The 126,337-nt window shown below is 32.6% G+C and overlaps 3 protein-coding genes across 3 annotated transcripts; all 3 read right to left on the reverse strand.

Annotated features, from left to right (window-relative positions):
* Positions 1-5,339: 5,339 nt before the first annotated feature.
* LOC111621064 lies at positions 5,340-6,506 on the reverse strand. The gene has a single exon (XM_023363116.1). The coding sequence runs from the start codon at positions 6,504-6,506 to the stop codon at positions 5,340-5,342; it is 1,167 nt and encodes a 388-aa protein (XP_023218884.1).
* Positions 6,507-18,532: 12,026 nt separating this feature from the next.
* On the reverse strand, positions 18,533-111,471 carry LOC111621071 (copine-3-like). Its single transcript, XM_023363130.1, has 15 exons — positions 111,205-111,471; positions 106,519-106,683; positions 106,266-106,445; positions 98,843-98,914; positions 89,272-89,349; positions 89,078-89,161; positions 85,271-85,360; positions 84,248-84,343; positions 84,067-84,156; positions 79,910-79,969; positions 73,937-74,067; positions 55,902-56,008; positions 55,707-55,834; positions 21,960-22,196; positions 18,533-19,745 (listed from the first exon to the last, which is right to left on the reverse strand). Exons 1-15 carry the CDS (start codon positions 111,409-111,411, stop codon positions 19,623-19,625), a joined length of 1,848 nt encoding a protein of 615 aa, XP_023218898.1. The 5' UTR covers positions 111,412-111,471; the 3' UTR covers positions 18,533-19,622.
* A 9,716-nt stretch (positions 111,472-121,187) lies between these two features.
* On the reverse strand, positions 121,188-122,765 carry LOC111621073 (SCAN domain-containing protein 3-like). The gene has a single exon (XM_023363131.1). The coding sequence runs from the start codon at positions 122,457-122,459 to the stop codon at positions 121,329-121,331; it is 1,131 nt and encodes a 376-aa protein (XP_023218899.1). The 5' UTR covers positions 122,460-122,765; the 3' UTR covers positions 121,188-121,328.
* Positions 122,766-126,337: the final 3,572 nt, after the last annotated feature.

Raw genomic sequence — 126,337 nt, forward strand, 5'->3', positions numbered from 1 at the left:
TAGTAGAACCTGACAAGAAAGTATAATTTATTCACCAATCAATTAATAGTTATTTTATACATTTCTCTTTTAAAAACAAATTCAGATGTAGAACACCTTCAATCTTTAAAAAAAGTCATCGATCAGTAAAGAAGGAAATACCCTTGGAATATTTTAGATTGCGAGTTTCGAAAAGCATTGCATTTTATTTTCAAATAAGAAGGTACTTGAAAATTAAGTAAAATTGATGATATTTTTTTCTAATATCTGTAGAAACTTATCAAGTTAAGAAATATTTTCCCATTCCCTCAAGCGAAATTAGATATTTTTACATTAACGAAAAAGAATAATAAGTTCAAATTTTATTGGAATCGCTTGAGGAACCAGTTTATATTTAAGCGAATATCCCGTTTGTTGCGGTATAACTATATACGATTAATTAAAATTGTAAATTAATATTTTTACAAAACTTCACAGAAATATTTATACGAATTTAACGAATTTAGTTGAAGACGTCGAGATGTTTGAAGCTACAATATCCCAAGAACGGTTATTATGACGTGTCTTGTCACTATAGTAAATTAATACTTTCTCATTATATATAAACTTTAATTAATAAAATAAAATATTATATTAACTTAATTTAACGTGAATTTTCGTTTATTGCAGTTAACTTTATTTAATTCTAAATACACGGAAAAGGTTTTCTGTTATAAATCGATATATTCAAAAATATATCACAGCGAAAAGTAACATTATCATTTATGGCATTATCGGTAATTGCATAATTACTAAAAATAGGTGTAGTGTCATAATAAAGTGCAATCGAGATCCGGTAAATAAGTAAAGTATTTATTTAAATATATTTATCTAAACTCTATATTGTACTAAGTCGATAATATCCAACTTTGTTTGAAATTAAAATTATCATTTCTATTAAATTAAAATTAAGCATTATCATTAATGATTTAAAAATCAAATACTATAAAATATACAAAGGTAAGAAAATACTACATTATAAGTATTTGTAAACTGAAACTGGTTTTCTAATTTCCAAGAAACATGTCAAACAAGTTAAAAGTCATTAATTAAAAGATACTAATATTTATGTAATTTAAATACACTCAATATTTTAAAATCAAATTTAAATAATGAGGAAGTATGAAAAATAAAAACGTAAAAAAAGAAAATTCCAGGAAAACTTCGATTGTAAACCAAAACTGGTTTTCTGGTTTCCAACGACATTGCTAAACAAGTTAAAAGTCATTAATTAAAAGAAACTAATATTTATGTAATTTAAATACACTCAATATTTTAAAATCAAATTTAAATGAAAACTTCTAAAATAATCAACTACAAAATACAATTATATTTATTTTACTAATAATCCAAGTAATATACGTAAGTTTGTTATTACGTTATATTACAATAAACTTAAGTTAGAAAAAATATTCATAAACTTATATTTATATAAAAATAGAAAAAAGCACAGGACGTGTTCTTTCTATTTGTGCTCATTACTTTTATGTTTATTTCTATCCATAGAAAAAAAAATATAATATTTTAAAATATTAATAAGAAATTTAGTAATTTTTTACTGTGTTCAACAATATTATGAAATACGGTAAAGAAAAAGTTAATTTTCGAACGATCGAAAATTAATTAACGTAACTAAAACTGAACCGTAGCATTATCTCTTTATTAATACAATCATAAAAACACTAGCGAATAAGTAATTCCTAAATTTACTATTAAATATAAATATTCATTTTTAACATTTGAAAATTATTGAGAATAAAAGTTATGGTTTATATGCATTTTGGAACTTATCACTTGATTTCTGGAATTAGTTAATTTACGATAACTAAAATATTTTATTAATTTTAGTATTCATTACATGCAGAGTTAAAATACATTAATAAAGGGTAGGAAAATTAGCTGACAAGTGGTAAGACAATGGATTTGATTCTATTCAAAAATTTCTCCAGTAAAAATTAAACAAGAAGCAATTATTTTCGTCCGTTTGTTGCTTATATATTTTTCTAAAATAGTCGGAATAAGAGTTTTAAAATCTTTATATTGAGGAATTAATAATGAGTTTAATTAATTTACTTTATTTATATTATTTTTAATAATAAACATATTAGGTTAATTAGAAATTTCGAAATTTAAACAAGTCTTACTATAAAAAAACTGTTGGCACCAATCCCATTTTACATCCACTCGATATAGATGTTAATAAAAGACAAATGAATAAATATCGAATATTACACTCAGTTCTGGGCATTTTAATTTCATCTTGGTTTGGTAATTGTCGTTTTTTTTTTTTTTTTTTTTTTTTTACTTAAGCTAAGTGAATAAAGTTAGCCCATCGAGTGTTATTTCCTAATAGTGGACTCGAAGTATTTTTTGTTTAAAATATAGTTTATACAATTATTACATTGTCTGAAACTTATGTATATTAATTTTCATTTGAGCTACGAGCACTTTAATATTTTAGAGATGTGAGCGTGTAACAAGTGAAAATTGTAATTTAACAAAATTCATTAGAATAAATATCGGATATCAACATTTGTTAACGATTTGCCTTTGTAGTTTTTTCTGATACTTAGTTTTTTCGTTTAGTCCGAAATCCTTCAAATGCCGAGTGAATAATTACTAGGAAGAAAGAAAGGCGGAAATTTTAGTGCGAGATAAAACGATGCAAAGTACAAAACGGATATAGGATTAAGAAGTAATAACAGTGTGTTATATCGTCACCATACTTTTTTTTAAATTGCCTGTATTTAGAAAAAGTATCGAACTATTTTTTGTGCGACTGAGAAAATATAATAAAATAAAATTAAGTTCTAGTCTAAATTCGTTTTATTCGCTTTGCTTCGCTCACTTTTTTCCTGTATAGACTATTTACAACGAGAATTTCGTGATTATCGTAACGAGGGACTTTGTGATCACATGTCGAGGCGATAGTAACTTTATTATCACTGCTCTGCTAAATTGCCTGCAATACACAAATCGCAGTTTCGTTCCTATGCATATTTTGAGTCACAGATTATCATTTTAGGTCTAAATGAATACGTGCAAATTTAAAAGAAATAGGACCATGTAATCATGATTATAGTTAAGAAAAACTGTTCGTAATAAAAATTGTAATTATTTAATTCGTTACATAAAGGAAATTCGATTATTCCTTCGGTTATTCCTTCGGTTATTCCTGTACACATTTTGCTTCTTATTTCGCTCATCTCGCACGAGGATTCCAATTGTTCCTTTTAAAGGATATCACGCTGAATGAAGAAAGTAATTATGAAAAAAACTACAAAGAGGAATCGTTAACAAATAAAACAAAACAAACTAGAAACAAATCGTTAACAGGAATCTGTATTATCAATACGTATACTGAAAAATTATGTTAAGTCGCATTGTCCGCTTGTTTCATGCTCACATTGCTTAAACAACCGTATTAATGTATTCAGAATTTTTATAAAAATCAATGTGAATAAATTTCAACGTAAAACTTATATATATTATATTATATACAGAAAATAATTCGATTTCGGTATCACGAAATCGAATTAACCAAAAGGCGTTCTCGATTTAAAAGCTCAAAGTATTAAATCGGGTGATACCAAACCAAGGTAATACTAAAATGCGTAGAATTGCGTTTAATATACGATATTTATGCATTTGTTATTTAACAAGATCCTTAATAAGTATATGTAAAATGGGATGAGTGCCAATGGTATTTTTTCACAATACTATCTGTTTAAATTTCAGAAATTAAAATTGGAATAAATTACTTAATTTCTCATTAGAGAAAGAAGGAAATAAATTCCAGCTTCCTCTAATAATAAAGTTAATTAATTACTTTTATTATAAAATACGCATCGATAGTGATATAAACTCTCATTCTTAATATTCTAGAAAAATACACAAGCAGCAAATGTATGACAAAATATTTTTAATATAACAAAATTAGAATTTTGTGTAATATGTATTATTGATATAATACATTTATCTATTTACTGTAAAATGTTACTTTAAAAGTTTACATTTAAATTTCCTGAAAAACATTGAGTTTCAATTAATTAATATTTATAAATGTTCGATTTGTTTAATTAATTACTTTTAACTCGTTTTGCATTTTCCTTGTAAAATAGAAAATTAGTTTGCGTTTACAATTAATTTTTAATTTAGTATTTTCTTTATCTTTCTCTTATACAGTTTAAATTTTGAATCATTAATTATTATGACGTTTAATTCTAAATTCAATCAGGATGACAATTTTCATTTGTAACAACGTTATACAGTAAAACCTGTTATTGGCAACTATCCACGGTTTCTTCAAAAAGTGGTCTTTTAGACAGGTGGTCGTCCAACACAGGTAATTCAGTAATACTGTATTTCCGTACGTATTTTACAATAGAGATATATTAGTACAGTATTGTATTTTATTCTTATCAGATAACTAGATTTACAGGAATCGTCATGATTTTTTAAGAGATTTAATTAATAATTAATGCCAATATTTTAAAGATTAACACAATAGTCGCATTTTTTCGATTAAAATGCACACTTTTTTTCCCCGACTTAATTAATTCAACTCGGTTGTTTTCGTTCGCTCCTCATTTACGTGTATTACGTCATCGATATACATATCTCTACATCACTTTTGTTTCGGTATTCGTTATTTTAATCTTATTTTAACTTTAAAAACACTGCATTTTTTAATATTTTCTTAAGTACATTCATTCATTCATTCATTATTTATTGTACATATAAATAAATATATATACAGGCCGGCCCCGCAGAAAGCATTACCAACTAAACTCAATACAATAGCAATGCTCAGAAGTACATGTTATACACAATAGACTAATGATGAAGAAATAAAATAAATTAAAATATATACTATATACAACTATATACATACAATAAAATACTAAACTTTAACTATAAATACATATTATATATAACTGTTAACATAACATAACAAGAAATAAATACATAGGATATATCAATATCATAAATGTAAAAAGCAATATGTAAGAAAACAAAGTTGGCTTAACTATTAATAACTATATACTACTATACACCTACATACATACTCGGTGAGTTGCTATTATTAGAGAAGAGTAAACAAATTTTATCATAGTCATGAAACACGTGTCCACAAATCACAATAAAAATACACAGAAATCAGCAACTCTCCAAAGTTGAGGCCAACACTAACGTTGAGTAATGTGTCCTTTGATTTTTAGAAAAAAAACAGACGATTATAAATAAATCAAAGTATGCAGAATACAACAGTAAACTTGACGATGTACTGTATAAAGACGTGAAGTAGTCTATGCAAATATCTATATATGATAATTAATCCTTTGTTGGAATTTGGTTTTTTCCTTAAGATATACTGGACAAGTTTTATCCATTGTATTATGACAGTTATGTGCTCTGTTTTCTCGTAAACAATTGGCACACTTTGGTGAATTATGTTTGTTCTGGCAGTTTTTATATAGATGATTCTCATTACAATGACTACACACATTGTCTGTTGAGGTACAATTTTTTGCTATGTGACCAAAAGATAAGCAACGATAACATTGAGTAATAGGAAAAAAGTCAAAAACTTGACACGTCGACCAAAGAAGATGAATTTTCCCTGCCTTTACTAATTTCTCCCTAACCTGTGGAGATACCTCTAGAATCCATGAAAGATAATTTTCATTCTTTTCTTTAAGCGGAAATCTAATAGTAGCATGTTCAGCAAAAGTGCGATCAGTAAAAGTTTCTAGAAGGTACACGTTTTGCTCAAAGATATCTAATATGAGATCGTCTTTATTGATACCTTTAGGAACGGAAGCAATTTTGATTAGTGGAAGTCGCTTTTTCGGCAGTCTGGAAACCAAGCCAGGAACTTGTTCAACATTCTCTTTAAAATAGCCTACCTCATTCTTATGGCTTAAATCAATTGCAAGTCCTCCATTCCTAATCTTCCTTATTCTACGTATCCCTATGCCAAGTTTATCAGGTTGCACGTTATTAGTTAGATTACGTTTAGTTTCATCACAAGTGGCACCGACTTTATCACTATATACCAAAACTGTGTATTCTGGTGGAGGTGGTTCATTTGCAGGTAAGGTTGGTTTTATTCCTTTTAGTAGGGTATCTCTATAACTAAGGGTGCTAGGAACTTTTTCGCCAGCAACACTGTCAGAAGTAGTTTTCCTTTGGTTATGTACTGCGGATTGAATATCTATTAGAATTTCTTTAGATTCATCAAATTGAGCATCTTTAAAGTCTTGCAAATCCTCTTTAGTAACTAACTTTGAAAGTGTTCGTTCAACTAAATTATTATTCTTAAGAGTAGATTCTGCTAATTCTATAATTCTGGTGAATTGTGTCAATATATATGTTAAATGACACTCTACCCCAAATTTAGCATTTCGATTTTGCAGGGAATATCTCTTAATCTCGTCATAAATACCATAAGCAGTATCATGGAATATTTGTATTTCAGATTCCATACTGAAGAAAATAATAAATTTTATCTTAAAATATTAATATCGTCTAATATATTAATTTTGTTAGCTTATAATTATGTGCAACGTCTTCCTCTACTCCAGACGAATCTAGAAATAAATGATATGTCTAGGAAATTATTAATAGAAACAGAGAAAATACAACTTCCGTGAAATGTTCTAGAAAATTCTAGTATTAATAGTGAAGGTCAATGTTGAAAATTAAAGATTTAATAGAACATCAACAATTTAAAAACTATTAAAGCTATACTTGTGAAATTTTGGGATAAATTCGCGTTTGATGTCTTCTAAGAAGTGACCGGAAATTATTCGGATATACCCCACCGGAAACGACTTACGGCTTGCCGAAAAATAACAGGAAGTAGTTAATAACTCCTTAAATACCGGGCCTGGAACCCCAAAATTTGACACATGTACTCACTTAAGTAGTTCGAGTAAGCCACTAAATCAGGTTCCGGTTGAACGGTTGAGATAGTTTGAAAAATCAAGCCCGAATAACCGGAAGTTTCAAAAACGTGTAATTTCAGAGAGGAGTATCCAAATTGTACAAACTTAACATATTCTTGTTCGTTATAAATAACGCTTTCAAAAAATGTAAAACACTTATAACAAATAATAAGAATTATAGGAAAAAACTTTAAAAATGCGGAAGCAGAAAAATTCCATTTCTTATCTCTTTAGAACAGCTCAGCAGTCTGCGGCCGCGATTTCTGATGTTATTTTTCTGCGAAAACTTCGCTGAACTTTGGAGACATCATTAATATAAATAATTTTTATCGCCGTTGAATAAGAAATGTTTCTTTCACAAGAGATGTATAACATTACAGTGCTGTATTAAACTTACGGTACCTAATTTACATACTGTACAGGCGATAGTTCGCCTAAACTCTCTGAGGCGTGGCGCTAGACNCTGAATATTCTGTATCCTAGAAACAAAAATTTCTTCTATTCTTTCCCATATTCTCAATTCTGTCTTTAACTGTATTGCAGCTAGTGAACACTTCCTTTTTCTATAAAATCAAGATATTACAATGTTCATTGTATAGCATATTTTTAATATGAAAATAGGTGACACATTTAAAATTTCTTGATATCTAAATGTCATAAAATTTGCACAGATCTAAGAAAATATGAAATTTATGATTACAGAAAGTATTAATTATATAAAATCAATGATGACATTAAACATGATAACTGTATGAAAAATATTTAAAAATTCGTTAATTTTTTTGCACATGAATAACAATACCAGTACTACAAAATATTTCTTTATAAGTTTGAATATCTAAGGCAGAAGTGTATGACATACAACAGTTGAAAAAGTAATGTATTAGATAAGGATGCACCGATAAGCAAAATGGCTGATTACCGATAATAATTTATTGCATTAATAGTGTGAGATCCTGGAGTTAATTATACAGTCAATTATAATGTGGAAAAAACCCATTTTTCTCCACCTGGTATTTCCATCTCCCTCGGGTCAGGTAAACAAGAGACGATCGAATATCCTCGCAAAATCAACAATCTCTTCCTTTGTTTCTAAAATAAATCTCAACATTGTTTAAAAAGCTGAAGTGTTTCTGTGTTTAACAGAAACAACATATATTTCTTTAACCGCTGATATTTGGACAGCAACTACAAACAATTCTCCTTTTTTAAGTGTAACAGCTCACTGGTTGCAGGATGATTTTCAGCAGGAAAGAGCTGTTTTGCAAATTGTTTCCTATGAAGGTTCTCACACAGCTACACGAATCAGTGAACAGTTAAAAATTGTTCTTGAATAGTATAAGTTGACGAGTCATAAGATATTCTTAGTACTAAGAGATTCTGCAGCAAATCTGGTAGCTGGAATTAGGAATTGCAACTTAGAAGCATTATCATGCTTTATACATACGCTGCAGCTGACACTAAACGAATGCATATTTTCTGAACAAGATGTAAAAACTATAATCACAGTTAATAGAAATATTGTCATACATTTTAATCATTCTGCTGTAGCTGTAATCAAATTGGAAGATTTACAAGAAAAGTTAGGTTTGCAGAAACACAAATTAAGGCAAAAGGCCCTTGTCAGATATGCTATAGATAATAAAATTCCTACGTTGAGCCCATATCAGTGGTCTCTCGTTGAAAAAATTGTTCTGCTTGTAAAACAATTCAAAGAAATTACTGTGGAAAGCCAGCAAACGGGAAGCCACTTCATCTTCAATAATTCCCACAATAGAGACTCTGAAATTATTCTTATCAAAAGCAAAGATCAGTAGTTCCTTTAGTGGCATTAATACCACAACAGAAGAACTANGAATTAGGAATTGCAACTTAGAAGCATTATCATGCTTTATATATACGCTGCAGCTGACACTAAACGAATGCATATTTTCTGAACAAGATGTGAAAACTATAATCACAATTGATAGAAATATTGTCACACATGTTAATCATTCTGCTGTAGCTGTAATCAAATTGGAAGATTTGCAAGAAAAGTTAGGTTTGCAGAAACACAAACTAATTCAAGATGTCCCTACTTGCTGGAATTCTACAGACTACATGTTGGAACAGCAAAAGGCCCTTGTCACATATAGATAATAAAATTCCTACGTTGAGCCCATATTAGTAGTCTCTCGTTGAAAAAATTGTTCTACTTGTAAAACAATTCAAAGAAATTACTGTGGAAAGCCAGCAAACGAGAAGCCACTTCATCTTCAATAGAGAATGAAATTATTCCTATCAAAAGCAAAGATCAGTAGTTCCTTTAGTGGCATTAATACCACAACAGAAGAACTAGAAAATTCAAAAAAAAAAAAAAGTTTTACAGCATATATAGAAAACAAGTCTTTATGCTTGTCATTTTTATTAGATTCAAAATGAAATTTCAAAAAGAAAATATGGTAGAGGAAATCTCAATAAGAATTAAATTCTGAAGCTTCTACTTCTGGAGGTGATCAAGATGGAGGTGAATTTCTAAGTTTTTCTGATTTATTTGATGAATTAGCTTCTGGTAAACGAAAGAATGAAGAATAGCATGTTTTTAAAAAAAAAAAAAAAAAACGAAAGAGACGAACAAACGTTTCGATCAAGAATTAGAAACATATTTACATTTATCCCTAATTTGAGCAAAATAGCTATGAAATATTTAAGTGCCTCAGCATCTTCCATTGAAAGTGAAAAAATTTTCAGCACTGGAGGTAACATTTATGAGCCGGCAAAAAATAGGTTATGCCCTGAAAATGATGAAATTCTCATGTTTTTGCATTACAATTTAAGGGTTTTACAGTTTAAATATTAAATTTTTATTTGTTTTATATGTTTAAACTTTAAACTTATGAAACAAATAAAAATTTAATTTTTCTTCTTAACCTATTCAATACTTTTTCTTATGTAAAGTTTAAACTTTATATTATACGTTATGTTATACTTATAATATGTATTGATGAAAGGAATAATTTGATTAGTAAAATTTTTTTAATATTCAGATTGTCATGTAATAAATAATAAATATATAACAGAAATTTATTAGTTTTTATTACTAGCATTGTATGTAACATTCTAACAAAAATACCAAAATGTGAAATTGGCCGATTATCGATACCGATTAATCGGCTAAGTGGCCGATACGGCCGATTACTTACCGATTAATCGGTGCACCCTTAGTATTAGACACCCTTGTGTGTAGGCTAAATGCAATAAGTTTTACAAATATATCATCATTTACGCCATGGAATATTTATGATTATAATTGCATAGATAAAATAGTGATTCCTTTATTTAAATGTTGTAATAATGAAAATATTATGGATTCAATTAATTTTTCATCATTAAGCACAAAATGTAAGAAACAGAATAATTAAAATTTTTAAAAATTTCCTCAAACATACAATTTTATGAAAACTTCAGTTAATAAAATTTTGATTTATTAGGATTAAGAGATTTCAGCTTATATATACACACAATGAATATATTTATGAACATAATTATAAACTCTCATAGATTTAATAAAAACAGTACTTAACAATTTATTATTTGAAATGTACAGTACATTCATATAAAATATATATGCAATAACATGTGCTTGTTGAACACTTATTTTAGTATAAAAAATTATATGTGGTCTTAATCTAAAGTTTCCTTCAATGAACTCCATTTAATTTCCATTAATATATGATACATAGGTACACTTCAATATGCAAAAGCAGATATGTTTAGTAAGTTTCGGATTAAAAAAATCATTTAGAGTACCATTGTTGCATATAGAAAAGATTTTATATACAGTGTTTTCCGAAATGAATGCTACCATTTTAAATTACTATAATCATATTAATTATTACTTGAAAAATATGCAGCATACACCAATTTACAGAGTAACTATCCCAGTTTCATCTCCCAGCTGCATTCAAACACTTTTTCTCTGCTACCACTAGGAAGTGCCATAATAAAAATGGCAACTCTGCAACAGAGAAGAAATTTTGTGTTCTGCAGTTCACAGGGTGTTAGAATTACTCATCATTGTGCCCGCTGTAGGAGGAGTGACAATGGATATGTCATAGCAAGCTTAAGAAGAATTTGAGTATCAGTTGGATGTGCACCACATGACAGGAGATGTACACATTGAGAAATTTTAATGGGAAAATGTGAGACTTGAACAATTTTTCCAGTGATTTAATGTACATTACAGCATTCTTGGATAAAAATTAACATAATTACAATAATTTAAAATGGTATCATTCTTTTTGGATATATATGGCCGACGGTCACACACAACTCGTCAGTCGTTTTTCACCTGGTCACCCTACCTCCTATTGTTCTCCTCCTGTTTGTGGAATGACTAATCCTACCCAAAGGCAATAACAGTCGTCCCAGAAACGGATAGAAGAAAGAAATAGAGGAAATCATCAAAATAGAATAGAATTGACTATATAAAGATATATATATATATATATATATATATATTTGTATATGTATATTTATATAGTCATAATTCTATTCTATTTTGATGATTTCCTCTATTTCTTTCTTCTATCGGTTTCTGGGACGACTGTTATTGCCTTTGGGTAGGATTAGCCATTCCACAAACAGGAGGTAAAATGACTGGGTGAAAAATGACTGACGAGTTGGTCAGTTTTGGACTGGAGACCAAAGGGGTTGGTTAGACACGTCATTAAGAAGGTCGAAGGGAGATCTAGACGAGAGGATCGTGAGGACAAAGACTGTTAAGAAAAGAGATCTGTACTAGCGGAAAGCTTCAAAACGTTTTTGAACTTCAGAGAGGATTGCATAGTTTGGTACAGGAAGAAGGATCGTACTTAGGCATTGAACTGAGAAGAGAATTCGAAAATCGAGAACCCTGCTGTCAGCAAAGGAATTGATGAGATGGCAAGTACAATAATCTGCAAAAGAACTACCCAAAGAGCATACCGGCGCAGACAAAAGAACAAATCCTGGGTGACTGTAGACTTCCATATCCCTATTTCTCTCTTTAGGTTAAGTTGTTATATAATTTTAAGGTAGTTTAAGATTTACGTATGTGGTTAGGCTAAGAAAATTGATACGCAACTATTCTGCAGGAAAGTTATATTCCCGAATTGTAAGAAAACTCAACAAAGAAAAAAATCCCGATGTGACACACCGTGAATTTTGTAAATTTTTACAAGACCAGTTGGAATTCTTTAGAACCTAATACAATTCTTTCTTTATTCACTACGAACAGGTAACGTAAGAAGTTGTCGTGTGCCTTTTCTTTTGTTTGTATTTCCTTTGTGGGCAATATTATATCATGTAACGAACTACCACAATTGGTGTCTGCAACAGGATTCCAACTGAAAGAGGTGTAGGGTTTTCCTTTTTTTTTTTTGTTTGATCCTGTTTTATTGGGTGTTTCGTGTGCATTATTTGTGAAATTAGAAGTACTATATTGTTATACTGTGTAATAATGAACAACCAGGTCGGAGGTTTGGTGACTGGTGAGGGAGTAAATCCAAGCCAGCCTTTAGTTGTAACGGGGTTTCTTGGCATGGTCCTCATGTTTTCAGGGCGACATGGTTAATATCAATCAATTCTTTCAGACAATAGAGAATACAGCTAAATTAGCCAGGTGGAATAGTGAAGTCAAGGTTGCGGTACTGCAGGAAAGTTGCCAGAGGCTCTCCCTTATGTTTAGTAGAACAATACCCTGGAAGGTATGAAGAAACAAAGTGTGACCCAATAAAGTGCTTTGGAAAAAGGGGGCACCGATAAAGAAATTTTAGATCAGTTGTTGAGCTTAATGCAAGGGCAAGGTGAGTTGGTAATGGACTCTGCAATCTGGACTAAGACGTTACTGGCGAGAGCCACAAAAGAGAATGACAAGCTAGGCTCCCTATGTGACGACATAATTCTGGAGTGCTTTATATTTCCCTTTAGCCCCTTTATAAAGGCCAGCATACTAAGGAGAACCCCCAAAACACTAGAAGAAGCTTTTGATATAGCTGAGGCAGAGGAGGAGATCGAGATAGAGTGTAGCAGTAAGTTTGAAAGAAGAGGGGTGAACACGAACACAGGAGAAATCTGACATGGGCCCAAGGTTCCATAAAGATGATGATAATGATGAAAAGATTAAGGGATTGGAAAGAAGAATAGAATTGTTAACAGAAGCTGTGAGTAAGTTGTTAACTAAAGAGGGCCAGGAGCAAAGATTGAGGGATAAAAGATGCTACATATGCAATGAAGTGGGTCATTTTGCCCATAGTTGTCTGAGACATAGTGAGAAACGTTTAAACATCTAAGGAAGTGTTACAATGGCCGACACAGTGCTTCTTCGTTAACCATTAGTCTGGCTGACCAAGTGTTCAGATCATCAATGGGACAATTGAGGGGACCAAAGTCTGCTTTCTCATCGATACGGGGGCTGAAAAGTCACACTCTAGTATTGTGGAACTCAAGATTATGCCAAGACAAGGCATAGCTAGGGCAACCATAAAGGATGAGATTTTGGGAATAAGAGGTATTAGTGATGAAGTGACTGAGTGTGACAAGGTTCTATATGTTGAGGTGAGATATAAAAATCAGTCATCTAGGTCCTCTGTAGCAGATATGAAGCTCCCAGAACATGTTGACTATGTCAGTATTCTGGGGATGGATATACTTGGGGGAATATGTGAGGTCATCGGTAATATAAGGGTGGCTATCCAAAAGAGCACAAGAAACTATGATGGGGACAGAGATATATATGAGGATTACCTTAACATTACCCAGATGAATATTAGAGATCTAGAAGGGTTAAGAGATAGCGAAAAGGAGCGGTTATCTCAAATATTCAGAAAACACCCTGGCTGCTTCGAAGAATCAGTCGAGGGATTGACTGGTATGATAGGTGAAGCCAGTAAATATACGGCAATACCGTATCCCTAAATGTCATCTGCCAGGGCTGAAGGCATTAACTAATGCATACTTAATGGCCGGGATAATAGAAGAGAGTGAGTCAGCTTGGAATTTGCTGATCCACATACTGGAGAAAGAAAATGGCAAAATAGGTCATTGACCCATCTAAGGTCAAGTGTCATCCTTAACTGCCACTCAGGAGTTCCTAATAGCTCGTGTTGATGAGATTCTCAGTAAATTTCATGGAAGTTCATTTTTTCTGTGCTTGTTCTAAAATCTGGATACTTCCAGATAAATCTAGACAGCTCTATTAGGCATGTATATGCATTTTCCACCCCATGGGGAAAATACCAGAAGGTTCTTCCAAGCAACGATGTCAAGGGTACTAGCTCACTTTCTCAGGATCAATTGTTACATCTTTCAAGATGATTTCAAGCGATTTGGAAAACAACACTAAGACCATATTGTGTTATTAGATGAACTTATAGGAGCCCTGAATAAAGTTAATTTGAAACTGTACCCCAAGAAGAGCTCCGTCCTCATCACAGAAGTTAGATATTTAGGCCATGTGATAAGCCAAAGCAGTATTCGTCCAGACATATCCAATGTGTGCACCATTCTCGATATGAGGCCACCCAAAAATGTGAAGGGGGTAAGAAGCTTTCTAGAAATAGGTATAAAACTCCTAAACAAGTTCTCTACATTCCTTAAGGGATGCAAAGTGTGCCAGCAACATAATTTGCACAGGGGTCAAGCCCCAATCCAGGAAATGTAAGTTGCTGAGTTCTCACTCCAAAAGGTGGCAGTTGATATAATCAGCCCATTGCAAACAACCCAAAATGGTAATTAATATATTCTCACTATAGTAGACATATATACTAGATATGCAGAAGCTGTTCCAGTCCCGAACCAATCCTTGTGGCAGATCACGGATAGTTTCTTTTGTAATATAATATGTAGATATGGTTGCCCAGAGGTGGTAATGTTGGATAGAGGGTCCAACTTCACTTCGAGCATTTTCCAGGAGATGTGTACCAAATTGTCCATTAAACGTAACGTCACAACTGCATACCATGTGTGAATGGTTAAATAAAACTATCTGTAAAATCATTGTGAAGACATCAGGAGAGATGGACAATTCTACCCATACTGCTACCAATAAATCCCCTGCATTCCTGTTACATGGATTTGAACCCCAATTTCCAAATGCTTTTCCAGAGGATAGTGTTGAAGGAATGGATGCCCAACTCGATGGTCTGAGTTCTTCACAAAATTAAATATTAGGAAAGTTGCATACGAGTTGGGGAGGCAACAGAATTGTAAAAATAGGAGCAAGAAAGGACGAGTATGGGAGAGAGGGCAACATGTCTGGTTGCTTCAGAAAGGAAGAAGTAAAGGTACTGGGAAGTTTTCTACTAAGTACTTACTCAGGGCCTTATAGGATCACACACATCTTGGGCCCAGTGACTGTAGAACTTGGCACTAATTGCCAAGATGAAAGGTTAGTGGTGCACACTGACCGAATCAAAGAATGCTATGCCCCTATATATGAAGAGAGTAGAAGGGAGAAGAGATGCAAGCTGAAAGGAGGAAGATCCCAGTACTTATGTGAGGACTTGGTTACCGTTACCAAACAAAAGGCCTGCTCCAAACATCACGATGCAAGAAGCAGAAGGAACCAAATGTGAGGAGACCAGAAGACAAGACAATGGTAATGAGGAGAAAAAACAGCACCCTTATAATACAAGGGGGATGTAAGGTCGACTACCGCAGATTGCACTGTGGAGTTGACTTTTAGGGGGCATATCAAAACTTGTATATTTATATAATTTATATAGTCATAATTCTATTCTATTTTGATGGTTTCCTCTATTTCTGGGACGACTGTTATTGCCTTTGAGTAGGATTGGCCATTCCACAAACAGGAGGAGAACAATAAGAGGTAAGGTGACCGGGTGAAAAATGACTGATGAGTTGGTCAGTTTTGGACTGGAAACCAAATGGGTTAGACACGTCATTAAGAAGGTCGAAGGGAGATCTAGACTAGAGGATCGTGAGGACAAAGACCGTTAAGAAAGGCGATCCATACTAGCGGAAGGCTCGAAAACGTTTCTGAACTTCAGAGAGGATTGCATAGTTTGGTGAGGAAAGAAGGATCATACTTAGGCATTGAATTGGGAAGAGAATTCAAAAATCAAGAACCCTGCGGTCAGCAAAGGAATCGACGAGATGGCAAGTACAATAACCTCCAAAAGAATTACCCAAGATCATACCGGCACAGACAAAAGAACAAATCCCGGGTGACTGTAGACTTCCATATCCCTATTTCTCTCTTTAGGTTAAGTTAATTTTAAGATAGTTTAAGAGTTAGTTAAGTAAGATTTATGTATGTGGTTAGGCTAAGAAAATTGTTATGCGACTATTCTGCGGAAAGTTATATTCCCGAATTGTAAGGTGACACAGTTCTTTAGAACCTAACCTGTTTGTCGTGAACAAAGACAGAATTGTGTGCCTTTTCTTTTGTTTGTATGTTTCCTTCGCAGGCAACATCACATCACATAACAAACTATCACATGTGTATGTATCATGTACATACAACTCCTAGACAAAAAATTAGAATATTCACCTAACTGAAAGTTTAGTGTACATTTTCTCATGAACTACACAGAGTACGAAACTTTTTTTCGACCCTACATAAACAATGTCTACATATATTTATTATACCCATTAACCAGATAAATTAACTCAAACGATTTTTTTGTTACAAATGGAAATGAAATGACAAAAAATTAGAATATTAGCGAAATATGGGTTAAATATAGGAAATACAACAAAATAAACTTATTTTGTGGTATTGCCATTTGCCATAATTAGTGCTCAAAATCTGTCAGGCATGGTGCAGATTAATGTTTTGCATTCGTTTCAAATGTGTTGAATGCATGTCACTAATTCCTCTTTAGAAGTTGATCACCATTCATTAAGTCATTGTTTCATGACTCCCCACAAAATTTGAATAGGTTTAAGTCTGGAGAATTACTTGGCCAAGGCAGGATTGCAATCTGTCATTCTTGTAACCAACTTATCGTTGACTTCATGGCATTACAGGATGCTCCGTCTTGTTGGAATAGAAATTTTTCTCAATTAAATCTTCTGCCGATGGTATAATAAATGTCTAAGATGTCTTGACATGTCTGTGCATTGACACATTCCCAAAGAATGTACAATTATCCTATGCCATTAGCACTCATGCATCCCCAGATCATGACAGATGATGCAAACTTCATGAATCTCTTCATACAGTCTTTTTTGGTTGTTCTCCATACATGTGGGCCTTGGTGGAGAGACAAAACAGGGATTCGTCACTGAAGAAAACATTATTCCAGTTGTCTTGTTCCACATGAGACTCTCTGCACCATCTGACACTTGCTTGGTGTTGCTTTTTCATTAGAGATGGCTTCATCTTGTGAACACAGCAATTGAAGTGCAAGTTGTGCAACCTTCAGCATATGGTTCGTTTACTAACGTTCACTCCAGTTGCTCTCCATTGTGCATGCAAGTGTTTAACATTCTTAAAGCAGTTTCGCATGACAATCTTTCTCCAGTTTTTTCATCCCTCACAGTTGTTGCTCGTTTACGTCCAAATTTCTGGCATTTATTAGTTAAAACTTGAACATGGTTTTGTTGTTTAGTACTCTAGAGGCTGTTGGCTGCAAGCATTTTACGTAATTCACAATTTCTTTTTGTGTTCTTTCTTCTTTGTACAAGGCTATGATGATATCTTTAGTTTTGTCACTGATGTCGCACTTATGTCCCATGTTGAACTGTTATATTGCTCTGCCTAGCAATATGGAAATTTGCATTACAATTTAGTTTTTTTTATGGCTGTTTGGTTGTTTTTGCTAATATTCTAATCTTTTTTGTCATTTCATTTCCATTTGTAACAAAAAAGTTTGAGTTAATTTGTCTGATTAATGGGTATAATAAATATACATAGAGTACAAAACTTTTTTCTACCCTACATAAACAATGTCTGTGTTGTTCATGAGAAAATGTACACTAAACTTTCAGTTACGTGAATATTCTAATTTTTTGTCTAGGAGTTGTATATTAAATTTGAATTTTGAAATATTTATATAATATGATATTTTACATAATGTAAAACTAATCAAATTTTATTACCTGAAAGTATTCTTGACCAATCTAAAATGAAAAATTCATTATGAAATATAGAAAATTAATTAGATTTTTAAAAATTGCATTTTTCTATTAAACAGAGTAGAAGATAAACTTGAGGAAATTCTGACAATATTATACCTAATGATAAATTTGTTTTTTTATAGTCTTTCTACTGCCAATATCTAGAAATGACAATCCTATATGCTCAGATTTATATATAAAACTTTAAAAAAATTCACAGACAAAGAAATGAAACAAGCAACATAACAAATGAAATTCATTGGAGGAAACAACTTCTAGAAAAATATATACATAAAAATACTGTTTATGTTCCCTATTATTTGTAGGGAATGAATATTTAACCTTTCAACAGTGGGATAGTCAGGTATGGTGCTACCCCAAAGTAGTGGAGAATAAACATGGGAAATTTTTAATACTTTTCCATGCGCTTTTTTCTCATTACCATTTTGTAAACAGTTATGTCTAGTAAAGAAATCTTTTTTTATTGTTACATAAAAAATGAATTATGTGAATTATTTTTTGTGGTAGTTTTTGGTGATACCCCCAAAAGAATTTAATGGATATATCCATCCCTCACCACTGCCACACGATTGCCCTGAATGAATATATCTGTCTCTCACTGTTGAGTGGTTAACTATTCTTTTATTAACCTATAACTAATCATACATGACATCAATACATGTTCTCTCAAGAAATATTGATAAAAATTAAAACAAATGCCTTACTAAACTCCAGCAATTATTTAATGAAAACAAAAATGTTTTGATCCAAACCTTTTGTTCTGCATCAGTTGCTTTAAAAGAAGAAAAAGAACAATTTCTTTTTCATTAACTGCAAGAATAAAATATCATCACATTAAAATACTGCTGGAGTTTAGCAATGTATTTGTTTTATTTGTTATTTTATATTGATTAAAGATAACTGGCCTTTGTTATACTGTAAAACAATATTCATTGGGATAAAATAATTCAATAGAATAGAACCAAAGATAGAAATGTTAGTTTTTATCTTATTAATGCATTAGACTATTTAATCATAGTTGGGTGTATTAATAATAGCTATTCATTACACTTATGAACATGTCTTTTAATGCATGAAAAATAATCTTGAATTTTAATTACATAAAAATTTATTTTTTAAATTATAGAAATTTATAACGTTTATCTCAATATAAGGAATTGATAAAAACAAATTAGAGTCTAGTTATGAATCTAAGTCTACAAAAAATATAAATTTAATTTGAATTATATACATATAATTTAATATAAAATATAAAACTGTAGTGACATGTATTGATATCATTTAAATTACACATTGAAAGTAATAATTCACCATCAATGAGATAGAAAAGAACAGTAGAATAACTTATAATAAACTTAAAATAAAATGGAATTTTCAGTTGTAGCATTATATTTAAAATACTAATTTATGCAATATACTCTGTATATTAACTATCATAAAACATTTGACTTTACAATATACATATTTTTACACACATTTAATATACTGTATATACTTTATAGTAACATAAAAGAATTATACAGTATACATTTAAAGAGTTGGTGGTGCTGTCTGTTGTTTAGGTGGATTTGGTACAATATTCCTAGATATAAAATATTGTACAGCCTGTTGTGGTAGTTCAGCTAAAACTTCTTTTGCTAACAATGCAGGAGACTAGAAGAAAAATAAAGTATGCATTAAATAAATCAACATGGTACAATATTGAATAATATAATTAAAATTATTCAATTTTTCATGTTTTATAATTAAGAAATTATTAAGTCTCTTTTTTCATAACAACAATAAATACATGCATAATTAACATAGTGTATATCTAGTTAAGATAAAGAATAGACTAATAATTAAACTTTAACATTGAATAATATATTAAGAACAAAAAAGCTGGCAAAGGCTCTTGCACAACTTATCCATCACTTGAAGAGGTTGTTGTGACTATGCACAATAACACAGAAAGGGTTGAGACTAAGAACAATACACTTTATTGTTCGTTCGGAAACAGATACACAGTTCCAAAAATGGCGGGACAATGGTCCAATAACTCTCCAGTCACGCGACTCCACTAATTTTCCTTTTTTGCTGTTGAGGGGTACCCTTGTTGTCACATCCCTCACACCAGTTAAGGCTGGGTATGCATGAGCATATAAAGTATGTCTATTATGACAGATGTACATACTTTTGTACAAGTGTTATCTAGACAACACAAGCAAATAATGTACATCCATATGATGGGCATATTGTAGAAAAGTACCTTTACTGACATTGCTTAGACATCATATAATTAGACAGTGTTTGAAAGAAAATGGCAGATGGGATGGACACTAGTGAAACTCTAGTATTTTCTTATTTAGTAAAACAAAATATTTAAAAACTAAACACAAAGAAAATGGTGGGTTTATCCCATAAACAGTGAACATCACCTGTGTGGCAATTTTTGTACTTTGTGTGTCTTAGATAAGACACTGAATTTTTTCACTATTTCAGAATGTCTAAAAATATATCAATCTAGGCTGAAGTTTTTTCTTTTGCTCTTGTAATCTTTGCACGCAGTATCCCACAATAATTATCTTTTCTTGATTGACATTTCATACATAACTAGCTGTTACCCGTGACTTCGCCCGTGGAGGATTTGCAAGCAAAACCCCATTTATATTCAGTATTTCAACAACCATAGTAATTGTTATATAACACCTACCGCTGAGAATAATGATAATTGCCAAGAATCAAACTGTTTTCAATTTGATCAATTTTCTGGAACGCTTACAATTGTTCTATAATCAAACCAATATGCAATAACAAATTCAAATTGGTTCGAACATTTGGTTAAAAAATCGAAATATATGAAAATATTTATAACAATGTCTGAAATGTTATCAATTTATGGGAAAGTATGGAATCAATTTCAAAAGTCATTCTTCAGGTTAAGCCTTAATCCTTTCTCTCTTCCCCCGCTTGGGAATTTTGAAAAATCCCTTCTTAGTGTGCGTTTCCATGAAGTACCCTAACTGTCTACCAAATTTCACCTCTTTGCTCTGGGCGATGATGAATCAGTGACTAAGTCAGATTGAACATATTATCATCACATCAATTTGACAAGCTTTTGTTTGAACATTCATGCTGTCAAATGTGGTGATCAATGGGAGTTTGTCCAGATAAAAGCTCTTTCATAATGTCAAGCCAAGATGAGTTACATGTGAAGATTATAAAAAGGTTGGGTAGATCATAATTCTTTACACACATCATTGTATTGTGAATGTAAAGTGTTACACTGTAAAAATTATATAAGTATTTGGTTTTCCACATCTAACAACTCTTGTATTTTCATTTCTGAATAGTACTTTCTTAATTCTAATAGAGTTCCAGGATATATCATTGTCACAGTAATTAATTAAGTGAATATAATTTTAAAAAATAAATATTGATGATATATTATTCTTTTAGAAAAAGTTATTGACTTAGATAGTTTCTAAGAAAAAAACATTCCATTTTTTATTTAAAAAACACCATGTAATTTTATGTTATGCCTCTTATAACCATTTTTTACTAACGACCAAGACTATAAAATCAACTTTTTTATAAGCCTTTAATGTTATGCATTTCAGATACTTCACATCCCTCTTCAGGCTAAAAAATGTATATTCTTTTTTGTATGAATTTAATTATTTTTGCCAACAGATGACTACCCTATAATATTTATTTTGTGGTAGTATATAGCTTAGTATCAATTCTAGGGTCAAAGTAATACTCATACAAACTTTGGTCCAGAATGATTTAAGAATAAAAATTTGTATAACAGACAAACCAACAAGAATTCATTTGAAAATTTGATTAATTATGAATAAAATTTTATATGTAATAAATCAAAATTACCATTTCATACTTATGAAAAGGTACAAACTGTACAATATCTCTTTCGGCATAACTACCATCAGAAGCATAAAGTCGGCCATTGTCTCCATCTAAGAAATCCATAGCACTGAAATCAGCATGTCCCACTCCAATTATTATGATGGACATTGGAAGTCTGGAAGCTTGTACTATGGCTCTTCTGGTATCATTTATATCTGATACTACACCATCCGTTAAAATCAACAGAACAAAATAATGCTGAAAAATCAAAAATATAAATTTAACAAATAATTACATTGCATTTAGAGCTTAATAATTCAAAAATGTATTTTTTCATTTTTATGGATCTATATTTTATTTCAACCGGTTGCTCAAAAAAATAACAAAATACAGAACTAAGTTTAAAAAGAATAATTACATACAGTGGTACCTCAGGTTACGAACGCCCCAGCATACGAAATTTTCAGGATACGACATGAAATTCGAACATATTTTTGCTCCACGATACGAACAAAAACTCACCATACGACGTTACATTAGTTCGCATTTTTCATTTGTTTTTCTTACTACAGTTATTTTTTTTAATGTATTACTTGGCTTTAATTTGAGTATGTTTTTCGCGTTGGAACGAATTATTTGGTTTTACATGTAATCGTATGGGAAAAGATGATCCACCTTACGACATTTTCATGATACGATCTCGGTTTCGGAACGGATTAATTTCGTATCCTGAGGTACCACTGTATGATGATAATAAATAGCACTATCTAAATTCTTTATCAGCTGTTTCTTAAAATTAAAGTTTAAAGTGTCTTTAAAGTTTTAAACTTCTAGATTGGGGGTGCTCTGATCGTCAAAGCTGTTGGCGTGAATTTTTCTCCACGTCCATACTTTGTCTGATTTTTCAAGAAATGAAAAATTTCGAATTATTTTCAACTAAAAGGAATAATATTAATCTTCTTATTTTATTGTTATTGATTGCTGGAATAGAACCAAATCCCGGTCCCTTGCAGAAAACTCCAACAAAGAGAGGAAGACCACCTACTCGTCAGAAATTGCTTACTAATAGTATGAAACCATTGGAAGCAGATTCAAACCTTATCACTGAATATACTGAACCTAGAAGAGCTGAATCATCATATCAAACAGGTGAGCTAATTAATTTAACTTCCTCACAAGAACAATTAGCTGTGGAACAAATAGACATTTCAACAGCAGAATTATGGAATAAGATAGTCGAACTGATAACTAATAGTAATGATAAGTTGGTGAGTCAATTTTCACTTTTAAGACAAGAAATTAAAGAATTTAAAGATCAAATTCAGCAAATAAAAATAAGAAATGAATTTACTAAACTAAGACTAGAAAATGAATTAACTCAATATAAACTGGATACTATGAGTAACACTATAAATAATAATAAAATTATAATTTATAATTATACAAATCAGCTTAAAAATATTACTAAAAATGAATTAGCAACATTTTTTTCTAATACTTTAAAAACAGTTTGCAGTGAATCAGAGGATATAGTAAATATATATTCAATACCTAATTCAAGTATTCAAATTAAGTGCATAGTATTAAAATCAAACCAATTAAGAAATAGAAACCTTGCAGCCTTTAATAAACTGAAATATAACAAGACACTGGGAAATTGGCAAGAAATTAATATGTCAGCTGATTTAAATAAAGATTCTCGTAAAAGACAGAAAAAACTTTTACAATATTATACAGATTTTAAGAAACAAGGATTACAACTAAAACTACGTGATGACTATCTGTTAATTAATCGTCAAAAAATTACATATAGTTATATTCAGAATCAATTGGTATATGCTGATGATTTTTTGTTGTATTCTCTACAGAAAAACCCAATAACGTAATTAATTCAGAATTAAATGTGAAAATGATCAAGATACTAAAATTTCAAATAATCTTAACTTAAATATCATGAACTGAAACTGCCAAGGCTTAATCTCAATTACTATATAACACTGATATCTTAGGTATAACTGAAACCTGGCTAGTCACACCAGTTAATGAAATTATAAAAAATAGAATGGAATATACAATTATATCTTCTGACGCACAGAAACCAATAGGACCTGGGAGACCGCATGGAGGACTTTGTCTAATTTTAAGAAAAAAAACATTGGTTCTGTAAAATTTTTACAAAAAGCAACTAATTATATTCTAATCTCATTACAAATTGATAATACTGATATAAAACATTTATACAAAAAGTTAATTATTATAATGTTAGTTTACGTTCCGCCTGACCAGATATAGACTTACTAAAAAAATCTCGAAAAATAGAAAAATATCTCTCTTTATGTATTGTTGTTTGGTGATTTTAATTCCAGAATTGCACAGATAATAGATTCAGATTATAAAGGATCAAATAATCTAATCCACTTTAACCGGAAATCAAAAGATAATAAACATAACTATCCATCTGAATTTACTTATGTTGCTAATATTGGAAGTTCAATAATAGACCTTACAATATGTTCTGAATTGCTGCCTGACTTATGTGTAAAAATTCAAGTTTTAAATTGCGACCTATCTGATCATTTTCCAGTCACGACTATCTTTGAAATGGCAAATATCCAACTAAACAATAAAATATGATTATCTGAATTTTCAATTGCAAATTAGTGAAAAAATCAAAAATTTACCTAAATTTTTACCAAGAAATGGAATAGAAATATATCATCAATTGGAAAATCTAATAAAAAAAATTCATCAATATAAAAACCAATAAGTTTAAGAAGCCTTGGTATGACTTTTCTTTATTTTAGAGATATAACAGGTAAAATAAAGCCTTAAAGCAGTTTAGGAATATGTCAAATGAAACTAAGAAACTTAAGACAATACGAGGGCTGTTCAAAAAGTATCGGACCTTTGGTTGGCAAAAATACATTTATTGATTTTGAGGTACAAAACCCTAATCCCCTTCAAAGTAGTCTCCTTGGTAGTGTATACACTTCTCCCAGCCTTCCTGCCATTGCTGGAAACACTGCTGAAACGCATCTGTTGGAATGGCCATCAGCCGGTCCGTCGCATTCCGCACGATGTCTTCTCTCGACTAAAATTGGGTTCCTTTTAGCGGCATTTTCAGCTTGGGAAATAGCCAAAAGTCACACGGAGCCATGTAGGGAGAGTACGGAGCGTGACGAACCACAGGAGTGTTGTGTTTGGCGACGAAAGCCCGAATCAGATGCACAGAATGGGCGGATGCGTTATCACGATGGAGCTGCCAAGTTTTGATCGACCACAGATCCGGTCGTTTGCATTGCACAGCTTCGGAAAGATGGCGAAGGACCTCCTGGTAGTACTCCTTTGTGATGGTTTGGCCTCACGATATACCACCCCACGAGAGTCGAAAAAACTGTCAACATGACCTTGATATTGCTGCGGACCTGCCACGCTTTTTTTGGCCTCGAGGATTGTCCCCGAAAGTCTGCTGAATCTTGCAAATGGTTTACACTTGGGTATCACCAAGGTTTTTGGTAAAATTTGATGTAATATCGCTGCTCACGTTGTTCAATCATTTTCCAACTTAGTGGAATCCGACAAGAGCTCACTACATGTCCTCACTCATAGGCCGACTGCCAACGACTAACGCTTCCTGCAGGCGGGAAAAAATTCAGGACTGTGCATGACTGTCCCCTCCACCAAAAGAGGCCTCCCGCGCATCATTGGTATACACAGAAAAAATAAAAGTCCGATACTTTTTGAACAGACCTCGTATATCATAACTTGTTAAAATCTAAGAAAAAAAAATATTTTAAAAATCTTGAACATCAACTAATATTAAATAAAGATAATACTCTGTTTTGGTCAACAGTATGTAAACTGCATAAACAGGATACTGAAAATCAATCACAAATTGCCTCTTTAACCTGGTCACTTTATTATAAAAGGATAACTGCTATAACTAATATAACCATTATAGAGACGCTGAATCTGGGAAATGAAATTTTAGATCTGATAATTACCTATGACGAATTAGAAAACAAAATCTGCACCAGTTATGGATCTAATTACAGTTAAATTCTTAAAATTATTATCACCATCAGGAAAACAAGCATTGCTTGAATTATTCAATTCATTCTACAATTCAGCAAACTTTCCGGAAAATTGGAATACAGTAAAACTGATAATGATTTATAAAAAAGGAGACAGAAAAGATCCAGGAAATTACAGACCAATCGCATTACTACCAACATTAACGAAAATGCTTTACTTCTATACTGGCACTATGATTCCAACGATGGACTGAAGAATTTAACTTAAACTCAAAATTTCAATTCGCATTTATAAAATCAAAAGGAACAGAAATGGCATTATTCTTCTTATCATCAATAATACAAATTTATTTACTAAAAAAACACAGGAAAATATATTCAGCTTTCATCGATATATCAAAAGCCTTTGATTCAGTTCATGTCCCAACTTTGATAAATTAAAAATATGTGGCTCAGGAAAAAATTCTCAGATTCAATTGCGAAATTATTTTCAATCTACAGAATCAACATTAGTCACGGTAACCAGATATTCCCAGAATTAAACATAAACCGAGGATTACTACAAGAAGAACCACTATCGCCATATTTGTTTAATTTTTATTTAAATGATATCGATAAATTATTTCTACTCTACACTGAAGGTGTTCAAATTTCTGGAAGAATTTGCCATTATATATTATATGCAGATGATCTTGTATTACTTGCAGCACAAACTAAATATAATAAACAACTATCTGAATTCCCTGTTTTTAACAATCAATATCTCAAAAACCAAAATAATTATATTTAGAAATAATGTTAAACTCCCAAAACAAGAAAAATCATACTATTTAAATAATCAATCTCTCACCTTGGTAAATGAAATAAAATATTTAGGAGTATCATTCAATTGGAATTGTAATTTTCAACCACACCTGAAAAATCTAACTACAAAAATAAATACTTTAATAGACACTATTATTTATTTATGTGCAACTTTAAAAATGACAAATATAAAACTACAGATGAAATTATTTAACCTTTTGATTATCCCTTCAATATATTATGCAAGCCCTATTTGGGCAATAGACTTATTATATGATTTAGAAAAATTCCATGTTATTTACTTACGAAAATTATATAAAATAGAAAGAACAGTTCCTGGTTATGCAATTTGTGCCAAAACTAACAGATTCCAATTATTTCCATTTTATTTAAAGAGAGTGATAAGAGAGGCTCCAAGGGGGTGTGAAGCGCAATATAAGGCCACAACAAGATTGGCCTCTTAGCCTATCCATCTCAACCCTTCGCTCACTTTCACATAGTGGAGCCTGTTAAGTCGAGCATCGACGAACAAACGAGCGTAAAGGGGGCCCTGCAAGGGTAATACTCCGGTGCCACACTGGAGGAGGGCCTTCCAGGGCTGGGTGCTGCTGCAGGCGGGGCGGTATCTATAGCGACGACCATCTGCTGCTTAAGGTCTGTTTTGAGCCTGTTGGAGTTCAGGCCACTGCCAAATCCCTGCTAAGCCTGGTTCCTCAGCCCAGGTTAGAAAAATGGGAAGGTTGGTGTCTGGTTGGCGGCCGACTGTAAAAACCCCAGCCAAGTCCTTTTTTTATGGAATGTCAAATGCCACTTTGGAATGTGATAATACTAGGGCATACCCCATAGGCGACGTGCAGCCGCAGCACCCGGCGGCTGTGGGAAATGGACGAGGGTTGTTGTCTCACATGGGACGGGGACAACGTAAGAAGCGAGTCCCATTAAGAGTGGGAAGTTGGAATATAGGGACTATGACAGAGAGAGGAACTGAACTTGCAGATACCCTGAGAAGAAGAGAGAACATAGTGTGCTTGCAGGAGACAAAGTGGAAAGGGGCCAAAGCTAAAGAGATAGGCGAAAGGTATAAACTTTTCTACTGTGGTAAAGATGGAAAGAGAAATGGAGTGGGGATAGTCATAGACAACCACTTAAAGAAGAATGTAGTCATAGTCAATAGAGTAAATGATAGATTAATATTGGTGAAATTGAGTATTGGAGAACTGATAAATAATGTTATTAGTGCATATGCACCGCAAGTGGGTGTAGATGATGAAGTAAAAGAGCATTTTTGGGAAGATTTGGCTAGGATAATGACGGAGGTAACGACACATGAGGAGATATTTATTGGAGCGGACTTTAACGGGCATGTGGGAAAAAAATAATGCTGGTTATGAGAGGGTACATGGAGGCAAAGGATTTGGTGGTAGAAATTTCGAAGGAGAATGTGTCTTGCAAATGGCCACCGCCTATGAGTTAGTTGTGGTCAACACTTATTTTGATAAATGTGAAGAACATTTAATAACTTACAAGAGCGGGGATCATAAATCACAAATAGACTACCTATTAACAAGATGGACTACTCTAAAAGGGATTAAGGACTGTAAAGTGATACCAGGAGAAGACTTGACTAGTCAGCATAGATTTTTAGTAATGGAATTAAAGATTGATCTTAATAGGATTAAGTATAAAGATAAACTGATACCTAAAATTAAATGGTGGTCGTTAAAAGGGGAAAGAGCAATAGAGTTTAAAGAAAGAGTAATAAGTGTTATTAATCGGAACACGAAGTGCAATGACTCGGTAGATGAATGGTGGACACAGGTGGCCAGGGAAATACAAAGGATTGCAAAGGAACTTCTGGGAGAAACTAAGCCAGTTAGGAAAATAGAGAAGGAGGTATGGTGGTGGAATGAAGAAGTTAAGAAAGTTATAACAGAGAAAAAAGATGCTTTTAAAAGTTGGCAGAATGAGAAAGGAGATAATAAGGTAAGGGAAGAGAAAAGAGTGGTCTATGTGCAGATGAAAAAGAAGGCGAAGACAGTGGTTGCCATAGCTAAGGCGCAAGCCCAGGATGAAATGTATAGATCACTCACGGGAAAAGAGGGTAGAAAAGCCATATATAGACTTGCGAAAATGAGAGGCAGAGGGAGTAAAGATATGTCCTATATCAAGTGTATAAAGGACACAAATGGCAAAGTGTTAACTAAAAATGAAGAAATTAAGGCCCGGTGGAAAACATACTTTAAAGACCTTATGAACGTGGAGAATGACAGACAAACTAACACTGAAAATGTAGAGCCAAATATTGGCCTAGTAGGCATGGTAGAGAAAGGGGAGGTAAAGCTGGCATTGAATAAAATGAAAAATGGGAAATCAGTGGGCCCGGATCAGATACCAATTGAGGTATGGAAAGTCCTAGGAGAGGAGGGAACAGACTGGTTAACAGAGCTGTTTAATAAAATACTGTTAGAGGGAACTATACCCAATGAATGGAGAAAAAGCTATTTAGTACCCATCTTTAAAGAAAAAGGGGATGTGCAGGAATGTAATAATTATAGGGGGATAAAACTATTGGCTCACACAATGAAACTTTTTGAAAGGGTAATTGAACGAAGGATTAGAGAGGAAACTAGTGTCACTGAAGGCCAGTTTGGATTTATGCCTAGGAGGAGTACTACAGACGCCATATTCGTGGTGAGACAGGTGATGGAAAAGTACCAATCTGTGAGGAAAAATCTGCATATGGTGTTCATAGACTTGGAAAAAGCATATGACAGAGTCCCGAGAGAAGTCCTTTGGTGGTCCCTTAGGAAGAAAGGTGTGCCGCTTCAATACATTGCAACAATTGAAGATATGTACTATAGGGCCAGCACGCAGGTTAGAACTGCAGCCGGATTGACGGACATGTTTGAAGTAAGAGTGGGATTACATCAGGGGTCAGCACTCAGCCCATACCTCTTCCTTTTAGTTATGGAGGCAATAACATCTGCTGTACAAGAGGATGTACCCTGGTGTGTGCTGTTTGCAGATGACATAGTCCTCATTGATGAGGACAGGGAAGAACTACAGAGACGGCTAAACAAATGGCAACACGTGCTGGAAAATGAGGGACTAAAAATCAGCCAAATCAAGACGGAGTATATGTTCTGTAATTTTGACGGTCTCCCTGGTACTGGTTCATTAAGGCTAAATGGAATACCATTGCCAGAGAGTACTGAATTCCGCTATCTAGGATCTCTGTTGCAGAAAGATGGCAACATTGATAGGGAGATTACTAGAAGGATCAATGCAGGGTGGTTAAAGTGGAAACAGATGACAGGAATAACTTGTGACAAACGCATGCCACTTAAAGTAAGAGGGCTAATATATAAAACTGTCATCAGACCCGTGCTTATGTATGGGTGCGAGTGCTGGCCAACGACAGCCACCGAAGAGAAGCGATTCCATGTGGCAGAGATGCGTATGCTGAGGTGGATGTGTGGGGTCACAAGGATGGATAGGATTAGAAATGACTACATTAGAGGAAGTCTAAAGGTAGCATCTATCTCAGAAAAAATAAAAAGCCATAGACTGACATGGTTTGGACATGTGGTGAGAAGGAATGAGGAACATGTAACAAAAAAGGCACTAAATATAAAAGTACAGGGAGATAGAGGTAGAGGAAGACCTAAGAAGAGGTGGATTGAGTGTGTAAAAACGGATATGCTGAACTGGGGAGTGGATGAAGAAACAGTTAGAGATAGACCAACGTGGCGCAAATTGACATTCCGGACTGACCCCAAATAATCTGGGATATAGGCCAGGACAAAGAAGAAGAAGATTTAAAGAGAGTGATTAAATTCTATTATAGATTAAAACAGTCTAATGAAGATAATATAAGATTCTTACATCAAATAATGCTAAATCAAAATTTTAACTCAGATAACAATAATCTATGGCAATATAAATTCAATAAATTATTACAATCTTTTGGTGTATCAAACAGATTATTTGATAGTTCAGAAACGAATTGGCAATATGGATACTCTCTAATGATCGAATCAGCATTTTCTCAATCAATAATAATGGATCAAAACTTATTATAGCAGTCTGTATACCATCTATTTTACATCAACATTTTAAACATCCCATCTACTTCGAACATCATAACAACTAATATCAATATGAATATAAAAATATTGTTAATTCAATTAAGACTTAATAGATATTCATTGTTTATCAATAATACTTATTTTGACTTTACTAAGGAGAGATGTCATTGGTGTAAATCAAGTGACTATTCTCTGAACCATATATTAAGGGACTGCAAAGAACTAAAGAAATATCATCAGAAATATGAAATTATAGAAGTAATATGTACAAAGCAAAATCAAGACTTTAGAACTAAATTAAACAATCTTACGTTAAATCAAATGTATAATCAAATCACCAAAGAACTAAAAAATATGTAATAAATTAGTAAAAACAATTTTTTTTAATTTTATTAATTTTGTTACTTAAAGTAAAATATTTAAAAAGGAAAATAATGATAAAATTTAATACTAAACAATTACTGTAATGTTATTAATGATTTTGAATATGACATATATCAAATGATGGAAAATTAACAAATGTATAATAGTATATCATTGAAAAATACCCCCTGTAACAAGGCTTAGCCTTAAGCAAATAAAAATTTGAATGAAAAAAAAATAAAGTTTTAAACTTTTACATAATAGCAAACAATTAAAACTTTTAAACCTGGTCTGTTTCAAATTTATATAAACTGCAGAACTAGAATTAGAGTTCATACAATTGAAAAAAAAGTTCTATTATGATGAAGTAGCTCTTGTTCTAATAGATCTTTCTTTGTAAGCTACCATAGAATTATGGAGACTTCAATCCTTTCTGTTGCTACACTTCTGCCATAAATCACAAATCACATAATAGCTACTTTGTCATTTTAGAACTTTCTTGTCAATGTGTAAACTTTAACTTTACTTCTAGAATTAATTATACAACTTTTATATGACTATAAATATACATCTGTAAATGAAGCAAAATTTATCTACTATATTCATAATTCATCAAATATAGAAGATAAATGTCGAGAAATAAAAATACAAAATACAAACAAAAAAATAATAAAATAATTTTAGCAGAAGTTAAATTAACATACAATTAAAAACAATCACAAATATTTTATCTTTGGTAATATAAAAATAATTAAATTACAGTAAAGATATTTGAATGAAAAAGTATTTCAGCATATAATTAGCAAAAAAGCAGTAATATTGATTATCTGATGTAAATGGATATAACTGAAAATGCTAAATACAGGTTGAGGCAGAATAATGGAAACAAAAATTGCATGATATAGAAGTATAAAATACAGAATTAAGATAATGTCTGATTATGTTTTGTTATGCAGCAACTTTGTACTATATTATCAGCTAATAAAGCACAGTCTGTATCTGCATGTATCGTTAACAGAAATGGAAAACTACCATGTGCAATCACCACCTTGTACAAGATTGGCAGATATATCAATGTGAAATTGGTTTGGAATTTCAAGGTTACAAACAGACTATTTTATATAAAGGCAATCAAGAGTTTTAAGTAACTCAGTCACTTAAGATCTCCTGGAAGAGGCAGAAAATATGGTAAAAACTGACAGAATCTTCAAGATTGTTTGGAATTGAATAAACAGAAATGCAAGAATATCTTTACAAAAATGGCTTGTGACATCTGTATCAACAACAAATTGTCAAAGAGGATCTTCAGTTGAAGGCATATAAGTGCTAAAAGGCTCATCTCACAGAGGAAGACAAAAAGTAAAGGCTTCAGAGAAAACATAGCTTTGTGTTTGGGAGAAAGTATCCTTTTTTCAGATGAGATAATTCTCAAACAAAATAGTGCAAATTTACTTAAATGACAGAATTTGGAATGTCAATCATCAAAACCTGAATTCAGTAATGTGGTGGCACATTTCAGCTACTCAGTAATGTGCTATAAAACAACTCTAGTGTTTGTGGTGTCAAAATAAATGTTAATCATCAGAACATTTTGAACAGCGTACTATTTCCCTGGTCTCAAGAGCTCTTTGACAACAGAGATTGACCATTCCATTTTACATTTACCAAAGGATTAGAAGGCCTCACCAATAGGTATAGCCTTGGAAAAGGAAATATGAAGGGTTATAGCAGAAGTAAGAAGAATAAAGAAAAAAGAATGACAGGAAAGTGTGAAACATGAGACTTCAGAGTGCCACCAAGTGCCAATTGTATAACACCAATGAAAACAGAATAACTGCCTCTGAAACTTGAGGCAATAGGAGCTCCATAACGGCTAACTTGTTTTGGAACACAAAACGCCTATGAATAACCCACTTGGAGGAAAAAACAGACAAAGCCTTCTATGGCTTAGGAGGTAACATAAGAAAACTTTCACGTTTGTACAAATGACAAGGCCTCCATGGCATTGGCAGTAACAGTATAAAATAAAACAAAAACAAATTATAACAATTGTGTGTATACAAAAATACAATGCCTCCATGGCTTTGGAGGTAACAAAAGAAAAAACTATTGCATATGTACAATATAGCCATTACATGAGAAGAAGGCCCCAACAGCTGTCTTGCCATGGGGCCAAAGCAAAATGTGTATGTACAACTCTCTCTAATGAGAGGGGAACCGCTGAATAGTTTGCCTAGCTGTTATACTTTAGAATGTCTGTAGCTCTGATGAAAGTTTCAAGAGCCTGTAGGGTCTTTTGATTCATGAAAAAGGCTTTCAACTGGCATGGTCAGTAAAAAACCATGGTCATACAGAGTGCTCACTAAAATTTATCTTTCATTTTTGTATTTAGTGCACAAAAAGATGATATGCTGCACATCTTGAACCTCAGCTAGGGCACAAGGGCATTTCCCATTCCCTTCGTTCAGGAAACGGTTCAGGTGTGTCCTGAAGTTCATGCCCTGTAATGATTTGGGTGGTAATGAAGTTTGGATGGTAAAAAACATGTGCCTCCTGTCTGTTTTATATGGTTTTCTTTGTGTTTACACGCCGTTCGTGATGCACTTAAGACCCCCTGTAAGACAGGAATACAAACACTTACTCTGAATACTTTATTCAGGGTTATACTTGGACCGGACAATCTCCAGTCGCATACATTAATCAGGGCAGTCTGTCTTGCACGTGCCGCTCTCTCTCTGGTGTTGCCAGATCTTTCCGTAACATGTCCTTTTTTATTTATTTATTTATTTATTTATTTTTTGACAAATGAAATGACTAAACACACAAAACTTAAATACATACATATTTACAAATTGAGTCGAACAGGAGCTTTAATGATTCTTCCTGATCTAGTTTTTCGTGTCGGAGTTTGAAAGTCCTTTTCTTTGGAGATTACTCTTTCTTCCTTTTCCTCAGTTTGTTCTTTTCCATTTTCTTGTTTCTCTTCACCTTTCTCTTGAGGTGCTTTTCTGGGGCTGTGATTCGGTTTCAGATGCACTCTGTTTCTTCAGTACTGTTGACTGTGTGAATCTTCTATTAAGTATGATCTGGGTTCATTTAGAGGTTTTACAACAGTTGCCGGAGACCTTTCTTTTCCTGTATGCACTAAAACTTGTGTTGACGGTCTCAATAGATTGAGGGAAACATTACCTCTGTCATAATGCATTGACATCTTGTTCTGGTTCTGCTCCAGTTGTTGTTGGATATCCTCTCTACGAAATTGGCATTGGTGATAATAGGATGATTTGCACGGAAGTGTTGACCTTATGTTCCTGGCCATGCACAGCTAAGCTGGTGATGGTAATGAGTTCCTAGGAGTGTTTCTCCAGTTTTGCAAAGCCAAATACTGATCTTGACCTGCTTCTGTTGTCTTTTTAAGTATGTTTTTTATTGTTTGCACATGTCGTTCTATGTGGCCATTGCTCTGGGGATATCGAGGACTAGATGTACTATGCTTGATACTCCATTTGTCACAGAAGTGATTAAAAGCTACTGACGAGAATGGGGGACCATTATCAGTCATTAATATTTCTGGACTTCCAAATCGCGAAAAAGTTTCTTTGAACTTGGGAATAACTTTGGAAGCATCAGTCGATGGCATTTTATAAATTTCTGAATAGGCACTGTATCTATCCACAATTAGCAAATATGGACTGCTGGCCAAATAGAAAATATCCGCTGTTGCTTCTTGCCATGGATATGTAGGAATTCTGTGGGGTATCAGAGGTTCTTTTGTCTGAGCTGGTCGAAACCTTTGACATTGTCTACAAGATTTTACTGCTTCTTCTATGTCACGATTCATTCCTGGCCAGTATACCTTATTCCTCGCTCTGCTGAGTGAAGCGTTGATTCCTAGATGTGCAGCATGAATTTGCTGTAGAACTCTGGTTCTTTGTTTCTCTGGAATTATTATGGCAGGTCCTTTACATATAATATCCTTCCATAGGTATAGGTCTTCTTTAAAATCGTAGTAGGGTTTGATGTTTGATGGGATAGACTTTTTATGTACCGGCCATCCTTCTGATATGTATTTCTTTACAGTCTGCAGACTTTGATCTTGTCTTGTGTTTTCAGCTAATTCTATGAGTTTGGTGTCTGTGATTTTCATACCAACTGTTCTTATTAATACTTGTTCATCTAGGTCTGGTGTTGAGAAATTGGGTGTAGGATGCCTTATGTCCCTTGAAAGAATATCTGCAATGAGATTATCTCTTCCCGGCTTGTAGTATAACTTGAAGTCGTAAGCCAATAACTTTAGCATTAATCTCTGCAGTCTAGGAGACAATGTACTTAATGGTTTTTTAATTAGTGTGATTAAAGGTTGGTGATCGGTATATGCTACAAATGATCTTCCAAGTAGCAGATGATCAAATTTTTTACATCCATAATATAAGGCGAGTAGTTCCTTTTCGATTTGGGAATAGTTTTGTTGTGTATCATTCAAAGATGATGATGAAAAAGCTAAGGGTTTTCCTTCCTGTGTAATTACTGCTCCTAGAGCATGTTGACTGGCATCTGTATGTAGGGTTATAATTTTGTTTGTATCAAATTGTGCTAACGTTTGAGGCTGCATTAGAATTTTCTTTATATAATTAAAATCCCTTCTTGCCTCTTCTGTCCATGTCCATTCAATATTTTTCTGAGCAGCTGCCTAAGATTGTGTGTGAGATTTGATAAATTAGGTATAAATTTGCCTAAATAGTTCACTAATCCCAAGAATCTTTGTAGTGCTTTTTGGTTTTCTGGTTCTTTTAACTGTTGAATGGCAATAAGTTTTGATTCTTCTGGTTTTATACCGTCTGGTCCTATTATGTGCCCTACAAAGGTGACTTGCCTTTGTGCCAGTTGGATCTTGCTTTTTTCAAATTTAAGACCATGAGTTTCTGCTCTTTTTAAGACTTTTATCAGTTTTTGATTATGCTCTCTTAATGTGTCCCATAGATTAGAACATCATCCATATATGTGTAAATGTCTTCAATATCTGAAAGTATTGTGTCGATGGCTCTTTGAAAATGCTCTGATGCTGTTGTGATTCCAAACGGCAATCTTGTAAATTTATATTTTCCGAAAGGTGTATTCATTATCAACAGTTTTTGTGATTGTTCTTCTACCGGTAGCTGAAAGAAGGCTGATTTAGCATCCATAACTGTATAATATCTAGCTTTTGGAATGCTTGATAACAGTTCTGTTGGCGATGGTATCTGATAATTATCTCTAATAATGTATTTATTTAATTCACGTGGATCCATACACAGGCGTAATTTTCCTTGTTTCTTTTTAACAATAACCATTGGGTGGAGCCAACTAGAAGTTTCTTCTGTCTTTTTTAAGATTCCTTTTCTAACCAGATCCTCTAATTCTTGTTTAACTTCTGTTTTTAAAGCTTCTGGGATCCTTCTAGGAGGGACAAGTTTTGGAATTGCATTTTGATTTAATTTGATTATAACCTCATGTTTAAGTTTGCCACTTCCCTCAAACACACTGGAATAGGATTCCAAAATATTTTCTGGGTTAAGTTCCGGTGTAATAGAATTTATCCTTTTAATTAGGTTTAGCTTTTTGCATGCATCTCCGCTCAATAGAGGTAACCCACGTGTCCTGACGACAAGGAATTTGCTCGTGGTTTCATGGCTTCCAGACTTGAGTTGGAGGTGACATTCACCAACGATAGGTATTCTCTCTCGTGTGAAGGTATAGGCTTTGACCTTAGTCTGTTTTATCTTTGGAGAATTGGTCCACTGCTTCAAATACGTCCAAGAAATAACATTAGTGTCCGCTCCAGTATCTAATTTTATTTTAGTAGGATTCCCATTTATTTCAATTACTTCTTCCCAGTGTTCATGTGTGACTTCATTCAGCACAACGATTCTATCCAATAGATAATCTTGCTCATCTGAGATGATGGTGTAATAAGTATTATCAATTTCATTTATTTTCTTTGCCTTACATGCTGAAGAAAAATGGTTTTTCTTTTTGCATTTACTGTATAACAAAATTTGCCAAAAGCTGTACTCGTGTATAGTTAGGCATTTGTGACATTTTTTATTCTTGACGCTATTTTTATTCATCATACACGTATTCGATTTTTTCGGTTTATCTTTTTGTCTTGGAAACTGACTTTTCACTTTGTTCACTGTTATTTCTGTTGCCCTGATTTTAGATAATTGGTGCTTAGATAGTTTGGATGCTCTTGCCATGTCTATTGCCTTGACCAATGTTAATGTCGGATCTTGCAGCATTTTTTGTCTGATACTATCATCTTGTGTGCCTAAGACAATTCTATCTCATATAAGAGATTCGGTTACTGTGCCAAAATCACATCCTTGAGCTTTTGTACGTAGCTCTGTTACAAATTCGTCTACAGTTTGTCCTGGTTTCTGTACAAGCGAGAGAAATATGTATCTACTATAGATAGTGTTCTTATACGGCTGGAAATGGTCCGTAAATTTAGCTAAGATTTCATCTACTGTCGGATTTGTGGCATTTTGGTCTAAATGGAAATTATTGTATATTTCTAAGCCTTTCTCTCCGATAATATGGAGCAGGATGGCTCTCTGCTGTGGAATACTTTTTGCAGGTAAATCTATAGCCGTTGCATAAATATCAAATCGTTGCTTCCATAAACTCCAATTTTCTGGATTCAATGTGTCCATGGAAAATGGTTCCGGAGGAGTTAAACTATTCATCTATATTTTTTTCTGTTACTTTAAAGTAATCATTATATTGATATACAAAGGAGATCGTCTGTCTGCCGTAGCATCAACCTTTGAACGCAGTTTCTAATTACTTGTTAAGCTGGCGCGTGTTCATTAAGCCTCGTTTCCTTTACTGGCTTAATTATCCGCTGCCATCATGTTTTATATGGTTTTCTTTGTGTTTACACGCTGTTCATGACGCACTTAAGACCCCCCGTAAGACAGGAATATAAACACTTACTCTGAATACTTTATTCAGGGTTATACTTGGACCGGACGATCTCCAGTCGCATACATTAATCAGGGCTGTCTGTGTTGCACGTGCCGCTCTCTCTCTGATGTTGCCAGATCTTTCCGTAACACTGTCCTGAATGCTTGGAAAAAATTGGAAGGCAAGTCTGCCTGTTTTTTCTGCTTCCCACCTCTGTTGCCAGATTTGGGTCATGATGTAAAGTACTATATTATTTTTCCGACTTTCCAACGATTATCGACACTACTGTGTGCCGGAAATAGCCGTTCCCTAACGGGTACTTTACGCGGATTCGCGTTAGTGTGCCAGGCCTGGACTTTAAGCGTGCACCGAATTAAATAATGACAAAGTTTGTCAATAACAAAATCAAATATTTAATTAAACTTCTATTAATAAACTCTATACAGTATTTAGTAAAAATCAAACAATAATTTATTCAATGAAACTCAACAAGAATCAATCCGACAAACTCAAATCAATCTATTTCTAACTTAATTCTATTCCCCTTTGGAATTCGACAAAATCAAAGAATTAACTTATAAACAATAATTCTTATAAATTAAAGATCCTAATCGTCACCTCAATATACTAGGAACCTATTTCCTCAAACTCTCAAGACTTTCTATAATCGTCGATCCACAAATCGAATAACTTCAAAATCCTATCGGACACCTCTCTCGTTCACTGCTACGAAGCTCACCAAAGCTCGTTGCTATCAGGAATTCACCTCGTTCGTTTTCACTTGAGTTAGAGGCTTTATAGTGTGAGGTGACGTCACAATTCTGAATGAGCTCACTCTCCTCATTTACATACTTATCTGTAACATTAAATTTTTCTTGTTTATCTGGCAGATTATTTTCCGACAATACTTCGCTAACCTTTTACATTATTCTTTTTAACAATTATCGGGATGCTTTATTATTTTAAGGTTTAGCGATTCCTAACTGGGTTGTGGGGTCTTCCCCCCCCTTTTTCTCGGTGCGGACTTACTTTTTCCGCTTGGGAAGCGCAAGTGTGCGCGAGTTTTTCTACGGCGCTTTTCTTTCGTCGGTGAGTTGGTTTTTCTTCTATTTTTAAGTTACTAAGGTGAATGGTGAGGAAACCTTCGTCTTAACTAAACATAAGCCCCAAACAAAATATAATGAAAGCAAAATAAAAGTAAAATAAAAATAAAGCTCAGACTTGGTTCCTTACACCCCTTCCCCTTTAGATTAAAGAGAAATTTATTTCTCTTTTCATTTAAAGCCAAAAATCCTCCAACTCTTATCTCTTCTAAAGGAGTGCGCCTTAAATACAATTGCTGCCAGGTTTACAATTAAATACATCCCTTACAGTGATTTGACATAAGCGAGAGTGACTCGTTGCTTAATAAATTTATTTTAACTTAGTTATACAATTGGGGAAAATGTTGACATAGAATCACATACGAGTTCCAAGGCTTGTTGCCATTTTCACGCTCTTGTTTGGCGTGAACTGGGGTGAAGCGTTAACCCCAAAATTTTTCCTAACGATTTATTATCTTTCTTCACGCTACGGACTGATTGTCGGTTATAGTTTAGCATTGTTAATTGTTTTAGTGAATGGTTACCCCAGTCCGTTATCGTGAGAAAAATTTTTTTTTTTTTTTTAACTCCCCCCCGTTTAACCAAAATCCTTTCCCCTCTAGGGATCCTTGGATTACAATTAGTTTGGTCAAGGACCATCTGTAAAGAAAACTATATTCACCTATGGTTTCCTTCTCTATCTTTGAGCTCTCGGCTTCCTTGTGAGACCGGCGAGTTGTCTGTAATCCACTCGTTGTGTCGGTCGTAATCGTCGCTGGATGACTCCAGACGGTCTTGCTCCGGCGATGGACGGCGAGAATGTTCCGTGATCCATCGACGATCCCGTAACGGAGCGTGATCCTCTATCGTTGCCCCTATCGGTTTCGGGTAGGGGTGTAGTAGTTTTCCTCTTCGGAAAAAGTGTGTATCGCTTCAGATTAGCGATATGTTGACTTCCGTGGCTGGCCCCAGTGTGGGGATCTTTTATCTCGTAGACTACTGGCGAGATAATCTTAGCGATCTCGTAAGGTCCTGACCACTTAGGTGCCAATTTAGCGCTGAAGCGTCTTCTAGAAGAAGAAATAGGGTGAGCTTTTAAGACAACTAATGAACCCACCTTGAATGTATCTGGCCGCCTTCTTAAATTGTAAGCCCTTCTCTGTTTTTGTTGCGCAGTTCGCACGTTGTCTCGGGCTTGTTTTCTTATCTGCTGCAATTCTGCCCATTTTTCTCTAATAGTCGTAGGGCGACTTGGATAAGACGTCAGGCGGTCCCACGGGAGTGCAATCTCTCTCCCGAGATGTAGTTTAGCTGGCGTATACTTTGTCGAATCCTGTTCTGAAGTTCGTAATGCCAGCGCTAATTCTGATATATGGGTGTCCCATTCTTTATGGTTCCTTTCGATGTATGCCGCAATCATCCTACCCAAGGTGCGGTTCACTCTTTCCGTAAAATTCGACTGAGGATGATATGGCGTCGTCAGAATATGCTTAATTCCGGTGCGGTCACAAACTTCCGCTAGGAGGTGAGAAATGAATTGTGGCCCATTATCGGATATTAACGTTTTAGGCATGCCATACCTGCAAAAGTATTCTTTATACATACAATTTACAACATTTTCTGCGGTAATCTTCCGCAGGGGAAAAATTTCTACCCATTTACTGAAGTAATCAACCATAACAAGAAGATACTGATTACCTTTGTTGGACCTAGGATAGGGTCCCATAATATCTACGCCTACCTTTTCCCCTGGTTCCGTTACCTCGGGGACTTGCATTAGTCCGGCCGTTTTCTTCTGGTCGAACTTCGTTATCTGGCATGTATGGCATCCTAGTACATATTCTTTTATGTCCTTTCTCATTCCGGGCCAATAGCAACGTTGTTGTATTTTTTTCGTAGTCTTTCGTACACCTAAGTGGCCAGCAGTTGGATGATCGTGTAGTTCTTGTAATATATCCTTCCTTAAGTTGTAAGGAATCACTGGTCTGTAACCTCCAGTGTCGTCTGTTTTCCGGCTATAATACAAAACATCATTTACTAGCCGGTAATGGGATGACTTACCTACTAGTTCTGCCGACATGGCTGGGTCATTTGGTAAGTTCCCAGTCGCTAAGTAATCGTATAGTCCGCTCCACTCTGAATCAGTTCGTTGAGCGTCTATAAGGTCTTTCTCTCGTTCAAAGGTCGTTACCGCTAACAGTTTTGCGGCTATGTCCGATTCTTCACTTGGTTGTGGATCTTCCAATGGACGTCTAGATAAAGCGTCTGGCAATTGATTGTCCTTTCCACTTCTATGTTGAATTTGGAAACTAAATTCCTGTAATCTCAAAGCCCATCTCATTAACCTACCTGAGAGGGATGTAGAACTATTAAGCCATCGTAATGCAGAATGGTCCGTTACTACGGTGAATTCTGTTCCGTCTAGGTAAACTTTGAACTTTTCTATAGCCCATACAACGGCTAGACATTCAAGCTCCGTGGCCGTATAGTTTCTTTCGGCTGCGTTTAACGTACGGCTAGCGTATGCAATGACTTTTTCCTGGCACAGCACTGCTCCCAGTCCGACAGTGCTAGCGTCTGTGTATAACGTATAAGGCACACCTGGCCTAGGAAGCTGCAAAATAGGTGCAGTTATTAACTTACTTTTTAGCTTTTCAAAAGCTTGACGGCATTCTTCCGTCCACTCCCATCGCTTCCGTTTCCGCCGTAATTGATACAATGGTTCGGCGATAGTTGCGTAGTTAGGTATGAATCTACAGTACCAGCTGCACATTCCCAAAAAGGTGCTAAGATCCTTCGTATTTCTGGGCTTCGGAAACTCTCGAACTGCCCTTACTTTTTCGTCTTCCGTCGCAATGCCTTTATTGCTGACTTTAAATCCTAGGTAATGAACGTCTGGGCGACAAAAATGACTCTTAGCCAATTTAATGGTTAATCCTGCAGCTGCCAATCTTTCGAACACATTGGTCAAATGTTCGATGTGTTCTGTAAAATTAGAAGAATATATAATAATATCGTCTAAATAAACTTGACAATACTTTCCTTTTTCTTCCTTTAGGACTTTGTCCATTAGCCTTTGGAATGTTGCTGGGGCATTTCTGAGACCGAAAGGCATGACTAGGAATTCATACAATCCACTATTTGTAATAAAACTAGTCTTCGGCCTGTCTTGTTCCTTTAACGGCACTTGCCAGTAACCAGACGATAAGTCCAACGTAGTTATAAAGTTCGCTTCCTTAAGTGAAGTCAGTAATTCTGAAATAATCGGTAAAGGATATTTATCAGTCACTGTTACCTGATTTAGCTTTCTATAGTCGATACACAATCTCCAATCGCCCGTTTTTTTCTTAACCATGACGACTGGTGAGGCCCACGGAGAATTTGATGGTTGGATGATACCATCTTTTAACATTTCCGCTATCTGGCGGTTCATTTCCTTTAACTTGACGTCAGAGTATTTATAAGGACGTCCACATACTGGTGTCGCCTTGTCGGTGACGATTTCGTGTTCTATCATATTGGTTAGTCCCGGCTTATCTGTAAATAGTTGCGGGTATTGCAATAATACGTTTTTCAAAGTTACTAACCTTTCACCACTCAAAGTGGTTTGGAGTTCGTCCCACTTAGGTGAAATTCTCTCTTTTGGTTGACTTACGTCCAAAGAAACTGTCGAATTTTTAAAATCCATTGTTATTCCATGATTCTTGGCGAAATCACGCCCTAGTAAGCATGGCATTATAAGTCCTTTTACTACAACGCACTCTTGGCGAAGGGTAACACTTCCAATCTGGATCTTTGCCAGAAATTTTCCAATAGAGGTTCCTTTTCCTCCTTCAATGGCTAACTTAAAATTCGGCCCAGCTTGTAACCGAATATTTCGATTCTGAAAAGAAATTTTCCTCCACACGGAATCATTTATTAAAGTAAAGTCAGAACCCGTATCAATTCGGGCTGAGGTTAGTACTCCATTAATAAAAACGTTTACCTCAGGCAACTTGGAGGCTTCACTAACGATTAGTCCTACGGTGGAGGCATTTGGATCCATATTGGAGACAGGATCCTCCTCTCGCTGTCTCCCGTCTAGTTTAAAGGTTTTCTTTTTCCATTACCCTTCCTTTGCCATGTTACTTTTCGTTCGGGACTATTGGGAGTCTTGACATTCGTTTGATCAGTTTGTCTTTTCCCCTTGGGACAATTCCTCGAAAAATGTCCCACCTCACCACATGAATAACAGGTCATGGGTGACTTTGCCGGTGCAAAATTTTTCGGCTCTATCTGCTTACTTACTTTTCGACAGTCCTTAATCTGCTTTGCACTGTCAGAAGAACCTTGGTCATTTCTTCTGAATTCGTACTCTTTTGCAGTGCGTACTAGCTCGTTTAACGAATAAGAACGGCGATTCTCCAGATACTCACGTAACGGAAGAGGCATCTGGGCAACTACACATTGTATAATTTCCTCGTCACGAGCTAAAGGTCTCCACGTACGGTATAGCTGTACCGTGGTCCATATAAACTGCTCGACACCATTGGTTCCTGTATATTGTCGACTAAATAGTTCTTTAGCGACAGCTACTTCGTCAGCTAAAGGAGCATAAAGGTCCAGAAAACATCGTTTAAATAACGGCCAACTGTTGCCGATTCGGTGGCGTCCTTCATTCTTCCACCACATTGCTGGGCTACCGCGAAGACAACTAGCGGCAGTATCTACCCATCTAGTGTTCGGTATTTGGTTCACCAGGAAATGCTGTTCGAGGTCCTGCAAAAAATCGTTAGCAGTTAATGCTGACCTACCGTTAAATTGGATGGCTGGCGGCGGCGGTGCAGTCTGAAGCCAGACCATCGATGCATTAGATGTAGGCACTTCCTGTCTCGGAGTAGAAGTTTCGGGCCGTACAGCACTTGTAACGTTCGGTGTTGTAGGCTCTACAGTTCCAGACGTGACACATGAAGTCAGATGAGTCACGGCATTCGTCAAACTGGACACTTGTTGCAACAGCACTGACAACTGCTGTTGTAACTGGTTATATTCGGCTCGGGTTACTGGTGCACTATCATCCATTTTTTTTTTTACTTACGAGGTGTTATTCCTCTAAAGCTAAATTCAAAGTCAATGAAAGAAAGCAATAAAGTCTAATATTAGCCTTAGAGTCCCTGTTCGGGCGCCAGTTGTAAAGTACTATATTATTTTTCCGACTTTCCAACGATTATCGACACTACTGTGTGCCGGAAATAGCCGTTCCCTAACGGGTACTTTACGCGGATTCGCGTTAGTGTGCCAGGCCTGGACTTTAAGCGTGCACCGAATTAAATAATGACAAAGTTTGTCAATAACAAAATCAAATATTTAATTAAACTTCTATTAATAAACTCTATACAGTATTTAGTAAAAATCAAACAATAATTTATTCAATGAAACTCAACAAGAATCAATCCGACAAACTCAAATCAATCTATTTCTAACTTAATTCTATTCCCCTTTGGAATTCGACAAAATCAAAGAATTAACTTATAAACAATAATTCTTATAAATTAAAGATCCTAATCGTCACCTCAATATACTAGGAACCTATTTCCTCAAACTCTCAAGACTTTCTATAACCGTCGATCCACAAATCGAATAACTTCAAAATCCTATCGGACACCTCTCTCTCGTTCACTGCTATAAGCTCGTTGCTATCAGGAATTCACCTCGTTCGTTTTCACTTGAGTTAGAGGCTTTATAGTGTGAGGTGACGTCACAATTCTGAATGAGCTCACTCTCCTCATTTACATAATTATCTGTAACATTAAATTTTTCTCGTTTATCTGGCAGATTATTTTCCGACAATACTTCGCTAACCTTTTACATTATTCTTTTTAACAATTATCGGGATGCTTTATTATTTTAAGGTTTAGCGATTCCTAACTGGGTTGTGGGGTCTCCCCCCCCTTTTTCTCGGTGCGGACTTACTTTTTTCCGCTTGGGAAGCGCAAGTGTGCGCGAGTTTTTCTACGGCGCTTTTCTTTCGTCGGTGAGTTGGTTTTTCTTCTATTTTTAAGTTACTAAGGTGAATGGTGAGGAAACCTTCGTCTTAAATAAACATAAGCCCCAAACAAAATATAATGAAAGCAAAATAAAAGTAAAATAAAAATAAAGCTCAGACTTGGTTCCTTACAATGATGTTGTCTAGTTGGGACTTGACCAGACTCGATGGAAGGGTGTTGAAAGAGATGGGCATGTCAGTCTTAGCCACCTTTTTTGCGAGTAGGTTGGCTCATTTGTTTCCAGTTATCCCAGCATGTCCTTTGATTCAGTTTAAGAGGATTTTTATCCCTTTTCCTCTAAGTAGCATCAGAAGGTTGATAGTTTCTTGAACAATAGTTAATTTGTGTGTAGATTCCTGGTTTGGGCTAGGGCCGTTTTGCTATCACTGTTGATGTGTATTGTCTTGTTTCTGAACATTGGCTTGTCTCTGATAGATTTCAACGCCCTCAAAATAACCAAACTAGGGCTCGGTTGTTTGAGCATTGCATTCCTAGCTTGAAGCAGGCCTGGTAAATTGACCTTTCAGAGGTGTTATTAACAACTAATGCACACCCAACGCCCTTGGCAGATTTCAACCATCAGTAAACACATTGTACTGTCCTCTTAGAACCTATAACCAGTGTGAAATAAAAAAACAAAAGATAAAGTTCACCACAAACGTTTTTGAACTGCTGTGAGTTCTTCTTCAGGTGTAAAACATATTTCTGATGGATTAGAGCGAACGGTTAAGGAATTTCGAGAAACATTGTACATTTTGTCCTTTACTGTTGGTGCCTCAGTAATTTCCGGGTTTGGTTCAGCAGGGTGAACTATGTTAGTCTTTTGCTGCAAGTCCAGGCCGTAGTTCTGGATGTCTTTTATAAGTTCCTCCATGGAAGCATTAACAATGTGAGTTTGAATGCTCTTTGCCCTTTGACCTAAAAGTTGGTATTTCAATATATTTTTAAAACTTTTAGGTCCAGTGGTAGAATGATTGAAATTACTTGTAATGTGTTTGTCAGGTTTGATCTGTATGCTTTAGCTATCAATATTAAACTCATTCGTTGGATAGAGTTAAGGTGTTTCTTAATGTTTTGCTTGTTGGCGGCTTCTACCCAGATCTCTGCCCCATAAGTAATGACTGGTCTATTGCACATTTATAGATTGTCTGGCTGGTCTTGGAATTTGTTCCCCACGTGTTCAGGAAGATGCAGCATAGGGAATGGGCCATTGTAACTGCCTTGTTGTGGATATAGCTGACGTGTGATTTCCATGTTAAAGTCTCATCAATCTTCAGTCCTAACTATTGGATGTCAGAGTTATGTTTGATCCTATGTCCAGGCAGTTCAATTGCTGGTTTATTATTAAGTGGGTGATGTCATGGGAAAAGCATACTTGTACATTTAGCTGGGTTGATTATCAGTTTTTTCTTTTCTGTCCAGAGGTTTACATTTTTTAGAAGTTTGTTCATCTGAATCTGTAAGACTTCTTGGTTTTTGTGTGTCATCAGAATCATTGTATTGTCAGCAAATCCTAATATATCGAGAGTGGTGTCTGCTAAGGAGGTTTCTTGAAGTTTGAAAATATCATTATATTGTGCAAGTCACAGAATTGGTCCAGACCTAGAGCCCTGAGGCAACCTCTGTCTATATCTCTCATGATAACATTGGAGCCAAGTATTATGCTTGCCTTTCTTTTCATAAGAAAACTCTTATAGAGCCCATAAAGTTTTTAGGGCAATTTACTTCTTTTAGTGCCAAGAGGATAGCCGGCCACCACACATGGTCGAATGCCCCTTGAAAAACAATCGATACTGCCAATGTATGTCTGTTGTTTTATTTTGCGCTCCTTATCACCTCGATCATCTGGTGTAGTGCCGTAATTGTACTCTTGTCTTTATGGAATCCATGCTGGTTGGTGTGGAGAAAATTTGTCTTTTCCATTTTAAATTCCAGTCTTTTACATATTAAGGCACTGAGATTTTTCCAAAGATTGATAGTAGGGATATAGGGTGAAAGTCTTTCACTGTTAAACTAGTTCTTGTTTGGGCTTTAGGTATAACCTTGATTTCAGCCCATTTCCAGGCTTTGGGAAAATACTGGAGTTAAAGGCATTTGTTGTAAATTATTAACATGGTAGTTGGAATTGCATTGAAAGTATGCTTGGCCATGTTCCCCAGGCCTGGAGCTTTCCTCCAGTTTATTTCCTGAAATAATTTGGCAATTTCACTGGGACTAAAGTCTGTGTTAGTGTTCAAGGTGGAAAGGCAATCCTTCCTAATCTTCGCATGACAGCGGCTGTCAATGTCCTCGTGGTCCTGTGGAAAGAGTTCTGAGAGAAGGTATTCGTAAGTCTCTGCTATAGTTTCTATGAAGTTACCATCAGCCTTTTTCATAGAGCATGGTATGTGCATATGCTTGTATTTATTGTATACTACTATGAAAGGTTTTCCCCATGGGTCTCTGTTGCATGCATTGGCACAGTACTCCTTCCACGAGGCAGACTTGGTGTCATTGATGAGCCTTTTGTACCCCATTTGTGCATTGGCATACTCCTGATGAAGGGCCTCTCTATGAGCGAGATCTATCATTTTGCAGAAATCCCTTTTCATTTTTCTGACTTTTCTTCGCATACGTGGAGATCCAGGATCCACCATGGGACTTTGTTGATTTGGTCTTATGTGATGGTTGCCCTGTTGTATGCTTGGTGTACTATCATCGAAAGTTCCTCTATTATAGAGTTTAGCTCTTCCTTTGCTTGTAGGTTGATAAAAGAGGCAGGCTTCCATAATTCCTGGACTAGTAACTCAAAAAGATCTCAGTTTGTGCATTGTTTTCTAATGACATTGCATGGCAGAAGGGTGTGTGATATTATGGTCCTTATATAGTGATGGTCACTACCCATAATCTTGTCCTCAGTAAAGCAAGAGTTTCTGTCACCAAGGAGAGAGCTGTCGGCCAGACAGATATCAATCCAGCTCTCTCCTGTAGGAGTGAAGAATGTGGGTAGTCTACTTGTGTTAAGAGAATATAGCTGTAACTCCTCCATAAAGTCCCTGACAACCCATCTCCTGGGGTCTTCATTTGGAGTGAACGAAATTGGGGATTTTGCATTAAAATCCCCTGCTATGAAAATATTGCCATGTGATATTTGCCTGATGCTTTCCATTATATATTCCAAAGGATGCTCTATAGACATCACATAACAGTAGAAGTCCCTGGTCTGGATTTGGATGGTGCAATGGTATTTAGTCCTGCCTAACTACAGCAGTCAATACCGACTGCTGTAGTTAGGCAGGTACTGGACATCAATGTTTTTATTGGCAACTACTATAGCTGTCAGTTGTTCCTTGATGGTAGTAAATGTTGTGCTTGCCCATTAAAGCTAGTTTGTTGCCAATTGTGGCAACAAACTCTTGGATTGGCTCTTGAATTGTAATAACATCTATTGGCTTTTCCTGGATTTCACTGACTAGTTGAGTGGTGGCTGCCTTACACTTCTGCAGATTTACTTGGAGGAAGCTAAGTTTGTGGTCTGAAGCTGTGTTGGTTCTGCTGTTGTTGGCTGCCTAAGAGACAAGTAGTTGTGACAGTATTATGAGCACTGATATGCCTAGTCTCCATAGTTGGTCTGTAAGATGATTGCTGTTTTAATTTTTTGCAGGAATGGGCACCTCGAGATTGACCATTCCAGCAGAACTCTGCACAGGCACATAGGTAACTGCAACACAGGACTGTGCAAGGACAATTGTCCAGCTTTTATAAGTGCCAAGGAATGGTCCCCCACATTTTCCCTGACCTCAATCTGATGGATTATAATGTTTTATCCATTCTGGAGGCAAGGACCTGTGCTACCTCTCATAATAGTTTGGAGTCCCTGAAAAAGAAACTTGAAAGAATAGGAGAAAATATCAGTAGAATAACTGCATAACACACAAATTTTTTTTTTTTTTGTGGCGTAATAAACACTAGTATTGTGTTTTATTCTAAAGACACATGGCAAATTTTCCATCAAATTCCTTTATTAGTTGATACGGTACATTGTTTTTTACTCGTTTCGGGCTTTGCCCCTCTTCAGTCAACTAAAATACAATATATATATTTAACTTATAACAGTAGAGAGTTTACATAAAATAATGAGTACATAAATGATATATAGACGTACCTTTTGGTTACACTTTGTATAATTTAAAAACGTAAAATCTGCTTTAATCTTTGTATAACTAGTATATATTATAAATAAATTAAAAGGTTAAAAGTTCTAAAATCTTCTCTTATAAGCATATTTCGATACTACAAACTGTAAAAAATTTTTAACTGTTTCCTCCCCCTCTTTACCTTCCACCCCCTTTTTTATTTTTTCTTATGCGCTGGTGTCTTAAGTGTTGCCATGTATGACGTTCGATAGAAAAAAAGGAAAAAAATATTATTATAAAAATATTATTTATAATATATTAATCCAGTTTTCGTTTATTTTAAGACTTAAGTTTTTATTTATACTGTCTTTACTTTTCATGATTTCTATGGTTTCTTTAAACTTTCTGTTGTACGTTAATTTTTCTTTATGCAGTATTTCTACGTTATCTTTATCTATATTACAGTTGTTTATAGTACAATGTTCGTAAAATGCAGAATTTATTCTATTGTATTTAAGATCTGCTATGTGTTCTTTCAGTCTAGTTTTTACTTTTCTTTTTGTTTCTCCTATGTAATGTTTTTTGTTTGCGCAGGTACACGGAATTTTGTATACTACACCTTGGTTTTCGATCGGTATTTGCTGGTTTTTCTTCTGGTTCGTGGTTAACAGTCTGCTTTCCATTTTTTGATATGATGGTGCTAATTTGTAGTTTATTTTTTCTATTTCTGCGCTGATTTGTTCATATAAACCTCTAATATATGGAAAGTTAATATATTTTGTTTTAGTTACTTGTTTATCTTTATTTTTACATAGGTTTCTGGGGTCTTTAATTCTGGTTTCCCATTGTTTTAGTAATCTTTGCGGAAATCCTGCTAAAAGAAACTTCTTCCTTAATTCCATTAGATCTTCGTTTATATGTGCTTCTTGGCTTGTCCGGTTTATGATTTTGTCGTATTCCATTTTATATATATTATATTTAATGTATGACGGAATTTTTGATTGATATCTTGTTGTTACTTGGTTAGAGCTCGGTTTCTTGAATGTTCTATATTCCAGATGATGTTTTAATCTTGTTATTGTAATATCTAGGTAGTTAATGCTTTGTCTTGTTATATCTTCGGTCTCTATTTTAAATTTTATTGCTTTATGTATACTATTTGTCTGCTTGTGAATATCTTCTATTTTAATTTCTGTTTCGTCATATATTATTAAAATGTCGTCAACGTATCTTTTGTAGAATTTTATTCCTGGTATGTTACATATTATATTATCGATGTCTATCATAATTAATTCAGCAAGTTTTGGGCCGATTACGGATCCCATACTTATCCCATCTGTCTGAGTATAGTATTCTTCGTTGATTTCGAAGTAGTTACTTCTATACGTAAATTCTATTAATTCTATTATTTCTTTGTTGACGTCTAGGTTATTAAGCTTTTCTTCTATTAGATCCCAAGTTATTGATTGGTACATATCAACTATGTCGAGGCTTGCTATTCTATACTTTTCTTCTATATTAATTCTGTTTAGTTCTTTTATGAGTTCGTCTGCGTGGAAAACACAAATTTTTGTCAAACATTAGGGCCTCTATATTAAAGCCAAAGGAAGCCTCATTGGAGACTATTGACTATGTTCATTTTAAGACACAGTATTGTCATATTTTGTTGTTACAAATTCATTGTTGTAATTAATAAAGTCATGGTATAACAAATGGACAAGAAACCAACTTTTCTACACCCTGTACAAAAATTGCATAAAATATAGTAATTTTTTGCTTACAATGTAGATTTATTTGAATAAAAAGTATAATTAATCATCATCATGATTGAAAAATACTGTATTTTATAAACTATTGACACAACAAATCAATCATCTATTGTTTTTTAAAAGAAATTAATTAAATGTTTACTTTTTAATTTTTTCTGAAGATATTGCTGGAATGAAACATCCCAGTAAGAATGAAATATTTTATAAGCATGTTCCTCATTACATAAAAAAAAAGACATACACAAGTCCATCATACTGACTGGGTGAGATCAAAGCTGTAAGATAACTAGTTACTCTCAAATATTTCATAATAAAGAAACTTAACAATTTGTATCATTTGGCTTAGTTTAATTAGGCTTATATTAATTATTTTATCAACTGCTATTGATTTTTAATATATAAATAATTATATTACTTTAGAATTTCTGTAGAATAACATTACAAAATAGTCATTACACTGAGTATTTAAAAACAAAAAATTAATTAATTTTCCAAATTTGTTTAATCTAGAACACAAGATGAGAATTTTATGTTTTAATTTCAAATAATTTAAAAATTATTAGTTATAATGCTTTATGGTTTAAATAAAGTTAGAAATTTATAATTTATTAAAAAATTTCCAATTTTAATCTTTTTAACAAATTTTTATACAAAAGGAAAAAAAAATGTTATTGAACTTGCAGAACTAGTTTTAAGCAAAATAAAACAGAATGAATTTCTGAGGCTAAATTAAACATAGTTCAAAATTGCAGATTCTGTGTAATAATTTTTTCTATCATTTTATAAGCCAACAAGTTGAAAAAGAAGCATATTAATGGAGCCTAAAAATTAACAATCATTATGCAAGAATACAGAAAATTATTAGAAAAAAGGCTACATTCATGAACCAAAACAAGTTTTTATTCCTGAATTTAGCATTTTTTCCTAATAATTTTGATTATGGTAACACATACAAAAGTAAGAACTCTATATGGAGAAACTGAATGCTTTAAAATTGAGAAAGGGGTGCGACAAGGCTGCATTTTGTCTCCATATCTGTTTAACTTATATACTGAATATATCATGAGAATGGTTACTACAAATGAAGAATCCATTGGTATCAAGATTGGAGGNTCTCCTATGTAATGTTTTTTGTTTGCGCAGGTACACGGAATTTTGTATACTACACCTTGGTTTTCGATCGGTATTTGCTGGTTTTTCTTCTGGTTTGTGGTTAACAGTCTGCTTTCCATTTTTTGATATGATGGTGCTAATTTGTAGTTTATTTTTTCTATTTCTGCGCTGATGTGTTCATATAAACCTCTAATATATGGAAAGTTAATATATTTTGTTTTAGTTACTTGTTTATCTTTATTTTTACATAGGTTTCTGGGGTCTTTAATTCTGGTTTCCCATTGTTTTAGTAATCTTTGCGGAAATCCTGCTAAAAGAAACTTCTTCCTTAATTCCATTAATCTTCGTTTATATGTGCTTCTTGGCTTGTCCGGTTTATGATTTTGTCGTATTCCATTTTATATATATTATATTTAATGTATGACGGAATTTTTGATTGATATCTTGTTGTTACTTGGTTAGAGCTCGGTTTCTTGAATGTTCTATATTCCAGATGATGTTTTAATCTTGTTATTGTAATATCTAGGTAGTTAATGCTGTGTCTTGTTATATCTTCGGTCTCTATTTTAAATTTTATTGCTTTATGTATACTATTTGTCTGCTTGTGAATATCTTCTATTTTAATTTCTGTTTCGTCATATATTATTAAAATGTCGTCAACGTATCTTTTGTAGAATTTTATTCCTGGTATGTTACATATTATATTATCGATGTCTATCATAATTAATTCAGCAAGTTTTGGGCCGATTACGGATCCCATACTTATCCCATCTGTCTGAGTATAGTATTCTTCGTTGATTTCGAAGTAGTTACTTCTATACGTAAATTCTATTAATTCTATTATTTCTTTGTTGACGTCTAGGTTATTAAGCTTTTCTTCTATTAGATCCCAAGTTATTGATTGGTACATATCAACTATGTCGAGGCTTGCTATTCTATACTTTTCTTCTATATTAATTCTGTTTAGTTCTTTTATGAGTTCGTCTGCGTGGAAAACACAAATTTTTGTCAAACATTAGGGCCTCTATATTAAAGCCAAAGGAAGCCTCATTGGAGACTATTGACTATGTTCATTTTAAGACACAGTATTGTCATATTTTGTTGTTACAAATTCATTGTTGTAATTAATAAAGTCATGGTATAACAAATGGACAAGAAACCAACTTTTCTACACCCTGTACAAAAATTGCATAAAATATAGTAATTTTTTGCTTACAATGTAGATTTATTTGAATAAAAAGTATAATTAATCATCATCATGATTGAAAAATACTGTATTTTATAAACTATTGACACAACAAATCAATCATCTATTGTTTTTTAAAAGAAATTAATTAAATGTTTACTTTTTAATTTTTTCTGAAGATATTGCTGGAATGAAACATCCCAGTAAGAATGAAATATTTTATAAGCATGTTCCTCATTACATAAAAAAAAAGACATACACAAGTCCATCATACTGACTGGGTGAGATCAAAGCTGTAAGATAACTAGTTACTCTCAAATATTTCATAATAAAGAAACTTAACAATTTGTATCATTTGGCTTAGTTTAATTAGGCTTATATTAATTATTTTATCAACTGCTATTGATTTTTAATATATAAATAATTATATTACTTTAGAATTTCTGTAGAATAACATTACAAAATAGTCATTACACTGAGTATTTAAAAACAAAAAATTAATTAATTTTCCAAATTTGTTTAATCTAGAACACAAGATGAGAATTTTATGTTTTAATTTCAAATAATTTAAAAATTATTAGTTATAATGCTTTATGGTTTAAATAAAGTTAGAAATTTATAATTTATTAAAAAATTTCCAATTTTAATCTTTTTAACAAATTTTTATACAAAAGGAAAAAAAAATGTTATTGAACTTGCAGAACTAGTTTTAAGCAAAATAAAACAGAATGAATTTCTGAGGCTAAATTAAACATAGTTCAAAATTGCAGATTCTGTGTAATAATTTTTTCTATCATTTTATAAGCCAACAAGTTGAAAAAGAAGCATATTAATGGAGCCTAAAAATTAACAATCATTATGCAAGAATACAGAAAATTATTAGAAAAAAGGCTACATTCATGAACCAAAACAAGTTTTTATTCCTGAATTTAGCATTTTTTCCTAATAATTTTGATTATGGTAACACATACAAAAGTAAGAACTCTATATGGAGAAACTGAATGCTTTAAAATTGAGAAAGGGGTGCGACAAGGCTGCATTTTGTCTCCATATCTGTTTAACTTATATACTGAATATATCATGAGAATGGTTACTACAAATGAAGAATCCATTGGTATCAAGATTGGAGGCGAAACTATTAATAATATAAGATATGCAGATGATACCACCCTTTTGACAGAAAGCAAAGCAGATTTAGAAAAACTTATCATAAGGGTAAAAGAAGAAAGTGCTAAATTTGGTTTGAAGCTAAATGTAAAGAAAACTAAAGTAATGTCAACTAAAGAGTTAAAAGATTTCATTGTGGATGGTGAAAGAATTGAAGTGGTAGAAAGTTACATACTTTTGGGCTCAAAGATAGAAAGGAATGGAAGTTGTGAAGGAGAAATCAGGAGGAGAATTAATCTTGGCAGAACAGCCATGGCAAATCTCACCAAGATAATGAAAGATAAAGACATTTCCATTCATACTAAGAAAAGAATTGTAGAAGCAATGGTTTTCCCTGTAACATTATATGGCTGTGAAAGCTGGACTCTAAGGAAAAAGGAAAGAAAAATGATAGATGCATTCGAATTATGGGTATGGAGAAGATTACTTAGAGTTCCATGGACAGAAAAGAAAACAAATATCTCGATTTTAGAAAAAATTAAGCCAAGCTTCTCCTTAGAGTCAAGAATCTTAAAACAAAAATTGACCTACTTTGGACATGTGATGCGTAAAGAAGTTTCCCTAGAGAAGTCTATTATGCTGGGAAAAGTGGAAGGTAGGAGGAAGAGGGGAAGACAACGGATAAGATGGATGGAAGAAATCGAGAAAGTCACAGAAATGAAGCTGGAGGAACTACGAGAGACAACAAGGGACAAATCAAGATGGAGAAGACTTGTCCATGAAGTCACCAGGAGTCGAAGACGACTCGATGGAACTTAACAACAACAACACATACAAATGTTTTCTCTTTGAATACAGAGAATATATATTGAAGAATTAAAAAAAAGGAGTAAAAATTTAAAATATAATTCATATATTAAACTTTATATTATATAAATTAAATAAAAAGTATGGAGATAAAATATACAAAAAATTATAAACTATTTCAATGTAAATGAGATCAATTTTTATTTATTGAAATGAATTTATTTTGGATTTGTTACAATAATCTTCATAATATTTTGATATTTATTATTTATGAATAATGACAAAATTTTATTTTACTTTAAAATAGTATAAATAAAATCATAACTTACATCACATGTAGCCATGCTACTCTCAGCAAATCTTGCCACATGATTAATAACTGGTGTAAAATTGGTTGGTCCATATAACTGAACTTGATAAATGCAATTACGATAGGCATCAATTATTCCCTGAATACCTGATAATATCAATAAAATGTCAAATTCCATTCTTTGACAATAGAAAAAAATCATTTTTAAACTAACCTGCACAAAATGGATTACTATTATTGAAGTTAACAGCAAACTCGTGGGAAACTTGCCACGACGGTGGTATTTTTGCACCAAATCCCAAAGCAGGAAACATTTTATCGCTAAATATATTTTAAAACAAAGTGATAAAGTAATGTTTAATCAAGTTTAAATAATTGTGAAAATTTAAATTTAAATGTTATTAGCATTTCAATTTTGAATAAGAGAATGAAATAATGCATTTTATTTCTTGCTAAAAATATTTCATTTTACAACATTATTAATTATGAAAAAATATTTTAAAATCTTCATTTTTCAATATTGCACATTTGACAATTTCTTATAAATTTTTATTGTATATAAAAATTGCAAGATTTTAATTTTTAAAATTTCTATGAAATTCATGAAATTTTCATAAAACTTCACTGTCCTAATTATTGACTATTATTGATAATGTAAGTACTAAGTACTAACAAAATTTCTTATTTATCATTATTAAATTAATATATTTTATCAATTTAGTTATCAGAAAGTACATTTTCAATGTGAATAAATGGCTGTAAAAAGAAATAATTACAATTCAACTAATGTTCAACCCATTAAGAGCAAAGATATTTTAAAAAATTCAGCAATGACTTCTATATCTTTCCTGACTGCTTTGATCCAACATGAACAATGTCTTCCACTTCTGTTGATAACTCCACTAATTAAACATAACCCAAAAAATTTAAATTTCAACGAAAAGTAAGACCATAAAAAAAATGTTATCAGCCAAATAGTACTTTTATTATAACATCTAAAATGAAAATTTTTATTAAATGTATTTTTTGTTAATGTTTTGCTGTGTTTCTTATAAATAAAGACACTTTCAGTTTCAATCAAACAACATTTACTTGTAATTTATTAAAACAAAAGAATACACAGAGACTTGGCTCTGATTAACGTACACCTCTAGTCTCTTAACTCCGGTGCCAACTGACCACAGCGCTACGTCACATTTTCTCTGGTTTTTACTTACTAAATTAAATACTCCCAACACTCTCCCTTAAGCTAAAAACCAAAGAGAATGCAAATCTCTGAGCAACTATCCTTTCTAACCCACTCCGAACCTGCTTTTGATCTGCTCAAAGCTTTCTCTAGGCAGAGCTTTGGTTAGGATGTCTGCCAGTTGAATATTGCTTTGACAATATCTGATCTCAAATTCTCCTTCATGGAATTTTTCCCGAACAAAAGTAGTATCTAGTGTCCAAATGCTTTGTCCTCCTTGAGAATTCTGGATTTTTAGCTAGGCATATGACACTTTGGTTATCCACATGTAATATAGGTTTTATTGTGTGAAGCTTCGGAAGTGGGCCTAGAATTTGTGCAAAAAAGAAAAATTTTTTCTAATTTTTGTATAGAAGGAAATAATAATAATAATTATTATAATGTTGTAAAAAGAAACCACCAAACAAAAAAATGAATATTTTATGTCCATATAAGGACATACGGTATCTGTAGAAATTTCTAAGAAAAATTGAACTTCTCAGAATGAAACAATAGATGAATTTGAGTGCTTAGATCGAATATCTTCGATAGGAATCGAACTGTCAGTCGGTGTTGACTCACCCTGCAATCTGGGCTTCGATCTCATTACAATTCGTAACGAGGAGGGTACCAATTAGAGAGCGGTGGCAAATCAGCATCAACCTATCAGAATGTTTGATCTGGGACCGAGAGAAAACTTATAAAAACTGCGCGAAAAAAGCATGTGACGTTCTTGGTCCTTGGTGCTTGGATGTCTAGTTAGTGACTCCCCCACTTTGGTCATGTGTGTGCAGCATTAGGAAGTTAAGAAGGGATTCTACGTACCTCGGATAGCAAACAACATATGAAGGCGATGGCCAGCGAAGGAAATCCAGTATCAACACAGAAGCGCTCACCAGGGTCGACGAGTGACCATCAACCCATACAAGGATGCCCAGGATCAGAAGCCTGAGACCGAAGGATATTACATTGTTGGACTATTATATAATTGTTGCAACTGAGATACCAACATTTCAAAGTTTTGTAAGAAACTATTTTGATGTTATTAAACGAGTAAAAATGGAAAAACCTGTCTATGAGTTCTGTCATGCCCACACGACAGTGCTGACCGCTCAATTGTTGTGACACTTTCTCCCCAATCGGCAATCCTCACAATTGTGTGAGGCTCTGGACAGGTCCGAACCCTCACTAAAATTCGTGTTAAAATAATTGTTTTAGAGAAAAAAATATATAGTAGTTAGAGATGGATTTTTATTTTATGAAAATGCGACGCTAACTTTTAAACAATAGAAGAATGTAAGTCCGTCGACCATTTCCGGTTGGAGATCGAATTAAACTTTGATTTTGACTTCTCCCACGCCTCCAAAAGGTTTCGAATTGTCATCAGGTGACGAGGAGAGACCAATTGGAAAGCGGAATCGGAGGAAAACGAATAAAACCCCAGACATTCAAGGATGCGAGGGCTTCTTCTCCCAAAAGTTTCAAGTGATGGATCTATTGTTGTGTGTCTGTCTCACACCCATCTTCGTCTCCGTCTCCTGACCTCATCCATCAACAGAAGTCGACCGCATCATCCCGGAGTCGTCGAGACGTGATGGAATTGTTCATTCGCGGACAAGGGACACTCCTTCAAAATAGGACTATCTTGGAAAGGAGAGGAAGACCCAGAGACCGCAGCTGATGTAGAACTTCCAAGTTTGCGGAAATCTTGTAAGCTTCTTTCGTGTTTAATAAACGGTTGTGTTGTTTGTAAACGAGGCATCTATCTCTGAATCAACTGCTTCCACATGTTGTTGATTGTTACCGCTCGGCAGTCCAGACAGCAAGGGAGACGATGACAATACATATCACATATTATCGTTCATTGAGTTTTTTTTAATTTCTCTCCCCCCTCAGCCCCCACAATCACACTCGAGTCCCAGGCCGACAATTAGGCACTTGAATCAGAGAAGTTCTTTCGTTGATTCACTTGCAGTTATCAGTTCTGCTTTGGTTGAGGACAGTGAAATGGTAGCTTGCTTTTGGCTGTCCCAATGCACTGTTTCCCAGTACTTTAACTACATATCCAGTGGTGGATTTTCAATCATCTAGATCAGTGTTTCTCAAAGTGGGCAATAATGCCCCTTGTGGGCGATGAGTAAATCTAGGGGGAGCTGAAGGCAGAGTATTGAACGGTGACCAAAGGCAAAATTGGGGTCACTGAAAGCCATTCCCTTTCCTCTGTTAATTAATTAATTAATTAACAGAGGTTAATTAATTAACCCTTTCTGCCCATATCCCGAGTTAACTCGGGCTGCGCGTGCGAATCCACAGTCCATATCCAGAGATATCTCGGGCATGGACTTTAAGGAGCCACTAAAAAAAGCCTTGACTTATAACTTTTCCGAAAATGTATGGATCAGCATATATACATCGTTACCTATGATCTGTGCAAATTTCATGAATTATTTTTGCCACAAAAATATTTTATGACAATTTATTAATTAGGTAATTAACCGCACTATTGTTTTTTTATGGGAGTTTTTTAATCAAATTAATTAAATCGTTCTAAACTTCTATTTCACCAATTTGACTTCGGTAAAATTTTTTAAACGCTATTGGATATTTTTTATGACATCAGTAGATATTTTTGTGTGTTTTTGCTCAGTAGAATTTTTCTCCCACACCTTTTTTTTTTTCGGTTCCGTCGTAATTTAATAGCATAAAAATCGACAATATTGTGTTATATTTGAACAGATGCTGTAAGTTAGCTCCCCTCCTACTTTAAACCAATATTCCCCTGAAGTGTACATGAGAACTACCTGGGAAAGTGGACTCCAGCTGTTCTCAAGGTCAACCAGTTTGTAAACAATGTAGACTGCATGTGTGAAATTTTACACCTTGTTAAACAAAAGTATAACAATCCTTACAGCTACATTTTTCAAATAAAAGCATTTATTTTAAATTCAGGACTGTGGAGTCGCGTAAAAATCTACTGACTCCAACTCCGACTCTTCCTTACCATCTGACTCCGACTCATATACATAACAAGTTGGTAAGTAAAAGGGAGTCGGAGTCGGCGGATTTTTTGATGACTCCAACTCCGGCTAAAACACCAAAACTCCATGACTCCGACTCCACAGCCCTGTTTAAATTTTTATCTTTTTATATACTTTATTTGTAAAAACACTTTTTGGAGGGGTTTTTATTTCATGGGAATTATTTTCTGGAAATTTTTTTGGATGTCATATTCGTATTTAAGTAGAAATAATTATTTCATATAAAAAATAAACTTTTTGTGGATTTCTTAGTTGCATTTGAATTGGAACAAGGGTATCAAAGGAATTAAACTGATAAGAGGAAACATTGCATTTAATGGTTTCCAGATGTTGAGAACAATGTATGGTAAGGGCACAAAGTGTGAGATTCATAGAAAAGTTTTCCTAAGAATATTTCCAATCCTTTCTCACACAAGAGAAAATGGGTTAGGGGCGTTGAGTATTAGTTTATGGAACAAAGGGGGCAGTGGATTGAAAAAGTTTGGGAATCACTGATCTAGATCTCCCACATGATCAGAATCACAAAATACTTCAAGTAATTCACTTTTGTTGTCCATCAACACCAATCCATGGTTCACAGTTCCATTTAGATAGCAAAAAATATGTTTAACAGTAGTCCAATGTACTAGATGGGGAAACTCACAAAATTGACTTAATTTATTCACTGAGAAGGATAGATCAGGCCTGGTTTGTGTTGTGAGGTAAAGTAGTACATCAATTGCTTCTCTGTAGGGTACATGCACTTATTCTCATTTCTTTTTGTATATTTCTTTTCTTTCCATGGGTGTACTTATTGACTTGCAGTCACCCATATTGAATTTGTGTAGGATCCTTTCAATATACTGTAGTTAGTTTGTTTCAATATAATTTTGTCAGTTTTGATGTGTATTCAATTCCTAGAAAATGCTCAAGTGTTTCTTCTACTATTTCAAATTCTGACTTCAATTCCTCTAGAAGATTCCGTACTTCCTCTGCATCTTTACCTGCAATTAATCCATCATCCACATACAGTACTAACATAGTTAGACCTTTTTGTTCTTTTGATATACAAACAAGGGTCTGTTTGACTTAACCTATATCCTTTTTTAATTAGAAAGGTCTGTACTTGTTCATTCTAACATTGAAGTACTTGTTTTAGACCATATAAACTCTTGTTTAGTTTACAAACTCTCCCAGTTCCATCATCAAAGCCTTCTGGTTGAGTCATGTAAATTTCTTCCTTCAGATCTCCATGCAAGAAGACTGTTTTCACATGAAACTTCTTAACAAGAGGTCCTGATTTATTGCTATTGAGAGTACAGTTCTGATTGTCTCAATCCTTGCCACTGGTGAGAATGTTTCCTTACAGTCTACACCTCCCACATGATCAGAATCGACACAGAAGCGCTCACCAGGGTCAACAAGTGACCATCAACCCATACAAGGATGCCCAGGATCGGAAGCCTGAGACCGAAGGACATTACGTTGTTGGACTAAGAAAACCAATCAGCATGATTTAAAAGATTTTCAATTTATCTTCATAGAGCTACCAAAGTTTCACCTTGTTTCTGTGTGTATCCCTTGGCCACTAGTCAAGCTTTATATCTCAGTTGAGCCATCTGGTTTTCTTTTAATTTTAAAAATCATTTACTATCAATAATTTTCCTGTCTATTGGTAAAGTCACTAATTTCCAGGTCTTGTTCTTTATTAGAGCACAGAATTCTTCTTTCATTGCTGCTAACCAATGTTGTCTTCTTTCATTTGATTGTACTGCTTCAAACACAGTGAGTGATTCTGCAATCTCAGCTATGTTTGCACTTGGCAGCTCATGTAATTGAAATGGTTTTACACTCTTTAAAGTTTCTCTATTTTGCTTTGTAGTCTTCCTTGTCATTTGTTGCATTTTCTTTTTCTAGTTGCATTTGTTCAGTTTCTTCACTAGTATAACAAGAGTGATTATTTCACTTTTATCCACATCCATTTTCAGTTGTGTTGTTGCTGTTAGTTCCTTGTCAAAGACAACATTTCTGAAGATTCCAACCTTTCCTCCAACCAAAACTCTGTATCCTTTTATATTTTGATCATACTCTACAAAGATTCCTTCCTTGCTCTTTGGGTCTAGTTTTTGTCTTCTAGCTTCAGGAACATGTATGAAACATTTGAAACCAAATACACGCAAATGATCAGTATGGATTCTCTTTCCTGTTAATATTTCAATTGAGGTTCTGTCTGTGGCATTGCTTTTTCCTGTCAAATTGATGACATGAACTGCTGTATGTATTGCTTAAGCCCACATGTTTTTGTCAAGTCCTCTTGCATACAGCAAGAATCTTGCTAGCTCAACTACTGTTTTATTATCTCTTTCTATTTTTCCATTTTGTTCAGGAGAATATCCTACTGTTGTCTGATGACAGATGCCCTTACACACTAAATAATTGGACAATTTTTGATTCACAAACTCACGTCCTCTATCAGTATAAATAGCTTTCACTGTTTTTCCTGTTTGATTCTCTATATATGCTATGAAGTTCTTTACTTGGTCAGGTGCTGCTTCTTTTGCTTTTAGTGTTTTTACAGTGCGAAAATTTGAGAAATCATCTCTGAACAGGATGTAGTATTTGGAGCCACCTATAGAACTAATTTCCATTGGTCCTCCCAATATCCACATGAATTAATTCTCCTATTTCTTGAGTGCCAGTTTCACTTTTGCTAAAAGGCAACCTATGAGCTTTTCCCATCATACAGCCTTTACAGATATTATCTTCCATTTATTAGTCACCTCAATTTCCATTCGCTTTAATATATCTTTTACATATCTTTTCTTCTGATGTGCCAGTCTTTCATGCCACACTTACAAGGGGTCAATGGCATTCACTACATGTACTTTTCCCTCTTGGGTTACTACTGCATGTGGTAGTCCTCCAACTTTTAAACCTTTAGCCACAATTTGTCTGTTTCTTTTAAAAGAAATTTTTCATCATCAGACTCATAAGTGAGTCCTTTCTCAACTAATGTTGTGATAGAACTCTCTATCACAACATTAGTTGAGAAAGGACTCATTTCGCCCACATTTGGGTACATGAAAAACTTGTTAGCTCTACACTTTTATATGCACATCTGCTGAGAGAAAACTTCACAGCTATGGAACCTTCTCCAATAGCCAGCATCTCAGAATCATTTCCCACTTTTATCACTACAAGAGAGGTGTTTTGTTTGTATTCTTTGAACTATTCTTTCCTGTTCGTCATATGATCAGTAGCTGCACTATCAGCAATCCATATATCTAGTTTGATTTGCATTTGATTTCTTCCAGTGACTCATGCTTCAGTTTCTTTTTGGCAATGTGTCCTTTCATTCCACAGATTCTGCAGATAGTAAAACATTGATTTTGTTTTGGATGCGATAAGCCAGGACACAAACTATACCAGTTGTTCTTCCTCTGTTCCCTTTTGAGTTTTCCAGTTCCCTTTTTACTGTATCTGCTGTTACATTGTAGAGCCTCAGCCTGTCCATTGTCTTTCTCAATCTCTCCCTGTTTAAGCCTGAACTCTTCCAGTTTTAATCTTGCCATCAGAGTCTCAAGATTTCTTCTGTTCTCATTCATAGATTCCTATGCTGTCACAAAGTGTTTATATTCTGGGGGAAAGACTGATTATTTTGCATACCACTGAATCATCATCTTCAGTTTTGTCAAAGATTCTCAGTTTTTCTCTTATTCCTTCTAATCTAGAAAACATAGATGTTATAGATTTGCCATCTTCATATTTAAACAAGTGATATTCCTTTAGTGCAATTTCCTTTGACAGATATGACTTTTCCTCATACATGATAAGTAGTTTGTTCCACATTTCAATTATGTCTTACAATTTCTTATTGCTGAAAGTGCCTCTCCTGTTACTGTACTGCCTATCACCAATTTGGCAGTTTTTTCTGCTCTGAACCAGAGCAACAACTCTTTCTTATATTTTTCTTTCTCTGTTGTACTAACATTGTTTTCCAGGGTGTTCTGGCTTTTTATGCATTTCAGTTACAACTTCCCAGCAATCCTTGCTGTCTAGTAATATTTTAACTTGAAACTTCCAGTTTTCCAAGATATTTTTCATAAATTTTTCTATACCTATATTCATTGTTTCCATCTCCAAGTATTTAGCAATTAATTTTGAATGAGCTAGAGAAACAAAGAAGCTGACTTATACAAGGTAATAGCAGCTTTTCATTGAGTCTAGTCTGGCACAATGAAATGGTGACTCGGTTGTTCTTGACAAATCTGACGACTTCTGTATCGAATCTTTAGACACAACTACGCTCTGCTACCATGTTAATGTTTTGCCATGTTTCTTATAAAGACACTTTCAGTTTCAATCCAACAACATTTACTTGTAATTTATTAAAATAAAAAAATATATGGAGACTTGGCTCTGCTTAACGTACACCTCTAGTCTCTTAACTCTGGCGCCAACTGACCACAATGCCCCCTTTCATTCTCTCTGGTTTTTACTTACTAAATTAAATACTCCCAAAAATTTTCCACAGTTAAAAATCATATGGTAAATCAAGTGCAGGGACCAATTTGGTCAATTGGTCCAAGTGACCTTTGACCAATATTTCCCTGACTGAAAATCATATCTTATACTTGCCCTGCAGTATATGCTTTTCAATAAACTCAATGCAAAATAATACAGAATATGAACTTTGGGTAGACCACTATGATTCACATATGACCTATGGCTGAGCATTTGCAAGGATTGAAAATACAATACCCATGATCTCTACAGGTTTAGGTTAGACAAATGAAGTAATGCTTAGTGCATCCAAACACCACTTCATTTGCCTTGTGTTCACAATGCCCATGATTCCAAGAGCTATAAGAATTCCCACCTTATGTAAAAGCTATCTTGCAAGTAATTTACAAATAGCAGAAACAACAAAATATGAATTTAAATATGAATTTTAATTAAGATATGTTTTTTGGAAAATTTTTTACTGTTTTTGCCCCTTTGCCTCTGGAGGTGCAAGGATCCCTTAGGTCTCCAAGTGTACCATCAAGCTCCTGGTATTTACCACACTGAATTATCAAATAAGTGAATGAAATCATCAAAATTAAAACATTTGGATGCCCAAAATCACAAATACTCAAATAAACCAATAGATTTTAACCAGTAGAATACTCATTTTCTTATTTATGTTCTGCCAAAAACAGCATAAAATGCACTCTATACATTTTATGAAGTTTCAGAACTGATAGCTAAGACAGAGTATTTGTATAGTATTGGGAAAGTTTAATATGCTATACAATGAACATTGTAATATCTTGATTTTATAGAAAAAGGAAGTGTTCACTAGCTGCAATACAGTTAAAGACAGAATTGAGAATATGGGAAAGAATAGAAGAAATTTTTGTTTCTAGGATACAGAATATTCAGTTTTTTTCATTACAAGTGGATGAGAGCATAGACATTGCAGATAACTCTAATTTGATGTGCTTTGTAACATATGTTGTCAAAGCACATCAAAGAACAGCAGTTAAAATCATTCAGAAGCTTAAAAATTTTTTCATCATTCATAAAGTTTACCTTCTCAAAAGCAAATTGTGAAAACAATAATATATGAAATTACTAGAATTATATAATAATTTTTATTTTGAAGACTTGAAAAATTTTATGTAAGAAATACAAAAAATGTATAAATTAAAAAAAGAAATTTATTATTATTTATTTAAAATATTACCTATCATAATCTTGAATAACATTCCCAACAGCCCAAATAGCTTTCATGTAGTCATTTGGTTGATTACTTATATAATGAAGTGAACCAGGATCTGCAGGATTTCCATTTGATCCAGTGAAATCAATTGCTACCTAAAAATAAAAATACGGCAAAAATAATTAAAATGTTTTAAAAATAAATAATAATAATAATAATGAGTTAATATTTTTTCATATGGTTCCTTAAAAGCATAAAATAACAATTTACATTTTCAAATAATATATAAAAATGGATAGAGAAAAATTTTTGGGTGTAAAAACACATTAATTAAATTTTTAAATGAACTTTATAATATGTAAAATCTTATAAAAATATGTTAAACTGATTTTATTACATCTTACATTTATGTAGAAATTTAATTTAATTTAATTTAATATTATATTTAATTTAAATATAATATTAAGGAATAAACAATCAAATTAAAAATTGAACACTATACAGTACTATTACAACTTTTTACTATGCATATCAAACAAATATAAATTTATCAGTTAGTAATACTTTTATACTTTACTTTTTATACCTTCATTGACAAAGTTTGTTTTATAATTCAATGTTAATTTTAATTTTTTATAAAACAGTAGAATAATAAAATACATTATAATACTGAGTATAAGCATTATTTCATATAACAAGTAATGTTTCATTTTTTTTAAACAGATAAAATATAACTGAAAAAATAATTCAAATCAGAAACTTAGAATTGAATAAAAATAAAGAAAAAATTTAGTCTTATAATACATAGCACTGAATAATAAAAAAATAATAAATTAAATAAAAACAAATTAATTTACTAAAAACTTAAAATACATTATATGTGGGAATTTCTCAGTTAATGTCACTTAATTGGATAGTGGTGGCGCTGTCTTCAAAGAGATAAGAAATGGAATTTTTCTGCTCCTGCATTTTTAAAGTTTTTTTTTATAATTCTTATTATTTGTTATAAGTGTTATACATTTTTTGAAAGCGTTATTTATAACGAACAAGAATATGTTAAGTTTGTACAATTTGGATACTCCTCTCTGAAATTACACGTTTTTGAAACTTCCGGTTATTCGGGCTTGATTTTCCGGACTATCTCAACCGTTCAACCGGAACCTGATCTAGTGGCTTACTCGCACTACTTAAGTGAGTACATGTTTCAAATTTTGGGGTTCCAGGCCCGGTATTTAAGGAGTTATTAACCACTTCCTGTTATTTTTCGGCAAGCCGTAACTCGTTTCCGGTGGGCTATATCCGAATAATTTCNGAGGCATCTATCTCTGAATCAACTGCTTCCACATGTTGTTGATTGTTACCGCTCGGCAGTCCAGACAGCAAGGGAGACGATGACAATACATATCACATATTATCGTTCATTGAGTTTTTTTTAATTTCTCTCCCCCCTCAGCCCCCACAATCACACTCGAGTCCCAGGCCGACAATTAGGCACTTGAATCAGAGAAGTTCTTTCGTTGATTCACTTGCAGTTATCAGTTCTGCTTTGGTTGAGGACAGTGAAATGGTAGCTTGCTTTTGGCTGTCCCAATGCACTGTTTCCCAGTACTTTAACTACATATCCAGTGGTGGATTTTCAATCATCTAGATCAGTGTTTCTCAAAGTGGGCAATAATGCCCCTTGTGGGCGATGAGTAAATCTAGGGGGAGCTGAAGGCAGAGTATTGAACGGTGACCAAAGGCAAAATTGGGGTCACTGAAAGCCATTCCCTTTCCTCTGTTAATTAATTAATTAATTAACAGAGGTTAATTAATTAACCCTTTCTGCCCATATCCCGAGTTAACTCGGGCTGCGCGTGCGAATCCACAGTCCATATCCAGAGATATCTCGGGCATGGACTTTAAGGAGCCACTAAAAAAAGCCTTGACTTATAACTTTTCCGAAAATGTATGGATCAGCATATATACATCGTTACCTATGATCTGTGCAAATTTCATGAATTATTTTTGCCACAAAAATATTTTATGACAATTTATTAATTAGGTAATTAACCGCACTATTGTTTTTTTATGGGAGTTTTTTAATCAAATTAATTAAATCGTTCTAAACTTCTATTTCACCAATTTGACTTCGGTAAAATTTTTTAAACGCTATTGGATATTTTTTATGACATCAGTAGATATTTTTGTGTGTTTTTGCTCAGTAGAATTTTTCTCCCACACCTTTTTTTTTTTCGGTTCCGTCGTAATTTAATAGCATAAAAATCGACAATATTGTGTTATATTTGAACAGATGCTGTAAGTTAGCTCCCCTCCTACTTTAAACCAATATTCCCCTGAAGTGTACATGAGAACTACCTGGGAAAGTGGACTCCAGCTGTTCTCAAGGTCAACCAGTTTGTAAACAATGTAGACTGCATGTGTGAAATTTTACACCTTGTTAAACAAAAGTATAACAATCCTTACAGCTACATTTTTCAAATAAAAGCATTTATTTTAAATTCAGGACTGTGGAGTCGCGTAAAAATCTACTGACTCCAACTCCGACTCTTCCTTACCATCTGACTCCGACTCATATACATAACAAGTTGGTAAGTAAAAGGGAGTCGGAGTCGGCGGATTTTTTGATGACTCCAACTCCGGCTAAAACACCAAAACTCCATGACTCCGACTCCACAGCCCTGTTTAAATTTTTATCTTTTTATATACTTTATTTGTAAAAACACTTTTTGGAGGGGTTTTTATTTCATGGGAATTATTTTCTGGAAATTTTTTTGGATGTCATATTCGTATTTAAGTAGAAATAATTATTTCATATAAAAAATAAACTTTTTGTGGATTTCTTAGTTGCATTTGAATTGGAACAAGGGTATCAAAGGAATTAAACTGATAAGAGGAAACATTGCATTTAATGGTTTCCAGATGTTGAGAACAATGTATGGTAAGGGCACAAAGTGTGAGATTCATAGAAAAGTTTTCCTAAGAATATTTCCAATCCTTTCTCACACAAGAGAAAATGGGTTAGGGGCGTTGAGTATTAGTTTATGGAACAAAGGGGGCAGTGGATTGAAAAAGTTTGGGAATCACTGATCTAGATCTCCCACATGATCAGAATCACAAAATACTTCAAGTAATTCACTTTTGTTGTCCATCAACACCAATCCATGGTTCACAGTTCCATTTAGATAGCAAAAAATATGTTTAACAGTAGTCCAATGTACTAGATGGGGAAACTCACAAAATTGACTTAATTTATTCACTGAGAAGGATAGATCAGGCCTGGTTTGTGTTGTGAGGTAAAGTAGTACATCAATTGCTTCTCTGTAGGGTACATGCACTTATTCTCATTTCTTTTTGTATATTTCTTTTCTTTCCATGGGTGTACTTATTGACTTGCAGTCACCCATATTGAATTTGTGTAGGATCCTTTCAATATACTGTAGTTAGTTTGTTTCAATATAATTTTGTCAGTTTTGATGTGTATTCAATTCCTAGAAAATGCTCAAGTGTTTCTTCTACTATTTCAAATTCTGACTTCAATTCCTCTAGAAGATTCCGTACTTCCTCTGCATCTTTACCTGCAATTAATCCATCATCCACATACAGTACTAACATAGTTAAGACCTTTTTGTTCTTTTGATATACAAACAAGGGTCTGTTTGACTTAACCTATATCCTTTTTTAATTAGAAAGGTCTGTACTTGTTCATTCTAACATTGAAGTACTTGTTTTAGACCATATAAACTCTTGTTTAGTTTACAAACTCTCCCAGTTCCATCATCAAAGCCTTCTGGTTGAGTCATGTAAATTTCTTCCTTCAGATCTCCATGCAAGAAGACTGTTTTCACATGAAACTTCTTAACAAGAGGTCCTGATTTATTGCTATTGAGAGTACAGTTCTGATTGTCTCAATCCTTGCCACTGGTGAGAATGTTTCCTTACAGTCTACACCTCCCACATGATCAGAATCGACACAGAAGCGCTCACCAGGGTCAACAAGTGACCATCAACCCATACAAGGATGCCCAGGATCGGAAGCCTGAGACCGAAGGACATTACGTTGTTGGACTAAGAAAACCAATCAGCATGATTTAAAAGATTTTCAATTTATCTTCATAGAGCTACCAAAGTTTCACCTTGTTTCTGTGTGTATCCCTTGGCCACTAGTCAAGCTTTATATCTCAGTTGAGCCATCTGGTTTTCTTTTAATTTTAAAAATCATTTACTATCAATAATTTTCCTGTCTATTGGTAAAGTCACTAATTTCCAGGTCTTGTTCTTTATTAGAGCACAGAATTCTTCTTTCATTGCTGCTAACCAATGTTGTCTTCTTTCATTTGATTGTACTGCTTCAAACACAGTGAGTGATTCTGCAATCTCAGCTATGTTTGCACTTGGCAGCTCATGTAATTGAAATGGTTTTACACTCTTTAAAGTTTCTCTATTTTGCTTTGTAGTCTTCCTTGTCATTTGTTGCATTTTCTTTTTCTAGTTGCATTTGTTCAGTTTCTTCACTAGTATAACAAGAGTGATTATTTCACTTTTATCCACATCCATTTTCAGTTGTGTTGTTGCTGTTAGTTCCTTGTCAAAGACAACATTTCTGAAGATTCCAACCTTTCCTCCAACCAAAACTCTGTATCCTTTTATATTTTGATCATACTCTACAAAGATTCCTTCCTTGCTCTTTGGGTCTAGTTTTTGTCTTCTAGCTTCAGGAACATGTATGAAACATTTGAAACCAAATACACGCAAATGATCAGTATGGATTCTCTTTCCTGTTAATATTTCAATTGAGGTTCTGTCTGTGGCATTGCTTTTTCCTGTCAAATTGATGACATGAACTGCTGTATGTATTGCTTAAGCCCACATGTTTTTGTCAAGTCCTCTTGCATACAGCAAGAATCTTGCTAGCTCAACTACTGTTTTATTATCTCTTTCTATTTTTCCATTTTGTTCAGGAGAATATCCTACTGTTGTCTGATGACAGATGCCCTTACACACTAAATAATTGGACAATTTTTGATTCACAAACTCACGTCCTCTATCAGTATAAATAGCTTTCACTGTTTTTCCTGTTTGATTCTCTATATATGCTATGAAGTTCTTTACTTGGTCAGGTGCTGCTTCTTTTGCTTTTAGTGTTTTTACAGTGCGAAAATTTGAGAAATCATCTCTGAACAGGATGTAGTATTTGGAGCCACCTATAGAACTAATTTCCATTGGTCCTCCCAATATCCACATGAATTAATTCTCCTATTTCTTGAGTGCCAGTTTCACTTTTGCTAAAAGGCAACCTATGAGCTTTTCCCATCATACAGCCTTTACAGATATTATCTTCCATTTATTAGTCACCTCAATTTCCATTCGCTTTAATATATCTTTTACATATCTTTTCTTCTGATGTGCCAGTCTTTCATGCCACACTTACAAGGGGTCAATGGCATTCACTACATGTACTTTTCCCTCTTGGGTTACTACTGCATGTGGTAGTCCTCCAACTTTTAAACCTTTAGCCACAATTTGTCTGTTTCTTTTAAAAGAAATTTTTCATCATCAGACTCATAAGTGAGTCCTTTCTCAACTAATGTTGTGATAGAACTCTCTATCACAACATTAGTTGAGAAAGGACTCATTTCGCCCACATTTGGGTACATGAAAAACTTGTTAGCTCTACACTTTTATATGCACATCTGCTGAGAGAAAACTTCACAGCTATGGAACCTTCTCCAATAGCCAGCATCTCAGAATCATTTCCCACTTTTATCACTACAAGAGAGGTGTTTTGTTTGTATTCTTTGAACTATTCTTTCCTGTTCGTCATATGATCAGTAGCTGCACTATCAGCAATCCATATATCTAGTTTGATTTGCATTTGATTTCTTCCAGTGACTCATGCTTCAGTTTCTTTTTGGCAATGTGTCCTTTCATTCCACAGATTCTGCAGATAGTAAAACATTGATTTTGTTTTGGATGCGATAAGCCAGGACACAAACTATACCAGTTGTTCTTCCTCTGTTCCCTTTTGAGTTTTCCAGTTCCCTTTTTACTGTATCTGCTGTTACATTGTAGAGCCTCAGCCTGTCCATTGTCTTTCTCAATCTCTCCCTGTTTAAGCCTGAACTCTTCCAGTTTTAATCGTGCCATCAGAGTCTCAAGATTTCTTCTGTTCTCATTCATAGATTCCTATGCTGTCACAAAGTGTTTATATTCTGGGGGAAAGACTGATTATTTTGCATACCACTGAATCATCATCTTCAGTTTTGTCAAAGATTCTCAGTTTTTCTCTTATTCCTTCTAATCTAGAAAACATAGATGTTATAGATTTGCCATCTTCATATTTAAACAAGTGATATTCCTTTAGTGCAATTTCCTTTGACAGATATGACTTTTCCTCATACATGATAAGTAGTTTGTTCCACATTTCAATTATGTCTTACAATTTCTTATTGCTGAAAGTGCCTCTCCTGTTACTGTACTGCCTATCACCAATTTGGCAGTTTTTTCTGCTCTGAACCAGAGCAACAACTCTTTCTTATATTTTTCTTTCTCTGTTGTACTAACATTGTTTTCCAGGGTGTTCTGGCTTTTTATGCATTTCAGTTACAACTTCCCAGCAATCCTTGCTGTCTAGTAATATTTTAACTTGAAACTTCCAGTTTTCCAAGATATTTTTCATAAATTTTTCTATACCTATATTCATTGTTTCCATCTCCAAGTATTTAGCAATTAATTTTGAATGAGCTAGAGAAACAAAGAAGCTGACTTATACAAGGTAATAGCAGCTTTTCATTGAGTCTAGTCTGGCACAATGAAATGGTGACTCGGTTGTTCTTGACAAATCTGACGACTTCTGTATCGAATCTTTAGACACAACTACGCTCTGCTACCATGTTAATGTTTTGCCATGTTTCTTATAAAGACACTTTCAGTTTCAATCCAACAACATTTACTTGTAATTTATTAAAATAAAAAAATATATGGAGACTTGGCTCTGCTTAACGTACACCTCTAGTCTCTTAACTCTGGCGCCAACTGACCACAATGCCCCCTTTCATTCTCTCTGGTTTTTACTTACTAAATTAAATACTCCCAAAAATTTTCCACAGTTAAAAATCATATGGTAAATCAAGTGCAGGGACCAATTTGGTCAATTGGTCCAAGTGACCTTTGACCAATATTTCCCTGACTGAAAATCATATCTTATACTTGCCCTGCAGTATATGCTTTTCAATAAACTCAATGCAAAATAATACAGAATATGAACTTTGGGTAGACCACTATGATTCACATATGACCTATGGCTGAGCATTTGCAAGGATTGAAAATACAATACCCATGATCTCTACAGGTTTAGGTTAGACAAATGAAGTAATGCTTAGTGCATCCAAACACCACTTCATTTGCCTTGTGTTCACAATGCCCATGATTCCAAGAGCTATAAGAATTCCCACCTTATGTAAAAGCTATCTTGCAAGTAATTTACAAATAGCAGAAACAACAAAATATGAATTTAAATATGAATTTTAATTAAGATATGTTTTTTGGAAAATTTTTTACTGTTTTTGCCCCTTTGCCTCTGGAGGTGCAAGGATCCCTTAGGTCTCCAAGTGTACCATCAAGCTCCTGGTATTTACCACACTGAATTATCAAATAAGTGAATGAAATCATCAAAATTAAAACATTTGGATGCCCAAAATCACAAATACTCAAATAAACCAATAGATTTTAACCAGTAGAATACTCATTTTCTTATTTATGTTCTGCCAAAAACAGCATAAAATGCACTCTATACATTTTATGAAGTTTCAGAACTGATAGCTAAGACAGAGTATTTGTATAGTATTGGGAAAGTTTAATATGCTATACAATGAACATTGTAATATCTTGATTTTATAGAAAAAGGAAGTGTTCACTAGCTGCAATACAGTTAAAGACAGAATTGAGAATATGGGAAAGAATAGAAGAAATTTTTGTTTCTAGGATACAGAATATTCAGTTTTTTTCATTACAAGTGGATGAGAGCATAGACATTGCAGATAACTCTAATTTGATGTGCTTTGTAACATATGTTGTCAAAGCACATCAAAGAACAGCAGTTAAAATCATTCAGAAGCTTAAAAATTTTTTCATCATTCATAAAGTTTACCTTCTCAAAAGCAAATTGTGAAAACAATAATATATGAAATTACTAGAATTATATAATAATTTTTATTTTGAAGACTTGAAAAATTTTATGTAAGAAATACAAAAAATGTATAAATTAAAAAAAGAAATTTATTATTATTTATTTAAAATATTACCTATCATAATCTTGAATAACATTCCCAACAGCCCAAATAGCTTTCATGTAGTCATTTGGTTGATTACTTATATAATGAAGTGAACCAGGATCTGCAGGATTTCCATTTGATCCAGTGAAATCAATTGCTACCTAAAAATAAAAATACGGCAAAAATAATTAAAATGTTTTAAAAATAAATAATAATAATAATAATGAGTTAATATTTTTTCATATGGTTCCTTAAAAGCATAAAATAACAATTTACATTTTCAAATAATATATAAAAATGGATAGAGAAAAATTTTTGGGTGTAAAAACACATTAATTAAATTTTTAAATGAACTTTATAATATGTAAAATCTTATAAAAATATGTTAAACTGATTTTATTACATCTTACATTTATGTAGAAATTTAATTTAATTTAATTTAATATTATATTTAATTTAAATATAATATTAAGGAATAAACAATCAAATTAAAAATTGAACACTATACAGTACTATTACAACTTTTTACTATGCATATCAAACAAATATAAATTTATCAGTTAGTAATACTTTTATACTTTACTTTTTATACCTTCATTGACAAAGTTTGTTTTATAATTCAATGTTAATTTTAATTTTTTATAAAACAGTAGAATAATAAAATACATTATAATACTGAGTATAAGCATTATTTCATATAACAAGTAATGTTTCATTTTTTTTAAACAGATAAAATATAACTGAAAAAATAATTCAAATCAGAAACTTAGAATTGAATAAAAATAAAGAAAAAATTTAGTCTTATAATACATAGCACTGAATAATAAAAAAATAATAAATTAAATAAAAACAAATTAATTTACTAAAAACTTAAAATACATTATATGTGGGAATTTCTCAGTTAATGTCACTTAATTGGATAGTGGTGGCGCTGTCTTCAAAGAGATAAGAAATGGAATTTTTCTGCTCCTGCATTTTTAAAGTTTTTTTTTATAATTCTTATTATTTGTTATAAGTGTTATACATTTTTTGAAAGCGTTATTTATAACGAACAAGAATATGTTAAGTTTGTACAATTTGGATACTCCTCTCTGAAATTACACGTTTTTGAAACTTCCGGTTATTCGGGCTTGATTTTCCGGACTATCTCAACCGTTCAACCGGAACCTGATCTAGTGGCTTACTCGCACTACTTAAGTGAGTACATGTTTCAAATTTTGGGGTTCCAGGCCCGGTATTTAAGGAGTTATTAACCACTTCCTGTTATTTTTCGGCAAGCCGTAACTCGTTTCCGGTGGGCTATATCCGAATAATTTCCAGTCGCTTCTTAGAAGACATCAAATGTGAATTTATCCCAAAATTTCACAAGTATAGCTTTAATAGTTTTTAAATTATTGATGTTCTATGAAATCTTTAATTTTCAACATTGACCTCTACTACTAGAATTTTCTAGAACATTTCACGGAAGTTGTATTTTCTCTGTTTCTATTAATAATTTCCTATACATATCATTTATTTCTAGATTCGTCTGGAGTAGAGGAAGACGTTGCACATAATTATAAGCTAACAAAATTAATATATTAGACGATATTAATATTTTAAGATAAAATTTATTATTTTCTTCAGTATGGAATCTGAAATACAAATATTCCATGATACTGCTTATGGTATTTATGACGAGATTAAGAGATATTCCCTGCAAAATCGAAATGCTAAATTTGGGGTAGAGTGTCATTTAACATATATATTGACACAATTCACCAGAATTATAGAATTAGCAGAATCTACTCTTAAGAATAATAATTTAGTTGAACGAACACTTTCAAAGTTAGTTACTAAAGAGGATTTGCAAGACTTTAAAGATGCTCAATTTGATGAATCTAAAGAAATTCTAATGGATATTCAATCCGCAGTACATAACCAAAGGAAAACTACTTCTGACAGTGTTGCTGGCGAAAAAGTTCCTAGCACCCTTAGTTATAGAGATACCCTACTAAAAGGAATAAAACCAACCTTACCTGCAAATGAACCACCTCCACCAGAATACACAGTTTTGGTATATAGTGATAAAGTCGGTGCCACTTGTGATGAAACTAAACGTAATCTAACTAATAACGTGCAACCTGATAAACTTGGCATAGGGATACGTAGAATAAGGAAGATTAGGAATGGAGGACTTGCAATTGATTTAAGCCATAAGAATGAGGTAGGCTATTTTAAAGAGAATGTTGAACAAGTTCCTGGCTTGGTTTCCAGACTGCCGAAAAAGCGACTTCCACTAATCAAAATTGCTTCCGTTCCTAAAGGTATCAATAAAGACGATCTCATATTAGATATCTTTGAGCAAAACGTGTACCTTCTAGAAACTTTTACTGATCGCACTTTTGCTGAACATGCTACTATTAGATTTCCGCTTAAAGAAAAGAATGAAAATTATCTTTCATGGATTCTAGAGGTATCTCCACAGGTTAGGGAGAAATTAGTAAAGGCAGGGAAAATTCATCTTCTTTGGTCGACGTGTCAAGTTTTTGACTTTTTTCCTATTACTCAATGTTATCGTTGCTTATCTTTTGGTCACATAGCAAAAAATTGTACCTCAACAGACAATGTGTGTAGTCATTGTAATGAGAATCATCTATATAAAAACTGCCAGAACAAACATAATTCACCAAAGTGTGCCAATTGTTTACGAGAAAACAGAGCACATAACTGTCATAATACAATGGATAAAACTTGTCCAGTATATCTTAAGGAAAAAACCAAATTCCAACAAAGGATTAATTATCATATATAGATATTTGCATAGACTACTTCACGTCTTTATACAGTACATCGTCAAGTATACTGTTGTATTCTGCATACTTTGATTTATTTATAATCGTCTGTTTTTTTTTTTTCTAAAAATCAAAGGACACATTACTCAACGTTAGTGTTGGCCTCAACTTTGGAGAGTTGCTGATTTCTGTGTATTTTTATTGTGATTTGTGGACACGTGTTTCATGACTATGATAAAATTTGTTTACTCTTCTCTAATAATAGCAACTCACCGAGTATGTATGTAGTTGTATAGTAGTATATAGTTATTAATAGTTAAGCCAACTTTGTTTTCTTACATATTGCTTTTTACATTTATGATATTGATATATCCTATGTATTTATTTCCTGTTATGTTATGTTAACAGTTATATATAATATGTATTTATAGTTTAGTATTTTATTGTATGTATATAGTTGTATATAGTATATATTTTAATTTATTTTATTTCTTCATCATTAGTCTATTGTGTATAACATGTACTTCTGAGCATTGCTATTGTATTGAGTTTAGCCGGTAATGCTTTCTGCGGGGCCGGCCTGTATATATATTTATTTATATGTACAATAAATAATGAATGAATGAAGTTAATGTCACTTCATTCAGTGCAACATTATAATGTACTTTATAATATGAACTAGAAGATTACTTAATGCAGTGCAATTCATTGTAATACAGTAATTGCCTATCTAATACATGTAGGTTACAACTGTACTACGTTTAACAGAATTTGTGGTAGAATAAAATCCAAAAGTTCAGGAACTTGACATATAGTTATCTTCCTTGAATAGTTTAAAAAGCAATGTACAACCTTTCAAACTAATCATCTTGGACAACAAGACACTTTTTCCAGCATCCATACAGCATCTTTTGCAACCACCCATAATACCTCTTGTAATGTTGCTTTTACCTCATTTGATGACTGAAAACAACACCCCTGCAGATGTTGTTTCATCAGTATAAAGAGGTAAAAATCAAAAGGTACTAAGTCCAGTGAACAGGTAGGAGGTGAAAGCACATTAGTACCATTTTTGGCAAGAAATTTTGTAACCATTAGAGACTAATGTGTAGACATGTTGTCATGAAGAAGGTACTATTATCTACTTTGCCATATCACAGGTTGTTTATGACAGATGGACTCACACAAACAATATAAAATATCCAGATATGTGGCAAAGTGAACAATGGTATCTTTTCCATGACAATGCACCTGCATATCAGTCCATAATGGTCACAAAGTATTTTACCAGAAATGATAATGTGCTTCCACATTCTGCCTATTCACCCAACTTAACCCCTTGTGATTTTTACTTCTTTGCACTGGTAAAACATCTGCAGAGACATCAAACAAGATAAGAGCAGCATTGCAAGAGGCATTACAGGTAGTTACAAAAGATGGCTTATGGCAACGCTTCCAGAAGTTGTACGAATGCTGGAAAAAGTGTATCATTGTCCAAGAGGATTAGTTTGAAAATGATTTTGTGTTGTTTTTTAAACTATTCAAGGCAAGGAAATATATGTTATGTTCCAAAACTCTTGGACCCTATCATATATGACTATACTTTTAAAAATTAACTTTAATAGAAAAAAATGACATAAATATAAGCAAATAGTAAAAAATAGATTAACACCATCTAAAATCTACTTTTAACTTATGCAATTTTTTTATTAAAATAGTATTTCTAAAAGGATATAAATTTGTTGTAATAATTTTTATATTATTCTATTAAACAGTGTATATTGTATGCTTTTTAGAAATAAAGTTTTAATATTAAAATTCTTTTGCATAATAACATTTTCCAGTTTTATTAAATTAATTATTACAAACACAAAAAGGTCTAAATTAAAATTTAATTGTCTGATATTCACATAATATTCAAAATACATGTTTCAGTCAAGAATTCAATGTAAATTTTTGTAAAAACTGTCAACAAGTTTTCTTGAATTTTGTTAAAAAAATATACCTTATTTTCACAGAATGACTTGGTGCCAGTTAAACTGCAACTAACATAAAATCAATCAGATTAAATAAGCAACTAGTTTTGTTAGGTGTTTAATAAAATAACAACATTGTAATTTGACTGACTTAAAATCAGGAAGAGAGTTTTTGTTTACAAGACAATAAAACAATTAACAACTTATTGACATTAGTAGTAGTAGTAGTAGTAGTTAGTCAGTCAGTGTGAGCTACACTGACCATCTACCCCAACTTTAAAAATAGCACCTTCCTCTCAAATTTCATACAAAGCCAATGTTAATTGGTGTAAGCTGAGATAAATTACAGGAGTTTTTTAAATTTAATATGTTTATTTTTGATACACGACAAACCCTGAGGTTCAATGGCAAGGATTGAAATCAGCAATTCTCAATGCAGCTGAAAAAAACAATCGGATATAAAAATCCAGAAAAGAATAAGCCATGGATGACAAATGAAATCTTACAGCTCATGGATAAAAGAAAGAAGCATAAAAATAAAAGTCATCAAATGTATACAAATATACATAGACAAATACAGAAAGAAATTGTAAGAGCAAAAGAAAACGGGCTAAAATTAAAATGCAAAGAAATGGACTTACTGGAGAGAGACCATAACTCCAAAGAACTACATAAAAAGATAGTGGAAATTTTCCTGTTAGTTCCCCAAAGAACAGGATGTGTGGAAAAAAAAAGATGACAAATAACAACAGACATGGAAGAAATGAAAAAATCATGGGAGGAATATATTCGAACACTTTATTAAGACCAAAGATACTTCGAAGAACCTGAGACAGATGAAGAAGGCCCAGACATCATGGAAGAAGTGAGACATGCAGGAAGGTAAAGCAACTGGACCAGATGGAATACCAATTGAACTTATTAAAAACATAGGGAATGAAGGAATAGTAGCTTTAACAAGAATTTTAAACATCATTTACAAAAAAGGGGATCTATTATGGTACCTTCACCCAAGAAAACAGGAACTGTAAAACATTGTGAACACAGAACAATTAGCTTGCTAAATCATATAAGCAAAATTCTGCTAAAAATCATCCTCTAGAGAGAGATGTATAACCTTACTTAAACCAGCATGTCAGCTTTTAGCATATGGAAATATCTGATTTCATGGGTCTCCCCCAGATAAACCAGCATGCTGGTCATTCTGCAAAAATATGGTATAACAATGAATACTAACTTAAATTGTTACTTACTGTGAAATTAATTTGAGTTCCACCAAATATATAATCTAGAAATGAGTAATTCTTTATCACCTAAATTAAAGAACATAATTTTATTAAAATTATCATTTCGTATATTTTATCCTATTTAATTTAGTTCATAATATTAAATAAGTTTAATATTAAACTTAAAATCATATCAAAATAAATAGTTGCATTCTATAAAGGAATTTTAAATGGCAAAATATTAAATATCTCTTTAGAATTCTGGAATCGTGTAAATTTAGCCTTTACAGTTATTATTCAAATTTAGTCTTTTAAAAAATTTGTATTCTTAATGTATTATTCTTGAAAATGGATAGCAGTTCTTAAATATGCTAAATTTTCCATTATGTTAAAATCTAGTAAAATAAGATGTACTCATTTTCTTCTACAATTAGTTTTTTTAAATACTAAGCTGATCGAGAAAGTAAGTACTGTTTGCGCATATCTCCCGCACATCTGACAGCACGAAGGTTGCGCATGCATAGTTACATCCTTCAACTCCAGAACAAATTATCGTAGCCATTTTGTTTTGATTATGTTAACGTTTCAAGTCATTGTTTATTGGTAATCATGTTTAAAGCAATCGATTGGCCTGCCAGCTGTGAAATAAGAGCTGTTATCAAGTTTTTGAACGTGAAAAATGTTTGACCTTGTGAAATTTATCATCAGATAAGTGAAACTTATGGAGAGAATGCAATAAGTGAAGGTATGGTGAGAAAGTGGGTTAGGATGTTTAATTTAACAAAGAAAGGGAAAATATCCAGACGAGGAGCGCAGTGGAGCCCGTCGTTCTTCACCGAAGAATTGGTGTGCTGCATCGACGAACAAGTTTGTTCCAATAGGCGATTCACGATTTCTGATTTGCCAATGCTTTTTCAAAACATTTCATGATCTTTATTACACGAAATTGTGACTGAACATTTGCACTAAAAAAATTGTGTGCACGATGGGTACTGAAAACACCTACAGACGTTCAAAAACAGAAACGCATGGGAGCAGCCTTGGAGCTTTTGCAGCATTATGCGACAGAAGGAAATAATTTTTTCAAAAAGGATTGTCACAGGCGATGAAACATGGATTTGTCACGAGACACCTGAAACGACGAAACGACAGTCACTGGAATGGCAGCACACTGGTTCTCCAAAATCCAAGAAAGCAAAGCCACCTCTTTCTTCAAGAAAAATCATGTGCACCATATTTTGGGACTGTCAAGACTGGATGGAACAAGGCACAACAATCAATGCTACAGCCTACTGTGAGACATTGAAGTTACAGCACGCAATACAGAACAAAAGGCGTGGACTGCTGACTTCTGGCATTGTGTTTGTGCATGACAACACGCGGCCGCATACCGCACGCGTAACAACAATGCTGCTTGAGTCATTTCGCTGGGAACAATTCTATCACCCTCCTTATAGTCTGGACCTAGCTCCATCTGACTTCCATTTGTTTTCTCATCTCAAGAAATTTCTTGCCAGCCACCACTTTGCAAGTGATGATGAGATCAAGGTAAATGTCCAGAACGGGTTCAGGTCGCAGGCAGCCAAATTCTACGAAGCGGCAAGTATGTTGAAATTAGTGCCAAAATATGACACATGCCTTAATTCGCATGGTGAATATGTCAAAAAGTAGTTTAAGATATGTAGATTTTTCTGTAATAAAATACAAATGAAAACAAATTGCAAATCTTTTTTAATACACAAACAGTACTTACTTTCTGGATGAGCTTAGTACATCCCAATTTTTTTCTTTTGTTTCATTACAGTATAATATTAAATCCTACCAATTTACAAATTATTTTTATTAATATATCATATTGAGATAGTATTGTGTGTTCTTTTTACCTTACGTGATTCATTCGTAAATTCATTTACTCTCCATCATTTTATATTTTCTATATAATTTTTTCATCCCAAACTTCAATTATTTGTTGTATTATACTGTCAATTTTAGATTACATCTAATATTTATTACTTTTCATTTGTGTCTTTCAAAAATTTTATTTATTTATTTATCAAATATTTATCATTTTTACCCTTGAAGTACTTCCTAAGCAATAACATTGGTTTATTAATAGATATTTTAATTACTACCAGTTTTGTTTTCACTTTCCATTTATACTGATTGCTAAAGAAGCAAGAGAGAAAGATAACCAATCAATTTTTAATGTTATACTTATTAGGAGTAAGAATAAATTGTAAGCAACACACAACAAAAAACCTTCATCGTGTGTTCTTGTATAATTTGTTCTCTCAAGCAATTTTATGCTTGCTCCTAACAAGTATTAAAGCTTCATTAAACATTTCAGTTACATATTTAAATTTCATCTTTCAAATTCATCTCTCTCTTTAGATATCTAGAGAGAAATACCATTCATTTATTATTTTGCTAAATATAATATTTCATTTAGTGATTATTAGGAAGGATAATAATTTTTCTAACAGCAACTGAATAGAAATCATATTGTATTAAATAACTTAAGAGTAAGATGGTATATCTGTAGAAAAATAATAATTATTGTAAGTTATATCAATTTTTGTCCTTCTTTCTTACCAAAAACTTTAAATATTAATAAATGTTTTGCTTCTTGATTATTGTTTTAATATTTAAGATTGTTTAGAACAGATGATTAGAATAATTTGGCAAAAAGATAAGCAAAGTGTTATCTATTGTTAGTTTTAGTAACTGATATGTGATTAGCTGCCATTTATGCCATCCAAATATTCAATCTAAATTTTTTTTTCTTTAAAAAAATCATCTACAGGGTGGTCATAAAGTCCTGTCACCACTACAAAAAATTAATCATATGTTCCATTTGTTGTTTGTTTTAGACTTTAAAAAATGTCAATAATGGCTGATACTATACCATTGAAGGTTTACTCAATAGTTGTTGGGTTTACGAAAGGGAAAGAGCATAAAACAACGAAAGAGGTACATGCAGACTTCCAACAGGAATTTGGACAACACCCCTACAAAACGGATAGCTCAAAGGATAAGCTTACACATTTTTCTTTGGAATATACCTAGTTCTTCAGAACACTTCCACATTGGTTTCACAGGCAATCTCAGCATCAACTTCTTGACTTTGCTGCATTTTTCATGCCTACTACTTCAATTATCCTTTGCACTAACTTGTAAAAATCTTGGGTTCCCACCAGAAAAGTGTTCGTTTGGAGGACTGTTGTACAAATCTCTGCTAGAAGTCTGCATGTACTTCTTTTCCTTGCTTTCCCTTTAATAAACCCAATAACTAGCAAATGTACATTCTTCAATTGTGTAATTACTTGAATCAGTCATTTTTTGTATTCTTTTATCCAAAACAAACAACAAATGATTAATTTTCTATGGGGTGATGGAACGTTACTCCCATCCTACAATTTTAGAAGATGTAGCTAATAATCCAGTAAATATAGTAGTAATTTAATAAAAAATACAATGGGGCAGATTTAATACTATTTGTTGGTTTTAGCTTAAAACAAGCTTTAAAAACAAAAAACTAAATATCAAAAAATGTTCATTTTGTTTTTTCCCTTATCCGCCTTTTATCAGAGACAAAGAACTTAGAACAGAAAAACAAATATCCTTGGTATAAGTTCTTTGTCTTTGATAAAAGGCAGATAAGGGAAAAATAAAATCAACATCTTTAGATTTTTAATTTTTTGTTTTTAAAGCTTGTTATTAAGCTAAAACCAACAAATAGTAATTTTTAAAAATATATGTATATATTTTTTAAAATTACTATTTGTTGTATATACAAATATAAACATCTATTAACCTAATTTTGATTATGGTCAAATAAATTTAATTATTAAATAATTGATATAATATTAAGTAATTTTACTTAGAAGTAGACATTAGGGACCATTTCTTGATAAAATTAATATTATAAATTATACATGTAAATATTTTTTTATAGAAATAACTATATTAAAATTACTTTTTCTTTTTTCTCAAAACCCTGTAGCAAATTACAGAAAATTTCTATAAATTTGCTACAACTTTTTAGATTATTTTTATCTTAAAAACTTTTAACATTATAAAGATAACAATAAAAGATCTTATATCTTAAAGATATAAAATATTTCTCTAATAGATAAGTAAAATAATAACATTTTTTAATTTAATCAAAAATATTAAAATTAAACCTTGCATGATGATAGATAAATTATTCCTGAATTCTTATATGAAGAACCTTTTCTTTCTTTTTTCTTCTTATTGATACAAGGCCATTCAATCTGACCAAAAATAAATTTAATTGTTCTATTTTAGAAAACAATTTCATCATTTTAATTAAAAGAACAATGTAATAAATAAAGCAGTTTATACCTGCTGATGTTGAGCTTCTAAAATCTGTGCAAGATTTGTATTACATTCACCTATTAAATCATGACCTCCATCATCATCATAATCATAACAGCTTATCTAAAACAAAATATAATACAGATTCAGTAATGTTTTTACATTGTTAATGAATTAATTACAGACTTTCGTATTAAGAAGTTCTATATCGATCACGAACAATCTGTGGCATCCAGGGCTTAGGAAATGCAATTTTATCTTCCTGTTTTCTGTCTCATGCCATTATATAATCTTAATTACGGCTGACATTTGTGATGAACATTCAAACTAAACTCAACTAATAAAAAAAAAATGAGAATAAACTATATATTACTAGTTTACATATCATTAGTATATATTATTTTAGTGCCTAGGGTACTGGCAACTATAGAGTACATTGGTACTCAGCAGGCAAAAGCCTGCAACTCCTAAAAAATGTATGTAACCCACCAGAAGCCTTGTTTCCTTGAAGCCCATATCCAGAAAAGGTTGTTCATCTCTGTTCTATGTTATGAATTTTTCTGTGGAGTATTGGAAATGCATCTTTTTCACATTTAAAAATGTCCCTATTTAAGGAAGTTTAATTTCTTCATAAACAAATTTTGAAAGTACTGTCTATTCTGACCTCTTAAGATAAGGTTAAAATAAATATTCATTTTTTGATATATCAAAAACAGTAAGAAATAGCTTCTTGTCAGCAAGAAGACATTCCAGATGAAAGTTTTGATTATTTTAATAAATTTATATTGTTCATTTAAAGTAAATTAACATTTTGTAAAAAAAAAAAACAAATGATGGAAAAAATTACTATTTTTCAAAATAAATTGAAATAATAAGAATTATTTTGTACTTAAGTTTTCCCTCAATTTCTATAAAAAATACCATATCTTCTGTTTGATTTTTTCATGTAAAATGCATGCATAACACAATTTTGTTACAACAAACTTTTTAGAGAGATTTAAACAACTTTGCTACAACTTTCTAAACTGAAAATAAAATAATTCAACTTACTAAAATTGCTGCTTCAGCATTATTTCCTCCAAGTGTTTGCATATTAATTTGGAAAGTCTTCCAAACAGGATTTAAATTATTTTTTATAACCTGTAATATATAATCATTTAAGAATTTATCATATTAAAAATGCTATTAAAGTTTACAAAATTGTATAAATAGAATAAACTAGCAAATGAATCATGCATTGCCTGGGCAAAAATAACAGCAAAGATTAAGATTATTAGATTATATTATAGTATTTGATTTATAATTACAAAGGGTATCTTATGTAAGAGTTTATCACACCGAGTGACCAATCTAACACATTTTAAAAATTCTTTAAATTGCATACAATAGAGGAATAAAGAATTTTAAAATGCGTTAGATTGGTCACTCAGTGTGATAAACCCTTATGTAAGATAACATTCATAGTTATATAAATCAAATACTACAATATAACAAACATTAAAATGAAAACCATGTAAAGAGTTGGTTATTTCAGACTACCATTGTCATGTTTATCACGATGATATGAAATGGCACAATTTCATTGGTCAAGTAGACACCAATTGAAAATATATTATTTTAAATTTTTTAAGATATATTTTTTTCCTAATGTTAACTCACGTGTGGCTACCTCCTTCAGGGACATCAACCCAGTGTACAGCCATTTACCGGTCTCCAAGTTAAAGCAGCTCCTATGGCAGCATACAATTGTAGCGTGGCAACAAGAATGGGAGTGTATCTCAGAGCAGCACATTTCCCGGCAGTTCTTCCCAGACGTAGCAAGACGCCTCAGCTGGAAATGGATCCACCCTCAACACCAGATGTCACAGCTGCTTTCAGAACACAGTAAATTCAATGTCTACTTACATCGGTTTCTACACAGCGACACTGACTGCTGTCCTAACTGCGATGTGCGTGATGGGGTAAGGCATTATCTTTTGTGTTGCCCACTGCTGGAGGACATAAGGAATGAGCTCAAACTTTATGTTGAAGAAGATAATCTCAATTGGCCGTGTAAGCTGGAAATTTTAGTGTAGAGTAAAAAGTACTTTTCCCTTTTTCAAAGGATGGTCTTTACTTTAAAGGATAAGCTTTACTTTAACAGAACATTAATACATTGATAAAGGATTTTCCCCACTTTTCATATCTTTGTATTGCTGAAAATCTTATAATATCCTTATGCCTATTGCACTGTGCATTTACTCTGTGTCTGTTACTGTACAAGGTCTGTACACCATTTTCGCCTTGGCGTCCGTGTTCATGCGTGGTTCCATTTGTTTTGTTCAGGCCTCCATCAATGTACTTTCATTGTGTGTCTATGTTGCACTAGCATTGTGCAGGAACTGTATCCTCTCATACTGTACATATGTGAGCTTTTTTTGTTTTGACTAACCTTCACACAAACTGCAATGTCTTCGGTTTAGTGATTTACCACAACTCAAGACGTCATGATTTTATATTTACGTGTATTTTGTTTTTTTTTTTCCTCTTACGCTCACTGTCGGTTTTCCTGCTTGGCATGTCACCTCTATGTACACCCTGTATATATTCATCTCGACTGTGCCTAGCAGTGTCGGGCATAATAAAGTTTATTTTGTCTGTCTGTCTAAGAAATTGTGCCATTCACAGCCGAGTATCAAACGTTATCTGCCAATCAATCAAATTTCACGAAAAATGACCAAATATTTAAACTCAGCACTCTCAGAAACTACTTAAAACATATTTCTGCTTGCTGGTAACTTTGTATTATATAATTTTCCTATTCAAATGTTACCATACTGCTTGGTCTGATAGGAGGAAGGGAGTCAAAGTAATTTGACCAAAAGTAGTCATTGATCTCCTTCTAGAAGAGAAGATGGTCAACGACTACTAATTAACCCTTTTAAACTCATGATGTTTCACTGTTCATTGTTCGAAAATTGTCACTGCAAACTTTACTCACTCAAGGTCATTCAACTTATATTATTCAAAAATTTGCCAAAAATCCAGCAATTATCACACACATACGAAAAAATTCACGTTTATGTTACTTTTCATTGTTTACAGTAGTAAAGTTTCTTTTCGCTAGCATAAAAAAATTTATTCCAAAAGAATATGTTAAAAATGACAGTTTGAATATTATTTATAATTTACACAACTCGATCATAGATAAAATTTTTTGATTATATAGATCATTTCCGTGAGTAACCCTGCACAAACAGCCATTTTGTTCTGTACATTTTGATTAAAACAAACTCAAACAGTTTTTTACACAAAGAAATTTCTTGCTTCAAAAAAATTATAAATACTTAAAATAAAAATAAAATGCCATTTGGTATTAAATATGTGAAACAAGTGTACAGAATAATCTACAGTAGTGTAGTGCCATCTACGAATGGAATGTTTTATAAGAATCGTAAATTCTCAGATTGACAATAAATCGTCAAGTGATTTGTTTCATTAATTAATTACTTGACGATATATCAAGAAATGATTGCAAAAGGATTAATCTTGAGATTGGAGTTAAATAGATGAAAATTGAAACCAAATGTGGAAAGCTCAGGGCAGGAAGTCCAGATTAACTATATATGAACTTCCAGTACAAACCAGAAGTCACATTACTTCAATTCAAAAGTTTTCCCATGAACAGAGTTAGATTGATGACCAACACAACTCTATCACTAACAGGAAAAGTATGATGCATAGGGACAAGACACCACTAAAACAATTGTGAACATTGTGACGAAAAACTGCAGCCCAGCATTGTGACAATGTCACAATAAATAATCTCTGATTAGAATTAGTTTGGTTTATTTGGTTACGGCAACATGACACTTGAGCAATCTGCCAAGAGGAATGCATCCCGGGAAGACTTTTGTGGAAAGCGGGTCTCTATTTAGGTGTTACCAACATGAAGAAAACCCAGAAAACTGCACATGGCTAACCCAGTGGCGATGCCCAAACAAATGGCAAACTAACTACCGGAGTTTGGTGCTTTTATCCATTTGACCACTGGAGGGCACTTATTGAGAAAGTATCATTCAGAAATGAAGAAGTTCAAGTGCCAAATGCTATATGCTACCTGTTGCAGTAATTAAGTGAATGTAATATATATATTTTTAAAATTATATCCTTTTTTGTAAGAATTATATTTAATTTATGATTTTGTTAAATTTTTTGCCAATAGATGGAACTACATGTAAACCCAGCAAATTGAACCTAGACAGAAATTAATTGATATATAGAAATCCAATCAATATTTTGGGGTGATATTAATGACATTATCTAAGTTAGAAGAATGTTAACGTAATGCCAAGTTTCATAACAATTGGTTGAACTGCCTAGGTGTGCATAGTGAACAAACATCCTCATTTATATATACAGGGTGGGCCAACAAAAACAAAACGGCAGAGTTATCGTGTTCGTCCAAGCAAATCGCTCGGACAGATCGCTTTTATTCTCAAGGGAGAATATTTTTTTCTGTGCATATGCAGTCCAGCTTAAAAAGTTTTTTTATGTTTGTTAATAGTTTGTGTTACTTTTTTCCGAAATAAGTGTTTGTTTAGTTAATAAAAAAATGAATGAGTTAAATTTTTTGTTGTCTGTTGTATTCAAAATTGCAAAAACTTTATTGCAGAAGATGTCCCCCTTGAGAATAAAATCGATCTGTCCGAGCGATTTGCTTGGACAAACGCGATAACTCTGCCGTTTCGTTTTCGATGGCCCACCCTGTATATTAGATTAATTTAGAATAATCTGAATTGCTGAATCACAGATCACTGTTTATTTTCATACATCTTGACATTCCAGTATACAATAACATTATTTTTAAAAACTTACTTCTGTCCGATGTATTACATTCCAAGTACCATCAATTCCCTGTTTTCTAAATTCTAAAAAAGGATCCGATTTACTGAAGAAATCCTGAATAAAATATTTTAAAATTATAATTAATTTTTCATTTATTTAATACTTTTTTAATAATTTCACAGTAAATACGTTATAAATTCCAATTATACAAGATATTCACTGACCTTATCATCAAGCTTTTTAGCTTGAAAAGAGAGCAAAAGACAATCATTTCCTTCTTTTCCAACTTCTTGAGCTCTAATCTAGTTAAATTAAATTTAATATTTATAATTACTTAAATTTAATAAATAAACAATATCAATTACACATAAGCTATAAATATATAACATTTAGAATAACATGACAAAATATTTTAATTCAATTTTTTGATATTTTTTATTAATTTGATTTGTGTAATTACATCAACTTTCATTTATCAATACTGATCTATCTTGGTAAAAAACATATTAATTAAATGTAACAAAAGTTGTTTTTTGTTTTCACATGTACCAGTAGTGTGAAAACAAATGCTCTCAGATTTTCTACTATGAAAATTACTAAAATTTTTACTTGCCATTCTTGAATTATCTTATTTGATATTTTTATCAATTTACCATAATACTACTTTTGAAACTTTTACTTTATACCATGATCGCATATTCAATTTAGTAGCTTAATTTATTTGTAATACTTTCACATTTTGTGTGACATCATTCTTTGTAAAGCAGTAATTTTCAACTGATAGACTTGAAATTCCTCCCCTGGGCGTCAAGTGCTTCTAAGGAAATAAATTTTTTCCACAGGAAAAACTGGGGAGGAAGTTTGGTTAGGAAAGGATGTGGGAAAAAATGTAGAGAGAAGTAAAATAGTAGTATGCACCACTCTATGAAAAAATTTGATGGCATGTGACAACTAGCAGCTACTTGTTGATAAAGTCCACTTTTCAGTTTTGGATAGGTAACACCATTTCAAAAACATTAGTGCTTTCAATGCTGTTATTGATGTAGTGACCAAAAACTGCAGACATCTAAACATTTGTGAGTACGTTCATCTTTGAACAAAACCAATTAGTTTTGATCCTCAGTTTTCTCATTTAGTTGAATTGTACACGAGTCAAATTGCTCACTTGACAAAAGTATGACACTTAATGAAACTACTTATATTTGTTTTATTATAAATTGTCTATATTTCAATGATTACCATCGTAAGGATGTATTGTGTTGAAAATACTTTCTGAATAATGATAAATGCATAGGAGGAAGATTTGAGGCATCCTAATGTGAAATGGACCTCAGACCTGGGTCAGTGAAAACTACTAACCTGTAAGATTGATGAGATTTTTAAATGTAACCTGATTCATATGAGTTTGCCATACAAGACTAGGGAGTAGAATAGACAAATTATACTACATACTTGTCATATATCAATTTAGATTTTTAAGGTAAATGTAATGTATTTTATCATTATTAGAAATTTCAAAATAAGATTTCTAAATGTAACAGAAAAAATACAATAACTACTATCATCTTTTCAATTTCAAAACTAAGTACCATGTTTTTGTGCCTATAACTCGTGATTCTGTGTAACCCATGATGGTATATATCCTGTAGAAAACTGCCAGAATGAAAATAAAACCTTTACATAATCTGCCCTGCAAGTTCACAATTACAATTTAAAATTGGCATATGTTCTTCCATCCCATCACATAACTTACATACCTTTCAAACTATCTTTTAAACACAGATAACCTGCAGGTTATATGCATGAAAATACAACAGATATAACAACAGAAAAATAAATTGGAAAAGTTATCTAATTGTACTGTTGATCAAGCAATAGTAGCAAAATTGTTACTTTTCTAATTTTCATGATGTAATTTCATTAATGTTTTAGATATATATCAAAAGTTAACAATTTCTTAAATTAGTATTAAATTATTTCATATAGTTCTAACCAAACAACATATATTATTTGATTAGGATTCAGACATTTTCAAGTATACATGAAAAAAAAAACATGAATTATAAAATATATGCTTACTTTATAATCCATTACATATACAATGGCATACCCAGAGGGGGCCCTGGCAGCCTCCAAAGTTTTCAAGGAAAACAAAGACTAGAAAATTTTCTAAAAAGTCTTTTCCTAATTAAAATTCATTTATTTATTTATATTGTGCCATGTCTTCTATTTCTATACTACTTATGAATTAGTAGTCACATAAGGTGAGAATTTTATTAAACTTGAATTAAGAAGTTTATTCGTTCAACTCGGCTCCTCAAGATTAAATCCTGAGTATGCCGTTGTACACATACACACATAAATAAATAAATAAATAAATATATATATATATATACTGTAAGGTCTCTTTTTATGCGGATTATTTTTATGCAATTTTGAAGTTGTGCGGTTTGTATTTCATCCAAAAATTTCTTGGACAAACATACATATAGGCTTGTTTAGGAAGCCCGCGTATAGACAGTCTCCAAAAATCGTGAAACGCTCAAAGCTCACTCCATTTGTTCCACTGACATATAAGGTTTATGGATGTAAAGGACAGCTAGATCTACCTTAATCGCTTTAGTTCCTAGCAATTTTTGATATAAATGTAATTAAACATAAAAATACTTAAAACTGAAAAAAAAACGAAAGAAATGCGTTAATTTTGAAGAAAAAGCTTCAAAGTTTAACTTCCTTTGTCTTGCCCTTCTGTGAAATTTAACACTGATGAGTCATTGTTTACACATCTGGATGTCCTTGAACACAGCTGGAGTTGGATTTCCAGGGGCATTCTCATAGACGTCGCAGGAGGACAAGGGTTTAAAGTAGGGTGAACACTAGCTGGCCGTATATTTTTAAATATTTTTTAAAAATTTGGAGACTTATAAAACATTCCAAAAATTCCAAAAAAAAAATGTCAAAAATGGCCTTAAGGACCGTGTTTTATGTAACGCTATGTAACGTGCCCGAGTTAACTCGGCGAGGAACTAAAGGGGTTTTAATTAACTCTTCACATCCAGATGTCAGTGATTTGTTTTTAGAGTGAGCTTTTGCAATTCGGGGATTCCCCTCGTACATGATGCTTACCATCGACAAGTCGCTATTACATCATTCTGAGTTTCGCATTGAAAGGTATAAACTGTAATTGTTTTGAAATTAAATTTTATTTTAGCGGTGTTTTGTTCATTTTTATAATAAGTAGCGAGTTTAAATTTTGCTGATTTCAAGTTGCAGTATTAAGCAGCCTATTTCTTTTAATTTCTGCAAACTTTTTTATGCGGCTTTAAGTTAATTTTAACTCGTTGTTTTGGTTTTATGCGATTTTAGAAAATTACGGAACGTATCCCTACTTTTTCAAATCAAGCAAAGTCTTTTTTTATGCAAATTTTTTATATGCGCTTTTCTGCAGAACGTATCCACCGCATAAAAAGAGACCTTACAGTATATATATATATATATATATATTTTATTTATTTATTTATTTATTTATATATTTACAAGAGCTCCCCTACTTATTATGAATGTTCAACTTATGAAGTTTCAGACTTACAATTTGACCATATGTCTGAAATTTAAATTTCGCAGAGATTTTAAAGTTTTCATCAGTTTGTGGGGTGGAATTGAAGTCAGTCTTTGGCCAGTAATAAATAATTAATATGGGCTTATGTCTATTGCATATCATTGTTTTTCTTTTTGGTGTGAATTCCAAGGTTCCATTGCTGCTTGTGAGATGGCGTCAAAGTTGATAATGTTGGAGTTATGTCATTTTTCACTGTTGTTTGAAGTTTTTATAAACTTTTAGGATTAGTGCTTTGAAAATACATCCAAACTGTAATAGTATATCTAATAGTGAAGATAAATACAAGAAGTGTTGCCTATTACAGTGGAAACTACACCGGATTTTATAAAACTAAGTGTGTTAGGTAAAAAACTTAAGAACTAGAATAAGTGAGCATACATGTGCAATAAAATATAATTACCCTTACTCAGCAGTTGCCATCCACTGCAACCAAGAGGGTTGCAGAATCTCACTAGAAAGTGTCAAAATTCTCAAAAAAAGAAAAAATGTTGTTAAAAGAAAATTTTATGAACACTTAAATATCATCAAAATTAATGATAATAATAGAATAAATCTAAATACTGGCATAGTTATAAGTAAGATCTGGCAACTATTACTTCAAAATTAAAAGTCCATTTATATTGTCCTTCCTTCCCCTTCCCCCCTTCATTACCCACTGCACTGCTTGTTGTTGTTCTGTTTAACAGCCATACATTATGTGAATGTCACACAAAACTGTGGAGTGGATAGGCCAACTAAGAGATGTAAACATTTTGGTTGATTTTCTTCATTTCACAGTTTAGTATTTTTTCAAATTATTTCTATGTTAGCAAGTTTTATCTTTAACTTTACACAGGTATCCCCTTTTACCCCATTTTAACAGCATTTATTTTAATTTACTTAATTTTTTTATTCTTAATTCATTTCAGTTTCACTTGTTTTAATTCTTTCTTGTCACAAAAACTCACATCTTTAAATCCAGCAATGAATTTAATAAAATAAGAATGTTTTTGATCAGTTTCACTGACCTTCTTCGGTTACAGTGGAACAGAAATAAAAAAAAACGTGAATACAAAAATTTAAAAAATGCAAGTACAATTGTAAAAGAACAAGAATTTGAATACAAAGATGTTATTTTAAAATAATAAATAAATAACAGCAACTGCAGATGAAATTAATAAAATAAATAAAGAAATGAAATAGAAAGTAAAAAAATAAATGAATAAATATCCTTTAATCAAATTAAAATTTCATAAATGGACCACCATGTGGTAGACAAGTCGTCCGCATCTCTATGGTTGATGTACCTGGATTTTTTTGAGCATTATAAATTTCCAATTTTTCTAGATATCTCATAGTGTGTATTAGATGTGGGTCTGATGATGGCTGCTTGCTCCCAGTTTACTTGTATGTCTTGATGTTGCAAGACAGTAAGCTGCCAATGTCATATTATTGAGATTTTTTTCAATTCCATACTGATGCTCCTTGAGTCGTCGTCGTAAATTATGCCCAGTGGCACCCACATAGACCAGTTTTGATTTGAAACGGTCATTTATCAGGATGGAGTAAATCCCTGCGGTCAAATTACAATTATATGGTTTTTTTTTTTATCATTCCTTAGAATTTTGAAGATTGTTGGGTTGTGTCAATATATTATTTTGACATTACTAGCACTGGCCACTTTCTTATGTATCTTTCTTAAAAATGGGATATAATTTAAGACAACACTCTTGTTTCTGGTTCACAAATGTATGCTGATGTTTTGATGCTTGAAAAGTTTTTTTTTTTTTTTTTTTTTGTTTTGGCTCTACACCTTTTATCCAGGAGTCACAAGTAAATATTGTTTCAGGTAACCTTCATTTTTCTCTGGATTTTGCACATATATGTAACATAAATAAATGTTAAGTTTCATTAAGTTTAATGTATTTTGTTATGCAGAATTTATAATTGTACAAAAAAAAGAACCTGAAGAGTGGCAAATATCCCAAAATGCATTTCCACCACTTTGTACAAAAACAGTGTGTGTTAAATAATAAAGTCTATTCTCTTCACCACACGTGTTCCTGTATGATAAGTTCAACACAGCAATTAACACGTGAAAACCTTATTATATCCAGTAATGATAAAAATTAAATAAAACTAACATTTTCGACCATATTCATGGTCTTCCTCAGGCTTTTGACCAGTACAACTTGAATATGGAATGCGTCGAACAACATGTTTAAATTATCTTAAAATTCCGAAAATTTTAAACTAGAAGATAATTTTTTAGCCGAATGTGCTACTATAGTAATAAAAATATCTTTACACCACAACAAATAAATAAGATGCACTTAATGGTGTAGAATAAGCATCTAATGTTGCTCTTGTTTTTTCTCATAGCACCACCTCCATGCGTAAGAAACATTAGCAGCATCCTTTGTGTTAATACAGTTGCTGGCCAGTCCGGCTTTGTAATTTCTAAAGCTTCTCGGTTGCAAAGGTGCTCAACCTGACGTGACATTTTTAATAATTTAGCCTTATGGAGGTGGGCTTGTATTTCGGGGTCCGTGGCATAGGAGGCTAGGACAATGGTATGCCTTTGGTTGGAGATATCAAAACTGTGCTCCTGTATTCATATCCTAATGCAGCATTACATAATAGACATTGACTGTGAATACGTCAATGATGAATACCTGAACAGGTTGCAGGCCCATGTGAAACGATTCACAAACTACCTTAGTCAAGGCATGGAGGTTGAACAGGACGATGGTTGCCTCGCCTGACACTCCCATGCTATTTGCTTTTGCAAAGACTCATAAACCAATACCTTCCTTGAGACCTGATCTAGATAAATCTAGGTCACCTACCAGGATGCTTGAAGGGGCGGTACACATCTTTATATCAAAGTGCTTAAAGGGGTATGATTGGAATGTCAAGAACTCCAATGAGCTAATTGATGTTTTACGACAGGTTAATGCAACAGAAGTAGCATGCATTACTGTCTTGGATGTTGTCTCTCTATACCCCTCGATTAAAATACAACCATGCTTCTGTGTGCTCAGAGATCTGTTACTAAGCTGCAAAGGGGCCAGTGCTAATCGTAAACAGGTATTGGAGCTAACACATCTCTTGTGCTACACCTCATTCTTTCACTTCAATAACTATATGTATATATACAAAAACGGGGTGTACCCATGAGCAGCCCTATCTCAGGGGACTTATGCGAATTGTTTGTCCGACAGCTGGAGCAAAAGGTCATACCTATATTTCTACCAAACATCCTAGTATACAAAAGGTATTTTGATGACATCTTCATTCTTTGGAAGGCTGAGCCCAACGTAAATGATTTCATAAATTCCACGAACAACCACCCATATGGCCTTACCATCAAGCTTGATCAGAAGGATGACACAAATGCACATTTCCTCGATGTTAGCATTCACCTGGATGAGGGCAGGGTGCAAACCAGCATACATTACGAACCATGTTATGTACCAATATTTATTCCATCGAACTCTGCTTACCCTTTTTCTTAAAAGATCACTGCATTCCATGCACTAACTAGAAGGGCATGCACGCACCACACTAGTTGGGAGAAGACGATGGCACAGTTGAAGCACATAAAAAGCATAGGCTACAGTAGAGGCACGATATATAACTTATCGTGCACGTATGCCAACCTACTAACGACGCACAATACTCACAACACACAGGTAAAACCCAACACCACCCATGATCGTGGCATCAACCAATCACGCACAGAGATGCAATACAACCTGCATCTAATCTATCTATCTAAGCTCTATCTATAAGGAAATTGCTGCCCATAAAGACACAAAAATTGCCTATAAGAGATCTAGCACAGTATGTGGGTTATTGTGCAACGGAAAAGACAGGACAGAGGAAAGTCAGGCATCTGATGTTTATATGGTTCCCCTCAGAGACCACAGATCCAAAGGCATACCAACATCCTAGCCTCCTATGCCATGGACCCCAAAATACAAGCCCACCTCCATAAGGCTAAATTATTAAAAATGTAACGTCAGGTTGAGCACCTTCGCAACCTAGAAGCTTCAGAAATTTACAAAGCCGGCCAGTCCGGCTTTGTGAATTTAACACAAAGGATGCCGCTAATGTTTCTTACGCATGGAAGTGGTGCTATGAGGAAAAAAAAATCAGAACAACATTAGATGCTTATTCTACACCATTAAGTACATCTTATTATTTATTTGTTGTGATGTAAAAATATTTTTATCACTATAGTGTAGCACATTCGGCTAAAAATAATCTTCTAGTTTAAATTTTTCGGAATTTTAAGATAATTTAAACATATTGTTCGATGCATTCCATATTCAAATTGTACTGGTCAGAAGCCTGAGGAAGACCATGAATACAGTCAAAAATGTTAGTTTTATTTAATTGTTATCCTTACTGGGATATAATAAGGTTCTCGTGTGTTAATTATCCTTCCCAGTGATTCTGAGACTTGTTTTTTTTTTTAACACAGCAATTTTGTGCACTTTTCCCAACAAACATAGAAAGAATAAAAAGCAGTCAAGTATGAAAAAAATATGAACAACAAAGTTCCAAGGATAATTTTTTTTGATTAAGTCAAATTTTAATGCTGTGTCGTTGACATCGGATCCTCCAAGGAAAGGTCAGTGTCAATTGTATATTGTATGTATTTTTTAATGTCATTTCGTTGGTTTTTAAGTTGTTAACCATCTGTCTCTAGCTGAATTATTAAAAAAGGATTATTTTGTACTGACCCAAAATTATTTGTATGGTCAAAATTTGATTTAATGAAAAAATATATATATATATTTGAAACACCTGCTACGAAACTGTAGCAAGTGGGTAAATGAATGTACAGGTACTCCTCACTTTACGACCTATCTGCTTAACAACCACTCACACTTACGACCAATCGAGTTTCGACCTGCAATTTGGGAAATCCCCTTTCTCAGCTTGAGTGTCGATCAGTGGGGATTGGTGACATGCTCACTGATCTTAGTATAGGCTTGCTATGCACTTTTTTAGTCAGTTTGATGCAATTTAAACAATTGCGGGCCTTGCCAATGCACTTAATTTAGACGTTGAAGTGGAAGAAATTGCTGAATTAGTGGATTATGCCAATGGAGAGATAACAAATGACGATTTAATAGAGTTAGAAGCGATGCAGTATTTGGAAGAGGAAGAAGACTAAAGAACTGAAGAAGTGAAAAAGAAATTTACAGTACATCGGTTAGCTGGTGTGTTCTCCAAAATTAATGCAGCTATGTTGGAACTTGAGGTTATGAATCCAAATACTGAACGTTTTAACATAAAGTTCTCTATAGCACTTCAAAAGTGAACTTTTGAAGTGCTATAGAGAACTTTAAGTTCACTAACAAAACTTCAAAAGTTCACTTTTGAAGTGCTATAGAGAAATTTATCAAGAAAAAAAAGATGATTACAACGCAAACCACAGTTACGAGTTTCTTTTCGACCGTTACATCCAAGCCCTCCGCCCTTGAAGGTACAACTTCTATTTCATAGTCGTCATCTCCCTTACCTGGGAAAAAGACCTCTACAGCTCCAGATAACCAAATAAACAAATGATAATATGTACATACGCATGTCTTTTTATGAATAAATTTGAAGTTTGTTGCATAATTTTTATAATTTTACAAAGATCCTATATTCCCAGCGCAAGCTCCTCGCTTATCGACCAATTTGCTTAACGACATAGTCGTCGGAATGGAACTCGGTCGTAAAGTGAGGAGTGTCTGTAATGTATTTTATTAAGTACATTGAAAGATAAAACACTAACAATAAGTAGTTATTCTGTGTACAAACGTAATTTCTAGGTTAGTTTTCAATTAACAAACATTTGGACTTACAACAAAACCTTGGAAACCTAACCTGTTTGTAAGGAGAAAGGCACCTGTATTTGCTATTTATACATCTTAACATTATTTCTTAGCTTCATAAAAATTCAGTTTAAAATTGTATTTAGAGTTCAATATGGATTATAATATGGTTTATTGTTTAGGTGAATGTCGTATCAGTTAGTTTAGTTATTTTGTATATTATATCTTTTGTTTTATAAATATTTTAGTCAGTTATAACACAATATTTTGCTTAAATTTATAATGTTATTATCTGTATAATTATAATGAAAACTTGTATAATTTACAAATAATACAAGGTACAAACTTTCTAATTATACTTACAATTATAGAACTTTTCTGTTTATGACCTGATCTTGTTAACAGTGGTCTTGTAAATGGTGAGCAAGAAACAATCTAAACCAAATTAAATAAATTATCATTGATTTATAATATAAAATATAAAGTGAAATAGTTAAACAAATGCACTATAAGAAATTGTAAAAGCCTTACTGTCCTTTTTAATTCTAATATTATTTTTAATTGTCTACTTGGACTTTATTTATTAATAGGAGATAAACTGGTGTTTAAAGATTGACACAGCAATGAGAGTTAGTTCAGGAAAGAACAAAATTTCTTTATTATATCACCTGTAGTAATAGTTTCTGAAATACTGGTGTTTAAAGATTGACACAGCAATGAGAGTTAGTTCAGGAAAGAACAAAATTTCTTTATTATATCACCTGTAGTAAAGAAAAAAAAATGATATTATAACAGAATTAATACAAGGATGTGGATATAAATTACTGGAAAAGGACCCAAGAAAAAGTATGCTAAATAACTTAAAGAATTAGAAGATATGAGAAATTGAAATCTGATAACAGATGAAGAATTTAGGAAAATTAATAACGAAAACAATCGCATACCTAAATTCAATATTAGGGTAAAAATGCATAAAAATCCAGTTAAGTACAGACCTTTAATTGATGTTAAAAATTATGTATACTATAATCTAGAAAAATTTTAAAAAAATAAGCTTAATACGTTAGAAATTTCCGATTATAGTTTAAAAAATGTTGATTTATTATTAAATAGATTAAAAAACAATAATATTACAATTAATGAATATACGAAATTGTTTTCTTTAGATATAAAAAATATGTATCCTAGTATAACAAAAAGTAACATTGAAAAATCTTTACAGAAAATTAACATGCCTATCTGGATTATTAAATTATGTTTGTTAGTACTGGATAACAATCATTTCAAGTATGATGATAACTTTTATACTCAAACTGAAGGAATACCAATGGGAACATGCATAGGCCCAAGACTTGCCGAAATCTTTATGATAGACATAGATAAAAAAATTACAGATATAAAAGGAATAATATTTTATAATAGATATGTGGATGATTGCATTATTTTATTTGATAGTAGAAAGACTAACGAAGAAAAAATTTTAAAACAAGCAAATTCAATAGAAACAAACATACAGTTTGAAGCCGAAACAGAATGTAATAATAGTTTAAATTATTTAGACATAACCATTAATAGAACTGACAACAAGTTAGAATTCAGAAAATTTATAAAACCTACGCAAATACCAAAGGTACTAAATTATAAAACCAACGTTCCACAAGCTATGAAATTTAACATCTTCAAAATGTACATAGAAAAAATTAAAAACAAAACTAGTAAATTAGAAAATCAAGAGATGTAAATAGAACATGTAATAAAAATGTTCTTACTGAATAGTTACCCCAAAAAAATATTAGAAAAATGGTTAAACTGGACTAATAATAATGACAATAAAAATAAAAAATTTAAGAAAGATAAAAAACGTGTAAAAATGATGTATGTACCTAAACTGTTTGAAAGAGTTAAAAATGTACTAAATGAAAAAGTGAATTTAATACCCGAAAAAAATAATTTATTTAAAAGATATTTATATAATAAGGTAGATAAAAAATTGGATTTAATGGAAGAAAAAGAAATTGTGTATTCATTCAATTGCAGTTGTGATCCGGTTAAAACTTATATAGGTGAAACAAAAAGAAAATTAGGCACAAGAATAAAAGAACACATACGTGCAATAAGGGGTAATTATGCAAATTCTGCAGTAGCAGAACACTGCAATAGTTATGGGTGCCAAATCAACAAAGATACTATAAAAATAAAGAAAAAAGAATCAAATAATTTCAAACGTCAATTATACGAACATTTAAACATAAAGAAAGAAAGAAATAAAATAAACAATAATTTTGGTTGTATAATCCACCAATCCTGGAGCACCATTCTAGATGACGATTATAAAAAAGCATACTCTCTCTACCATAATACTGTTGAATTGTGAAAATTTGAACCTTGATGTGAGTCCTTTTGGTTTTCATATGTAATGTTTTAATTTTTTAATAATTTACAACCTTTATTTATTATATTTTAATTTATTTATACAGTGAAATGTTTAAATCATTAATTAATTATACAACGAGAAAAATACATTTATACTCGGGTTTGGAATATGTATTTACAGTAATTTTTTTTTTTTAATTATTTTTATGGCTATGTAAAAAAATTTTTAACTTATACAATAACTTATCTTGTTTTATTATTGTTACTTTTTAGTTTGTGGTAGTAGTACTGCTGATGAGGGGCATGCTAGCCCGAAACACTTGTAATATGTGTACAGAAACTATTACTACAGGTGATATAATAAAGAAATTTTGTTCTTTCCTGAACTAACTCTCATTGCTGTGTCAATCTTTAAACACCAGTTTATGTCCTATTAATAAATTAAGTCCAAGTAGACAATTAAAAATAATATTAGCACTATAAGAAATATAGAACAGCTAAACTAAGCAGTTGTTACTATTATTAGTTTATTAGCTTTTGCTATTTGCATGACAAAATTAGCTAAGTGAATTTTTCAAAAAGAAAAACATTTTGTCTTTTAGATCATTACTTAATAAAAATTTAATTCTATATAACATCTAGAAAAATTCTAGGCAAACTTTCTTTCTCTGTCCCTAATTGATGTATCTATGTTGACATTGAGGAATGAATTTACAATAGTAGTATATATTAACCCTTAATCTTACGACCTAGTGTCATATAAAATCCCATGTATTTCATTGATCTGTATTTGCTATTTGTGCATTCACCAATGCAATGTATGCCCTCCTATTTTTCAGTATCCTCAAGGATAGTAGTTGACTCCCTTTAGTCATTAGTAACTAGGTTAGTAACATTACAAGCTAGCTTCTCATTATTATTGGTTTTGAAACAGTCTCTTTTCTCTTTCGGTATCATATCTGACATTACCCTGTGGATTTCATAACAAAAAATTTTTTCTTCTGTTTCAATATGACTGTTTGATCTCATTTCATCACACCTAGAGATCAGAAATGAAATACTTAGATAAGAAGAGGTCAGTAAAAATAAAGGTAGCTATTAAAGTGACTAAAACAGATATTGCATTATTATTTAATGACAACTGTGATGACGTGAGACCGGGACCTCACCCGACACTGTGAGAAACAGACTGTCAAACTGATGTCAATAGACAGGTGATATATTCCTCTGCTTTGAGCCAGAGAGACAGAGAAATTGGGTACTGTAGAATTTAATTGTCACATTTCGGTCACAGATCACAGGGAAGAGAGGAAGAGTGACACTGATTGAAATTTTTGCAGTCACCCAACATTGAGTAAGGCAAAAAAAGCAAACACTTCCTCAGAGGGGGAAGGTGACCAGGACCATATGGGCATAGCTGCAGATACAACTGCATCCTCTCCAAAAGAAAAGAAAAACACATTTTCCACGATTTACAGGACAACTGTTTTAGGAGGAGCATAACCCTACCCATGGGAAGAGTGGTCCATATCAGAGGAGGTCACCTCACAACCCGAATTGCGTCCCTAGCAACAGCTCGGGCCAACCAGAAGTTGGAATTTTGGGATAAACTTGAATAAAAGCCTGGGTTTTCAAGGACACAGGGTGGTCATCATCATGGTTGTCATTATGTAAGCACCACTCTTTTTCTTTTGCATCTTCTGATCAGCAGGTTATCCAACTTTGCCCACGTTGGTCCAAGAACTCCACCTGTGGCTGACGAAGAGCACTGGACATCTCTTCATGCATGTTGTCCGTCCGTGCCTTCTCAATGTCATCTTTCTCGAACATCAATATAATATATCCCTATTGTAAGCATGACTTTATTGTTCATTAAATGCAAATATTATTGTCAATCTGTGTCAGTGTGAATCTCTATGTTCAGTACCACTACCCCCATATGATCTAACGTGTAATGATGCATTTTAAGAATAATTTACCTCAACAAAACATTTCCTCGACCTCTTGAACATGTTATTGCTTTTTGGAAAAAATTTAATGTTTTGGGATGACTTAAGACACTGCAAGCTCAAATAAACTTTTAAATTGCTTCACAAGATCCAAATGATACTGGAACATATTCAGTAATGTCCCTAATTGTTAAACAATGATCAGTGAGCACAAAATCTCTGACTTGAGCAACATGTTCATCAGTTCAAGTGGATGGTCTACCAGAGCATGGTTCATCTTCAACGTGTTGTCTATCATCTTGTACCACTCAAAAAACTTTTTTTTGATAAGCTATCATCACTAAATGCTTTTTGCAACATTTCCAAATGTTTTAATAGCAGTAATTCCATTGCAAAAACAAAATTTAATACATGTTCTTTGCTCAGTTACACTCGACATTTTGAGAACTTGCCTGCGCAAAAATTCTTCACACACAAAACAAGTATTTATTTGAAAATAAAAACAGATGATGGCATAGGGATTGCTGCTAGATGTCAATGAAAGTCATACCAAACAATGAAAAACATGACAACAGCACCTTCTTGCAGGCACAGAATTTAAATGAACCATTCCCTTTACTTTTTGATCACAATAGTATTTTTATTCCTATTGATTTATTTTGGTGTGTCTCTTAGTACATTGCATTTTAACAGAAATATATTTTCCTTTTAGGTTTAAAAAGTCCAATATTTAAGTTTAAATTAATTCTCAGGTTTGAAGTTTTCTTCTAATTCAATATCACATGTAAGCTAGCTGATTTCAGTTAAATGAGCGTCAAGAAAAGCCCTACGGACTGATCATATGTGGGCAGTGGCGTACCGCGGGTGCCAGCCGCCCGGTGCGGAGAAAAATTTCAACCCCCTTATTTAGGTATTTCAATTTAAAAGACCAAAATTCAGTTTCATCACAGAACAAGCAATGAAAAATTCGGTGGTAGTGCAGCGACCTGTTTAAAATAGTTCTACTGTATATTAGTGGTGTATATGAACGCGAATGAATCGTACAAGAAAAAAAAAAAAAAAAAAAACAGGTTTTGCAGGATTTCCTCAGATGAAAAAGTTACTAGTCCGATTTCCGGACTGTCCGGACGATAGCACTATTGTAGGCGCGATGCAAGTATAGATTAGAATTTTTCAAACTTTTACAAAATATTATTATTATTTATTGTAAAATTTTGCCGCCCCCTAAAATGTGCCACCCGGGGTGGACCGCCTCTGCCGCCCCCACTACGGTACGCCACTGTATGTGGGTGATGATGCTGGAGGCAAAGATGACACGTCCTGACAACAAAACCGCTTATTGTGAATAAAGTAACTTACACAATACTAAACAACATTTCGTTTTGAAGATGGGGGTGCTTGGGCGCGATGACTGGCGATTAGAAAAGTCGCTTGACCATTGATGGTAATGGTGATGGTGATGGCCCCGGGGCAAGATGGTTGGGCAAATTTGGAGTTCCTTGGTGATGTCGTGATCTGTCATAGGGGTAATCCAGCGGGTGTGACACAGATCAAATGCCGTAGGTATTGGAGGAGAACTCTTCCTTCTTCCTTGGGAATTTTATAGATTTTTTCCTAGAATCTCACCTTTTGATTGGTCCTGTATCCCCTTCCTCGCTTCCTGATTAGTCTCCCTTTTGTTTCGAGGTAAAAACCGAGACTTGATTGGGTTAAAAAAAGTCCGTTTCATGGCATTTGTCTGACACCTTTTTGTCGACTCTGACCGGACTTTGTTGATAAAACTAAGCCATGTGCTCATAATTTAGCCCGTTGTTTCTATTTTCTGTCAATTTTCGGATTTTAATGATCGCACATGATGTTTTCTAACCGTCAAACCTTTCCCCTTTTTCGACCTTTTAACCTAGATTGATTGTTTATGAGCACCTGTCTCAGAGTTCTATCTTCCCCAGCCGACATTCCACCTGAGTCTGTTACATCATTCGTCTTCGTGTTTGTTTTAACAACTACAGGTTTTTTCCTCTCCTCTCTCTTACATAACTAACATAACCTTTGGTCCAACTCGATAATAGCACTTTCAACATGTGGAAATTAAATCTTAGTTTTGACCCATTCTGGAACCTCACACACATCACAATCCATATCACTTTCTTCTATCCAGAGATGTACAAAAATATGATTATTTTGATTAAAACTTATGACGAAGTTTATAGAACTACCAGGAACTTATAAATTTACCATGAAGTTTATAAAACTAACAAAGAGCTTTCTGTGAGCTCCCTTGAGAAGAGAGTTGCAACAGACAGTGTATCTTTACAATCAATAATGGCAACTCAATGCTTACACATGGGATCTATTCCTATGAGAAAATAGCCTGGAAGTCACCTGCCTGACTGAAAGGTATGCAGATGGTAGGAAAGACATGGACTGCCTGTCCACGTGATTAGACAGATGGTGGGCAAATAGTTCAATTTGAGCAATAAAGGGAATTTGGGGACTTTGAAAGTGTGTAAAAGGAGATTCTGGCATTTTTACGAGCATGTAAAAGAGTTCAGGAATGTTTACAAGTGTGGAAGAGAAGTTTGGGGCAAGTGTGTTGAAGAAAAGTCTGGAGGACTTGTTTGACGGAAGGCTCAGAGACTGAAAGATAAGAAGAGTTTGTGGATTATTTTCTGGTATGAGACAAATACTCTCCATTATATATATAAAAAAAGGTTAACTGGATGAAAAATATTCATTTTACAACAGACTTACGGTGTAATAAGTCTAGTAATAAAGAAAGGCCAACGTAGTGCTCACAAGTTAATAGATTTATAATTGTTACCAATTCGAAAATAGAGGGGTGCATGGATGATGAATAAAGCAATCAGCAATGTGAATCCCAGCATTTTAATAGAAGAAACAGTCAATGTGGCAAATATAAACATCTCATTCACGTTATTTACATGTAAACATTTTGATAACCTGAATTTATCATTTTAAACATTTCAATTTTTAAAAAATTATTATTATTTAAGTAAAACAGTGTCCCCATCAGCATTTTTTTATTTTTATACTTTTTACTGGTTTTTAATTTCTATCATGTTTTAATATTTATCTATTTAATATTCTGTATGAAACTAATATTTCCATTATAAAAATCACTTTAGGTGAAGGAAATAGCTTAGTCCTGCAGTGAACAAATTATAAAAAGATATAAATTTTTTATTAAGGTCATATTATATCCTCACAATATATGATGAGATCACAGAAATAGATTAATATTGTAAAATGGGAGTCTGTTACACTTTGAAGTTTGAAGAATTGAGCTCTAAAAACTTTCAATTAATGAAAGACAATTCCAAGAAAAGGTTGTAACTATTGTGGTAAATTACTGTATATTCTATTATATTTTATGCTTGAATAAATTATATTTTCAAAAATTTTTTTGAAATTATGAAAGTAATAATTAAATTTGTGCTTCTTACCTCACCTAAAGTACATTCCAGAAATCCTAAAAAATCATCATCAGAAAGTGTTTTTGTAGCATTATCAATATCATAAACAACAAGTTTTAATTTCTGAACTTCTTCAAAAAAATAATCCATTTTAACTGGTTTGCAAAAGTCAGGATTATGATTATTTTTTATCATTTCTGTTCTTCCCATCTGTAAAAGTGAAATAAGTAATTAATTATGAAAAAACTTTTTAATTTAACTATATAACTAAATATCAACTCACTTCTACAAACCGGCCTCCTTGATTTAAATAAACTGCAACCATAGGATCTGATTTAGATGCAAAATCCTGATCCATCAAATTGCGACAGCTAAAAAACAGTTCCACCTCGGTAACGCAGATTGTCTGTTGTGGTCTATTGTTTGCAAATGCAGAGAACTGAGCCATCTTTAAAAATACATTAGTGTATGATTAGTATTTATTTTTTAAATAAATATAATTTCATTTTGAGAATCTATTCAGATAAACTATTGATCTCACAATATAATTTTTCACTCAAGACATAATAATAAATCTTACTGGTTCTAAATTGATTGTTTAAAATAATAATAAATAATTGACTTATCTCTCAGCAATGCATTTAATAACATTTAAATTTAAATGAGTAGAATAAGGTGTAATCTGATAAAAATCACCAATGGTGATCAACAACACTATTATTTGAAGTACAAGAAATAAAAAAAAAAAAGGACAATAAGCCTATATTTTATACCAAACCATTATATTGGTGACATCTTGATAGTACTTGATTGTCTAATAGACATATCTTGATCCTGAGTACCTTCATTTTTTTAACTCTTTCCACCCTGTGGCACTAAGAGGATCTCTTTTCAGAAAGCCCATTATGGTTAACAACCATGAAAGGGCAACTCAACTGGATGGTGAGGAATGGGGCCCAACGTATCTGTATAAACCACCCGCAAAATATTCCTGGAGGTTTTGAACCCATTTGAATTTGATCTCAGGATTTCCCAGGCCAATAGTGCTACCTTAACCACTTAGCCATATGACTATAGTATTTTGACTGTACTATCAAAATTACTTGTTAAGATTATTTTGGTTATTGTTATTATGAGTATTTACTGCAAAGGTGTTAATATTTTCTAATTAGCAATTCTAACCGCACTAATATAATATTTTTTAATCATTTTTGAAAAGGACAGTGATATTACCTAAGCCTTTTTAGTTAAAATCTTGGAACAGTCAGAAGTCTTGCATAAACTCGACAGAAATAAAACAGAATCATCATTTGATCCTTTCTTTTATGAAATGTCGACCTTTTTCAAACACAAATAATCCTTTGGTTATTGAGAAATAATTCTCTTCCAATTTTAGATGCATGAATCTTGAACAATGAGAGTATGGTCACTTAATTAGTGCAACAGAAGGACAAAACTTCATTAAAAAAAAGATGAAAAAATAATTTGGTCTGATTTCTGTCAAGTTTATGCAAGACTTCTGAGTATTCAAAGATTTTAATTAAAAGGATTATGAGAGACTGTTCAGAAATGTATTTCATGGATTTGGATCAGCCTTGCATGGTTCTGGAGCACTAAAAAATATTCTCTGTAAAGCCAACGTTCCACATCCGTGCTTTAATAAAAGAAAAAAAAAAAACCTGCAATTTTAGGTTATGACAACAGATCACTTTCAGATCCAGGGAATTGGTAGATATTCATAAAACAAGTCATTTTCATGTAAAATATATGAAAATGACTTATGACTATCTACCAATTCCCTGGGTCCGAAAATGATGTCATCATTCATTACCTAAAATTGCAATTCTCTTGATATTGGACATATATTATTCAAAACAGATAATTTTTGAAAAAATTAACCAGTTTTTGATTTCAACCAAAACTTTAAATACCTCGAACATTTGATAGTCAGCAAGTGGCAGTTTTGCAGGACGTAAAGCATTCACCTATAGATTCTATACACAGATTCTGATTGCATGGTTATTCCTTTACAAAAATGATTTTAAAATATCATATTAGAATGTTACATTGCTCATTACTAAAGACAGGAAAATGTGCAAGAAAACCAAGAACATAAATTTATGCACAGATTTTTTTTCTAAAATATGCACACAAAAATACAAATGTATGAAGAAATTCATTTTATTTGAAATAAGTTAGAAATTGCAAATAATAATAAAATACTTCTAAAAATTCTAAAAAATATTTATTACTTACATGTATACATATTACAATTAATTACAAAATTTATAACATATTTTTGATAAACGTTAAGTTGTGATACTAGATTTAATTTTTAAATACAATAAAACAATCAATTATTTATTGTGACATCATCACAATGCCGGGCTACAATTTTTAATCATATTTTTAATTTATTTAATTTAAAATATATGCTCTTTACCTCAAATTAGTAGTGGCTTTCCCCTGTACATCATACTTTTCTTTTAACATGCCAGTCATCTATTAACTGCTTTCAAGGGAAAAGTTTTGAATTGAAATAACATGACTTCTGGTTTGTATTGGAAGTTAATATATAGTTAATTGGGACCTCCTACCCCTAACGTTTCCATATCTGGTCTTGTCTTTCATCTATCTAACGTCACTCTAGAGATTAAGGAAAGACAGACAAACAGACAACAGTGGAAATTTATAAGTCTACAATTTTTTCAAATTGCAGCCTAATAAAATAACAGATTACAACTTATTCCAAAAACAATTAATGAAAAATATTTTTCAAAATTTTCCTTATAAAAATTTATGTCTTCTATCTTGTAAATACATGTTTAAAAAGCTGGCATGGCTGATATAAAATTTAAACAACAAAAAAAGCTTAAAAGGAATAATTTTATTGAATTATGATAAATTTCTCTATTTAAAAAAAATATTTAAATTTAAAAACACTAAAAACACAATAGCTCAAAGTTAAAATTATATGTACTGCTATCTGTTATGAGATTTTAATAAAACATAATTTTAATATTATGAATTTAGTGTCGAGATGAGTTTTTTAAAATATTGTGAATGCCAATAATGGGTAACATTTCATTAAGTCCAACCCAAGTTGTGATATGACAGATGCCCCCTCTATCTCTCCACCCTCTTGACCTTTAATTGTCAAAATTTAATAGCATCAATCCTGAGATATAATGCAAAATACACACACACACACAGTTTTTTTGTAAGGTTTTTTTTTTATATTTTTGGTCTTTCTGTCAAAACAACAAGAAATGCAAAAAAAAAAAAAAAAACCTGGGGTTGGTCAAATTTGACCAATCATTGTACTTTCCCTACATTATATTCTACATATAACAGCAAGGAAAGAAAAAACTTGAAAAACTTTCAACATCTACAGATTGATGCAGCTTGATGTGTTTTTCAGCTTGAGTAATGTGTGCTTTTATATTTAAATATTCTATAATTTTCTTTGAACAGCATTACTTAATATGTGACATCCCTTTTTTTCTTAATTACAGAACAAAGTTTTTGCATCATACAGTAACAGCACCTACCGGACTTTAAATCTTATTGCAAGATTCTTCAAAATTATTTATTACGTAAATAGATTCTAGAATTAGTATATCTTATGTTTCTAATTTTAAGGTTCTAATCGTTACAAAACTCTAATTGCATTTAATCAATTCCAACTGTCGAGGCAATTCTGAAGAATACAGTTATTTGCATTTCTGTATAAAAATGGTAGTATTCCAGCAAAATTTTTATTTAATATTTTTACCAGATAATAAAGAACACCTTTAAATTATATCCTCACAAACACAAGGAAATCCAGCAAAAAATAATTTAATTATATAAACAAATGTTTTCAACAATCTTGAAAATGTTCACCTTCATGCACAAATAAAGAAGGTTTATTCTTTTGAACCAATAGAACTAATTCAATCTAATTTCATCCAGAAGTTAAATCGGTACAATACGGCAATCCACTTTGTCTTAACAGCCCGAAGGTGTCCGTCTAACGCGGGCAAAAACGTCAGCCGCGTTACATTTTTGTGCCGACGCGGGTTTATTTCACCTCGTTTATTAAATAAAACAGTTTCGAACGGTCGTATCAGTCCTTAACAGATTATAGTCACAATAGACTAAACGTTAATCAAATAATATTTAAACGACTAGAAGCATTAATTAATTGCCTTCTTCGGGTAGAAGAATAAATATAAAAGATTTCAACATTTGTAATTTATCTTTGTTGAAAACGTTTGTTTATATAATTAAACTTTATTTTTTTCCTGGTGTTTATGAAGGTATATAATCTATCTCACCCATTTATTAAAGGGCATTGCTTGAAAACGTTTAGAATAAAATAAATTATTATAAAAGCATTTTAAATGTATTACAAACGAAAAAAAAAAACGAACATGATAGATTTGTATAACAGTAGGAAAGACATAATTACTCAATTTCACAACTCATCTTTCACGTAGTGAAAACGATAACTTTCAATTACATTCAAAATTAGGTCAAAGTCTACCTAGTAGTCCCTGCGCTGCCGCCTAACCTAACCTAATTGGGACTACCTAGGTAGAATTTAACCCAAAATTATTCACTCAAATTACGAATGAACTTACATTAATAATGTAAATAATCCTGTTCAAGTATTAAAATTTGCTAAATTTTAACATTATTATAATTAATTATTATTTTACTACTTACAAAAGTACTTCATTTGGAGGTATTAATGTATAAAATAAAAAAATAATTTAAATGTAATATTCACCTTCCCTCGCCAATTCAAAATAGCTTTCGCGTAAAACACGTGACCGACTTTTATTTTCTTTTGTTTATTTTTAAATGTCGTTTGTATTAAATATGCATATTATGAGTTACTAATGCAAAATTAATAACTAGAATAGCGATTTAAGTTTTAATATATCGTAAACGCAATAAATATATGATGAATTGTGATACCCACTCGGAGAATCCGGCGAGCAACCAAGAATTTTTCGGCCGGTAATCTGTTCCGGATTCGTTGGCCCATTGGCCAATCTGAATTAGGGGGCACCGGGCACCATATACAGTGTTGACTTCGGGGGAAATTTTTTCTTATTAAAGATTCCCGTCGGTGGAATTGCTTTCTTTTACCCGTAGGATAATGCGCCACTGTGTTGACCCCGTCCATCTTCTCGGAGGTCGCTATTGTGGGCCTGGCCGAACCGCAATGCTTATGAAAAAACAAATTTATGCCCTATTGCACTTGAAAGGACGGAGTAAAAAATAATTTTAAATAAAATATTACGCGTGTTTATAGTAAACTTTCTGGATATTTAGTTGATTTATTTCTTTTTAAACCGTCTTGTTTCGTTTTGTGCTCATTCGCAATGTCGCGGAAAAGTATTGTTGCAAACAACAATTTGATAATTATAACTAAAGAAGCCTATGCAACACAATGATAATTTGGTAATTATAATTACTGTAAAGAGGTTCGTGCGATGTAAGATATGAATTTTAATTAGTTAGGCCTGATTGTATTTGATAAGTGTATAAAATTTAGGCAATATTGCGGGCTCGTTAGTCAGGTCGAGGAACACCTAGACGACTTAAGTATTAATTATATTCTCTTCGTTACACCGAAAATTTACACGCGATATGAGATTGTAACAAACGTAGAGGTCGGCGTGTACATCGCAAGGGACGAGCCAAAAAAGAATAGTTCGCATTTCTGTGTCTCCTAATTTATAGCTCCCGGAAATAGGTTTTGCTTTCGGGAACCATAAATTATAGTATCGAGAGGGGACACAACGTGCCGCCGCCAACATCATTATAAACAATGATTTCTTTTGTTCTTAAATTTGACTTGATGTTGCCTAAATTTTTACAATAACTTTCATAATTTACAATGACACCATTTTAGAAAGTATACTTGTTAAATACAATTTGCATTATTAATTATGTAATTTGTGATCATTTTAAGATGACAAATAAAGCAGATAGAGGAAATGGCGACAGGCTCCACACTGGACAGAAGATCCCGCCCCTGAAGACCTCAAACAAGTCGTACAAAAGATGCGCCTGGTGCAAGAAGAAGACCGGACTGGCAACCAGCTTCATTTGCAGGTGCGGAAAGAACTTCTGCACCAAGCACAGATATGCCGAACTACACGACTGTTCCTACGACTACAAGACGGAGGGAAGGCGGATCCTGAAGCAGTCGAACCCGGTGATCAGGGCCCCAAAATTACCTAAAATTTAAATACTAAGCCATGATTTTTTATATCGTTTATTATTAGAGAAAGCAAACCAAAATTTTTTATATGCATGTATCTAAGAAAACATCTTAACTTTCCAGAAATTTTTTCTTCCTTTTTGTAATGCACCAAAGAAAATTTAAACATACAAAAACTACGTGTAGCTCATCTTTGCAAGTTCACGAATTTCAAAATGTCAAAATTTGTAAAATAAATTCATTTTTAACTAATTATTTCTTCTTTTGATTTTCTAATTAATCTGATGTGAAAAAGTTAAATCTCGTCTTCCATGGTATAGATGACTTCTGTCAATTTGAAACTAAGATTTTTAATAGTAGACTATTTAATTTTTATCGAGTCCTTGACAGGTTCTAGATTTATGGTTAGGAGCATAAAAGACATAAAAGACAATTGTGAATTTGTTAATTATGCATATAAACTAAATTAGGGAGGGTGAACCTCAGTGGCGCATCGTATCTTAATTAATGAGCCCAGACAAATTTGAATCAGAAGCCCCGTGTAGTGTTGACTTCAGACACTTTTCTTCGGGGAAATTTTTTTGGGAGAAATTCCCTGTATTCTCATTCTTTTTTTTAACGTGCCCTCAGGAGAGTGTTCTGTTCTGCGCCTGTGCCACACCAGCAATCCGGTGTCTCCCAACATGGCACTAAATTTTGACATTCTTACTGCAGTAATGAGTTTATAAAAAATTGTTTTGGCAATTGACCTTTTTGTCCATACGATCAAAGCGCTACTGGCAAACCTTGGCCCATGTACCCAAAGTGGCACATTGAGAGATATTATCTGGTGCGCAACATATTATATGATGGTTTTTATTAACGGTAAAAAATAACCATAAATTAGGATATACTGAACTGACTTTAAAAGCATAAATTGCAGTTTATCATTATCATCATTTTCTCAGTTTCTTTCCATTTATTCTAACTAAAGGATATTCATTTAACTTTTTTAAAGATGTCTAAAAATAGTTATTCGAATGCCTAATTAAGATAATTAGGCATTATCTTAAGTTATGCCTAAAGATAATTAGCTTACTACAAGGCCACGGTGGCCAAACTGCAGCTCTTCTAGACCCTTATTGCTGCTCCTATCCCCAACCCCTAATATATACTACTAGAAATTCCCCCATCAAACATGACGGAATACTTTTTATGAGAAAGTAGAGATTGAAGAATTGAGAAGAGTACAGATTTCATGAAATTTAAGAGTTGTTAGTTTAGTATAAACTACTTAATTTGTCGAAATATTATCTGTTGTAACGTAAAGAGCAACAAAACAAAATTTGCAGGTGTTATAAGGAATTCACACACACGCACAGAGACGACGGTTTTTATATTAGTAATATATAACTTATATACAGTAATAGGTTATATATAAAATACTGTTCCAACAGAAAATGCAGGCACGTATTTCTAATGAACGGTATAAGGCTTATATCGTGACAAGATTTGGCCACTCCTGCTACATAGTAATACAAATTCAAAAAGATTTGCCATCGTTTCCGATCTATAAAGAGCAAAATAGAACAGTTATGTAACATTCCATATAAATTCAGTTAGAGAAAAATGTTTGATTAGTCGACAAAGCAGATTATTCCTGCAAAGTGAATATAAAATATAATTATTCATTTACATTTTGTTTTGTTTGATCCTCACATTGCGATTCTTAACATTATTCCAGTGTCATAAATAGGATTTATCTTTCTAATTAACTCTTAAATTGTCTACTTTAACAACATATTTTCTAGTAAATTCACTGCTTTAATGTCATAACTAACAAGTAATAGTTTTATATTAAGTGGAAACAAGTCATATCGAATAAAATATAATTCAGAATACCTTTTTGGGAGGAACAATATCAAATAGCAAAAGTCTTATTTAAAACAATCCAGCAGCGAGTTGCGTAACTTTCCCGGAAAAAATAGAAACACAGAAACAAAGTAGAAAAGTGTAAAAGGCACCATCGCACAACAGATTATAAGATTTTATTTTAAAAATTAATGTTTTATATTACTATTACAAAAAACAAAAGGCTTAGTTTTGAGGTAGTGATGAGTTTTTAAAAATATTGTAAAAGCCAAGAAGGAGTAGAATTTTCATTAAGTCTGACCCCACCCACAATATAATGACACGCAATCTCCTCTATCTCCCCATTCTTTCAAATTTTAACAATCAAAATTTAATATCATCAATGCCTCATATACAAGTTACCACGTCAAATTTTACTTCTTAAATCTTTACTCCATTCAGAGATACTGAACAAATTAATACTAACATTCCCGCATGGAATTTTTTGACTTTTCGGGTTCGGGGATTCTCAAAATGTTGAGGTTTGCAAAAATCCCAGGTCAAATTTGACACGATTCCAATAGTTTCTCGTGTTATGTATACGTAATAGCCGAGAAAGTAAAACAATATTACACATCACACATAATAAATTTAATTAAGGCAGAAAATAAGATTTTTCTGCATTCATTTTTTTTTAAATTTATATGTAGCAGAATCAAAAATAAACTGACCTTTTGATATTGCCTAGTGTGACTAATTGCAAACACGCATACATTTGAACATTTTCTTAAACAAAAGCAAACAGTTCGGTAAATATAATAATGATCAACCAATAACATTAATGGTTTAGGAATCATTGATAGACTCTCCGTGTATATGTAATAATTTGTAAATATGCAGTTTGTGGAGAATATAAAATTGTTTCATCATGCATGTTGCTACAGATCTCAAATTTCACAAATTTGCAATCATTAAGAATCATTTATTTTTGTCAATTATCTGTTCTAATCCGAATCGTAAATTTCTAATGCAAAAATGATTGTTTTAATTCCTTTTAGAAAATATTATTATAATAAAATTGCTATTTATTGTATATAATCATTTGAATATTTTCGACCATTTTTAATGTTCGATAGAGAAATTGGTTTATAAAGAATTGTACTATTCTGTTGACTGCCTTAACACAAAACATCTGTGAAAATAGAGGAAACGAGATGACCAATGAACTCGAATTCATTAAGATTTAGACGGGATATTAATGTATATACGTATGTAATATATAAACTATAGCGGGGAATAAGAGATTTATAGTAGGCTATTTATTAAATTTCATTTTGCTTTAACAATTCCATTGGAAAATTAACAATGAAAAGATGCGATTCCTCCGATCGATTCTTATGGAAAACCACCGCCGCCAATTGTAATACTGTATTTTACTTATGAAAGTTAAAAAGTATTTAAATCTAGAAAGATCGTAGTCTAAACTTACATTACTTAAAGGAACACTGCAAACGAAGCAAAACTCGAAAAGGCACTGGCATTAAACAATCGCGCGAGTCAACTATAGATCCTCTCTCGACAACGAGAAAATTTTACTGCTATGTAAATTTTGGATTTTGCGGCTAATTTCGTCATTTTCGTGCCTCTGCATTTCTAAGGAAAGCGATTTTCACGGATCATTGCACGAGATTGTCTCCAGCCTTTCACTTGTCCTCACCTACACCAGTCATAATCAATTAACATAGACTTAGGATATGCTCCAACACTATCGCGAAATAAGGCAATAGTATGAGAAAAGATAGAAAACGGGATTAGAATTAGAAGGAACGACGGTTGAATCTTGCAATACAAAATTATAATTTGAATTTTTATAATTCTTGAAAGTTATAAAATTAATATTTGTTTTACGTCCAGTTATGTTCCCCATTGTTTAATGTTTTACTAGAAAGATTTTTAAACCTCTAACCATGTAAGAGCTAAAGAAGTAAAGCATCCAAAACTTTTGTTGGATGCTTTACTTGGTGCACTGATGAAAGTGTTTGCTTGTATATGTTATGGGTCTTTACGAATAATGAGAAAAACGGTGCCCCAGTCTGATAAATATGGATTCGTTTATTAAAAGTGAGAAGTTGTTATGAACAAACACTTTGGCCATTTCGATTTTAAAAGAACTTTACTTCATTAAGAATTATTTATTTTTGTGAACTATCATAGACCTATTATTAGGCCTAGTGTAGTGTTATTAAAGTGCCAACTTTGACCCTTAATGTTAGCAACTCGATCACATGTGGAATCATCACAACTCTAACATGGATCACTTTTCAAATATTAATAGTAGATCGGTATTAATTAGTAGTGGTTGGCCGTCCTCTTCAGGGAGGAGGTCAACGATTACTTTTGCTCAAATAACTTCTTTTTTTCAGTAGATGGTGGTTCGTATGGAGTCTTATGGCTATACACCTTTACTCCGAGAGACTGGTGGATGATCGCTATGCGACCGAAGAGAATCTCATGTTAAAAAAATATTGCATGGAAAACAAAGTCAAGACATTTATAGTCATTATGAACAAACACTTTGGCCATTTTGGTTTTCAAAAAACTTTACTTTATTAAAAAAAAGTTTAAATTAAATGCTCATTGCCAATAAAGGCTCATTCAAACTGTTGTTGGTTTTGAGCAATTCGTCCAAATACATTTATTACTGATGCACATCATAGTCTAGGTACAATCATTTCTAATTGTTTTTAAATTGCAACTGTAAGATGCCATTAATTCAAAAACAGGCTTCAGCTTTGGAAGAGTAAAAAAGTGCATCTAGAATTGAGGAAATATGGTATTTAACAATAGACGGTCATATGAACAAAACAGTAGAGGCATCAGTCTGCTGTTCTGGAGGTCAATGGTCAACTCAGAAATTTTCGTGAATGAATTAACACAGATACATCATGCTCTGTCCTTCAAATTTATCAAATTTCAAATATGTGGCTATAAAACAAAAATAATTTATGTTGAACTGCAAGGAGCTTAATTTTGGAACCTGGCTGCCCCATTAAAATAAGCCTTCTTACTGTTTGTAGGGTGGAAAGTGTTTAAAAATGATATTTAATACTAGAAACTGATTTTTTTTTTTGTTTTTATTAACAAATGGGATTTACATTTTTTATCATCTTAATATCACATTTAACAAAAAAAAAATGATAAACTTTTTATTTTAATTTAAAAACAGATAAAGATTTTAAAATTCAACATACATTTTTTATAACTGATTGCATTATATCATTTTCTTTTTATAATTTAATTCTGATAATATGTGTAATTCTGTTTGGCACTGTACAAGTAATTGAGATAAATCATGATATAGAAGATGATTGGTTCCGTGGGTGATCTTTAATATTTCTTCTGCCTAAAAATAAAATAATTACTGATATAAATTACAGTTTTATAAAATTAAACATACAATTAATTTAAATAAGCTGATTAATATTTTCTAAAATACAAAACAAAAAGCTTAAAATTTGCTCATTAATCATCCCTTCCAATTTTGAAATTATGGTAATTCTAAAGATATGAAATGTTTTAATATTTAATACTGTTAAATATGTTTAATATGTTTAATTATACTTACTTAGTTACTTACAAATTCAACAAGTAACTTTAATTATACTAATTTAATTTGTAAGAACTAACATATAACAGAAAAAAATTGCAACTTCCTCACATTTTCCAGCAGTAACTGTTAATAAATGTTTTCTGCCACATTCAGGGGTCTTCATCAGGTTAAGCATATACCAAGGTTTGATTTAGAGTATGCTTAACCTAATGTAATCCCCAATGTGGCCAAAAATGCTTATTAAACAACTACTGCTGGAAAGTGTGAAGGTGGTGTGATTTTTCTGTGTTAATGTTTTATTTTATTGTTATAGGGATATTTTAAATTATGTTTAATTAAATATTTTGAAAATTTGAAAATAATGTAATTTATTATATAAAAATAACTCATACAGTTCAGATATTAATCAGAAAAGATAATGTTTATCAACTGTCTTCTAATAACTGTAATTGTAACTAACTTTGGTACATCCCTCAACAAAAAAATCTTGAATTCCAGCAATAAGTTTTAATAAAAATGTAAAACTTGAATCAATAAAAGTTTAATTTTATGTTTTTATTAAAACTTTTACTTGAATTTCAAGGTTTTTTTTTGGTTGAGCAATGTGACAATGGTTACCATCAAACCAACAATCTTTAACAACAGCATAAATGAGATTAAATCTGCATTCAGTGGGATATTTATGGAGTAATTCATTACAAACTGCTAAATGAAAATAAAACTATATTAGCATCTATTCCCTGTCAACAAATGGTCACAAGCAAGAATGAAAAAAAAAATAAAAGCTACTGAAAAGTAGGTGTGGCTACAATTTTATGTCAAGAAATGACAATTCAAAATGTGCACACAGTGTATCAGACTGATCAGATGTGCATGACAAAAGGTTAATTAATGTAAGTTTTGTTCTTCAAAATTTTTAAAAAAAATATATTACTTATCAAATGACTCAATACATCAAAAGTATAATTTAATTTTTCATTGTTAATCAAAAGTTAAATTATAATTTGTTTAATAATTAAATTTTATTTACAAAACAGCTTCTTTACATATCTCCAGAGATAAATTCATTTAAATCTGTATTTTTATTTATTATTATACTGAAACAATTTTATCCAAATAAAATAAGCATAAACTTTAATATAAATTTTATAATTCACTAAACAAAATAAACAACATTATGTGAAATACTTTTTGTTTTAACAATATTTGATTATTTTAGGAAATTAATGAGCAAATTTAAGATGAAAAGTAATACAGATAACCCTTGATATATGCAGTTAATTGGTTCTGCAAATATACTGCATACCAGGTATGGACCAAAACTGCACATGTCAAAGTTAACAATCAGTTGGAAGTAAGTTAAGTTAATTTGTGAATTAGCTGATTAACAATTCATCTAAAATCATAATTTTTACATTTATATTTGCTTGGGTGAAGTAAAAACATAGGAAATAAAGAAACGTTTATTGAAGAATTATTAATTAATTAAAGATTTTAGATGAAGTGCAGTATAGTTACATATGAAAATGAAAACAAATCATAGAAAATAATATTAAAGTTTGATTATAGAGAGTTTAGACTAACCACTAAAAGTAGCAAAAAAAAAAAACTACTATATGAAGTAAGAAAATTTTAAAATTCAAGTAAAATATTTATCATTTCCTTCACAGTTGTTATTTTCTTTTTTTCATAGAGTTTCATGTAAAAACTGAAGAATTAAAACAAAATATTTGAAGAAATTATGATGAATGTGAAAATAGAAATTAAACTGTCTGAATAAGAGTATTGCACTAGGAAAACTAAAGTTTGCTTTTTCCTACTAAAAGCAAGCAGGATTCAGGACCTGCAAGAGGGTATTTTTCCCTGGGTCTGGAGAAAATTCAGAGACCCATAGTTGTTTCTATTCCTATAAATTAATGTTATTTTTACTAACAAAAAAATAAAATCTTAAAATTGTTATTTATTAATAAAGAAACACTATTCATTTCATTTGTTCAAAAAATAAAAGGGGGAAACCTTCATAGTGAAGAGAAGGGATCAGTTCAGTGTTACCAGCTATGAGCTCTGTCAAGCTGGCAATGTGAACTTCATGTAGAACATAATTGAAACTAGTACTGATAAAAACTGCATATATCAAATTTTACTCTACTGTTATAACATTTGAAAATAAGAATCATTACAATTTCAGATAACAATAAAATTTCCATTACTTTTCTAATGAGCTACAATTATAACTTTTCATATCAGTTAAAATTGTTTAAATTATTAAAAAGTTAAATCAAAACAACACACTAACACATTATATTTGCATTAAGAAATATTGTTATACTCGTATTGTTAATACCTTTCTAAGAGTCTTATTAGCATCTTTTATCTTTTCTAAATATAACTGTATTTTCCCAATTCTAAACAGCTGTATTCCTAGACAAGGATGACAATCGCTGTAATAATACCTTTAAAAATAGCAATATTTTTAAACAGTTATAAAATAAAATTATTAATATAAAATATTGACTAAATATTAATGAATATATAATAAACAAATATACCACTGTAATTTTATAATTTTATATGGCTAATCCATAGTAACATATAACCCATAATAGTTTATATCCCATAGAAAATTGCAAATGCATATTAAATTATAATCAAAAGATATTCAAAAAATTAAACTGACATGAAAAAGTTTTATTTAAATTATAAAAAAGTATTAAAAATAACTGACAACTAAAAATTCTTGTATTCTAACAAATGACTATAGCACACACAATACTAAATACTACAGTCCAGAGATGGCAAATCTATGGTACACAACATCACAAGATTTCATTTATTTTTTTCTGTATAATATTCAGAATAATGATTATTAATCATTAATACTTTGATGAGTATTCCTGTAAATATACATGATATATATGGTGGGCTCTACAAAGTAAGCATGTATATATGTTATGGACAAAGTGATTAATTAATTGGGCATTATGAATAATGACCAAATAGGGCAGGCAGTGTGATAAATATTAATTATTTTGTCAAATTGACCGGTCATTATGAATACTGCTATCACCTAGTCGAGCAAAGTGATAATAATAAGTTGAGGAGTGATCATCCGACATACGCTAGCCAATTGGCACTCTGAGTTGCGTGTGCATATCGTGTTTAGTACAGAATTTTAAATTTGATTAAAAAAAACTCCACTTATTTCATTTAGAAATATTTATTTTTTGTAAATTATATCAAACTACTATTAACTATATTAATTAAATTAATATTACCGAAAAGTATTATTAACAATTTTTGGTATAAATTATATAAAAAATTAAATGTTTTTTAGTTTATTTATTTGAGCAATTAAGATTTTCATGACATTTGGAATTACATAATTTTTTTTTCTTTGGTAGCATTTGCATCTATTAGATTTTCAACCAATTTTTCAGCAGCAACAACTATAGTTGTGGCCTTCAGAAATTGATGACATTCTTGCACATTCTCTAAGCGAAATTTCTGCACCTGATACATCTCCAACAGAAATGAAGTTTTCTTTACAAACAGTAAATTGGTTTCTGGAATATAATAGATTTAATATGCCGTATTTGGTACCCAGTTTGTAAAGGTTTTTATCTTTAACCGCAACGACACCTAAAATATTTTTTCCATCACTGCGAGCTCGATCTACATCAGGTACACGAATCCTTACTGTATCACCAACATTAGGTGCTGTGTATTTGGAATTTGATGTATTAATCATTTTTTCTGCTTGCTTTTTAAGATTTTCTGCTTGCTTGCATCTCCCTTGTTTTAGACACACTTCTTTTATTTTTGGATCAATTGTTTGGATTGTTTCTTCTTCATTCACCAATTCTGTAATAATAATAACATCCTGGTTTAGATTTTTTTCACGTGAAGACAATGTAGATCTTTGAACTTCATCAGTTATATTGCTATGTAAGGGTGGCATTATCAAATAATCTTTCATAATGTTTTCTTGGACAGTACCTGGACTTTCAGAGTTTGAGCAACTTTGACTTACTTCGTCGATAGTTTTATAAAGTCTCTGTAGATCCTCTTCCATATTAACGTTGATCAACGATTCGTTGGGTATAAAATTCTTTAGTCCAACTTTTAACTTTGCTCCAAACATGGCCTCATAGGGGCTGCAGTTTATACCAGTATGATGCGTTCGATTTTTCATCAGTTGTACAAAACGTAATCCTTCCGACCATTTGTTAGTATTGTTAGTCTCCAACCAAGAACTAAGCATATTTTCTACGTCTTGATTACATCTTTCTACTGAACCCTGACTTTGTGAGTGCCTGGGCTTTCCATGCACCATTTTTAACTCGGACCACATATTACACATTTCTTTGATGATATTATTGGCAAATTCTCTGCTGTTATCGCTTTGTAGAATACTCGGTGCACTGAAAATTGTAAAAATGTCTAAAAGAACATATGCTACTTCTTCAGCCCTTTTGGTTTTTAATGGTAGTAGTTGAATGAACTTAATTAGATGATCTTGATACATGAGTATAAATTTATATTCCTTATTGGCTTGTGACTGCATATCTATAAGATCGATCAATTTGCTGACGATCACGCCAAAATATTATATTGTAAAAAAGGAAAGGCACTGAGGTCGGCGTTATGTGTGCGTTTTTTTATTTGCTAGTACTTTCGACGAACATATAGCCGTCGTCATCAGGCGAATTATCAAAAGAATTAAACGGAAATAATCCGATTTGGAATAGAACGCTTAAATTTAAGATGAAACTTTAGTAAAATTCGTTAGGAACCCGATAGAAATATTCAAAAATGTTCGAAAAACGAACGAGCAGAAAGCTCCATGATGTGCGAATACGCGCATGCGCAGATCTAGACACACACTGTACACATTCTGGAGAATGCTAATTTTTACTTAATTGCTTGTATAGTGTGACCCATACACTGGGCAGCTCGAGAGTTGGAATGTTGGTGGTAGTAAGAAGAGACTCCCATATAAATACGATTTTTCGATCCTTACAGCTCTTGAGCATAACCGCTTGGGACCATAGCGGGTTGTAACCCTGCTCAAGTACTTTTCTTGCGAGCTCGGTGGTGTGTCTACCCCTCGCAACATCGTTTTGGTGCTCTTCTAGTCGGCTGGCAAGCATTCTAGTAGTGGCCCCGACATATCTTGCATTTACTCCCGTTGTAAGGTTTTCCAGAGGTACAGCATAGACCCCCGACTTCTCAAGCGTGTAAAATTTGTCCCTATCATTACAAATGAGTTTGCGTAGGTTTGGAAGTGGGGTTAGTGGTAGTATAAGGCCGTGCTGCTTAAAGATTCTGCAGATACGTATAGAGAGGGGTCCCAGGTATGGCAACGACGTTTGTACCATTGAAAATTCTCTTTTGCTGCATAATGTGGTACTTGGAAACAGTGATTTCTTTACCATATTGAGCACGTGCGTAAATTTTGCACGTGAAAAGCCAGCAGTGCGTACCCCCAAACTTATGTTGTCTAACTCCATGTTTACCAGCTCTTGCGAAGATGATAGTAAGTAAGCCCTTCTAACGAGAGAGGCAATGGCAGCATTGACATATCGAGAAGGCTGAAAAGCCTCTGCTGGTATAATATGTGGAGCTATGCTGGACTTGTGATGAACCGAGAATTGTAGTCCTTCCGAAGATTTACTTATATGCATGTCTAAGAACGTTATTGCCGCATCGCTTTCTTTTTCCCAAGAGAAATTGATGGAAGGATATATGCTTGACAGTTGCTGCATAAATAAAGTACTAGCGAATAAAAAAAAAAAAAAACGCACACATAACGCCGACCTCAGTGCCTTTCCTTTTTTACAACATCTATAAGATCGATCTGACATCTCAAGTTCATTTTATTACATAAAATTGGTTTAACTACCAAGTTTTTCTTAGGAACATTCTTTTTTTCTGACAGATTTCACACAAGTTCAAATAAATTATGATCATCTCCCTTGTAATATTTTTATATTTCGTACTTAATTCTTTTTCCATACGGTATCTACCTCCATGTTTAATAGCAATATGGGCATCATGCAATATCTGAAATATTTCTTTTGTGTGAACGTAATATTTAATCGCATTACCTTCTTTTATAGGCATAATTAATTTTTCTAAATTTCCGATAGATACAACGTCATATCTACGTAAACGCTGATATTCTTCTGGTATCATAGAAGTAACTTTCATTTTTGACTCTCACTTTTTGTATCATTGACAAATATGCTGATTTTGTAAAAATTTGATTGTTGTCACCCTTTTCTGCTATTAACTCGTTTAATTGGTTGTTGAAGTGATTATTCATATCACTTAATGATTCCTCCATGATCGTTACTTTTGTCATAGAAGAAAGATTAACTACTGGTCACATAAATTTAAAATTTGGTACTAAATGCAATATGCATGAGCAAGCGAGATGTAAGTTCTGATTGGCTAACATATGTCGGATGATCACTCCTCAACGTATTATTATCACTTTGATAATAATATGTTGAGGATTATTCATAATGACCGTTCAATTTGATAAATTATTGAAATTTATTACAATGCCCGATTTTGTTGGTCATTATTCATAATGCCCGTATTAATCACTTTGTCCATAACATATATATAGGTCTTTCAAATTTGTCATATTGTAGTGCATGCATATATTTATGGGCAAATGTAAAACTTTACAGTCAACTAGTAACACCTATTGATAGATCTAGAATATTTTTTTCCATGTTATTTTTTTTGCTAGTTTTGCAAGATTTAGCATAATATTTTCTAGCATAAAGACAAACATAGCATCTAGTAGTCATTCATACTCGCTTTCTCCTTCTGAATTGCTGGAGTTATTCAACACAATTGAATCAAAAGAAGAAAATACTGCCTAATTATTTAACATACCATAAAATGAATTAAAAGGAGATATCAATTTTTTTCTTAAATCTTATATTTTTCAAAACTAACTAACTCTCTTAGACTAAAAACAATAAACTGATAATTTTTCAAACATCTTTCTAAAAACCACATCACAAGTCAAGTTCACAAATAATCACATCAACATGTACAGTCAAACCTCGAGTTACAAACAAAATTTTGAATGCCATATTTGCTTCGGTTTCTGTATGATAACTCGGTTTCCAAACAAGCTACTCGACAAGATAATGAATTCCCTATACGTCACGTGTTAAAAAAAGTCAACATCCCAACCAATCAACAAGAGTACTACTGTTTCAGAAATTAGTGGCATAGAGATCATCTCGTATCACTTAATGAATCACTGATGACTTTGCTATTTAAATTATATTTTAATGTTCATGAGAGAAAGATACTATTTTCGTTTTTCTGTACACACAACAGTTGAATTTAAATCAAATTAATTAATAAAAACTGCATTAATTGAAATTCACATAATACAAATGACATTCAAGAATTCATGTTTAAATATTCTTAAGTTAAATTAAATGACAAAAATTTATTGATCTAATATTATACGTGGTATGATCCAAAAGTTCGGGGACTGCAGTAATCTATGATAACAAAAGCATGTATTTGAAGTTACAGTGTATGAAATGGATTCTATCAAACCACTCCTATGTGTTCAGGTTTGTTTCGCCCATGTCACGTAATTAAACCGCAAGTGCTGCTGTTTTCTTCCAGAGATAGTTACCTTTGTTCTGTGACGTAATAAAAATGAAGTTTCAAGAACAGCGCTGCAACATTAAATTTTGTCAGCGTTTAGGTAAAACACCTACAGAGACTAAAATTGTTAAGAAAGGTGTACAGTGATTCTACCATGGCAAAATCGAAGGTGTACGAATGGCATCGGCGTTTTAAAACGGGATAAGAATCCATCGCAGACGATGAACACTCTGGCCAACCTTCGACTTCACAGAACAAGGAAAATGTTGAGTTAGTCTGTCAATATGTTCGCAAAGATCGTCACCAAACTCTTGAAAAAAATGCTGTGGCTACTCACTTATCAAAGACTAGTTGCCAGCATATTTTAACAGAAGATCTTAACATGCACCAAGTGTCTCAGCACATTGTCCCTCGACTTTTGACTTCTGAACAAAAGGAAGAACGAATGAGAATATCGGGTGATTTAATCGACAAAGCCAATAAGGATTCATCATTTTTTAACCACATCATAACAGGTGATGAAACGTGGTGTTATTTATTTAATGCCGTTTTGTGTCATCAGATGAGGTGAGAGCAGCATCGCAGGAGGCCTTACGGGAGGTTTCAAAAAATGGCTTCCAGCAGGGCTTCCAGAAGTTATACGACCACTGGAAAAAGTGTATTGTCGCCCAAGGTGATTAGTTTGAAGGTGGTTGTGCATTGGCAATATAAACTTTTTAGGGTAAGGAATTTTATGCCAAGTCACCGAACTTTTGGATAATACTACGTATATTATAATATTAATATTTATTAATA

This window comes from Centruroides sculpturatus, unplaced genomic scaffold (assembly GCF_000671375.1).
Source record: "Centruroides sculpturatus isolate CEXI.00-Female unplaced genomic scaffold, Cexi_2.0 scaffold228, whole genome shotgun sequence".
Taxonomy (NCBI): Eukaryota; Metazoa; Arthropoda; class Arachnida; order Scorpiones; family Buthidae; genus Centruroides; species Centruroides sculpturatus.

Coding starts and splice junctions, on each gene's coding strand:
- LOC111621064 (XM_023363116.1), bottom strand. CDS start 6,506: ATGGAATCTGAAATACAAATATTCCATGATACTGCTTATGGTATTTAT.
- LOC111621071 (XM_023363130.1), bottom strand. CDS start 111,411: ATGGACGGGGTCAACACAGTGGCGCATTATCCTACGGGTAAAAGAAAG. Junction 55,835..55,901: donor TAGTAATCCATTTTGTGCAG/GTTAGTTTAAAA, acceptor TGATATTATCAG/GTATTCAGGGAATAATTGAT. Junction 22,197..55,706: donor GTAGCATGGCTACATGTGAT/GTAAGTTATGAT, acceptor TTGATTTTTCAG/CATTATTTTGTTCTGTTGAT.
- LOC111621073 (XM_023363131.1), bottom strand. CDS start 122,459: ATGCAGTCACAAGCCAATAAGGAATATAAATTTATACTCATGTATCAA.